This window comes from Magnolia sinica, chromosome 14 (assembly GCF_029962835.1).
Source record: "Magnolia sinica isolate HGM2019 chromosome 14, MsV1, whole genome shotgun sequence".
Taxonomy (NCBI): Eukaryota; Viridiplantae; Streptophyta; class Magnoliopsida; order Magnoliales; family Magnoliaceae; genus Magnolia; species Magnolia sinica.
The window spans coordinates 18,087,112-18,231,290 of NC_080586.1; the positions used below are offsets into that span (position 1 = coordinate 18,087,112).

The 144,179-nt window shown below is 39.4% G+C and overlaps 2 protein-coding genes and 1 long non-coding RNA gene across 6 annotated transcripts; 2 read left to right on the top strand and 1 right to left on the bottom strand.

The window, feature by feature from the left end:
- The first annotated feature begins 62,226 nt into the window (after positions 1-62,226).
- On the top strand, positions 62,227-104,340 carry LOC131225282 (uncharacterized). 4 transcript variants are annotated; one of them, XM_058220793.1, is made up of 9 exons: positions 62,238-62,414; positions 62,521-62,667; positions 90,813-90,925; positions 97,450-97,542; positions 98,205-98,307; positions 98,433-98,507; positions 99,143-99,238; positions 103,886-103,988; positions 104,114-104,340. In XM_058220793.1, exons 1-8 carry the CDS (start codon positions 62,331-62,333, stop codon positions 103,943-103,945), a joined length of 771 nt encoding a protein of 256 aa, XP_058076776.1. In that variant the 5' UTR covers positions 62,238-62,330; the 3' UTR covers positions 103,946-103,988; positions 104,114-104,340. The 4 variants fall into 4 exon arrangements, with proteins under 4 accessions (XP_058076778.1, XP_058076777.1, XP_058076776.1 ...); XM_058220794.1 differs by lacking the exon at positions 99,143-99,238 and having other exon boundaries at positions 62,236-62,414; XM_058220792.1 differs by having other exon boundaries at positions 62,239-62,414; positions 103,886-104,214.
- On the top strand, positions 81,176-90,712 carry LOC131225283 (uncharacterized). The gene is made up of 2 exons (XR_009161289.1): positions 81,176-84,151; positions 87,908-90,712. It is a non-coding gene; the product is annotated as an uncharacterized LOC131225283 (long non-coding RNA).
- Positions 104,341-118,168: 13,828 nt separating the features above from the next.
- Positions 118,169-119,799, bottom strand: LOC131225502 (heavy metal-associated isoprenylated plant protein 35-like). Its single transcript, XM_058221040.1, has 3 exons — positions 119,594-119,799; positions 119,436-119,511; positions 118,169-119,127 (listed from the first exon to the last, which is right to left on the bottom strand). The coding sequence occupies exons 1-3, from the start codon at positions 119,648-119,650 to the stop codon at positions 118,295-118,297; spliced, it is 966 nt and encodes a 321-aa protein (XP_058077023.1). The 5' UTR covers positions 119,651-119,799; the 3' UTR covers positions 118,169-118,294.
- Between the last annotated feature and the right edge of the window lie 24,380 nt (positions 119,800-144,179).

A 144,179-nucleotide genomic window follows, 5' to 3' on the forward strand; every position in this document is an offset into this window, starting at 1 on the left:
ATGGCTTATAAATCTCTTGGCAGATATTCTTCTATGGACAAAACATATGTTTGTTATATTTATTTACTATGATTGTCAAGCAGCTATTGGTTAAGAGTAAGATATACAATAGTAAAAGTAGACACATTAGACTCCGACATAGTATTTTAATACACATGTTGAATGATGAAGTCATAACTGTTGATTTCGTATGATCAGAAAAGAATATGACATATCATCTGACTAAAGGATTATCTTAAGGATTAATCATTGAAACATTTAAGGGAATGGGGTTAAGCCTAACAGAATGAGCTATTAGTGTCGACAACCCAACCTATACAAGTGGGTGCGATAGGATCAATGGGTAAACAACAAAACACCAAGAGACTAGGAAGCTAGAGCACTCATGAAAATTTAGGTAAAGGTGCATGGAAAAAAAACACCAATCCACAAAATCAACTGTAGCGAAAAAGTTGTGTAAGTGGCATGTATAGTCGTTTATACTTCAAGTATAAGGTTAAAGACTGATACTCACCTAATTCCTATGAACCTGTCAAGCTTACTCTAAATGTCGATTAAAGTTCAATAAACATTGACTCTATTATACAACTCTTTTATCTTAGATCGAAGTGTTTTGAATTTGATACATGTAGGGGACTAATGTATTTTAAAATGAATTTTTAAATTAAAAAAGTATTTCAAAATTCTCCATTGTTTCTTTGTTTTGAAAAAGTTTTTATATTTTAGTGTGGCTCTCTTGTCCCACATTGGAAATGACTAAAGAAAATATAATTTATTGTTGTTAAAAATAGATGTCTTAAATCTGTCTAGTTTGAGTTGCTCGACCAGTCGAGGGACTGGCTCGACTAGTCGAAGGTACCTTCAACTGGTCGAAGGACCCTTCGATTGGTTGAGCCTATCTCTCGACTGGTCGAGCATCCCGGAAATCCAAATATATTGTTGCTAAAAGGGTTCTAGGGTTATCAAAGAGTGTAGCAAGGGTGAGATTCGAGGTTGTTCGAATCGGGTAAGTCCTCTCTATTTGTAATTTATGCTTTCATAGTGGATTTGTCACTTTGTGCCGTGGTTTTTTCCCGAAAGGGTTTTCCAGGTTAAATCTTTGGGTTCTCTTGCGTTTGCTTGGTTCTCTTGGATTGCTACCCTAATTCCATATCTGTGTGATTCCACAGCACAAATCCCAACAAGTGGTATCAGAGCAATCGTTGGGGCACAGATCTGAATTTGATGGATAAGCAATAATGTAAGCACTAAGTATGACATTGAGAAGTACTCAGGGAAAAATAACTTTGAGTTATGGAAGATCAAGATGATCAGTTCCTTAATCAAGCAAGGTGAAGATAGTGTTCTTGAGGAGCAAAAGTCTACTATGACTAATGATGATTGGAATGCTCTTAATAAGAAAGCCTTATCCTCGATCTGTTTGTCTCATGGATGAGGTTCTCTACCATTTCATGAGGGAGAAAATTGTAGCTAAGTTGTGGGCGAAGTTAGAGGATGTCTATACGAAAAAATCCTCTAAAAATCGCTTACACTTGAAGCGTCAATGGTATAACTTTAAGATAGCAGAGGATGGAGATCTGGAGGCTCAGATCACCAACTTTAATAAATTGGTCTGCAAATTGCTGGATATGGAGGAAGTGATGAAAGATGAGGAGCAAGCATGTATGTTACCGAATTCTCTTCCAGCATTGTATGAGTCATTCAAGGACACAATGTGCACCATAAATAAAACCCTGAGTGTCAACACCGTTATCTTAGCCCTTCAAGAGAAGGCCATGAGAAAGCTTAACGGTGACATGGAGACATCTTCTGATGCACTGTTTACGAGGGACAAGAATTCTGAATAAGGTACAACATCTTTAAGTTCTAGATCCAAATCCAAGGGCAAGGGTAAAGGTAAGTTAAAGTGCTTGAACTGTGGGATAGAAGGACACATGAAGAATGATTGTGAAAATTCTAAATCGAAGAGAGAAAAATCTGAGGCTTCGTATAGGAAGGCCAACGCTGCCACGTCAGACTGATCGAGTGGATGTGATGGCGATGTCTTATTTGAGTCTATGATTAGACGACCATACGATGATCGTAGGGGCGAGTGAGGGGCATCCTTTCACATGACTCCTCATCAGAGTTGGTTCATCAGCTACAGGGAGTGAGATGGTGGACAGGTGCTTATGGGCAATAACATTACCTGTAATGTTGTGGCTGTTGGTACGGTACGCATCAAGATGTTTGATGGGACAAAGCATACCCTGACTGATGTGAAGCATGTTCCTGACATGAAGAAGAATCTGATTTCTCTTGGTGTACTTGAGGCAACGGGCTGCAAGTATACATGTATTGATGGTGCATGCTCCTAAAGTATCTAAGGGGGCACGGGTAGTCATGAAAGCGCAATGACTCGGTAATCTTTACAGGTTGATCATGAGCACTTCAAAAGGTGGAGCTACAGTGGCTATAGCAGATTCCACCTCTGCACATGTGTGGCATGCTGGGCATGGCCATATGAGCGGGCAGGGCATAAAGGCTGAGACGCGTGGACAGAGATACAGAGTAGGTGGAGCAGCCACCTGTGAGAAGAATCATATAGCATAATCGCAAGATATCGGCAAGGTACATGGACGACTCCAATATCGCATATACTCTCGTTACAAACGAGAGATATCTGTCTACTATTCAGGTGGCTCTTGGTGAGCCTGGTGCTGAGAAGTGAAAGGTGATTATGTGATGGACTCATTATACCAGATCATCTAATGGGAGCTGGTGGAGCTTCCAGTGAAGTGGAAAGTGTTGGATGCAGGTGAATATTCAAGGGGATACAGCATAGATACAAAGGGAGGTTAGTAGCGAAGGGTCATGCTCAGAGAGAAGGGATCAACTTCTTAGAGATATTCGCACCGACGGTATAGTATATGTCTATTAGATTTGTATTGGTGCTGGTTGCCAATATGATCTTAAGCTGGAAAAGATGGATATGGAGTTTAAACTTCTACAAGAAAAATTAGAAGAGCAAATCTACTTGAAGCAACCAGAGCAGTTCAAAGTTTAAAGGGGTTGAGAAAAAAAATTGCAGGAGTTCGTTGCACGACCTGTCGCCTAGGCAATGGTTTGATTCCTTCATAGTGAGGGAAGAATTATATGTTGATGACATGTAGATCATCAATCATGACTTATCTGAAATCAATATACTAAAGACTCGGTTAAGTGGAATATTCAGGATGAAGGATCGAGGGGCTGTAAAGAAGGTTCTCAGCAGTGATATTCATAGAGACTGGAAGAGGAGCAGATTTCAGTAATCACAGGTAGAATACCTTGAGTAGGTATGTGATAGACCAGGCAAAGCCGATGAACATTCCCTACGCAGCTCACTTCAAGTTTTCCTCAGGACATGTCTAAAAATAGATGAGGAAAAGTATAATATGTCTCATGAGCCTTATTCGAATGTGGTTGGTAGTTTAATGTATGTCATAGTCTGTACGAGACCAGATATTTCATAGGAAGTCGGTGTCATGAGCAGATACATGTCAAACCCCAGCAAGCAACATTGGGAAGCGGTGAAATGGCTACTTCGATACATTCGAGGTACGAAAGACTACGTCTTAAATTTTGAGAAGATAGGGACAAAATCGGTAAGGTATGTGGATTCCGATTATGCAGGTAGTGTAGATTCCAGAAAGCCTACTTTAGGATATTCATTTGTACTAACAGGTGGAGCAATTAGTTGGATGTCGAAGCTTCAGTCCGTGGTGGCTCTTTCCACGATCAAAGAAGAATATATGTGTAACATCCCGTATTTCTGGTATGCGGGTGTTACCACTTAAACCTACATCAATGAAATCTAGAAACAACTAACCAAATAACTTGAACTCAACATATGCAGGATGGGGCTCCCAGGCATCGTTAAAACCATCCATCAGAGGCCCTAAGAGCTGAGTTGTACCCTACCTTAGTCAGGAAGGTAACCTTGATTTAAAAATATTAAATTAGAGTAGTTTTTAAAGCAACTAATCTTGAAGAAACGAGACGACACTCTAGTAATCGACCTTCAAGGACTAGTGGGTAATTAACCAAGCATCCACTGCCTCTCAAATTTGTATTTAACCTTTAGAATCAAGTATCAAATCAATCCATCCATTGGATCGATTGTACTGGCCGTAAAAAGGGTCCGGAACGTGTGATACAACCCATGTCACGCCCCAAACTCAGAAACCAGGCTCACAAAATTCTCGATCGCCGAATCTGGCGCCGATAGCCTCTGTAGTACCCCATTCTCAGCTCCTGGCATCTATACACTAGGTTCCGATCTTAGGATCCTACAAAGAGGATTTCAAGCATGATTTTGATTCAGTATAAGCATAACCATAAGCATAACCCATGAACAATAACCACAAGAACACCATCACAAAATCCACTATGATAAAAAACTTTAATACAGTGCGTATGAAGGGAAATATAAGATAATGATAATAACAGAAACTCCAAAAGCTCGGCAGCACACTCCAACTGCGACGAGGCTACGGCTGCATCCTGGCATCACCTGCATGCATCAATCATGCATAAGCTTATAGAAATCTTAAAGGGTGGTGTAAGTGTGTGCGCAATATAAGCGTGCTCAGAATGCAAGGTCAAAGAAATGCGGAATCATGCTGATGAGTACATGAATATAATCAGCCGTACCCAGGCTATGCGGTGCAAGATATGAATGTTATCGGCCATGTCAAGACCATGTGATGCGAGATGCAGTTCAAGTATGCCAATCCTCATCATATATCAGTACAGTTCTCGTTCTGGATAATCACCGGGGTTTAATATACTCCAAATGGCACTGCCGCTCTCCTAGCCGCACAGTCCAAGTGAGCGTAAGAAACCTCACTATCCGCCTGGCCAATAGTTTGCCAATACCCATCCGGCACGTCGATAGCGAGCCCACTCATGAGCTAGTCAAACTCAGCCTAGTATTGCCCCCTACTCTCAGACGAGTAAGGCCACACGCCTTTCCAACCGACCACGACACAGTGGGAGATGTGGCCTCCTGGTATTCGGCCCTCGTACACTCATATATTGACTTGGTCTCGACGTTAGAGTTATCCTCTGGTACCATCGGGTTTAGGAATTTTCACCCAGGGACATGTATAATGCCCCGATGCTTAGTAATAATATTTTCGGTATCCAATCCTGCCATCCACGATGTGTCTGTGGAAGTCATAACCCTAATGTCGCTAGGGCATATAGTAATCATGTCATATAAATGTGAAGTGCATGAATCACACTACCAGTCATGCAAGAGTCTCGCGCACTCATGAAGGGCAACTCCGCCTATCAGGGAGCCCATAAACAATCTGCCCGAAGGCATATGCTATGACTAGTCACTCCTCATATCAAGCATACATATGATGCGTATAAGCATGAATCATGGATCTATACTAAACAAGTTCTGTAGTGTTGGGCTCTGTTCATAACGAAGATGGGCCTAGACGGCCTACACATTACAAGTATGTGCTTATCAATGGGCCTTAGGGAGAGTGACAATCGGACATTTAACCAACATCATCCATACAATGTGGACGTCAAACCATCATTGCTCCCAAGGCGTAACCCGCCATCGAGATTATCACATAAACCACGGTGGAAACACATTACAATGGGCCTTATGTAAATCCCATTGGGCCTCGACCCATGAGCTTCTAATACGTCAAATGAGCCTCATACCATGGGTCTCATATATATCAAAGTGGGCCTCAGTGGGCGGACCACAATTACATCAAGTTGGGCCTAATCATATGGGCCTTGCATACGTCACAATAGGCCTCATAACATGGGCCTCATATCTATTAAGGCGGCCTCAACAACGGACCTCATACAAATCAAGGTGGGCCTCAACAATGGACTATAAATATGGTAAGTGGGCCACACCACATGGAACACATGTATATCAAATGGGCCACACTTAAATAGAAGCGGTGATAAGGATTTCCACCATTAGAATTCCCAAGGGTTTAATGGTGGATGTTCAAACCCACTTCTTCCTAAAATGTGGCCCACCTGATCCTAGATCTGTCTTATTTTTAATTTCAAGCCATAAAATGAGCTTTCAAAATGGTTGGACGGCTTGGATGCAACATATGCATCATGGTGGGTCCGATAGGGATGGATAACATAGATAATACACATACTTCATGGTGGGGACCACACTGATGGAAGGTGTGGAGCACACACATCAGTGGATCTCGCATGGGGCCCACCATAATGTTTATTTTCCACCCAATCTTGTTGATAAGGTCACACATACCTGGGGCCCACCGTAATATTTAATTTCCACCCAACCTGTTGATAAGGTCACACTGACCGGTATGAAGGGGAAAAACAAATATCATTTTGATTCAAAACTTCTCTGACCCAAGAGGGTTTCAATGGCAGACGTTTAATCCTCACTGTTTCCAGCCGTGTGGGCCACTTGAGATCCACCTGCGGTTGATGTTTGGGGCGGCCCATAGTTAAAAGGGGGGCCCATCAATGGACGGTATCGATGTCCAAAACACATCGTAGTGGGGTCCACAGTTGGGCCGTGGGTCTCAGCCCACCAGCATCCACGCAGACGTTGCTACGTCTACTACTACCTCATTGTTATTTTTTTTTTATTTTTTAAAAATGTTTTCTTGGGGTTTCTCTTAGGTGGGGCCCACATCAACAAAATCCACCCCACCCATTGATTTTTACTGCTCAAGACGGACCTATCAAGCCCAATATTTGATGGGTTTTGGTGGACAGAAACATCAGGGGGGTATTTCAATGGTAACAGTACTATTCTTTATGTTATGGCCCGCCAGAAGGTTGGATTGGCATCATTTTTCAGCTTAACGCCTAAAATGGACAAGAGAATGGGATGGACGACATGGATTAGGCTCATACGTTAAGGTGGGGCCTGCATGAGCAGCCCACTCCCAAATGTTTTTTTTTGTATTAACTTTGGTTCACACCCATGTCAGTTCATGCACCCCATGTCAGTTCACACTTCACTTGAACCTACGTCCAGCATCCCTGGACGGTGGACAGTGGATACAATACAAGTATCATGGTGGGTCCCACAGGGACGTGGCCCACCATGCATGTATATATATATATATGTATATCTATATATATACATATAATATATTATATTATATATCATCTCACCTTAAATGGGGTGAGCCACACCGTTTGATGGATGGAGTAGATTTAACATGATTTGGTGAGGCCCACTTCATTTAAGGGGAAGGATAAAGAGAGAGAATGAGAAGATGACACGAGAAGGGGAGGGACCCTGTCACTATTGGGTCCTCCCAAATGCAATACAAATATCGAGTGGGTCCCACAACATGTGGGCCCAAAAAATAGAATTCAACGGTCAATCACGCACCTATTGGCCTCCTTCTTGCTCCCTTAGGCTTGTATACCTCTTGCTTTCAACTTTGATGGAGGTTGATAGAGTTTTGATGGTGAGGATGAGAGATGAGAGGGTAGGAAAAGTGGGCCACACTTGGCTTTGGGGAAGAGCTTGGACGTATGGAATTTTGGTTGCTTGGGATTGAGTTGTGAGAAATGAGAGAAAATGAGAAATGATGGATTAAAGGGATGGATAGAGTGGTGTTTGTAAGGACATGTATGGGTTGGGTTGAAATCTTGTAAAAGAAGGATGGGTAGGAGAGAGAGAGAGTTGACTTGTGAAAAGGGAGGGATGGGTGATATACTTGGGGTATGGCTTGTACTTGACATTGATTGATTGATTGATTGATGGGACATGTTGTAGAGATTCTCTCAAAATTCGCAACACGCGACATTTTTTCAAAATAAATGTGGGCCCACATCTCCTGGCCTGACTATCTGTTCGGTGCTCGAGTCACGGCGTTAGAACCGTGGCGACGGCGCGGTCGCTAATATACAAGTTTTGGTTCGAGCCGACTTCGGTATGTGGGACCTGGCTTAGGATCGCGAGCAAACGTCGGATACGGGTTGAGAGTTGCCGAAATTCGACCGGGAGGATCGCGGAAGCCTACGGAACAGTACAGACTATGATACGGGTCTTACAGCCACCTGGGCCTCAGTTCCGCCCCAAACAGGGTCGGGACCCTTAAGTGGGACTCCTGAGAGGAATGAACGGAGTGGATTTATCACAAACATGACACTGGACCCCACACGAGGTGCGAGTGCACCCCATGTACTTGTGCATGCTGTGCACTGGGCAAGCAAAGTCAGTTAAGCAAGCTTTGTCCGAGCCAAACCGCAAAAAGTGAATTTCCTCCTGCAAAATGCCGTTTGAAACTGACAGACTTTGGCTTCCAAAGTGGCCCACCTTGGCCACTATTTGAATGATCCAAGCCGCCCATTATACTCGTGGGGCCATCTGAACAAAACCCTATAAGGTTTTGGGCCCATGCATAGGAACAAGAAATCGGGGTCGGAACTGATCAAAGCTGTGTGAGTGGCCAAGATCACCTGATGGAGGGCCCACGTGTGCTCACACGAATGATCCAGGGTCTGTTTGGCCCAACAATCTCAACCGTCCACTCGCCCATGTGAGAGAACGTCCTCTCACTGCCAAAAATGGCTGGACAAAGGAAAAACAAAAAGGAGTCCTTCCTTTTTGGGAAGTGGATGCTGGCATGCTCCTGGCCGTCCCCTGGGCCACGTGGAGGGATCCTAGCCCTCCTTTTGAGGTGGTACGAGTTAATGGAGAGAAAATACTCCATCTCTTGAGAAAATGACAAAAATCAAAATATCTCATGAGATATTCTGAAACTCACGTTTGATGTCCAAAAAGTGGGCCCCACGCTGATTAAAGGCTCCATCTGGTCCGCTCAAATGGACCAGATCATGTCAAAGTATCTTGGGTAGTGATCTGCCATTAACGGCCAGGTCATCTTCCCCATTAACCCATCTGAGCAAGATCACGAGATGGGTCCCACCAGGGCTAAAAAGTCGCTTTCTTGGTGGCCCATCGCAGTGAGAATCCATCCTTAGGATCAAATGGACCCCATGTATAACCGATTTTCAAAGGTGAGCCTTACAAGTGCCATTTCTTTCCAACCCTTGGAACTCTCTCTCCCACGCCTATAAAAGGACATTGTTGCCATCGGGATTCGCACCAGAGAAAGAGAGAAAAGAAAAGAGGGAGAGAAAGGAAAGAGAGAGGGAGAAAGAGAGAAAGGAGTGAAAGAGAGAGTGTGAGTTTCGGCCGGGTGGACTTAGTGCGCACTACACTAACTCAGCCCACACAAAATCGGACCAAGTTGGGTTAATGTAGGCCTATAGCTCCACAGCCAGTGTGAGTGTGTGTGTTGCACCGCTCCAAACCGGACTCGACCAAGTTTAGGCCACGCTCGAATCGAGCCAGGTAACTCCTTCCCCTCCATCTTCTTAAAGCTTTCAATCTAAGCTGAAACCAAGCTCCATCAGGCCGTGTAAATGGACCGAAATCAGGCCAGAAATGTGGCAGAAAATGAGACTCTGTCTAGGCTCTGAAGTAAACTAAAAACAGCCTGTGAATGGGCTTTGATTTGGACTGGAATTAGGCCTTAAACAGGCCCTGATTCGGGTTGGAATACAGGCCTTGCATGGGCAATGAACTGGGTTAAAATTGAACCCAATTTTAGCCTCAAAGTTGGGCTTAAAGTTGGGTTGAAACCTAGCCTCAGCTAGGACGCAGATCGGTCCCAAACAGAAGCTCAATTAGACCTTCCTCCGGGTTGAAAATTGTACAGAGAGAGGGACCATCTTTGGGCTGACCATTGGCTGAGTTCCAGCCATCAAACTATTTTGGAATGTAGGCCGAAACCAGCCCACATTCTAGACTGAAATCCATCCAAAGGAAGGGCTGGAACTGATCCTCATGTTGGGCTTAGAGCACCTTTAAATGGGCCATGATTCTGGGCCAAGAAAATAGTTTTCAACTGCTACAGGTAGTAGGCCAAAACTAGCCCATATTTTGGGCTGAAACCGGTCCAGAGAAAGGGCCGGAATTGGCTTTTTAATGAGCTGTGAGGTGAGCTCAAGACGGATCTCAGGTGAGCCACAGAAACATGCTACATGATGGGCTGATATCGGCCCTGAATTTGGGCCGAAACCAGACCCAGAAATAGGCCAAGATCGGCCCAAATACATGCTAGGAAACTCAGTGGGCCGCACTATACACCACACATATTAGTGGGCCTCGCCAAGGGCAACCCAGTGGACCGCACCTTAGTCCAAAAATTTTGGTGGGCCACACCCTGTAATACAAGTGGGCCACACCCTGTAATACAGGTGGGCTGCACCCTGTAATATAGGTGGGCCGCACCACGTTAAATCACAGGTGGGTTGCACCCCATTAAGGCTGTGGGCCCTGTGCATTTTAGATAGGCCACACCACAAATGTGGGCCTCACCTTAAATCATGAAGGGCTTCACCTTGGATCCTTATGGCCGAAGCAGGCCTAGATTTGGGCCACAATCTGGGTCGCGATTAGATCACACAACTGGACCAGAAACGGCCTAGTCCAGTCCAGATTGTTGAGTTTACATTGGACCCAATAACTGGGCCGAAGCAGGCCCAGTTCGGCCCTTAGTAAAAAGTAATTTTGAGCCCCGATTTGGGCACTTGTTGGACATAAGTCTATTGGGCCCGGTCACCCTAGTGCAGGCTCAAATAGCCCTATTTATGGGACCCTTCAAACTCATGTAACTTCAATACATTAACCTTGGGAATATTTGGCTATAACCTTAAGAGGTCGTTTGCGAGATTTGGGCTACAAAGTGTGCACGGGGACATGAATCAAGAATGGTTAGACAACTCTTCAAGGTGATGATTTTCTTCCCCTTCGGCTTTCCATCCCTAAGCTAGGCTAAGGATAGCCTTTATGGTAACAATGAATGATAACCCAGAAATGGTAAATCATTCGATTAGTTACTTGGACTTATGCCTGATAAGTGGGTTGATGTTTTGATTAGTTCACTCAAATTCATGATTTATAATTTATTTGAATACTTGGATAGTCTAACTCAAGCCTTAGAATTGATTAAAATATTTGATTAGTTAACTTGTCACATGTCTTAGAAATGATTAAACTACTTGATTAGTTTACTTAGCAATTTGTAGTATGTTTGATTAACATACTTAATCGAATGTCCTAAAATTAATTGGAAACACTTGACTAGTTTAACTTAAAAGTATGCCTTGGATTTATTAAAATACTCGTTTAGTTTACTTGGGATACGTGCTTTAGAATTTGATAAATTATGAATATGTGACTCTTGAATTGTTTGTATACGTGAGCTTTACTTCGAATATCAAAGCATGCTTGAATCTCCATAAGATTGTATCGGTTGTAAGTCACACACTATTTGAAATCTCTCTATGGAAACTCCTATTTAAAGAGAGTTCATGCTTAGCATGTAACGGGACGGATTACGATGAGAATAGGCCCTCAGCATGGAGGTTATGATTAGTGGTAATTAATTAATGGAACTTACCATCTATGGAGTAATTCCACTTACCTGACTATGGAATGAACTTTGCAAACCTTTATTACTACCGCTGTTTACTCGTATTTGAATCATACATACTGTCTCATTTAGTCGCTGCATTAAATGATTTCAATACTTTATTCCTTGTCGGCATACGGTGGTAGTTCCCTTGTATTGAGAATTAATTGATCATGGGTTGATGGGTTCTACACACACCCTAAGGCGGTGGATTCATGGGTCGGGGATGGTGGTCATGGGACACTATGCCCGAGCCGTCGGCCTATGTGGTGACGAGCCTCCGTAGTGACCTTGAGTCTATTTAAATTGGCTTATTGTAACTGGACTAATAATGGTTTGGCTAATCATACATACATGGCACAAATCAGCGTTTATCGCTCATGTACGTGATGTACGATAGGCAGTCGTTATGTGGTACATGATGTATGCATATGATGTGCTTCGCTAACGGCCAACCTTTGCATGGGTGGCGAACCCAACTTCTGAACGGATGAGCATCCTCGGGTCGATGATACATTCACGCATCCATGCATATAATAAGACTGCATTTACTATGTTTTGGTTGCCTGGATGTTTTTATGCTACATCTTGTCTAGGGGCAGCGGTGTGTAATCTTGAGGAAAAATCACATTGAGCTGGCCACTTATTCATCAATGTTTAACTGTACAGAGGATACAAGGACAGAGATGGACGACTACATAACGAATCTCGAGATGGATACCGGCGTAGTGGAGGAAGAGCCATACGAGAACGAGTCGTACCAGAAAGTGGCTGCTTACTTTGGACTAAATCAGTAGACTAGTTGCTTATATTTATTTCAGTGCACTTTGGAACTTAAGTTTTTTTTTTTGTATATGGGTCCTAGCTAAGTGGCCCAGGATATTATTATCATTTGGGCTACATTTATACTATGCTTAGTTTCCGCTATTTACACTTGGATCTTTATTGATTATCATTAATATTCTGTTAACTCCTAGGTTTTTGGGATGCAAGTCATATACTTGGGTCCCGAAAACTGGGGCGTTACAATGTGACAGTGATGGAAGTGTTTAAGGAAGGTGTTTAGTTAAGAGGCATGATAAATCAGTTAGGACTTCAGCAGGAGGCCGTGCCAGTTAACTGTGATAGCGAGAGCACTATCAATTTGGGTAAAAAATTTGTTTATCACTCACGTACTAAACACATTGATGTACATCACCGCTTTATCTAACAGGTGCTTGAGGAAGAGGCGTAACATTGAAGAAGATTTACACCAGCGTGAATCTAACAGACATGCTCACTAAGGTTGTTCCTACAGAGAAGTTCAAATTTTGTGCAATTTCTCTGGGCTTGGCGATGGCGTAAAAGAAGGACAAGGTATGCACGAGAAGCGTTGATTGAAGCTATGATGCGATGCAGAGATAAGAGAAGAGTTCAAGTAACTACATGGTTGAAGATTGAAGACATGGTAGAGAATGTTGTTAAAAACAGATGTCTTAAATCTGTCTGGTCCGAGTTGCTTGACTAGTCGAGGGACTGGCTCGACTAGTCAAAGGTCCCTTCGACTAGTTGAAGCCCATTCGACTCGAAGTCCAGCAACAATGTAGTTGGATTTTCGGGACGCCTGACCAGTCAAGGGACAGGCTCGACCAGTCGAAGCCCTAGCTTGACTAGTCGAATGTTACGCAGATGGTGCGTGAATTCCACGCGGACTGCGTAAATTTGAGGCAGTTTTCGGGACTTTTCCAAAGTCAATGCGTAAGTAGAGTTTCCTAAACTATAAATAGGGGTCCCTAGGGCCATTCTAAAGTATGCTAAGGCTTTCTAAAGGGGTTTTGGGGGTTTCTAAAAGGGTTCTAGGGTTATCAAAGGGTGTGGCAAGGGTGAGATTCGAGGTTGTTTGAATCGAGTAAGTCCTGTCTTTGTAATTTATGCTTTCATAGTGGATTTCTATCGCTTTGTGCCGTGGTTTTTTCTCGAAAGGGTTTTCCACGTTAAATCTTTGTGTTCTCTTCTGTTTGCTTGGTGCTCTTGGATTGCTATCCTAGATCCATATCTGTGTGATTCCGCAGCACAAATCTCAACATTTATATATGAGATGGGGATTATATAATGCTTGAGCCACCAAGTAGTGGACACTTGGGTGGAACCATTTCTTTACAATGCGCGCATGCCGAGCTAAGCCGATCCATGACATGCCATCTCGGGTTGTGGACGTATGATATGTGACATGTGAATGCATGCCAGAGATGCGTCTATTTAGGTGGTCGCATCAATTAGGTTTAAGCTAAGTAATGAAATGATGCTTTAAGCACCTAATCATGGTCTACAAATAGAAAAACTCTATTCTGTTTTAAATCACTCAAAAATCAAGTTTTCTCTTTTCTTTTTTTTTTTTCTTTTTTTTTTTTGTCAAACTGTCTTTGGATTTTCTATAACTGAGTTTGTTGCCGAGTTAACTCACTTTAGTTCTAAGTTTTACATGCTAGTTCGAGCCCGTGTACAATGAGTGCACCGTTAAGACCGAATCATAGTAGTTGTACCCTGGAGGCCAATTGTCCAAAATTCCTATTGCAATTGGGATGCGGTTCAAGAATGACAGATTTGGTTTCAAGCCGAGTGACCCAGTCACGCCTCGACTCAAACAAATAAGTCACCTTTTCTTTTCTTTATTTTTTTATTTTATTTTCCATTCTTCAAATATTATTTATTATTTCCAGCACATATATTCCTACATATGTCAATGCTATAAATGACCCAAGTGGAAAAATGTTAGCATTTATGGGCCACACATGGCATATGGAGGTGGCCATTCTAAACGTCTCACGAGTACCATACTGACTTTCGTGTTAGAGTTATGTCTATCAACGAGCTGGGTTGGGGTAAATCGCAACCTAAATTTTGAACTGTTTTGGACCAGGCCATTGGGCAGCCTATTCAAAATTCTAATTTTGTAGACCCATGCCCGGCCTATTAACACCCTTGGTCAGAGCCGTGAAGGGCAATTGCTTTCTCTCTCGTTTAAGAGGCCGCGAGGTGACCACAGTGCAAAAGAGTGCGTGAGATTCGTCCACCGCCAATAAGAGCATATAAAGAGCCTTGGTGTCCTCTCTCCTCACCGAGTTCAAGATACGGAAATCTCTATCGTTCCGAGGATCAGAAGGATCAAAAGATCAGTGGTCATTATGCTCTCTGGCAACTATCTTCCACCGTCAATAATAGTGGAATCATGTATTATTTTTATCCTTTTCCTTTCATCCATAACTGATACGTAGAGATACTGGAAGAAACATGGTATACTTTAATTTGACCAGTTTCAATATCCCAGGCCTAAACCAATCTAAGACCAGTCCGTTGCCCAACTAGCATCTATTGAAGAGAAAGCTTTGCTAATTAAGCTCACATGAGCTGTATAAGGCAGCTCGTGTACAGACCGAGGTTGTGCCAGCATGGCACATTTGTAAGAACTCCGGTCTATTTATGGAAGGGCTATTATTACCTAGATGTCCTTCACAAGGATCATGTGAGTCACCTGATCAGGTAGGCTAAAGTACATGGAACAAATGAGGAAACTTGGCTGAAATTTTCTTTAATTCTTCTAACCAGTGTTGGGGGGACTAAGAAGCACACAGAGAGGACCTCATCTGTTGGGCACAATTGGATAAAGGATTTCGCTTTCTTATCAAATTTCTTCCATTCGTCATCTTCCATAGTTTCAGGTTATTTCTCAGGGACATCATGCAATCCTTGTTGAACCAATAGGCCAATCATCTTGGTTTTCCATAATTCAAAATTATTTTTTTCAAAGTACTTCTCAACATCAAACTTAGGATTGACATCCATTGATACTCACTTTCAAATTCAAGCATATATCCCAACGATTTCTCTGATACCACTTGTTGGGGGACCGTGGAAGCACACAGACAGGAATCAAGTGGAGTAATCCAATAACACCAGGCAAGCACAATGTAAACACTTTAAATTTAACGTGGCAAAATCCTTGCAAGAAAAAACCACGGAACAAAGTGACAGCAAACACTATGAAAATAAAAAATTAGAGATAAAGAGAATACCCGATTCGAACAAACCTATAATCTCCCTTACAAGCCATTGACACCCTAGGAGCGAATTAAAAAGCCTTAGATAACTCTTAATCCCAATTACACCCAAATATATAGCCTTTGGAAGAATCTTAATCGAATTTGGAAACAAATCACGCAAATTCACAAATCTGTGAAAATCTATATGAAACAATTCGATGACATCAAAGCCACTTCGATTACATCGAAATAATACCAAAATGTTCTAGCGACCCAACATGAAAATTGGATCTTCTCGATTGCATCGAACCATCTTCAATGGCATTGAACTTAATCTTCGATGTCATCAAACCCTAATGTCATCGAAAAAACACCCAATATGTCCAGCAACCAATTGAAGGAAATCCAGATAATCTCAATGGCATCGAGCCGACTTCGATGGCATTGAAGCCTGCTCGATAGCATCAAACTTGTCATCGACGGACTGTTGAATTACAGATTTAAGACATCTATCAACAACCAGCTCCAGCATCCTGGCCAACCTTCTGAGTTGCTTGGGTTTATTTTCAAGAGAGAACATCTACATGCATTTGATGGACCAGCTTTGATATTGCACATATTGTCTATGCTAGCACATTAGTAGCGCATACATGAACCTGTTGAAATCATCGCTGTAGATTCTAGGATTTGCACTAGCGTCAATCTAGAAATCAAATTGAATTAGAATGCATACCTTGATCAGCCATCATGCTGGCCGTATAGGGTCCATGTCGGTCTTCCACCTCCTCTACACCCATGGTTGCAGAGTCTCCACTAGGAAGAGAATCGTGTGTGAGAACGTTGTATTGAGTTGGAGGCCGAATGGTTGTTTGAAAGAGTCCACCCATTGCAGGACTTTTCCAATAGCCTATAACTCCTCAATCACTAGCCTCTCCAAACGTAACTCTATAAAGAGTTGTTTATTGTACTATACTGTCTAACACTATCAAGAGTTGTTTATTGTACTTCACTGTATACACCCAATAACAGTGTGGATCCTCTGCTGATGGTCATGTGAACGATCCAATCCAGTAATTGCGCATTGCCTGATGAAAATATGCCATGTGTGACCCCATAATTCCAACAGAACTACCTTGTACATGTGTATGGACTTGACAAAGTTCTTGAAGAGGTGTGCTACGGCACATGTGCCAACATGACAAGTATGCGTGAGATCTAGGCCATATAATCACAAGGGCCTTAAGTGTGATCATGCTCTCCTAAAATCCGGGCCATGTGCCACAAGATGCATTGGCTAGAATTCAGTCCAACTGCAGTCGAGATGCATATATAGTAGAGAACATATTTTTGGAAGCCTTTGTCCATGGACATCTGCAATATTACAACCTCTCAAACGGACACAGCACTGTTCAGCTTTTGTGGACAGCCCTGTCCTATGGACATGACTCTTGACAGTCGCGTCCCAAGCATGTGAAAACACTTATCGACATGGACATCCATGTCCTAACTAAGTGAAATCCATTCATCCAAACGGCCCCTAAAGGCAAGTTGTTTTTTTTTTAAGCTTGTTAGTACACACCCATGTCAGTACAAACACTCCATGTTAGCCACCCCCGCTAGGGATCGATACCAAGTCCTCGAAGTGTTGAAACGAGGTATCTCCACTAAGTCTGGGGCAAGTTTGGGAGCGACGAAAAAGCTTTTGAAAAGCCAAGAAAATGGAGAGTCTACATCAAAAGGCTTGATTTCATCCAAACATTTTTGCAATCAAGGTTGTGTTTGGTTGCACCAAATTTCATGAAAATTTGCACCAGATTAAATGAAATTAATCATGAAATATCATAATATTTAGTGCAACCAAACGCACCCAAAACAAAACTAGTGAATAATATCTATTAATATACACATGGAATCAAGATACTGTACTTCCTCCTGTTATAAAGGAAACAAGCATTTCTAACTATGTCAGCTGATACACATCGATTTCAGCCAATATATATGGCATATCAGTAGGTTAGTACACTGAATGTATCATAGTTCATGGACCACAAATAACACTTTTTGGCCAAATTTTTCAATAGATGGACCATGTGGCTGTTGGATGTCTCTAGCATGGACGGACCATGTGGCTGTTGGATGTCTCTAGCATGGACATTCGAGTCTTAGGTGTGACTCCAAGACCCCAAGAACATGACAGTTCTTATCGGATCTTCGCCGTTGGATTTTCTTCGACTGTTGGATTGCTTCACGTTCCGCGTGGTATTTTCCGATTGACCCACATTCCCTACGGACGAGATTGGCACAGTGGGACCCACATTTCCAGTGGATGAGATTGTGGTGGTGTGGTAAAACTTCATTAGTTTCTCTCCCATCGATCTCTTGGCCTCAAAGGCAAGGGAGCCTTCACTTGGAACATGCTGAGCTTCCATTGTTGGCTGTTTGGGAATGTCTGGGAAAAATGTGTTGTGATTCAAAGGGGTCTTGTGTGGGCATATTTATAGGAGAAGGTTGAGAAATGGGTCGGAGGGGGAGTGTATGCGGTCTGCTTATGTGGCGGGAGGTCACGTGACAGGTAAGGCCCCCATGTCCTCTGGAGATGGGTTAGACCCGTCACAGCGCTGTGGGTGCCATGTCTGCAGAAATAGCTGATGGAGTGGTCCATAATTCTAACTCATTTGCCTTTGAGCCTATTAAGGCTACTTTCACATGTAGGATTTTGTATACTACTTCGCTGGGACACGTCAAAATGTCGCGTTCGTGTGTAAGATCTGAGATGTTCAGCAAATTGCTCCCCTTGTACATGTACAATGGTCAGAAAATCAGGCTAATGTAATCATATGATGGGTTATGTGTTTGTTAGATGTAAACGGTTGATGAATTTTAATCAGACACGGCTTACTCAATAAACCTCAATGTCTTATTTTTTTTATAAAAGAAACAACTACATGATTAGATGCACTTGATGAATGGTCAGGATTTTCCAAAAATAATATACATTTGGATCGTAACTAGAGAATGATTGCCCTTGGCATATTTGGATTTGCCCATCCTTTGATAACTTATGTTCCCTATCTGTTTTATATTCGCTTGGCGAGCTGGACCTCACTTATCACTCATTTATGTATTAAAAAAAAAAGGAATAAAATCATTAAATACTTTATACTCAATTATCATCCACCATTGTTCTTAAAATATTCATTTTGTTAATATAATGTCAGGATCTGCATGCGAGCCTTAGCGGTAGTTTTTTTTTTCTTTCTTTTTAGGCTAAAGACTCCTATGTGGGTCCCATTGTGGATTGATCATATCTCTAAATCACACTCATCAAATTGTTTTTTGTTTCCTTTTTAGGCTAAAGAATCCTATTTGGGTCCCATTGTGGATTGATCATATCTCTAAATCACACTCATCAAGCAACCCTTATCTTTCAATTATTGATTATCAAAAGGATGATTAAAAGGAATGGTACAAATTAATTGGAAGGAAAAAATTAAATTAAATTAAATGGTTGATATTGTCTTAAAAGTTTTAAATATTTGGTTATCCACATTTGTATTAGCGATTTGGACAGTATGGATTTCTGTACAACTATGCCACATGTAATTGGTCCAAACATTTGGTGGGCCACACATGTACTTTGAAATTATAGCATTGGTCACTTTTTTCTTTTTTAAGCCATCCATTTCTTTCATTGACCAACTGATGAGTCGATTGCCCTTAAGCTTATGATCAACTGATGAGTCGATTCCTAGATGATACACATTATTTGACCAACCTGATTTTTTTTTTTTCACAGGATGATCTATATGGTGGGTCCCACATGAGAAATGGCTCGGATGTCCTATACACTCGTGTCCCCATGGAAAGCTATGTGTGGGGCCAATAGATGGATTGTTAGAAAGACGAGTAATTGCTTTTTTTTTTTTTTTTGAGGAGAAATGTCAAATGAAGATGGTCTTAAGAGCAAATGATAGATTAAAGTACTGGAATCTCTTATAGGAAGTATGATTCTGATATTGCAAGCAACTTGTTCCAAGGGGTCAAGAGTCCAGTGGGCCCTACCACAGATGGACCATACATCTCAAACGGGAGATCCTAGCGGTCCAATCTTTTTGGCCCTTTGGATGCAGATCTATTTACTGTATCTTTTCTCAATCGTCTAATATTTGTAGGACGTTGCTCCAAGCCTAGGACTGCCTAACATCGAAGATTTTAAGTTCATGGTCCATCCAAGTGGGTTCCACTAGATCAACACTAGGGATCAGTGTATGTGGGCCCCACCTTTTGTAGTGGCCGGAGGATGCATGCATATCCTAAGGCTGAGGATCAGATAACTCCTGTAGTTGAAAATGGACTTATCCGATTTTATCCCCATCAGTCGTGAATACCTGTGATGGATTTCCTTATCCCTACTTTTCTCGTGATGAAAGGCTGTCTTTTCTAACGCTTAAATGCTGCTTCTGGCCATGCCATCACGTGTGGCACACGTGGAGAGAGATTGATGACTTGTCCAAGCCGACTGGACGCACCATGAGTAGAGCTGTACACAAGTTGAGGTGACCTAAAGTTCGGTTTGGCTAGTTTACGACAACTTCGTGCCTTTAAGCTTAGTTTTGTCCAAATTATACGAGTTTGATCTTGGTTTGGTTTGATCCTAACTAATAACTGAGGCGAGTTGAGCTAAGCTGAACCAAATTTGAAAATGGTCTTTTTTTCATTTTTAATCAAGTCAAGTTAAGATGAACTATATATAATATGAACTTTTTTTTAATACAAAGATAACACTATAAAATAAAATTAAAACGATTAATACAAAAAATAATAACATTAAAAGATAACACCAAGTTTAATATCCTGTGGCAATAACAATGAACAAAAAGTTTTTTGACCCACCAACCAATTCAAATCCCGCTTTAGCATACTGAGTCGACTTTGTAGGCTCACTATCATATCTATGTATTATCCACATTGTCCATCCATTTCTACATATCATTTTAGGACATAATCGAAAATTGAATCATATCCAAAGCTCAAGTGGACCAAACCACATGAAACAATGTGTATTCATGTACATGTATTATGTATTATCCACGTCGTCATGTATATATATTATCCACGCCATCCATCCATTTTTATATATTATTTAAGTATACGATCCTAAAATTGAATTATACCCAAATCTCAAGTGAACCACACCACGATAAATAGTGTTCATATGATCTACGAGCCGAATCAAGCCAAATCAAATTGGGCTTAATCAAGACAAGCTTCGAGCTGAGTCAAGCATATTTGTTTTTCGAACGAGCTTGACTCTAAATCTTGGTTTGGTTTGAACGACTAGACTCAAGATCGAGTCGACCAAGTTGCAGGTCTTAAAACCGAGTGTAACTTAGGAGAGACTAGGGAACCAACAATATGGGTGAGACCCTAACTGTAGGAGCCCACATCGATGTATGCATTGTATATCCATGCCGTTCATATGTTTTTCTATGTTATTGTAGACGATGGTCCCAAAAAATGAAGCAGATACAAATTTGAGGTAGACCACAACACAAGAAGCAATAGTTAATGAGCATTGAAAACCTTCCGTGGGCCACAAAAGTTTTAGATCAAGCTGATATTCGTTGTTGTTTTTTTTTTTTTTTGTCCTTTCATCATTATCTGCATGACCTTGTCAATAGGTTAGATGGTCAATAAACATTATTACAGTGGATATTAGAAAGCTTGTGATGGTGAGAATTCAATGACCACTGTTTCCTGTGTTGTGGTCTACCTAAAACTTCTATCAACTTTATTTTTAGAACCATATCCTAAAATAATTGGAAAACAGATGGATTGTGTTGATATACAATGGATGCATTGAGGTGGACCCTATAGTTAGGGTCCCACACACATCGGGTCTCACCCAAGTTACGTCCTACCTACCGGGAGGATAATCCATCCAAACAGGGCTCTGTGGGGCCCACCGTGATGTAAGGGTTTTATCCAAGTTGTTCATCCCTTTTCTCAGATCATTTTACAGCATGATCTCAAAAATGAGGTAAGTCTACAGCTCAAGTGGACCACACCAAAGGAAGTAGCGGTGATAATGACACTCACCAGTTGAAACCTTTCTAGCGGTCACCGTGATGTTTTTTTACCATCCATCCTATTCATAAGGTCATTTAGACCGAGATGAAGTGAAAACACAAATATCAGATTGATCTGAGACTTCTGCAGCTCCTGAAAAGTTTTTAATGTAGGAGTTCAATCCCCACTTTGTGTTCCATTCAAGCCTTGGTTCTGCCTCATTTTTGGTTTCATATCCTAAAATGATCCATAAATATGGATGGACAGCGTGGATAAAACCCTTACATCGTAGTGGGCCCCACAGAACCCTTCTCAGAAGGATTATCTTCCGGCCGGGTAGAAAACACTCCGCTTCCACTATAAAGGGCAATTTTCTTTCCAATTTTTACCATACAAGTCAAATACACTATACTATTGCTTATATAGATTTTTTTTAAAAAATTACTCTTTTTAGTACTTTTTTAAAAATATTTACTTTTTTCCACCCACACACACCTCACATGGGCGCTTGAACCCATGAGTTCGAGTGTTGAAACTATTGTATTTGATGTCTTTAATCAAATTTTATGTTTCCTTTTCCATTTGAGATTCTTCCCAGTTTCTTTTTCCGTTTGGGATTCTTCCCAAGTCTATATATATGGGTGTAAACGGGATTAGAAAATATTCCTAGGGGTTTTCAAATTCGTCCAAGGGGCTCAAAGGGTGTAGCAAGGGTGAGATTTGAGGTTGTTCAAAGCGGTTAAGCTATTTCTCTTTGTAATTTTTGCTTTCGTAGTGTTCATCTGTCGCTTTATACCATAGTTTTTTTTCCCATAAGGGTTTTCCATGTTAAAATTATTGTGTTCTCTTCATGCTTGGTTTGTGCAATTGGATTACTCTCCTAGATTCATCTTTGTGTGCTTCCGCGGTCCCCCAACAAGTGGTATTAGAACTATCGTTGGGGTGCAGACTTGAATATAAAAGTGAGTATCAATGACTGTCAATCCTAAGTTTGATGTTGAGAAATACTTCATAAAAAATAATTTTGAATTATGAAAGGTCAAAATGATTAGCATGTTGATTCAGCATGGATTAGATTCCTCGGTCATGTGGTGGCGAGGGAGGGTGTCGCAGTAGACCCGCGAAGGTTGAGGCAGTGCGTCGGTGGGGCTAGCCCACGACTACGTCCGAGATCCGCAGTTTCCTTCATTTAGCGGGATACTATAGGCGTTTCACTGAGGGCTTCTCCCGTATTGCAGTCCTGTTGACCAGGTTAACTCGGAAGGGCGCAAACTTTGTTTGGACTGACACATGTGAGCGGGCATTCGTGGAGCTGAAGGACTGTCTGACGTCTGCTCCTGTCCTCACTCTTCCCTCTGGGAGTAATGGATTTGTTATATTTACCGATGCCTCATGTATTGGTTTGGGTGTTGTTTTGACGCAGCACGGGAGACCAGTGGCTTACATCAGCTTAAGGTCCATGAGCTGAACTAGCCCACGCATGATTTGGAGCTGGCTGCAGTCATCTTCGCACTGAAGGTGTGGAGACACTATCTTTATGGGGTCAGGTTCGAGTTCTTCTCCGACCACAAGAGCTTGAAGTTTCTATTCTCTCAGTCTGAGCTAAACATGAGACAGAGACGCTGGATGGAGCTTCTAAAGGACTATGATTTTGACCTCTAGTACCACCTAGGAAAGGTGAATGTGGTGGCGGATGCCCTCAGCCGTCAACCACGAGGCCTGGTGGCACATATGATGATTTAGGAGTGGAGGATGCTCGAGGATATAGCGGAGTATGACTTCGATTTTGGTTTGCAGTCTTCTATCGTTCAGCTATCGAGCCTGTCGATTCAACCCTTTCTTGTCGCAAAGGTGATCGAGGCTCAGCAGACAGATGAGTCGTTACAAGATTATCGAGCAGAGGCAGCATCTGAGAGTCAGACAGATTAGCAGATTGGTTATGATGGTGGACTTCGCTTCAGAGGCCGATTATGTGTTCCGAATATTCCTAAGTTGCACAGAGATTTTATGACCGAGGCACATCGATCGCGGTTTTCTATCCACCCCGGCTCGACGAAGATGTATTGTGATATGCGGATACAGTATTTTTGGGTGGGGATGAAGCGCCAAATCGCCAATTTTGTGGCCGAGTGTGACATGTGCCAGCGTGTCAAGGTCGATCATCAAAGACCCCCTGGTCTATTGCAGTCGTTAAGCATCCCGGTGTGGAAGTGGGAGCATATGTCGACAGATTTTTTCATGGGCTTGCCGAGGACTCAGTGCGGTCATGATGCCATCTAGGTTGTTGTTGATCGTTTGACGAAGTAAGCACATTTCCTTACGATTCGTGGGACTTGGCCATTGGGCCGGCTTGCGAGGTTATTCATCGAGGAGATTGTGAGACTGCATGGCATTCCAGTCTCGATCGTTTCTGACCGAGACCTGAGGTTCACGTCTCAGTTCTGGAGGAGCTTTCAGAGAACGATGGGCACTGATTTGTAACTCAGCATCGCGTATCACCCGCAGACTGATGACCAGACCGAGAGGGTCAACAAGATCCTTCAAAACATGCTTCGGGCCTGCGTGATTGACTTCCAGGGTAGCTGGCATGAGTATCTGCGAGTAGTTGAGTTCATGTACAACAACATCTATCAGGCGACCATTGGCATGGCTCCTTTTGAGGCATTATATGGCAGACCGTGCGGATCTCTGAAATGTTAGACCGAGGTCGGTGAGCGGCGTCTCCTAGGTCCCGAGCTTGTGCAACAGACGTCAGAGGCTATCAATATCATCAGGCAGAGGATGCACACAGCTCAGATCCGGCAGAAGAGTTTTGCTGATCGCCGGCGTCGTCCCTTGGAGTTTGATGTAGGGGACCACGTGTATCTCAAGGTCTCGCCCATGAAGGGCGTAGTTCGATTTGGAGCAAAGGGAAAGCTTGTCCCGAGATTCATAAGACCTTTTGAGATCATTGAGTGCATTAGCGCTGTGGCCTATCGGCTTGCCTTACCATCTCAGTTGTCTGACATCCACAACGTTTTTCATGTCTCTATGCTGAGGAAGTGTGGGTCAGACATAGTTCCTGTTATTGATTGGCAGCCGTTGGAGGTTCGTGAGGATGCTTCCTACATTAAGCAGCCAGTTCGTATCCTTGATCGGAAGGAGTAGGTCCTCCGGACCAAGGTCATTCCCTTAGTGAAGGTTCAGTGGGGTCACCATTCTGTTAATGAGGCGTCTTGGGAGCGCGAGGCCAAAATCCGAGAGCGCTATCCCCATCTCTTTGATGATTGATTGTGTATTGTATCCTATATGTTGTCTTTGATTTTATATGACAATGCCTTGCTTCCTCTTCTATTATGAGTTTTGTTTACTTGCAATGATTGTGTAAATTTTGAAGATGAAATTTTTTATTTGGAGGGAAGAGTTGTAAGACCTGTATTCTAGTCCGTACCGTTCCGTAGGCTTCCGCGGTCCCTCCGGTGCAATTCCGGCAATCCTCGACCCATATCCGACGTTTGAGCGCGATCCTAAACCGGGTCCCACATACCGAAGTCAGCTCGAACCGAAACTTATACCTTAGCAACCACGCTGTCGCCGCGACTCTCGCACCGATCCGATACTCAGGCTAGAAGTTGTAGGTCCACATTCAGTTCGAGAAATGCCGCATGTTGTAAATTTTGAAGGAATCTCTACAATGTGTCCCATCAATCAATCAATCACCCAAGTCAAGTACATACCATACCCTAAGTACATCAACCCATCCCTCCTTTTCCCTTAAGTCAACTCTCTCTCCCCTCACCATCCCTCTTTTACAATTTTTCAAACAAACCCATCCCTTTTTTACAAAAAAATCAAACTCACCCATACCTCTCATCCCCTTCCTTATATCATCCCATCCATATCATCCCATCACCCCTTTTTCTTTCTCATTTCTCAAATCTCTCAAGCATCTCACGTCCAACCTCTTTTCTCTCCCAAACAACAACAACAAGTGTGGCCCACTGTCCCCACCCTCTCATCTCTCATCCTCACCATCAAAATCCCATCAACCACCATCAAAAGAGAAGGCAAGGAGCTAAGGAGGCTAAGGGACCAAGGAGAAGGCCGATAGGTGGGTGATCTACCGTTGCTTTCGATTTTAAGGGCCCACTTGTTGTGGGACCCACTTAATGTATGCATTGTATTTGGGAGGGCCCAATAGTGGTGGGGTCCCTCCCCTTCACGTGTCATTCTCTCTCTCTCTCTCTCTCTCTCTCTCTCTCTCTCTCTCTCTCTTTCCCCTAGAATGATGTGGGCCCCACCGAATCGTGTTAAATCTACTCCATCCATCAAATGGTGTGGCCCACCACATTTCAGGTGAAATCCACCCTCCATTTTGGGATGGTGGGAAGTCCCATATGCTATATAATATATTATGTTTATTTTATATTAATATATATATAAACATATATACATGCATGGTGGGCCATGTACATGTGGGACCCACCATGGTGCATGTGTTGTATCAACGTTGTCCAGTGTCTAGGGACGCTGGACACGGCTTCACCATGAAGTGTGAATTGACGTGAGGGGTGGGTGGCTAACAGTGAAGTGTGGACTTTTCATACAAGCCCCACCTTGATGTATGAAGCAAATCCACGCCGTCTATTCCATTTCTCAGCCCATTTTAGGCGTTGATCCGAAAAATGAGGCCAATTTGAGTATCTAGTGGGCCTTAGCATGGAAAACAATGTTTTATACTGTTGAAATCGACTTTGATATTTCTATTCACCAAAAACCCATCGAATATTAGGCTTGATAGGTTTGTATAGAGCCATGGAGATCAATGGCTGGGTCGGATTCCCCTGATGTGGACCCCACATATGAAAATTCACAGAAAAACCATTTATATATATACATATATATATATATATGTTCATATATACAACAGCCTGCTGCCGCTGACACATCTTCATGACGTCCAGGGGACGTGACTTGGGAAGAAATGGGTAGGGATCACGGGTCCCAACCGTGGGTCCCACCATGTTGTGTGTTGAACATCAACACATGGCACTTGATGGGTCCCCTTTGAACATGGGGCGTCCCCAAAAATCACTCGTATACCACGCTCAGGTGGCCCACATCACAGGAAATAGTGGATTGAACATTTGTCATTGAAACCCTTCTGGGTGTCACAGAAGTTTTGGATTATTATGAAATTTGTTTTCCCACTTCATCTGGGTCCGTGTGACCTCGTCAACGGTTTGGATGGCATATAAACATTATGGTGGGCCCCACATGGGACCCACTGATGTATGCATTATACCCCCACACCGTCCTAAGGTGGGACGGCTGGTGTACCTCACTCCAGCTACTGGAGTAGCGTCACCAAGTTTTGTGCGTCTCACCGGTGACATCCACGCCATCCATGGGACCCACCATGATGCATGTATCGCATCCAAACCGTCCAACCATTTTGAAATAAAATTTTAAGGCTTGAGACAAAAATAAGACAGATTTATTTATCAAGTGGACCACACTGCACGGTGAGGACTGAACGGCTACCATTGACATCCTTTGGGACCTTATGATCAGATTGGATGGGAAATAAATGTTATGGTGGGCCTTGGAAATTTTAATAGTGGAAATCATTATCACCACTTATATTTGAGTGTGGCCCATTTATATACGTGTGGCCCGTGTGATGTGGCCCACTTGCCATATGAGGGTCCATTGTGATGTATTCAAGGCCCACTGGTGCGGCCCACTTGACGAATATAAGGTCCATGTGATTAGGCCCATCTTAATGTAGTTGTGGCCCATTTGTTGGGGCCCATCTTGATATATACGAGACTCATGTACATGAGGCCCATTTGATGTATTGGAGGCCCATGGGTCGAGGCCCAATGAGATGTATATGAGGCCCATTATAACGTGATTCCACTATAGTTTATGTGTTGACCTTTATAGCGGGTTATGCCTTTGGAGCAATGATGGTTTGACGTCCACATTGTAAGGATAATGTTGGTTAAATGTCCGCATTGTTACTCTCCCTAAAGCCCATTGATAGGCACATACTTGTAGTGTGTAGGCCGTCTAAGCCCATCTTCGTTCTAAACATACCCCATCACTATATAACATGTTTAGTATAGATCCATGATTCATGATCATACGCATCATATGTATGCCTGATATGAGGAGTGACTGATCATAGCATATGCCTATGGACGGATTGTTTATGGGCTCCCTAATAGGCAGGGTTGCCCTATATGAGCGCGCGGTACGCGCATTATTGTTGCATGTTTGGTAGGGTGATTCATGCACTTGCATCGTGTGATTGTGATTATTGTATGCCCTAGCGACATCAGGGCCACAGCCTCCATAGACACATCGTGGATGACCGGATTGGATATCGAAAATACTGTTTCTAACATCGGGACATCATAGATGTCCCTGGGTGAAAATTCCTAAACCCGATGGTACCAGAGGATGACTCCAATGTCGAGACCGAGCGGATACATGAGCGCACGAGGGCCATATACCAGTAGGCCGCATCTCCGACTGTGTCATGGTAGGTTGGAAAGGGGTGTGACCTTACCCACCTGAGTGAAGGGGCAATTTCTAGGTTGAGTTTGACCAGCTTGAGGAATAGGTCCGCTATCGACGAGCCGGGCCTGATATTGGTAGGCAGATAGTGAGATCTCTTCCACTCTCCCAGTTGTGCGTTTGAATAGGAGCAGCAAGCTGGCGTAGAGTGTACTAGACCCCGGTGATTATCCAGAATGAGAACTGTATTGATATGTGAATTTGGATGAGGATTGATATGCTTGAGTTGCATCTCGCATTGCATGGTCTTGATATGGCCGATAGCATTCATATCTTGCACCGCATAGCCCTGGTACGGCTGATTGCATTCATGTACTCATCAGCATGATTCTGCATTACTCTGACCTTGCATTTTGAGTACGCTTATACTGCGCACACACTTACACCCTCCTCTAAGTTTTCTATAAGCTTATACACGATTGATGCGTGCAGGTGAAGCTAGGACATAGCAGTAGCATAGTAGCAGCAGGAGCGTGCAGACGAGCTTTTGGAGTTTCCGTTATTTGCATTATCTTGTATTTCCCTTCAGATGCATTGTACTCAAAAGTTTTTTTATCATAGTGGATTTTGTAATGATGTTCTTGTAGTTATTGTTCGTGGGTTATGCTTTTGGTTATGCTCATTACGAATCAAATTGATATTAGAAATCCTCCTTGTAGGATCCCAGGATCGGAACCTGGTGTATGGGTGCCGGGAGCCGAGAATGGGGTGTTACGGAGGCTGTCACGCCGGATTCGGCGATCAGGAATTTTGTGAGCCTGGTTTCCGAGTTCGGGGCTTGACAAATGTCCCGGGGGAGAAAACTGCAACAAGTTTATGGGCGAAGTTAGATGACATTTATGCTAAGAAGTCCCTTGAAAATAGCCTACACTTAAAGTTACAGCTGTTCAACTTCAAGATGGCAGAGGGAGGAGATGTTGAAGCCCACATTAGCAATTTTAACAAGATGATCTGCAAATTGCTGGATGTGGAGGTAACGATCGATGAAGAAGATCAGGCATGTATCTTGTTCAATTCTCTCCCTGCTTCGTATGAGTCTTTTAAAGACACCTTGTGCACCGATAACACGACCCTTAGTGATGAAACCGTTATCTTAGCCCTCAAGGGAAAGACAATGAGAAAGAAGAATGGTAGCGTGGGTGCCTTTATCGATGCTTTGTTTACGAGAGGTAGAAATTCTGAGTGGGACATAGGATCCTTTAGGTCAAGATCCAAATCCAAGGGCAAGGGAAAGGAAAATTCAAAGTGCTAGAATTATGGGATGTCAGGGCACATGAAGAAGGATTGTATAAATCCTAAAACGAAGAAAGAGAATATAGAGTCTTCTTCCAGGGAGGCCAATACTGACGTGTTTGATGAAGAGACAAGCGGAGGTGATCATGATGTGTTATCAATGTCTATGATCGGACACTTATACGATGATTATAGAGATGTAGAGATGAGTGGATTCTTGACACATAAGCTTCATATCACATGACTCCTCATCAAAGTTGGTTCGCTAGCTACAAGGAGCCCGATGGTGGACAGGTATTTATGGGCAATGACAATGCTTGTAACGTTGTGGCTATTGGTACTATTCATCAAGATGTTTGATGGAATAGAACGTACCTTGACTGAGGTGAGGCACGTTCCTGACATGAAGAAGAATTTGATTTCTCTTGGTGCACTCGAAGCAATAGGGTGCAAGTTCACCAGTTTTAATGGGGTCCTTAAGGTTTCAAAAGGGGCGCTTGTAGTCATAAGAGCACAAAGGCATGGTAATCTTTACAGGCTGATCGGGAGCACTTCAACAGGTGGAGCTGCAGTGTCAGTAGCAGATTCAATGTCTGCACGTATGTGGCATGCACGTCTGGGCCACATGAGCGAGTGAGGTATGAAAATAGTTTCTGATCATTGTTTAATTCCTAGTTTAAAAAGTCTTAATTTAAATATATGCGAGCATTGTATATATGGTAAATAATCTAAGTTATCTTTATGGAAAACATATATGTAAATGTGTGATTGATTATATGCATTCTAATGTATGGAGGTCGTCGCCCGTGGTTTCCACTGGAGGGTCATCATGGTTTGCCACATTCATTCATAACTACTCCTGGAAAATTTGGATTTATTTCATGAAACATAAATCTGAGATTTTCACCAATTTCAAACAATGGAAGGCCATGATGGAAAAGCAGTTAGGGCAAAAGGTAAAGGTATTAAGGATAGATAATGATAGTGAGTTTACTTCAGGTGAATTTAATCAATTTTGTAAGGATGAAGAGATCATTAGGCACAATACAATGTGCCACACACCCGAACAAAACGGTGTGGTTGAGAGGATGAATCGGACTCTCTTGAAGAGAGTCCGATGCATGATTAGTAATATCGAGTTGGGCAAGGACCTATGGACTGAGGTCATTAACACGGCCTGATATTAGGTGAACCGGTCTCCTTTTATAGCTATTAAATGTAAAATTCTAGGAGAAGTATGGAGTGGCCGTAAAGTGAACTACTCAAATTTACATATTTTTTGTTGTGAAGCTTACTCTCATGTACCATCGGTTAAGAGAGATAAGTTAGACCATAGAGTCAAAAAATACATATTTGTCAACTATGGTGATGGTGTGAAGGGATGCAGGCCGTAAGACCGAGTCACACGGAAAATCGTTATTAATAAGGACGTCAAATTCGACGAAGGCTCTCTATTCTGAAAGAATGATCAAGAGGAGAAATAAGAAATAGAAAGGTTGGTCATGGACATTCAGATTAACACAAGTGATACTCAGGTTGAGACGAATGCGCAAACAGATGTATAAGAAGAGCTAGAGCAGCCACTTAGGAGAAATCTACAGTGAGATCGCAGGCTACTGGTAAGATACAGGGACGATTCTAATATCGCATATGCCCTCATTATAGATGAGGGGGACCCGTCTACTATTTAGGAGGCTCTTGATAAGCCTGGTGCAGAAAAGTGGAAGGCGACAATGGATGATTAGATGGACTCTTTGTACAAGAACAATACATGGAGCTAGTAGAGCTTCCAGTGGGCTGAAAACCGATCGCATGCAAGTGAATCTTTAAGAAGAAACATGATAGATACAAAGCAAGGTTGTTAGCAAAGGGTTGCGCTTAGAGAGAAGGCATTGAGTTCACAGAGATATTCGCTTCGGTCGTAAAACAAGTGTCTATTAGATTCATGTTGGCATTGGTTTCCCAATACGATCTCGAGCTGGAACAAATGAACGTGAAGACTGCATTCCTGTATAGGGAATTAGAAGAGAAGATTTACATGAAGCAACTAGAAGGCTACAAAGTTAAAGGGGTAGAGAACCTTATTTCCAAGTTAATAAGGTTGTTATATGGCCTGAAATAATCACCTCAACAATGGTATAAAAAATTTGACTCTTTCATGTTGAGTCAAAAATTTACTAGGAGTGAATACGATCATTGTGTCAATTACAAGATATTAAGTGATGGTAAGTTCATCATCCCGATATTGTATGTTGATGATATGTTAATTACCAATCATGACATGTCTGATATTGATGTACTGAAGACTCAGTTATCTAGGACATTCGAGATAAAAGATCTAGGGGCTGCAAAGAGGGTTCTCGGCGTAGATATTCACAGAGACATGAAAAGGAACAAGCTTTGGTTATCACAGGAAGAATACCTTGAGAAGGTGTTGATCAAGTATGGGATGAATAAGGCAAAGCCGGTGAGTGTTCTCCACGCGGCTCACTTCAAGCTTTCTTTAAAACAATATCTTAAATCAAATGAGGAAGAGCAGGATATATCTCGTGTGCCTTATTCGAATGTTATGAGTAGTTTAATGTATGTCATGGTCTGTACGAGACTAAATATTTCACAGGCACTTGGTGTTGTGAGCAGATACATATCAAACCCCGACAAGCGACATTGGGAAGCAGTGAAATGTTACTTCGATACATTCGAGGTACTAAGGACTACGTCTTAACTTTTGAAAAGATAGAGGCAAAGTTAGTAGGATATGTGGATTCAGACTAAACAAGCAATGTAGATTCTAAAAAGTCGACTTTAGGATACTCGTTTATGCTAGTAGGTGGAGCAGTCAATTGGATGTCGAAGCTTCAGTCTGTAATGGCCCTTTCCACAACAGAAGCAGAGTATATGGCAATGATAGAAGCGTTTAAGAAATGTGTTTGATTGAGAGGCATGATAAATCAATTGGGGCTTCAGCAGAAGGTCATGCAGGTTAATTGTGACAACAAGAGCACTATTAATTTGGCTAAAAATTTTATTTATCACTCTCATACTAAACACATTGATGTTTGTCACTACTTTATCCGACAGATGCTTGAAGAAGGAGGCATAACTTGGAGAAGATTCACACCAGCGTGAATCCGGCGGACATGCTCACCAAGGTGGTTCTTGTAAAGAAGTTCAAGTTCTATGCGACTTCTCTAGGCTTGGCGATGGCGTAAAAGGAAGACGAGGATTGCACGAGAAGCACTGATGGAGCTATGATGCAAGGTAGAGATAAGAGAAGAAGATAAGAAGCTACACGTTTGATGATTGAAGACATGGTGGAGATTGTTGTATTGAATGTCTTTAATCAAGTTTTATGTTTCCTTTTCTATTTAGGATTCTTCCTAGTTTCCTTTTTTCGTTTGGGATTCTTCCTAAGCCTATATATATATGGGTTTATACAGGATTAGGAAATATTCCTAAAGTTTTTTAAATTCATCCAATGGGCTCAAAGGGTGTAGCAAGGGTAAGATTCGAGGTTATTCGAATTAGGTAAGCTCTTTCCCTTTGCAATTTTTACTTTCATAGTGTTCATCTGTCGTTTTGTGCTGTGGTTTTTTTCCCGCAAGGGTTTTTCCACGTTAAAATTGTTGTATTCTTTTGGTGTTTGGTTTGTGCGATTGGATTACTCTCCTAGATTCATCTCTGTGTGCTTCCACGGTCCCCGATAGAAACTCAGTCGTCTGCTGACTAGGCCATGCATTGAGACCCATTTTACTCTTTTAGTAGAATTAGTCATGTGTTTGTCCAGTTACAATGAAATTGGTATTTCATGTTGGAAATCTCTAAAGTAATTTGTGCGTCTCCATGTGCACAAACAAAGTCCATCTTGATTGGGCCACGTCAGAAGTTATAAAAATCTCTTATAAACTGCCTATTACAAGAAACCCAAGCCTATACCATTGCACAAGGAAACTCTCTCCAAGATTTATCTTTCTAGGTTTTAGAAGCCCACGGGCAAGGACGCGGATTGCGTCCTACCCTTGGGCCCACTGTGATGTAAGTGTTTTATCCACGCCATTAATCATTTTTATCAGATAATTTTAAGGTGTGATCCTAGAAATGAAGCAGGTCCACAACTCCAATGAACCACAACAGAGGAGGCTACAATGATAATGACACCCACCATTGAAACATTTCTAAGGGCTACCCACCGTTGAAACATTTCTAAGGGCTACCGTGATGTTTTTTAACCATCCAACCTATTAATAAGGTCATTTAGACGTGGATGAAGTGGAAAAACAAATATCATCTTGATCTGAAACTTCTCCAGTTCCCGAGAAGTTTTTAATGGTGGACATTCAATCCCCACTTTGTGGTCCACTTAAGCCCGGTACCTGCCCCAGTTTTTGGCTAGTACCTTAAAATGATATGATAAAAGCGATGAACAGCATGGATAAAACACTTACATCACGGTGCAATCTGCGTTCCATAGGCAGATGGAGACTTGCCTTAGCACTTATGTCAACATGGTACATGCTAAATTAGAAAAAGAAAACACAATTCTAAGGGGTTTTTTTGGATGTGTGAAGCTATTGGAATAATGAGTTTCAAAGGAAGAGATTTTGAAGGGAGGAAAAACCTTTGCTTTTATGAAAGAACGTGCCTTCTCTATTTTAGTCCTTTTTTTTTAGTAATGAAACATGAGTTCTTGAGTAACAAGATCCATGAGGCATCCAAACACTTACAAAGGCACAACACATGGCTCTCACTGGACTTGAGTTATTAAGTCGAGATTTCCACACACCCATGTAATGTAATCTTACTTTCCAATGTAGGGGTGTAAATGAGTTAGAACGGAAGTGCCTGCTTAGGCGGTGTTGAGGTTAGTTCAACGTCAACTCGGAAAGTGAAACATAGGCTGTAGTCGACTAGCCCAAGTTTGAACCTAGTCCAAGCTAGCTCTCTCAACTACTTTTGTGTGTGGATGTAAGTTGTTCATTAGGTGTTCCCCACCATGGTGATAATGTGGTCCAAAAGACTATTGGAATATTTGGTTGAATTAAATAGACTATTAAAATCGAGAACAAAAAAAAAATTGAGAAAGAGGACTTATTGAATCGAGTCGAGGCGTGACGTGAGTCAAGAACTCATATAAGCGTATATTATAATAGAGAAGGATTTTCATATATTTGAAATGTGAATCGGAAGTCTTTACATAGACTCTGAAGTGGTGCATAAGCACCCCGCGCCTTGGCCCAGCCCAGCCCGTCGCGCACGCGGACTCGGCACGGCACGAATCGGCGTGCACGGGCGTGTGGTCAATGGCTCCCCCCCCCCCACAGGACCAAATTAACATGCCCCCTGAATGAGGCTCAAGCCCCAAGGCAAAAGGCCTATTTTATATATAAGATGTTTTCCTTTGTTAAATCCGATGTGGGACAAAACCCACAACTCAAAAGCACCAAAAATTTCAAATGTAGAGGAAAACCGAAAATTTGAAAATCAAATTTTTAATGTTTATTTTTGAAATAAAATACAACAAAGACATCATGATATGTGAAAGTATATAATACAAGCACTAACATATTACCAAAAAAAAGTCTTTGAAAACCCTAAATGGATTGCGTCATGGACTTTTGAACGTAGCTTGTGGCCTAATTAAAAAAATAAATTTGAATTTTAGGCTGACTCACCAAGTTATTTTTTTTAACAAATAGATGATTATAATAAAAGCCATTTATAGCTCCTTTGAGCATCCATTTGCTTCATGGGAGACCATGCCAAAGAGCAGAAAAACATTGATAAGCAAATAAAGTCCAACTCATATACTCACACTAGGATGGATAGCTAGCTTATATGTTTCAAAAATAAAAGAGAGAAATACTTTAGTGCTCTCAGAGTACTAAGTAATAGTGCATGCTCCCAGTTGCATTGGGAGAGTTACACAGTCCCATCAATTGATGTATAGCGACCATTAGATCCAACAAACATTTCATGGGCTATCATGCAAATATTACACTGACCTCTAATATCAACTATTAATATCATTTGTACTAAAATAGGTCTAACCAACAATTCCTTCCATCTATTTGTTAGTTCTCATCATGGACTACTTATGATTCTAAAGAATCACTTCTTTTAGGTAATTCTAACCATTTCATTCACGGGTTTGAAAAAGGAGGGCATAAAAATAATGCGGAGTTTGATGTGAATTTCATCACCAATAACTCTTATTTTCGTGTAGTAATCCTAAAAATATGTAATTTTTTTATGATATTTGTTTTTTAGAAGGCATTTTTTAAAGCATTTTTTTTTTATTTGGAGGCCAGCCTTTTGGACTGTCCAAGTTACCCCATGCAACTAAGAGTGCTTTGAGAGCATTAGTACATTTCTCATAATAAAATTCATGAGCCAATCTCATCCTTATCTCTCTCTCTTTATTGTTATTATTATTATTATTTTATTTTTTTTACAATTTAACCAGTGTATATTTGGTTGCTAAGTGTTTTTGTTTCCAAACCATCACTTTAATGTCTACATATTAGAGGGATGGAATTATTGAGACATAAACCATCCACGCTAGCCCTAAGTATGGGTAGCCCTTATTTGCACATCACACCACTAGGACTATCCCATGGAGAGAAGGCTGAATATTACGACTCCTTATCATTTCCCTTCTTTCATAAGAAATGGGTGTTGGGCGCTGAAGCATTACCCATATGTGAATCAAATAAGCACAGAGATAGAAAATTCGAGCATGCATGGATAACCCAACGATTTATGTGGAAAAACTCTTGTGGGAAAAAAAAACCACAACATAAAGCGAAAAGTAATATTTCACTATGAAAATAAAATTGCAAAAGATGGAGTTAACTTACATGCAAACCTTATAGTAGAAAACCATAGATCCCCTTTCTCCAAACTCTAACTCTTTAAAACAAGCTTTAAATATCATAATCTCGTATTATAGCCATTTATATAACCTGAATATAAAATTAGAAATAAAACTGTGCACTTACGCAGAAGTTGCCTAAACTGTCGATAGGACCTTCGATAGTATCGAGTGGCATCTAAAGCCTATCGATAGGATCGAGGCCCACCTTCGATAAGATCGAAGAATGCCTCAAAGTAGTCGAACAAATAATTGGAGAAAATCAAGAGTTTCTCAATAATATCGACTGGGCTATCGATCCTATTAAAAATCCTTTATTAACATCATATTGAAGGTACCTTATTTCAACAATCTCCACCGTGACTTTAATCTTCATGCTCCACTGCTTCAAATTGCTTCTTCCATCTCTAATCGTCTCTATCCTAGCTTCATCATTGCTTCTTGTGCACACTCCATCTTCATCAAACCTTTCCTAAGAATAAGTTGAGCAAAACCTGAACTTCTCTGTAGGAACCACCTTCGTAAGCATGTCAGTCGGATTCACGCTGGCGTGAATCTTTTCAAGACTAACACTACATTCTTGAAACACATGTCGGATAAAATGGTGATGAACATCAATATGTTTAGTACGGGAATGGTATACCGAGTTCTTTACCAAATTGATAGCACTTTCGCTGTCACAATACACAAATACTACTTCCTGCTAAAGTCCCAACTCAGTCAATCCGCTTCCAATTTTGAAGAGGCCGGATCCACTACAACAGAAAGTGGATTGGCTGGTGTACGTAGAGCTGGGCATCGGACCGAGTCGGATCGGATTGGGTCCAACTCGATTCAGTAGGAAATCTATGTGGGCTAACCTGAACTCAATCCGATCCGGGACATCTGACTCGAACCGATCTGATGCACGGTTGGCTTGACCTGAACCGAGTCTGACTCGGTCAGGGAAATCGAGTCAGATCGGGTTGGGTCTGTGGGTCAATTTTTTTTTCAAATGCTCTAAAATGATCATGAAAAATGGATAAATGGTATGAATATAATAAATACATCATTGTGGGGCCCATGTAATTTTGATCTCATTTGAGTCGTTCGTACAACTCGAACCTTGAGGCGCATCTTCGCTCGTCTTTGCACGGCACATATCTACACAGCTGTACGCTCTTATCATACAGAGTAAACTTAGTTGGGCCCACCGTGAATGTATGTGGTCTATCCACGCCATCCATCCATTTTTACACCTCATTTAAGGGGTTGGGCCCAAAATTGAATCATATAAAGGCTCAAGTGTATCATACCACGAGAAACAGTGGGAATAATGATTTCCACCGTTGAAACCCTGCTATGCCCCATAGTGATGTTTATTTGTCATCTAACCTGTTCATAAGATCATACCGACATGGATGAAGGGAAAATAAAAATATAAGCTTGATCCAAAACTTCTGTGGCCCCCAAGAATTTTTCAATGGTAGACTTTCAATTCACACTGTTTCCCACGGTGTGGTTCATTTGAGATTTGGATATGCTTCATTTTTGGGCTTAAGCCCTAAAATTATCTTATAAAATGGATGGAAGGAGTGGATAAAATATATAAATCAAGGTGGACCCCATAGAGTTTACTCAGTACGCTTAGCGTAGTGAGTTACTCAGTTTGCAATTCGCTTCCCACGAAATTGCATTGCGGGCTCTTATCCTACTGTGTAAACTCTGTTGGGCCCCACCGTGAATGCATGTGGTTTATCCACGCCGTCCATTCATTTTTCCAGATCATTTTAGTGGTTCAACACAAAATTGATGCATATCCAAAGCTCAAGTGGGCCATACGACGTGAAAAAGTATAAGTATTGATTTCCACCATTAAAAAATTTATAAGGCCCCAGTGATGTTTATTTGTCATCTAACCTGTTCATAAGATAAATATATGTGATAAATATTCATAAGAATCACTCTGGATCGGATCCATTCGGTTTGAATTTCGGTTCGGATCGGTCCGAATTGACCTCGATCCGAAAAACTATCAGATCTGAATGGCCTTACTCGATCTGCACCGATTCAGGCCATCAGTTCGGTTCGGATCAGGTCAGATCCACTGGATCGGGTCAGACATGCCTAGCTCTAGGTGTACGCTTACGCTCCTTGAGCTCCAATTGTACTATTGGTTCAAAGGAGATCAAAGTTACGTGGCCTCCAAAATGATGTATTTATTATATCCACACCCTTCGTCCATTTTTTAAGATCATTTTAGAGTATGAGACAAAAAAATGAATATACATCCATAGCTCAAATGGACCACACCACAAATAGCAGCGGGGAGAATGATTTTCACCATTACATAGGACCCACCATAACATTTATTTTCCATCCAATATGTTAATAAGGTCACAGAGACATGGATGAAGAGGAAAAACAAATATCATATTGATCCAAAACTTCTGTAACCCCAAAAGGGTTTCAATGGTAGACGTTTAATCCCCCACTGCTTTTATCAGTGTGGCCCACCTGATCTTTAGATATTTGTTATTTTTTGGCTAAAGCCTTACTAAGAGCTTGCCAAATGGATGGACTGCTTGGATATAACACATACCTCATGATGGGACCCATGGAACTTGCTGATGTCAATACACCACACCAGCTAGATAGTTGATGTGTGGTACACCAACCAATCCGCTTCCACTACAACAATGCGATGTTTGGGCCCTCATCTGTGTTCAATACATCTGATCCATCCCTCCGTATGTGCCGCTCAAGTTCTTCTTGGTGCCGAAAATCATGGCAATGCAAAACTCCGATGGTCCACTTCACTGCTAGCAGTTGGGATGGATATGCCTGCCATTAAAACAATCAGGATTGTGTATGGGACTGATCATGTTTTGTGTATTCCATCCAATCCATTCAGAAGATAAGCCCCACTACAGGAATGGAAACCTAAATAGTCAGATCATACCAAAACTCAGTGCGTTACACCATGTGATTTTATAGTTTTAGGCTTGATTTTACATGGTATGGCCCACCTGAGTTTGAGATCTGTTTAATTTTTGTGCACCAAGGAGAACACGAGGAGGTCTACAAGATGGATGGATTAGATGCCATGCACATATTACAGGGAGCTCAGCGCATTGCCTTGCAGAGGTGTACATGAGTCGAACTGAGTCGAGCTTGGCACAGCTTGACTCGACTCGTCCACTAGCTGACCCTAGCTCGAACTTAGCAGGGCTTGGTCCTTGAGCCTGACTGGCTAGCTTGACTCAATTCGGTCAGTGGCTCTGTAAGACCCAACCCAAGTTCTTGCATATGCATGTGTGTGTGAGTATGCATTTCATTTCTACTGGTCCTGCGATCCTACCGGTCAAATTTCGGTGACCTGCGACCCTCGGATTGTATTTGTGGTCATCCTTGAGTCCGGTCATGTAGACCCGACTCGATCGACCCGAGACCTATTCCATCTTGTTCGCATCGTCGTTGTGGTTCCAACGGCGTATCTTGGGCGTCCATCCGACTTATAGATCAAAAGTTATGAATATTACGTAGTATGACCCTTAATCATGTGACCCACTTTTGTACAATGCATGTGGACCACCTCCATGGCACAAGTCCCCAAACACACTACACACACACCACACAAATTCTATGAAAACACCGCCCACCTCAACAAACACTACCCAAGCCTAGCCTAAAGCCTAAGCATTGTAATCTCCTCCCTTAGGTAATGATGACTTCTCTTACAAAACAATGATGATACCTCTCTCTCTCTCTCTCTCTCTCTCTCTCTCTCTATTGTCTCCCTCCCTCTCATTTCCCTCCATTGCTAGCAACACCCCAGTCCAATGTCTCCTTCTCCCTCTTTTCTCCAGCCCCCTAATCCCCAACTTACTACCAATCCCACCATCAAAAGTAGATCTCCACCACTAAAACCTTTTCTTAGGCTCAAGAACTTCATGGTGTAGAAGTTTGGAGGCTTGCTTTGCATGTGGGTGAATATAATTTCTGATTTCCTTCATGACCTTTAATCTTCTCTTTTCTTCATATATGGATCATATGGGACCCACCAATCCACGGTGAGGATTCCAATTGACCCCATGGATGTGGCCCTTTGGTCCATCCTACATGCATATCATGATACATGATGGGGCCATTCTCCATGGATCGCATCATGATGTATTGTATTATCTACTTCATTTTAAGTTCATTTAGACCCTAGAAGTCTTGTTGGGATGGCATCCCAACCATCCATTTTAGTTATGGATCATGCATGTATTGGTTTATTGTTGCATGTTTAATCAACATAGTTGTATGGATGAGATTGATTCTTGGGAGGGCCCATGAGTGGCGGGGCCCTACCCCATGGCTAGATTGCCTTTTTCTTCTTCTCTTTTCTCTGATGTGTGGATGATGATGTGTGTGTGGCCCACTTAGTGGGCCTGGGATGTCCCAAAAAAATTCAGCAAGGGTGGGACGCCCCTACCACCTTATTCCATGGTTTTTGGACACCCTAAATTAATGCAAGCAAATGTCTTGACCTTAGTTCATGATCTGGACATATGTGGGGGCCACTAAGGAAGGCCACACACCCTTTTAATTGCTGAGATTATTGAGATATAGGCTAATATGTCCAGCCATGTATTGCTGTCCAAAAATCTGGACTGTTGCATGGACTGTCTTGGCCAATGTTTGGCATGAATTTTGGATCATGATTTTCACTAGTTTCTTTATAATTGTGGGGTGTAATATAAAGGTGTGGACCCCACCTTGAGATGTGATGGGTCACACCTCAGATGGCCCATGAAATGGTACCCAAAAAGGGAGGTCCATAGGGGTGGGCGGTCCACCTTGTTGGACCGTCCAACCCATATGTATGGAGGGAAAATGTAAATTTTTAACATGATTTTCTGAGGGATGGACCACTCTTGTGGACCCCACCTTGCTGTATTTTATGGAAAAAATACTAAACATCCATTTTCCCCCTCCTAGATGAAGTTTGGGCCCACCTTATTGGATAAACATTGCACGGACAGTAACATTTCATCATAGACAGATTATAATTTCAAATTTAATTAAAATACTTTTGAATATTCAAAAATCATGAAAATTTACAGAGAAGTGGCCCACCCATGGTAGGACCCACCTACCAATTTTTGGGGCCAACGGACCCCTGTGCACACCGTGACAAGGGCTGGACCGAACCACCAGACTAGGACGTCCAGGTCAAACAGATTTTCTGGACAGTCTGTTTTCTTTAAATTAATTAAAATACTTTTAATCATCCAAATTTTCAGGGCCATCGGGCCCTTGTACCGACCGTGGTGTGGCCTGGAGTGGCCCACCATGCTGGGACGCCCAGGCTGGGGCGTCCAGCCTTGGCTGGCCGTCCAGGCCACCTTGATGAGTTTTGTTGTCCCACCTTCCATCTAATCTTAATCCATGTGGGACATAGCCACCTCCCTCTTTAGTTTCCATTTTTGGAGTCCATTTAGGTGAGTTTTGGGCTAATTACCCAGGCCCATAAGGCTGCCCATCATGGGACGCCCAGCCCATTGGGTTGCTGCTGAACGTCCAGTCCAACAGCATGGCCCATCAGATTCATGTGTTTAATCTATTCCCTTCATCTTGTGGACCCCCTTGTGACATGTATAGGTCACCAAGAACTAAAATAAATATATAAATTAATTAATTTTTGAATTTCCAGCAAGCCAGATTGTGGGTGGGCTGGAATTTCAGTAATAGGCCCATGGTTGCTGCCCATAAATGAATGTTTTGGGGCAGCATGGTCCACAAAATTTGGGGACATTATTACACATATCTTGACCCATTTTAATTAGATTTTTTGGGCTTAATTAGTGCATATTTAAGGCTCATTCCAATTAGGTTTTTATTGGACTAGTCTTCTTAGTTATTTGTTGAGTTTTCCTAGGCCCATTGTCTTGAAACGTTTTTATAGGGCCATTGGACCCATAGGGCCCATATTATCATGCCATTGTGATGGGTTTTATGGGCCAAATACTTAAGTAGTTGGGCCCTTGCCCATTAAAATAAACCCATACTTGGGCCGAGATATGAGGCCCAACTTACTTGTTTTAAATATAAGGATCACTCATATGTTGGAATGATAGGCTGCCCATTAGGCCCATCACAATGAGTGGACTCATGATCTTTATGGTTAGGCCCAAACCTTGCTTGAGGGTCCACCATGTTGCCTATGTATTGGGCTTGGTATTTTGCCCACTAGGCCATGGATTGCTTGGGCCTTGGACTTTACTTTATATGTGTAGCGGGCTACCTTTTGGGACCCAGTTGAGGTTGGATGTCCTCCTTGGTAGCCCTAAGATAGGCCCATAGGGTCCTCATAGGTGGTTAAAGGCTCACCTTGGACCTTGTTAGGACCGTTTCTTCCTTGAGGCTTTATGACTCTCTTAGCTTGTGGGTCATCCCAAAGTATTGGGCCTCCACTAGAGGACTTAACTTCTCCTTAGAGTACCTGTCTATGTATATAAATCTTTTCCCTCCTTAGGAAGGAGGAATATACTCTAAAAGTAGTGCTCTTACATCATTGTGACCCATATGCATCATCTGTGTGAATTGATTGCATTGTGTGGTGGTCATAGAGGGATAGAGTTTCTCCCCTTGTGCACATTGAGTGCCTGAAGCTAGTGCATGATCTATGTATGTGACTCATGCATTGGCATCGTATTTCATGATGATACCACCCTTGCTTCATCAGGGCCTTGCCTCCACAGGGATATTCATAGATGGCTGTATGTGTGGACACCGAAATTGTTATTTGAATACACGGGGTGCATAGGATGTGCATGGGTGAAATTCTTAAAACTTCTATGATACCAAGGATCTGCCCCAATGCCGTGACCGAGTGAAAACTACGAGGGCACGAGGGCCTTATACTATTAGGCCGCGACTCCCACTGTCGTGTAGTCGGTTGGGTAGGGGTGTGGCCTTCTCGCCTGGTGTAAGAAGGCATTGATAGGCTGAGTCTGACCAGCTCGTAAGGGTGTGGCCTTACCCACCTGCCGTCAAGCCTTGTTGGTGATTGGTTGTCCACAGGCAGGTAGTGATGTCTCTTAGGCTCGTTTGACTGTGCAGGTCTGTAGAGCGGCAGTCATCCAGCAATGTAATGGACCCCGATGATTTTCTTATGATTGGAAATGTACTTGATATGTGGATTGGATATGAGCACTGGCATCACTCCACATTGCATTCGCATTGGCTACTTAAGCCCCTTTATGCATCACCTTGGTATGACGCCCAGTACTCAATATTGCATTGTATTCATGTTAAGCCTTGGTAAGGCTAGTGATATTATCATTGATCATGTTTCCCTTCCTGTACCTCCTATTATTCTTCTGCGCATTATTGTCACACACTTTCACCACCCTCTAAGCTTTTATAAGCTTATGCACGATTGATGCGTGTAGGAGATCCTAGGCAGGCGTCATAGCAGCAGAGCTTGGATTAGAGTGAGCTTGAGGAGCCCGGTGTTGCAAACTTTTCTTTCCTTCTTCTATTATCTTATGTATGTCCTTTTGGACCTTATGAAAGCTTATAAAAGTTCAAAATCATAGTAGATTTTGTGATGTATGCCTTTGTTATTCTCAGATATACTTGCTGTGATCTTGGATATGCTTGTATTGGAAATGGTTATATTATTATGGAAATCCTCTTTGTAGGATCCCAGGATCGGAACCTGCCTCAGGAGCCGAGAATAGGGTACTACAGAGGCTGTTGCGGCCAGAACCAGCTATCAAGTTTCTTGTGAGTCCGGTTACAGAGTCTGGGGCATGACAAGCTTGGGCCAGTTTGAGCCAAGATCGAGCCTGTGCAGAATTTTCACAAACACATGGAATGCACTTTCAATTTTTTACTGTATGTAAAACAACAACAGCTGTTTACAGGTATTTTACAAACACCTTGTAGGCAACATTAAAATCAAGAAAAAATGGTATTTGTTTCACATACATACCTTCCTTGCCACCACCTGACACTTCATTGTGTCATTTCATCAAACACTTGGTGAGCAACATTAATATTAAAGTAACTGAGTCATCGAACTAGTTCGATACGAGTTCAATAAGTTGGGGTTCGATCCGAGTTGAGTTGAGCTCGGGCAAGCTCGAACTCGGTTCAAAATTTTTTTTGAGTTCAAAAAATCAATTTGAATTAGCTATAACTCAGTTTCAGAGTCAAATCGAGCTTTTTTTAGTCGAGTCGGGCAAGCTAACAGAGCTAACTTGGTTCGGGATGGGCCAAGTCAGGCCAAATCAGAGCTTTGAATAGGCCCGACCTGGACATATTAGAATCTGTGTCAAAGCAACCTCAGGCCCAGCCCGTTGACAACACTAAGGAAAACAGATCTCTACCTTCAGGAAAATCACACTCATGTGGTCAACCGTGCCAATGAAGAACAAGTGTGATTGATTAGATCTTTACATAAAGTGGGCTACGCTTTTTAGATCTTCTGCCGTACAAATCAAGCCATTTCACATCAAGCCAACTCCAGTATTCAAAACGAATGGGCGGCTAGAAAAAGCTCACTTCATACTTTGTTCGCTAGGCCCTAAGGGCCTGTTTGGGAGAGTGGATTCGGAACCCCAAGGATTAGAAAGCCCCTGGATTTGCAATACTCCCGGTGTGTTTGGCACCCTGTAGTGCGAATCAACTCTAATCCAAAAGTACCTATCCATGGTATATTTACTGGGGTTTGAATTTAATTACTAAATCAACTTTAATATCTCTAATTAGTGAGATATATAATTTTTGACATAATGGTTGTGATAAGCCTACTGAAATATATGCTTTGCCCAAAAATGATGAAATTCCATGTCTTGGATGGGCCACAAGCACAAGATCATGTCTGAGTGACTAACCAATGATTTTTAATCGTTGATTTACATGGACAATGTTTGGATGGTGCTGATCATCATTAGTGGGTCATGTGCCCAATAGAATGATAGTGTATAGTGACACACATGTTACACCTGCAACTATTGAAATGATTTTAGGTGTAATCTAAGCTCTCACTTTGGATTATAAACCCCCTCAAAGAGGAGATTTAAAACCCACTGTTACTTTGTGTTGCCAAACAATCAAGGGATTTGAAACCCCCTTAAATCCCCTCCAATCCCATCTAATCCATAGTGTCAAACGACCCCTAATTGACCGCCCAAATAACTTGATTTTTAAGACGAGATCGAAGTGTCTTTTTATTTTTCAATTTATATGATAAATAAGGTTAAATAGATAATTATTATTTACTCTATATTTACCTTCTTCAGCCACCTCTTGATGTTGACTTGATGTCGACGAAGTAAAGGAGGCTTTTAATTTCTACTAAAACTTGTAGGGTTCATTGATATGCATGTGTTTCTCCCGTTTCTCCTATTACATTATCTTAAAAGAAGTATATCCGAAGCTCAAGTAGAACACGACATAGAAAATACGGGAATTGAGCTTTTATTGTTCATTTCTTCTTTATGGCCACAGAAATTTTAGACCAAGCTGATATTTGTGTTTTCCCTTTATCATTATGAACAAGTTAGATGATAGGCACACATCCTATGGCCACTAAGGTTCATTTTAACTTTCAACGGAAAGTTAGTGTTTAAATGCCTCTTTAAGTTCTTGAGGTATGATACACTCGAGTCTTGTAAGTGCCTCATATTTTGGAGCATACCCGAAAATGAGCATGTTCAAAAGATGAATGGCTGAATCAAATACATATACATGCTTGTTTGTTTTTCAAAATTCACTGTAAATAAATTGTAAATGAATATTTATTACTTTTTAAAGCTGTTTTGGAAAAGAAGAATTTTTAACGTAATTTGGCCTCCAAACCCGCAGGCCAAAGGCATTGTTATCCCAGGGAAATTATGGTGGTAGCATTTGTGGGGCTATCATTATGCGTGTGTTTGATCCACTCCTTCATATGTTTTACGTATTTATTTTAGGGCATGAACCAAAAATAGAGGTAGATACAAGGCTAGCGTGGACCACATCACAGGTAATATAAGGAATTTAACACCTACCATTTAAAGTTAAAACAAGCAGACCCACGAGAATGAGTACCTGCTATCTAACCTGTTCATGATATCACACCGACATGGATGGAAGAAAAGCACAAAAATAAACTTGATCCAAAACTTCTGTAGCCTCAAAAAAGAAATAACTGGTAAGTATTTATTTCCCCTTATTTTATGTGCTTTAGTCCATATAAGTTGTTGATCTACCTCATTTTTTAGATCATGCGCTAAAATTAGAGGAAAAAACAAATGGATACAAGATAAGCACATACATGATAAGTGAGCCCGGCAGGTTTTAGCGGAAAAAAATCAACTTTTTTCAAATGCACGTGAACATCACGTCAATGTCAAAGGCAGCTTCCCAGCCTAAATATAAGGGTAAATATTTACCACTTTACACTTCATTTGTAGTTAATTTGATGGAAGGTATATATCTCGCACACTGTTCTACACTTTTACGTGTTCCTGCGTGTGGATTATGAGGCTCCACATGCGTGTGAAACAAGCAGGCCTTCAAAAGATTTCCGCTGTTCTTTTTTTACCACAGCATTGAAAGAAAAAGTGTAGAGCTCCCGGTTGCACGATGACGTATGGATAATCCAATCGATTGATCCAGACTGTCCATTATGTTCAAAATGCATTTTAGTTACAAAGTCACAAAAATTAAACTGATCAGATGATTCTATCCACTCAAAAGCTAGCTTGATTCTATCCAACCGTCCTGATGCAACTGGGAGCACTACAACTTACAGTGCATGACAGATCACTGGATCACTTCTCTGCGAGAATAAAATGAGAATTTTGCGACTGTACGACCCATTTATGGCCCATTTACGAGACCAAGTCCACCTTATTTTACCTTGCAAAAATAAGCCCCAGCTGTACGGATGGTTGCCAAAGGTCGAAAACTGATTAGAAGACGAGCGCTGACGCTCCTCGAACTCCGGGTTATACGAACGGTTCAAAAGAGATCAACGTTACATGGGCCCCACAGTTATGTATTTATTATATCCACAACGTTCATCCATATTTCGAGATCATTTCGGAGCATTATCCAAACAAAAAAAAATCATATCCAAAGAGCAACTGGACCACACCAAGAAGAGCAGCAGAAAATTGATTTTCACCGTTGAAACTTTTGTAGGGCCCACCATAGCATTTATTTTCCATCCAATCTATTCATAAGGTCACAAAGGCCTGGATGAAGAGGAAAAACAAATTTCGTAATGATCCAAAACTTCTGGGATCCCTAAAAGGGTTTCAATGGTAGACGTTCAATCTTCCACTGCCTTTTACAGTGTGGTCCACTTGATAGCTAAATCTGTCTTATTTTTCTTCCCAAGCGTTAGTACGAGTTCGCCAAATAGATGGACGGTTTGGATATAACACATACCTCATAAAAGGACCCACAAAGGCGGTGGGGTTTACAACAGGGGAAAAAAAAAAAAAAGAGCTGGAATCTATGGCTACGGATTATAACCGTAGGCATAACTGTAGCCCATGTTTTGTCAATATGTCCTTTGCTATGCACCAAAGGCCTTTTGATATATACTTCGATATATCGAATGTCTTTCGATTAATCGAAAAAGGTCCAAAACTCTCCAGCAACTTTGCATAAAAAATCCTGCAATTTTCGAATAATCGAAGTGTATTCGACAGGTATCGAAGATATAACTACGGATTATAGTCGTAGCCATAATTGCAGTCCAATTTTTTTTATTTTTTTTATTTTTTTTTACATGGAGAACTTTATTCTACCTACAATTTTCTCTAGTACATATTTATATAAATATGTATATATAAGCATATAAAAGAAAATTTCTCTCTTTTTTTCATTTCTTTTTTTATTCATTTAATAAGAATATCTTCTAAACCAAAATTAGTTACTTGATGTACCCTATATGATTTTGGGAGGAGAAGCTACTTTAACCAACTAACGTAGTTATTTTCTAAGATTCCATCAGGTCGATGGTCGAAAATCCATTTCATTCACTTTGCGGTCAATTTCAATCAGTTCGTGGTCAATTTCATTCATATCATTTACTTCACGGTCATTTTCGTGCATTTTACAGTCAATTCGCTTCACTTCATGGTCATTTCCATGCATATCACGGTCATTCCCACCTATTCCGTGTTGATTCACGGTCATTTCGGCGCATTTCACGGTCATGCCCCTTCACTTCACGGTCATTTCCGCGCATTTCACGGTCCAATCGCCTCACTTCACGGTCATTTCCATGCATATCACGGTCATTTCGACGCATTTCACGGTCATGCCCCTTCACTTCACGGTCATTTCCGCGCATTTCGCAGATTGGACCGTGAAATGCACGGAAATGACCGTGAAGTGAAAGGGCATGACCTTGAAATGCGTCGAAATGACCGTGAATCAACACGGAATAGGCGGGAATGACTGTGATTTTCATGCATATTATGGTCATTCCCACCTATTCCGTGTTGATTTACGGTCATTTCGACGCATTTCACGGTCATGCCCCTTCACTTCACGGTCATTTCCGCGCATTTCACGGTCCAATTGCTACACTTCACCGTAAAATGCGTCGAAATGATCGTGAATCAACACGGAATTTGCGGGAATGACCGTGAAATGCATGGAAATGACCGTGAAGTGAAGCAAATTGACCGTAAAGTGAAGGGGCATGACCGTGAAATGCGTCGAAATGACCGTGAATCAACACGAAATAGGCGAGAATGACCGTGATATGCATATAACGGTCATTCCTGTATATTCCGTGTTAATTCACGGTCATTTTGGCGCATTTCGCGGTCCAATCGCTTCACTTTACGGTCATTTCCATGCATATCACGGTCATTCCCGCATATTCCGTATTGATTCACGGTCCTTTCGGCGCATTTCACGGTCATGCCCCTTCACTTCACGGTCATTTCCGCGCATTTCACGGTCATTTCCATGCATATCACAGTCATTCCTGCATATTCCGTGTTGATTCACGGTCATTTCGGCCAAAAAGTGGAATTGTGTCTGCCTAGTGGTTTCACTCTAATTTCGGCACCACCTAAGATGGTTTGTCAATGAATATGGGAATGAATTTTCTCTGAACCAATTTTATAATCTTTATTTGTAATTCATTTATGTAGCGATCTATAATTTTCACTATGCTCTTGAACTTTAGATGGCAATTCCATCGGTTCTTTCTGCAAATGTCTCGTCTACGATGATCCCGACTCCTGGTCCAGTTATAGACATTTTTACTACAACTAGAATCTCATTGACTGGGGAAGAGTTTCAAGTGGAGGAGGTGGGCCACCATTCGCTGATCGAGAAGCTCGATTTAAATGAAGAAGGGGGAGGAGATGGTGATGAAATCGAGGGTGTGTTGTTGTATGGGTCAATTGAGAATGACTATCTATCATCATCTGGTAAAAAATCTCTATTGATCGAAGTGCTCGAAGAAGGATATAATAATGGACTAGAGGATGTGATATTGCATCGGTCAATAGAGAAATCATCAGGTGAAGAATTTGAAGTGGAGTTGGACCACCATCCACCGATCAAAAGGATTAATCTGCATGAACAAGGGGTAGGAGATGATGACAAACGCGAAGATATGTCATTTGATGAGTCAATAGAGAGAGGGCCAGTTTCATCATTTGGTGGAGGATCTGAAGTGAAGGAGGTGGGCCACTACTTAAAATTGAGAATATCTATTTGCATGAAGGGGGAGAAGGAGATGGTAGTGATTTAGAGAGTATGTTATTCCATGGGTCGATAGAGAACGAACCGTTATCATCATCTCGAAAGGTATTTGAGGAGGAGGGAAGCCACCATCCACCAATCAAGGGTCTTGATTTACATGAAGGGGCAGAAGGAAATGGTAATGCACTGGAGGGTATGTTACTTCATAGATTCATAGATAAAGGGCCACCATCATCTTTTGGTGAAGGATTCCAAGTGACGGAGGTTCCCTACCATCTGCCTAGCAAGGAGCCCGGTTTACATACAGATGGGGGTGCAGGAGATGTCAATGGGCGAGAGAGTGCATCATTCAATACATCAAATGGGAAAGGATCCCAACCGTTGCCTAGTTCAGGAAGTGAAGTTGACAAGGTGGGCTATCATTAATAGATTGAAGAACTTGGGTCGCATTTGGCAACCACAAACAGTGTGGTAGCACAGCCAAGGAAATGTTCCCAATCTAGCCAACAAAGGCATTGGATGACAGGAGGTAGTCGATCACGGACAATTTCGATTTCTTTCAAGTGTGGGAAGGTTAGACACTCGAAGTGCACGGAATCGTCGAAATTGACCGTGAAATGCATGAAATTGTCCGTGAAGTGGAGGGAATTGATGGTGAAATGCATGGAAATGTCCGTGAAGTGAAAGGAATTGACCGTGAAATGCATGGAATTGTCCGTGAAGTGGAGGGAATTGATGGTGAAATGCATGGAATTGTCCGTGAAGGGCCCACCATAACATTTATTTTCCATCTAATCTATTCACAAGGTCACAAAAACCTGGATGAAGAGGAAAAACAAATTTTATGATAATCCCAAACTTCTATGACCCCTAAAAGGGTTTCAATGGTAGACGTTCAATCCTCCACAGCCTTTTACAGTGTGGTCCACTTGATAGCTAATTAAAGCGATCATGAATTGAAGCGAATTGACTGTGAAATGTATGGAAATGACCGGGAAGTGAAGGGAATTGACCGTGAAATGCCTCGAAATGACCATGAATCAACACGGAATAATTTGGGATGACCGTGAAATGCATGTAAATGATCATGAATTGCAGCGAACTGACCATGAATTGCATGCAAATGACCGGGAAGTGAAGGCAATTGACCGTGAAATGCCTCGAAATGACTGTGAATCAACACGGAATAGTTTGGGATGACCGTGAAATGCATGGAAATGATCATGAATTGAAGCGAACTGACCGTGAAATGCATGCAAATGACTGGGAAGTGAAGGCAATTGACCATGAAATGCCTCGAAATGACCGTGAATCAACACGGAATAGTTTGAGATGACTGTGAAATGCATTGAAATGATCATGAATTGCAGCGAACTGACCGTGAAATGCATGCAAATGACTGAAAAGTGAAGGCAATTGATCGTGAAATGCCTCGAAATAACCGTGAATAAACGCAGAATAGTGTCGGATGACCATGAAATGCATGGAAATGATCATGAATTGCAGTGAATTGACCGTGAAATGTATGCAAATGACCGTGAAGTGAAGGCAATTGACCGTGAAATGCCTCGAAATGACCGTGAATCAACACGAAATAGTTTGGAATGACCGTGAAATGCATGGAAATTGTAACGACCTTGGAATTTTTGTGCTAATCTTTCCTTAAGTAGTTGTTTTTGGGGTAATTAGCACTTTACTCGATTGCTTGTGAAATTTGCATCAATCACTTTAAATTGTATCTGCATGGCTCTAAGCGTGTAGATTAGTGAGCGCTATGTTACTCTGAAATCTGGGATCCATCGCTAAATCCAGTTGTTCTGGAGAATTTTTGGAAGATCTGGATTGAACCTGGACCGCGCGTCAAAAGTCCGATAGCGATGATCTTAGGCTGTTGCGGTCACCGAGTTGGGCTTGACTATCATCTCGAAAATCAAGTCCATGTGATGTTCTGGGTCGATTTGCTTGTGTTCGGAGTGAAGAGTGTGAGAACGGTTGGAATTTAATAAGCTTTTTATGAAATCTGAGTCATGTCGCTTGCGCGACGATTTTAAGCTATCTGACCGTTGGATTCTGACCCAATTTCACCCTCTGATCAGGATGGTTGGCCCAGGCATATCCTAGTGCTTGTGGATCTGATCGAGATTCCGTGACCGTTGAATTGAGTGTGGTCCGTCACGGCTGATCTGAAGAGCCGGTCGGTACGAAAACTCAGCCTGACCTAGATCCATGGTCAGTGAGCTTAAGTCCGACCTTTCGTGGTTATAGGCCCACCAGAAGTGCTTCGTTGAATCGAGAAAGGCTTACTTTGGTTATAACCTAAGTATACCTTGTCCCTAGGGTTATTTTCATCAAGAATAGGCCTATTTATAGTCCTTAAACCCTAGTCCTCTTTTCCATACGATTTTCTCTAACCCTAGCTTGGAAAGAGAGTGGAAAAGAGAGAGAAAGTGAGAGAGATAAGTTGGTGAATCATCTTGGATTCCTCTTTGTTCTTCTTTATCTTTGAACCTTCACTTTGAATCGTTCTTCTGCGGTTCTGAGTTCTTTTGGGGTAAGTTAACCTAACCCTAACCTATGTTAGAGTTTAGATTAGACTTGGTGTTGTTGTATCTCATTTCCATCTTTGTTCTAGGGTATTCTAACGCCGTTGACGAAGACAACTCGTCTAAATCAGTTCGGTGGTTCTTTCTTCGCTTAAGGTGCGGACTCTAAGTGTATAGGTTATGGTTTTCAAGGCTTTCAACACCAGTTAGTGATTTATTCTTGTTATGGATGAGATTTCACATGTCAAATGTTATGTTTACATTGCTTTCCTGATATGCATGTGCTATGGCGAAATTTGTGTATTCTATGTGTATTTATAAAGTACCGTATACGTATAAAATATGCACTTGTGTTTGTCATGATTATTTGTCATGTATGTATGCTAGATGCATGTATGACAACTCCTTAGTAAAAGGAATTGCCTAAGTGCATGTATTTCAACATACGTCATGTATGTTGTTCCATGTATTCTAAATGTTTGTAGAAATGCATGAATGATCTAAGTGTAACTGATTACACTAATTGTGGGCGTTGAGAAGTGATTCTCAATACTCCTATTGATGCGCATGATTTCCTTTATGCAGTTACATTCCAAGTTATTTAAATTCAAGCATTATCTATGCTCTCATTTATGTTAAGTTGATATTCTTCAAGTGCTGGTGTACCATCATTTGAGTTGTTGTTCCATTACTGTCTTACGTTCCATATGAATATCTGTAGTAGTGTAAAGTGTTTGGGACTATGCCTTAGTCCAGGAAATCGGTAGTTGACCCTGTATGCGTGGTTGAGATTGCTTTCGCCACATAGGACGTATTAGACGAACCCGAGCCGTATTAGAGTTGTCGGCAGTGGTTTGGCCACGCGGAGTGTTTGCGCACTCTATGTCGCTCAACTCAACGTGCGCTCGTGCTAGTCGAGTTCGTCAAATAACCCGATTGTCCGATGTATATTAACCATGTATGGACGCTACTGCTTGAATCTAAGATACCGAACTTACCAGTGACATCCTATTAACTATGGTACTTGATCCGCTAAGACTCATGAGCCGGACATGGTGGTATGGGACACCGTGGTCGAGCTGTCGGCCTACGCTGGGGTGACGAGCCTCCCCGTAGTGACCAGTGAGCAACTAAACTCGTGAGCCGATTATGGTGGTATGGGACACTATATTCGTGCTGTCGGCCTACATTGATTGGTGACGAGCCCTTTGTAGTGACCTCGAGTATACTTGGATACCGCAAGGAGGTGATGAGCCGATCTGTGGTAGTAAAGGCATAAAAGGCGTGCATTAATTGGTGACGAGCCCTTTGTTACGACCTCAAATATATGATCGTATGAGATGTCTAGGATTGACGACCCTAGTATGGATCACAGTTTGGATGGTGATATGAGGAATGTATCTTAGCTTCCCAATCCTGTTGTGTGAAACGGACTAATAACAACTTGGTAATCATATCCATGCACTGCATTTGCATGTGCTTTGTAGATGTGGCGCACTTTGAGGCGATGTCATGCGTAACGTAAGATGAAGACGCTGAGGGTGTACGCGTAAGGGCACGCATCATACCGCATTCATACTTGCATTAACAAGAGTACTTAGGATTTATTTAATTGTCCTGCTTTATCATTACTGTTTGATTGAACTGATAACATGTTAACCAGTGCCTTATTGTTCCACTGAGTTGATCACTCACTCCCACGTTCCTGGGGCAGTGTTAAACACCCACCAGACTCTGTCTTAGGGCCTGATGTTGCAGATGTGGATGCGACGTCTGAGGCAGAGCGGGAGCTGGATGACGACGAGGCTGCCTTCTCCTATATGCAGTTTTCAGACGGGTTCTAGCGAGCCTCGGTCTATTTTAAATAAAGTCGGGATTATTTTGGGAACTGAAATGATGTAATGGATACTTATAATTTTGTTACCAAACACTTTCATACGATCTGGCTTGTATATGTAATTCAGGGATTTACACTTGTACACATATTTTGCTATAAGTCTTCCGCTTGCTTTATTCACTTATCCCTGAATCATATTTGTGTTTCGGCTTAATCTATTCCATGTTTTATGCACTAATACAGTTAACATACATTCATCAATAAATATGTTGCATAAGTGATGTTTTGGAACTCGGGAGCTGAGTTATGCTCGACCCCCGAATTTCAGGGTGTTACAGAAATGATCATGAATTGAAGCGAATTGACCTTGAAATGCATGCGAATGACCGAAAAGTGAAGGAAATTGACCGTGAAATGCCTCGAAATGACCGTGAATCAACACGAAATAGTTTGGGATGACCATGAAATGCATGGGAATGATCATGAATTGAAGTGAATTGACTGTGAAATGGAATGGAGGCGCTAACTTTTAAATACACGCATAAATTCGATATATCGAATGCTAATCGATATATCTACAAAGAATTTCAACTGTCGGGCAAAGGGTTTATGGCTTTTCAAATATTTTTCATTCGAGACTACTTCGATATATATCGACAAGATACTCGCTATATCGAATATTAATCGATAAACTCAAAAATTCATTTTAAATGAGCATTCATCTCTGGAGAGTTTTTGATGTTCTTCGATATATCTAAGTTTAGTCGATATATCGTTACTTTGATATATCGACATATTGTCGATATGATCGATAAATCCTGTTAAAAAAGCATTTTGTCTTTGGAAATTTGCTGACCATTTTCGATATATCGAACTCTATTCGATATATCGTGTCTTAGATGTATTGAACTGTAGTCGATATTCTCGATAATTCCTATAAAAAAGCATTTTGTCTCTGGATATTTTCTGTCCATTTTCGATAAATCAAAATATAGTCGATATATCGACATGTGACTTAATACGATATCATCGACTAGAATTCGATGTAATCGACAACTTAAGCCACTTGTAATCGATTAGATTTCGATAATATCAGATCGTACTTATGTTTTTTCTTAAAATTCATTGGATTCTATTTTTATAATCGAGTGTCTTTCAATGGATTTCGAAATTTCTTCCTTCGATATATCGAAACAATCTCGATATAATCGAAAAATTGTTTTAAAACATCATTTCGTCTCTGGACAGTTTTAGACTGTTTTCGATATATCGAATTGCATCAACTGTCGATATATCGTGTACAGTTCGATATATCGAAGGTAATTTTTACTTCTTTTCTAAAGTTTTTTTTTGTTTGTTTTTCTTTTTTAGGTTAGCTTGTTAGTACACACCCATGTCGGTACACACTCCATGTTAGCCAAGTTGTGTTCATAGTGTGCTTATTCTAGTCTCTTAAGTTGCAATTGCATTCAGTGCTTTTGAGTTGTGGCACTTCCTCATTATGAATATGCTTGCTAGGAAACTGTAATTCATGATAATTTCCATGCATTTCACAGTCATCCGAAACTATTCCGTGTTGATTCACTATCATTTCGAGGCATTTCACGGTCAATTCCCTTCCCTTCACAGTCATTTGCATGCATTTCACGGTCAATTCGCTTCAATTCATGATCATTTCCATGCATTTCACGGTCATCTCAAACTATTCTGTGTTAATTCACGGTCATTTCGAGGCATTTCACGGTCAATTGCCTTCACTTCACGGTCATTTGCATGCATTTCACGGTCAGTTCGCTGCAATTCATGATCATTTCCATGCATTTCACGGTCATCCGAAACTATTCCGTGTTGATTCACGGTCATTTCGAGGCATTTCACGGTCAATTGCCTTCACTTCACGGTCATTTGCATGCATTTCACGGTCAGTTCGCTGCAATTCATGATCATTTCCATGCATTTCACGGTCATCCGAAACTATTCCGTGTTGATTCACGGTCATTTCGAGGCATTTCACGGTCAATTGCCTTCACTTCACGGTCATTTGCATGCATTTCACGGTCAGTTCGCTGCAATTCATGATCATTTCCATGCATTTCACGGTCATCCCAAACTATTTCATGTTGATTCACGGTCATTTCGAGGCATTTCACGGTCAATTGCCTTCACTTCATGGTCATTTGCATGCATTTCACGGTCGATTAAGCGATTCATGATCATTTCCATGCATTTCACGGTCATCCCAAACTATTCCGTGTTGATTCACGGTCATTTTGAGGCATTTCACGGTCAATTCCCTTCATTTCACGGTCATTTGCATGCATTTCACGGTCAGTTCGCTGCAATTCATGATCATTTCCATGCATTTAATGGTCATCCGGAACTATTCCGTGTTGATTCACGGTCATTTCGAGGCATTTCACAGTCAATTGCCTTCACTTCACAGTCATTTACATGCATTTCACGGTCAGTTCGCTGTAATTCATGATCATTTCCATGCATTTCACGGTCATCCCAAACTATTCCGTGTTGATTGACGGTCATTTCGAGGCATTTCACGGTCAATTCCCTTCATTTCACGGTCATTTGCATGCATTTCACGGTCAGTTCGCTGCAATTCATGATCATTTCCATGCATTTCACGGTCATCCCAAACTATTCCGTGTTGATTCACGGTCATTTCGAGGCATTTCATGGTCAATTCCCTTCACTTCATGGTCATTTGCATGCATTTCACGGTCAGTTCGCTTCAATTCATGATCATTTCCATGCATTTCACGGTCATCCCAAACTATTCCGTGTTCATTCACGGTCATTTCGAGGCATTTGACGGTCAATTGCCTTCACTTCACGGTCATTTGCATGCAATTCATGATCATTTCCATGCATTTCACAGTCATCTGAAACTATTCTGTGTTGATTCACGGTCATTTCGAGGCATTTCACGGTCAATTCCCTTCACTTCATGGTCATTTGCATGCATTTCACGGTCAGTTCGCTGCAATTCATGATCATTTCCATACATTTCACGGTCATCCCAAACTATTCCGTGTTGATTCACGGTCATTTCGAGGCATTTGACGGTCAATTGCCTTCACTTCACGGTCATTTGCATGCATTTCACGGTCAGTTCGCTGCAATTCATGATCATTTCCATGCATTTCACGGTCATCCCAAACTATTCCGTGTTGATTCACGGTCATTTCGAGGCATTTGACGGTCAATTGCCTTCACCTCACGGTCATTTGCATGCATTTCATGGTCAGTTCGCTGCAATTCATGATCATTTCCATGCATTTCACGGTCATCTGAAACTATTCCGTGTTGATTCACGGTCATTTTGAGGCATTTCACGGTCAATTACCTTTACTTCCCAATCATTTGTATGCATTTTACGGTCATCCCAAACTATTCCATGTTGAATGAGGCAGCAAAAGTAAATGAATCTCTATGATGAGACAAGTATAACTGAAAATAGTGCAATATGAGAGATTCAAATCTGTGAAAGATTATTTCTGAATTCGGTACAACTTGATATTCACGTGGCCATGGTTCAGAAATTTGTAAACTAATTGCCTTTTTTCACAGTCTGTAAGTTGTGCATGCACGTTGCAAGAGGCTGCATAGTTTGAACGGAAGAGTTCAAAAACTAATCCCATCACTTTCCAAACAATCATGAAACAAGGTAATAGAGGAAAATAAACCAATTTACTTAATCCAGAGAGAAATAAAGCTGCAGTGAACACACAAAATGGTAGGGGTCTAATAACAAGCATTTGTTGTCAATTGTGCTAGATTAAAAGAGGAGGAAATAAAATGGTGGCTAGTATTCCCAGACAATTTAGCATAAAGATGGTGATTGTAACACAAAGTTCTTCCATGGAATAGCCATGTAAAGATGCTCTTAAATTCTATTTCCTCTCTGGTTGTTGATGGTGAAAGAATTTCTGATAAGGATAGTATTTACAATTCTATTTTTAATTTTTATTCTAATTTACTGTCGTCGAGAAATATTTTTCATCCCTACATTGATGGTTTGGCCTTTAATTGTTTCTCTTAAGAAGATTTGGCTTTTTTGGAGAAGCCTTTCCATCTTGACGAGATAAAATTTGCAGTTTGGCATTTGGGTATAGATAAGGTTCCTGGTCCTAATGGCTAATGGCTTTCCCCTAGCATTATACTAGTCTTTTTGGGACTTGGTAAAGATAGATCTTGTGAGTTTTATGGTTAACTTCTTTGAGGCTAATTGTTTGTCCTCTAAAATGGGAAGTACCTTCTTAGCCCTTATTCCTAAGTTGGAAGGTGCTGTCATTATCGGCCAATCAACCTTAAGATCATCTCTCCCTTTCAAAGTGAGGAAACTTAATTCTTGGTGTGTTGTGTTTCAAATCTAGCCTACATATTACAACCTCGGGGTGGTCTATTATGAGATGCTGCAATATGATTTGGCTCTTAGCTGCTATGAGAAAGCTGCAATACAAAGGCCTATGTATGTCGAAGCATATTGCAACATGGGTATTATATATAAAGACTGTGGGGACTTGGAATCAGCTATTGCTTGCTACGAGAGGTAGTCCACTCCATATTTGTTCTCATATTTGTATTCATAAACAGTGCATGACTCTTGATGCATTTTGATTGATATTTATCTTTAGTGATGGATGTTCTGTTGTGTTAGGTGTTTGACAGTGTCTCTAAATTTTGAGATTGCCAAGAATAACATAGCAATAGCCTTGACAGACTTAAAAACAAAGGTGGGTTTTATTACAAGGTCCTACTTAGTAAGTTACTTGAATATCTCCGTATAACAAGCTATTTAAGCCTAGATGTCGAGAACGGAATATCTCCATATAGCAAGTTACTGGAGACCGTGAAGTGAAGAGATTGGATTGCGAAATGATCGTGAATCAACACAGAAGTGAAGGGGCATGACCGTGAAATGCGCCGAAATGACTGTGAATCAACACGGAATAGGCGGGAATGACCGTGATATGCATGGAAATGACTGTGAAGTGAGGCGATTGTACCGCGAAATGCATAGAAATGACCGTGAAGTGGAGAGAATTGACCGTGAAATGCATGGAAATGACCGTGAATCAAAATGGAATCGCTGGGATTGACCGTGAAATGCATAGAATTGATCGCGAAGTAAATGAAATGAATGAAATTGACCACGAACTGATTGAAATTGACCGCGAAGTGAATGAAATGGATTTTCGACCATAGATCTGATGGAATCTTGAAAAATAACCAGGTTGGTTGGCTAAAGTAGCTTCTCCTACCCCAAAATCATATAGGGTACGTCAATTAACTAATTTTGGTTTAGGAGATATTCTTGTTAAATGAATAAAGAAATAAATAAAAAAAAGAGAATTTTTTTTTTATATGCTTATATATACATATTTATATAAATATGTATTAGAGAAAATTGAAGGTAAAATAAATTTATCCATGTAAAAAATAAAAATAAAAAAATAAATTTTTTTTTTCATAAACTATACAAACTATAGTTATGGCTAAGGTTATAATCCGTAGCTATTGGTTATATCACCTTCGATACATATCGAATACTCTTCGATATGTATCGAAAATTGCAGGATTTTTGAGGCAAACTCGCTGGACAATTTTGGACCTTTTTCGATTAATCGAAAGACCTTCGATACATATCGAAAGACATATCGAAAGACCTTCGATACATATACAAGGACATATTGAAACGGCAAGGGCTATAGCTATGGCTACGGTTATAATCCGTAGCTATAGAAAACACCGTAGCTATAAGTTCCTTTCCTATTTATTTATTATTATTTTATTTTTTACCGTTGTAATCCCCATCGCTTTTTGTGGGTCCTATTATGAGGTATGTGTTATATCCAAACCGCCCATATATTCAACGAACTCGTATTAAGGCTTGAGACGAAAAATAAGACAGATCTAGCTACCAAGTGGACCACATTGTAAAAGGCTGTGGAGGATTGAACGTCTACCATTGAAACCCTTTTAGGGGTCACAGAAGTTTTGGATTATTATGAAATTTGTTTTTCCTCTTCATCCAGGTCTTTGTGACCTTATGAATAGATTGGATGGAAAATAAATGTTACGGTGGGCCTTACAAAATTTTTAACGGTGAAAATCAGTTTTCCCGTTGCTCTTTGTGGTGTATCCAGTTGATCTTTGGATATGATTTTTTTTTTGATAATGCTCCCAAATGATCTCGAAATATGGATGAACGTTGTGGATATAATAAATACGTATCTGTGGGGCCCATGTAACTTTGATATCTTTTGAACCGTTCGTACAACTCGGAGTTCGAGGAGTGTCAGCGCTCGTCTTCGAGCACCACTGATCGGCTTGAAGGAAAAAGCAGGGGCATTTTCGACCTTTGGCAAGCCATCCGTACAGCTGGGGCTTATTTTTGCGAAGTAAAAAATGGTGGGCTTGGTGTCGTAAATGGGCCATAAATGGGTCGTACAGTCGCAAATTTCTCGAATAAAATCGGACGCGGATTACGTGCTGAGAGCAGATTGCACGTGCGCCGGCCACGGAGAAATACCTGTGCCTGGGGATATGTTGGGCCACAGAGATATCTCTGACAAATCCACTCCGTCCATCTGTTTTTAAAGGCCACAATAGGATAGAAATATAAAAATCAGGCATATCCAAAGCTCATGTCGGCCATACTACGTGAAACCTTCGGGATTGAACGTCTGGAAGTGACAGAAGTTTTGTATCAGGATGATATTTGTTTTTACTGTTTATCTGAGTGGTGATAACCATATGAACGGTTTGGATGGCATATAAACATCATCACAAGCTCCAGGAAGGTTTCAACGGTGGACGTTTCCTTTCCTACTGTTTCATTTTAGGTGGCCCACTTGAGTATTGGATCTAACTGATTTTCAAGAAAAATTATATCGTGGTCTTTTGAAACGGATGAGCAGAGTGGATTCTTTAAGGACATATCTTTGGGTCCCTCACAGCCCTGGCACATGCAATCCACTCCCGTGGGTATTAACCCTGTGACCTATCTAAAGATGGATGGTCCTATCAGGGTCCACGTGGGGCTCGATGTGATGTATATGCTTTTTCCATGCCGTCCAGGTCAAAATCAGAAGGCCCATATCACATGGGCTTCGCTAAGGACTTGTTTGACCACCAACTGCATTAGGTGAGACTAAGGTAAAAGTAATTGTAAAAAAATCAATAAAAGCATGTATAAGGTATTGTTCTTGGATTAAGTTTATTCTATATTCTCTAATATCACGTTTGAAATGTATGCAATTAAAAATAAATTTTAGAATTTTTTTTCAAATTACACTTGGATAAAGGTAAAATTCATCATTGATGATGAAATTCTCGTACGGTCCAGTACAAGGCTTATTTTTTAAAGCTTATAAAATTAATTTTAATCCTATCTCACACTCCTCCTTAATATGTCATTTCTAATGTAGAGGTGAGATTAGCAATGCAATCTTATTTAATACAATTTAATACCATCGGCCAAACAGGCTCAAAGAAAGCAGCAGGGATTGAAATCCCACCATTGAAAACTTTTTAAAGCCTACAGAAGTTTTGAGATGATATTTATATTTTACCTATATACAGGTCAACGTCTTATCAAGAGGTTGGATGGGAAATAAACATCGGTGGATGGGCAATAAACATCACGGTCAGCTCTGGGAAGTTTTCAACGTTGAGACTTCAATTCCCACTGCTTCCTGCAGTGTGGTCCACTTGAGCATTTTATCTACCTAATTTTTAGGATTATTTTATAAAATAATATTTCAAAATATATGGACGGCGTGGATGAAAAATATACATCACAGTGGGCCCCACAGAGCCCTGACAAGACCGTCCGTCTCTATCTAGGTACTGTTGGGGGTAGTACCCAATCCGCGTCCAATAAAATCAGGGTCATTTTCGTAATTCGTCCCCGCCCATTTCAAATTCGTCTGCCGATCTTACTGCTTCCAACATCACGGGATTGTGAATTTCTAGTTCGTCATGGATTTAAGGCCGACGAAGCTCGCGTACTTTGATGACATGCAAAAGCTCCAATCAACGGCTACGATCCTCTCATACTTCCAGGTCAGCTCAAACCCCACTTCAAATCCTAATTCCATTTTCATCCCTCTGCAAACTCTTTAATTCCTACCTTCGCCATTTCTATAACCTAAAAATTTTCAATCCGAAGGCGGAGGACGGTCGACACGCTCTGCTCTTGGATTCCACGATCTTCCACCCTCAAGGGGGCGGACAGCCGTCGGATACTGGCTTTGTCTCGAATCCCGATGCGGATTTCAAGTTTGTCGTCCAAGACGTTAGATTGAAAGACGGAGTTGTAAGAATCGTTTCTGTACTTTTTTTTTTTTTTTATCACACACGTTCGTTTCCTCTACAGTAGTCTGACGGAGTATGATGGATTGTACTCACGCGCATGCATACTATGTGCACGTGCACGCATTTACTTCTATCTAGACGGTCCAAACAGTGTACTCTGTGACGGTGAGACATAGACAAAGATCACAGAGTAGGCTGATCCTGACAGTCAGATTGGCGGCAATCTCAGAGATGGTTGAAAGTAAAAAGGGTCAACTGGCTAAAATCAGTTGGAAAAATCGGGTCCTATCAATGGTGGGTCCTCTGGATTTGGATGGTCCTGGCTGATGCAAATGTATTCTGCGTATGTATGAATTCGATACTTGCGCAATTATGATCCACCATACGCCGAGCTCCACCAGAGCATTATACAGTTCATGAATAATCTGTTATTTATTAACTTTATTGATTGGATTTATGGTCCTTTTTTAACTATCTGATTTCACTCAATTTCGATTTTTGCCCAATTTTTTGGTAGCAGGGTTTGGTTTTGATCATTGGAATCCACGTTTTGAAATTGGAAAATAGGAAATTAGCAAATTTGGTGGGATTTTTTCTTCCCTGGCTCGACCGGTCGAGGGTGAGGCTCGACCAGTCGAGACCTGGCTTGACTCGAACTCCAGCGACTTTGGGTTTAAGTTTCTCCGCACTACTCGATCAGTCGAGGGGTCTGCTCGACCGGTCGAGGGTCCGCTCGACCAGTCGAGGACCCTGCTCGACCAGTCGAGGTTACGCAGATTCACTTCCGCGATTTTATGCGGATTGTGGAATTTTGAGGCGGTTTTCGCACCCATGCGATAGGGAGTTTCCTAAACTATAAATAGGAGGTACCTAGGGCTTTTTAGGTGATGCAAGAGGGTTTCCTAAAGCTTTACAAGGGTTTGTTAAAGGGTTTAGGGCTATCAAAGGTAAGAGAGAGAGAGAAAGAGAGAGAGGAAGCTTGTGAAAGGGAGGTTATGCTCATATAGGTGATCTATTGTGCACTCGATATCTCAGCGCTTCTAAGTCCTCGTAATCGGTGAGATCTCTTCGTTTTTCTTTATTCTCTTATTGTTTTTCCACTTCTGCGTGAGTGAAGAAAGTTCGAGCCAAGTGGTGTGTGCTTGTGATCGGTTGTAACGTTTTACTTCATAGTGAATTGTTGATCTGGACGAGGTCCCGTGGTTTTTACCTCTTTGAGGGTTTTCCACGTAAAAATCTCGTGTCGTGTGGTTTGTGCTTTAATTTATTTCATTGCTTTATCATCCCATAATCCTGGCATTTTTGGGAGGCTAGATCCTAAGGTTTTGTGCAAGGCTCCCAATAAAGTGGTATCAAAGCGTTCAGGTTGGTTGAACGGGGTGGGATCAGTTCTGAATTATGGTAGATGGCTTATCAAGGATGATTAATTTCAATAGTTCTAATTAGACCATATGGAAGGCTAAGATGGAGGACTTGCTTTATTACAAGGACTTGTATTCTCCAATTTAAGGCATATCAGCAAAGTCAAAGGATATATCAGCAAAGTCAAAGGATATGTCAGATAATGATTGGAAGAAATTGGACCAGAAGGCGGTGGGGTTTATTAGACAATGGTTAGACGATTCCGTATTCCACCATGTGTCTACGGAAATCTCAGCCGCTAGCCTATGGCTGAAATTGCAAGGGTTGTATGAGAGGAAGACAGCTGGCAATAAGATTTTTTTGATAAGGCGACTTGTGAATCTCAAGTTCAAAGATGGTGGTTCTGTGGCTGGGCACATGAATGAAGTCAGCAATATATTAAACCAGCTTTCCGCCATGAAGATGGTCCTAGACGATGAATTACAGGCTTTGCTATTGCTTAGCTCATTTCCTAATAGTTGGGAGACATTGGTGGTGTCTTTAAGCAACTCTGCGCCAAACGGAAATGTGTCCATGGAACAAGTAACTAGTTGTCTCTTCAATGAGGAGACAAGGAGGAAGTATCAGGGGTCCATTCAGCAAGAGGCCCTTGTGACACAAGAACGGGAGAGAGGAAAGAATAGGAAAGGCGGGAAGGCCCGAGATAAATCAAGAGGCAAGTCGAGTACCATAAAGGATGTTGAATGCTGGAATTGTGGCAAGAAGGGCCACTACAAGCATGAATGTAGTAATAAGAAGAACGACAAGAAAGGAAAAGGAAAGGAAAATGAAGATGAATCAGACTCCACTGCAGTCGCTTCTGATGGTGACGTTGTAGTTATTCTTTCAGCAGATCATAATGTTTATCTCACGGCTACGAGTCAGGACACCGACTAGGTGATAGACTCGGGAGCCTCGTTTTATGCGACTCCACGTAGGGACTTCTTCACAAGCTACTAGTCAGGTGATTTTGGGACCGTGAAGATGAGAAATTTTGACGTATCGAATATTGTAGGGGTCGGTGATATTTATGTGAAGACCGATGTGGGCTGCACATTGGTTCTCAGGGATGTGAGGCATATCCTAGACTTTCGCCTCAACTTGATGTCGACGGGAAGGTTGGATGATGATGACTATGAAAGCCGATTTGTTGGTGGGCGCTGGAAGCTCATCAAGGGTTCATTGATCGCGACCAGAGGAAAGAAGTGTTGCACCCTTTACAAGGCTAGCGTCAGTATGTGCAAGGGTGGGTTGAACGCAGTGGAAGATTCAACAATTGACATGTAGCACAGGCGTCTAGGCCAGATGAGTGAAAAATGGCTTCAGGTACTAGCAAGGAAGCAGCTCCTTCCAGATGTGATAGGTATACCTTTCAAAACCTGTATTGATTGTTTATCAGGGAAACAACATAAAGTTTCATTTGTTAAATCTGCTTCTCATGTTAATAAAGTGCATGCATTAGATTTGGTTTATTCTGATGTTTGTGGTCCTATGAGGACAAGAACCTTGGGTGGGGCATTGTAGAGATCTATATGCACCAATCAAAGAGGATAGAAGTTAAGGGCAAAGAGCATATGGTGTGTAGGCTGAGGAAGAGCTTGTATGGGCTGAAACAAGCTCCACAACAATGGTACAAGAAGTTCGACTCATTCATGTTAAAGCATGGGTATGACAGAACGGAGTTGGACCACTGCGTGTTCACGCGCTAGATCTCAAATGGTGATTTCTTAGTTCTGCTATTATACGTTGATGACATGCTCATCATGGGAAAAGACATCAAGAAGATTGACAGGCTGAAACAGGAGTTGGCAAGTCATTCGCGATGAAAGACTTGGGCCCAGCTAAGCAGATCCTAGGAATGGAGATAACCTGTGACAGAAGTAGCAGGAAGCTTTGGCTGTCACAAGAGCGGTATATTGAGAAGGTCTTAGAGCGGTTCAATATGAATGCAGTGAAGCCGGTCAGTACTCCGCTAGATGGTCACTTCAGATTGAGCGACAGACAGTGTCCCAAGATGAAGGCAGAGGTGGATGAGATGCAGAAGATACCCTATGCGTCAGCAGTAGGAAGTTTGATGTATGCTATGGTGTGTACATGCTCAGACATAGCATATGCGGTTGGTGTTGTCAGCCGGTATCTTGCCAATCCTGGCAAAGAGCATTGGGCATCTGTAAAGTGGATACTGTGGTATCTAAGAGGCTTATCCAGGTTGAGTCTATGTTATGGTGACGAAAAACCTGTGTTAAAGGGCTACATAGATGCAGATATGGTAGGTGACATAGACTCTAGTAAGTCTACATCGGGGTTCATGTTCACGTTTGTAGGGGGAGCGGTCTCTTGACAGAGCAAGCTACAGAAGGTCATAGCATTGTTGACGACAGAGGCCGAGTACATTGCAGTCATAGCTTGAGAAGGTCCACATGGACGATAATGGGTCAGATATGATGACCAAGGCATTACTCAAGGGCAAGTTTGAGGTTTGTAGAAATCTGGCTGGCTTGAAGAAGGCAGATCTCCTGAGTCAGAAAGGGGGAGATTTGATGGGATTTTTTCCTCCCAGGCTCGACCAGTCGAGGCCTGACTCGACTCAAACTCTAGCGACTTCGGGTTTAATTTTCTCCGCGTTGCTTGGCTAGTCGAGGGGTCCGCTCGACCGGTCGAGGCTCCGCTCGACCGATCGAGGCTCCGCTCAACCAGTCGAGGACCCTGCTCGACCAGTCAAGGTTACGCAGATTTGCTTCTGCGATTTTGTGCGGATTGCGGAATTTTGAAGCGGTTTTCACACCCATGTGAAAGGGAGTTTTCTAAACTATAAATAGGAGGTACCTAGGGCTTTCTAGGTAATGCAAGAGGGTTTCCTAAAGCTTTACAAGGGTTTGCTAAAGGGTTTAGGGCTATCAAATGTGAGAGAGAGAGAGAGAGAGGAGAAGCTTGTGGAAGGGAGGTTATACTCATATAGGTGATCTATTGTGCACTCGATATCTCAGCGCTTCTGCGTCCTCGTAATCGGTGAGATCTCTCCGTTTTTCTTTATTCCCTTATTGTTTATCCACTCTTGCATGAGTGAAAAAGGTTTAATCCAAGTGGTGTGTGCTTGTGATCGGTTGTAACGTTCTACTTCATAGTGAATTGTTGATCTGGACGAGGTCCCGTGGTTTTTACCTCTTTGAGGGTTTTCCACGTAAAAATCTCTTGTGTTGTGTAGTTTGTGCTTTGATTTATTTCATTGCTTTATTATCCCATAATTCTGGTGTTTTTGGGAGGCTAGATCCTAAGGTTTTGTGCAAGGGCCCCCAACAAAATTAAGGTTAAAAAGAATGAGAAATGACATCCATCTAGTCTTGTTGAATATGAAAAACAAAATAGCAATGATTTGCAGACTTCCGCGTGCTAGACTATATTCTGTACCATGAATAAGGTGGATTTTTAGGCTATTTGATTACAAGGAATCCATGTTGTGGAAATAGATGGATGTAATTATTATTTAACCATTATTTTCATTGGTTCTATTTTAAAATAGATTATACGTTTAGAGGCATTTTTTAAAGTTTTTAGGGGCATGTTTGTTTCACAGCAAAAACTCAAATTCATGAGACAATGGTCAATTCATATCTTGCACCATAGAAATTATGAATAATCCTAATGATTACTTTGTTGAATTCATGGTTTTCTTTACAAATCAAATAACATAAAATGTCAAATCAAAGACAAATGTTTTTCTTTTCTCATAGATTCCATGTATTCAAACAGGTTTGATAGGAAGTTCCTCAATTGGATGGCTAGGATGATATGATTGGAACTGTTTGTTGGGTATTTTGCAAAATTAAAATATCTTTGGGGGTTATGCAATGTGAGGGTTTACCTTTCATACGTGTTTGTAAACTACATCGTTTTTCAAAAGATTTCCATTTGGCAAAATTCCCTCTCTAAAAGTTACCAAAATGGAAATAAAACTTTAATCATCCATATAATGGTTTCCATTTCCATATAGCTGGGCTTTAGAATGCCCAAGAGAGATACTTACACAAGGGGTTCCATGCACTTTGGTCCCCACATGTCACGCCCCAAACTCGGAAACCGGGCTTACAAAATTCCCGATCACCGAATCCGGCGTCGACAGCCTCCGTAGTACCCTATTCTCGGCTCCCAAAACCCATATACCAGGTTCCGATCCTGGGATCCTACAAGGAGGATTTTGAACATGTATTTGGTTCGTAATAAGCATAACTATATGCATAACCCATGAACAATAACATGAGACATCGTAATACCTACAGCCAAGTTTGCGTTTAATAGTTCTATCGATAGGTCTATAGGTCTCAGTCCTTATGAAGTCGTTACTGGTTATAAACCTGAGAAACCTATTGATATCATCCCTATGTCTCTGTCCCACAGGCCGTCAGAGCCTGCAGAGTCTTTTGCGCATCACATTCATCCATAGCATCAAGAAATCAGGCAGAAGATCATTACTAGTAATGAATATTACAAATTTTCTGCAGGCCAGCATGAACGTTTCAAAGAATTCAATATTGGGGACTGTGATGGTCCGCATCAAGCCCAAGCGGTATCCTCCGGAGATCGTTCATAAGTTACATGCACGTAGCGCTGGACCCTTCAAAATTATAAAACGAAACGGTTTCAATGCATATGAGGTAGATATTCCACCTACCATGGGAATTAGTTCCGCATTCAATGTGGAAGATCTAATTACTTTTCAGGGGACCACTGATACTCTGTCCGGCCCTTCGCCCACTCATCTTGATTCCTCAGATTTATTCCTTAATCCATGACCCCCTCCCGACCCATCTTCCTAACCTCTGCCTCCCATACCTACCCTTCTTGACCCATTTTCTCAGCCTTTACATCCCATACCTACCCGTCCCGACCCATTTTCCCAGTCTCTACGTCCCATACCTACCCATCCCGACCCATTTTCCCAGCCTCTATCTCTCATACCTACTCTTCCTGATCTTTCTTTCTAGTCTTTACCTCCCATACCTAACCTTCACACACCCAGAGAGGAAATAGAGGATATCCTAGACTATCAGATAGTTTCAACGTCGGACGGCGGGTTTCAGAAGTACCTGATTATATGGAAGTCACGCCCAGCTTCATACAGCTCGTGGTTCATTGAGGAGGAGCTACAGAGACTTATTCTTGACATCCTGGAGCGCTTCAGGAATTTTATTTCGCCAGTGGCTAAATCTTCGCAGACGAGGAGAATTGATGAGGACATCGCGCGCACACGCGCCGCCCCCTATGCACGTACGCAAGGAAAAGGAGGGCTTCGCCGTCGATCTGGCTCGATGACAACGTCCAGGGAGGGTCTTCTAGTTAGAAAACGAAGTTTTGATTCAAAAGAATGGGCCCGATAGTCAAGAAAAGCCCATCATAGGATTTCATGATCGTAACCTACTAGTCAGATTAAGTTCATACTTTAGGTTTTGCTTATTTATATTATTCAGAACATCATGAACGCTTTAGATTTCTTTGATTGATTTTTATTTTAGTTTACTTCATTGCCAAGTAATAGGTTGCGCACATGGCGTGAGTTTTGGGGTATAGGGTTTTCCCTATAAATAGGCACCCTTGTAGTTCTTTTAATTCATTGAAGTTTAATAAAAATCCTTGCTTTATTTTTCCGCTCTTTTAGTGAGTTGTGGAAGAATTCAAAAGTGGATGCAAAGCCCTCCCTTTTCGAAGGGCTAACTACGTGGTGTGAAGCCACATCTATCCCCATCCGTCCCTACCCTCTCCCATCTATATATCTTATCTTCTATCATCATTATTGCTTTGAATTTCCCAGCTTTTGCAGCTATTCATCCATATACAGCCAGTTTCCAGAATATGGACCTATAGGAGGGCTGAAACTTCGGCGGTTCACTACGCCTCGACCTTATATCGGATCGTTGTCAAACTTGGAGGGATTAGAGGTCTCCCTTGTCCGACCAAGGCCTAGGTGTCACTTTGGGGAGACGGGCTTCCATCACACGTGCGGCCAGCCCACCCGCGCACGTGCATCAGCCCCGGGTCACCATTTGTACGCAGGAGCTTTCCTCGGGTCAGGTTTTCCTCTTTTCATTCCTATTTCCTAAACCCTAGCCTTAGTTTGCATTAGCCTTAATTTATTTGTCCCTTTTTTCACCCTAGGGTTCCTTGAATTGAGATTGAGGAATCCCTTGGATTAGGGACTGTTTGCTATGCATGTGTGGTTGATTTCTATTTCCCTTTGAGCATCGTTTGGTTTATAATTTTTTGGTTCAATCTTAACCTGTGTAGGCCTGGACCCGCATAGATTCCCCTTTACTTGAATATTTGGACTTTTTTTGTGAGATATGGAATTTGTGTAATTGTTTCTGAACTAAGGTGATTTTAAGCTTGAAATCTCATACATCATGTTTAATTTCATGTCCTGCATCAGATTGTCAACAAAGATCCGGGCTTCCTTATTTCCTGGAGGCTGATCGTTGATAACTTGGGTTGTAGATTTTGATTCTGTGGTGTTACACATTGTATACATATATTAGTCTTTGGATTGAGTTGTCATGTCTTTGTACTTAAGGGCATATATGTCTTTTTGTATGCATCCTTTCCTTTTGTTGTACATAGCTCATCTTTTCTGAGTTTCATATCTTTTGAGTAAAAAGGCGTTCTCCAAAAAGTTCTAGTGCGTGTAAAAATGGTGTCATAGCTTTCTACTATGGGGGTTACTTGTGCAATGGATTTCCGGCAAGATGTGGAGACTTGATTTGTTGTAAATCTAATGTTGTAAGCAAGATCTGGAGTTTCTCCATATTTGGCCCTGTAGATTTGTAAATTATAAGTAGAAGAAAGAAGAAGAAATAAGAGGAGAAAAGAGAAAGTTGTGAAAAGAAAGTAAAAGATGATTATAAGGTTGCACATCCCTTCTATTTATATTAATAATAAGCAAGTGAAGAAGATAGAAACACCCTTAAGTAACAAAAGAAAAAATTGCCCTTAAGTCCTAACTAAGAGTCCTAATCCAATTTAACTAAAAATTAGGCAAGAGAAGGTGCTAGGTGGTACAACCTATATCCATTAGGTGGTACGGCCCATATTTCTTATGCATTAACACTCCCTCTCAAGGTGGAGCATAGATGTTGTTGATGCCAAGCTTGGAGTGAATGCGTGTAGATTGATTGTGAGTTAGTGCCTTGGTGAATACATTAGCAAGTTGATCCTAAGACCGGACATATGGAATAAAGATTTCACCACTGGAGATGTTTTCGTGTATAAAGTGACAGTCCACTCTAATATGTTTGGTTCTTTCATGATAGACTGGATTATTTTCAATGTGGGATGCCGCCTGATTATCTCAATACAATTGCATGGATAGACTCACCACAAACCCCATTTCTTGTAATAGTTTCTTGATCTATATTAGCTCATAGGTAGTGTGAGCCATTGCTTTATATTCTACTTCGACACTTGATCGGGCCACAACGACCTGCATCTTACTCTTTTAGGTGACTAAATTCTCCCCCCCTCGCCTATCTGTCAAAGAACATCCCCAGTCCTCATTAGAATACTTGATGACCTGAAGATGATTGTTTGGTCTGTATATAATTTCCTGATTGTGTGCTCCTTCAATATACCACAAAATTTGAAAGACCGCATCCATGTGAGGTACTTTCGGACAGCTCATAAATGAGCTCATCACACTCACAACATAAGATATGTCTAGGAGAGTAATAGTTAAATAGACGAGTTAGGAGACGAGTTTTCTAACCAATCTTTTATACCTCCTAGGGTTTTTAAATATATCTCCTTGATTGCCAATAAGTTTGTAATTTGGATCCATTGGTGTGTCAACTGGCTTGGTACTAAGAAGACCTGCTTCTACGAGTAAATATAAAATGTATTTTCGTTGGGACAAATTAATTCTTTCCTTTGATTTGGTAATTTCTATACCTATAAAGTATCGAAGATAACCCAGATCTTTTGTGAGAAAATGTCTCTAAAGATACTTCTTCAGTTCCTCCTATCGTCACTTCCCGTAATAACAATGTCATCAACATATACTACGAACACAATAAGACCTGAGGTGCCTTTCCGTATAAAGTCGGAATGATCTGCATGACTTCAATCAAAGCCATAGTTCATCACAACTTTATTGAATTTGTCAAACCATACACGTGGATGCTTTAACCCATACATCACCTTTTCCAATTACACACCTTGTTTGTCTCCCCATGAAAAACGAATCCAGGTGGTTGCTCCATATAGACATCTTTTATAAGATCATCATGAAGAAATGCATTTTTAATGTCCAGTTGGAAGAGGGGTCAGGCATGATTTACAACCACGGAAAGGATAACACGAATAGAGTTCAACTTGACAACTGGATATAGTGTTTTAATACAATTAACACCAAGGGTATATCCCTTGGCAACCAAGTGAGCTTTCAAATTTTTGGTGGTACCATCATGATAAAACTTAATGTTACATCCACTCATAACCAACAACACATTTACCCGCAACTTGTAGGTAGATTGGTGAGCTCTCAGTGTTACTTTGATAAAGAGTAGTCATTTTCTCTTCCATTACTTGCTTCCGCTCCTTACGTAAGTGCTTTTCGATATGACTTAGGAATAGAATAAGAGGACAATGATAGTGCAAATTTACGAAAAGTGGGAGACAAGCATTGAAAAGAGACATATTTGGAGATAGGATGATCGGTACATGCATACTTACCTTTTCTCAATATATATATATATATATATATATATATATATATATATATATATATATATATATATATATATATTGAAATGATAAGAAATAATATTATTAAAAGGCCGAAGGCCAACAAAAACAAAACAGAAAAATACAAAACTGTACACCACTTTACAAGGCTTAACTTTTCTCCAAGTAATAGGAACATTAAAATTACCTAGAGAAGCTGCTGGATCACTAGACTTTGAAGAAGATACGGCTGATGGCACATCATGATTGGTCGCATTATTTGTTCATTTTCATCGTGGGTAGACTTTTACTTGAGGAGCAAGAAGAATGAGGGAGTCAGTAGAGGGAAGAGATTTTATTATGTCTTCTTTAACCACAACATGTATAGGCAGAGATTTATTGTCTTGTGAGAAAAAAATGAGTGGATTAAAAAAATGTAACATCTATATGCATATTGTCTACGAAGTGAATGGCTTTAATAATGATAACCTCTCTATGTCTGTGAGTAACCAAGAAAAATAATTTAATGGCTCAAAATCGAATTTATCGTGGCCTGACTCAAATTGGTGAACAAAACATACACATAAAAAAAACTTTGGGAGGTAAATAAAATAGTGGAGTATCTGGAAGTAAAACTTCATGGTGTGATTTACCCATTAAAATAGTTGAAGGCATTCGATTTTTAAAAAATCATGTCATGAGTACCGCATCATTCTAATAACTTTTGGAAACATTCACGTGAATTAATAAAGCACGATCTTAAGTATGTGACAATTTTTTCATTTTACAACACCATATTGTTGTGAGGTGTGGGCACACAACATTGGGTGCAATATACTTGTTTAATATAGATTAAAGGATAGAGCCATATTCCTTGGCATTATCTAAACAAAACACAAACACTTTTGAGTTAAATTGATTTTGTACTTTTATTTGAAAAGTTCTAAAAATAGAGAATAATTCAGATCCATCTTTCATTAAGTAAATCCAAGTTGCTCGCGAAAAATCATCAACAAATGTAATAAAATACTTTGTACCCTAACTTATTGAAAATTTTGACCGGTTCCTAAACATCTAAATGGATTAAAGAAAAGGGAATTAAACTATGCTTTTTCCATTCATTGTGAAAAAATAACACAATGATGTTTATTCAATTCATACACTTCGTTCTCTAGAACTGAGACAAATGACAAGAAAATGTTAACGCCTTTGAGAGTATTTAAAGATGGATGGCTGAAATGACAATTCCATTGATGAGGAGAGTTGTTCTTCTACACCAACAACTTCATGGTCAATATAGTATAATCCATCATGTTCATGCTCTTTACAATATTCTTCTTCGTCTTTAGATCCTAGAAAACGCAATGTGAAGGGTACAAAGTCATAGAACAGTTTATAGATTTGGTGAGTTTGCTAACGGACAAAAGACATTAAAGAGAATTTAGGAACACAAAGAATATAAGACAATAAAAGGGAAGAACATAGATGGGCAATACCCATACCACATACTTTGGGCTAGGTACTATTTGCCAAGGTGACAGATGATCCTTTAATATTGTAATAATAGAGGAAAATGCAATAGACTCACCTGTCATATGGTCAAATGCTCTAGAGTCAATGACTCATGGAGCATGGAACTTGGATCCCAAACAAGTTATACCTGAGGACACTAATTTAGCTGCAAGAGTGGAATGAGAATTAGAAGTAGCACGAATATGTTGATTCTACAAAATTTTCAGCAACTTGGAATACTTTTGTTGAGTAAAAGTATCCATCTCTCCAAGGGCATGTAACTATTGCGTTGTAAAAGTGGAACTAGTCGGATGAGACACACTACTCTCTCCATTGTGAGATGCCTAATTAGTTCATGCTAACTTTCCATGAAAATTCCAATAATTTTCAACTGAATGACTCATAAGCCCATAATGGGTGAACTTCTTAGGTCCATAACCTCCAACATGACTTCCTCCCACTTCACCACAACTGCGTGGATTACCTCTGCCGCCAAGACCACCGCCTTTACCTTGTCCCATGGTGTGCCGTAAAGGCCGTTACGGGGCTGTAAAGGCCGTTACGTAAAGATAACGGTGGCAACCGTTAAACGTTTCAGGGTCGTAACGGCCGAAACAAACGTTATAGAAAAAAATGACTTGTAATTGCCGTTAACAACACATTACATCCCCTATAAAGGCCATAACAGCCCCGTAATGGTCTATTACGGGACATACATGTTATCATACTTTTTAATCAACATTACAGGGCTGATATAGGTTTTTCGGGGGTTTTTTCAATAAATAAAAAAATGAAAAAGAGAGACTGTAACGGCCGTTATGGGGCCGTAATAGTCGTCCTGCCCCGTATCGTAAAGGTAACAGTGGTGGCCGTTACGGCCACCGTTACCATTACGGAACACCCAGTGACGTAAGAGCAAAGTTATCATTGACTTCACCTGTAAGCCATTGGGATACACGTTGGAGGCATGCATATACCTCATTTAGAGATGGCACGTCCTTAACACCCAAAATCTATGCACGAGCCAACTCGTACTCGGGCTTTAAACTAGACAAACAAAATCCTATTTCTCACCCCTCTCTCATACCCTCTTTCATTCAAGTGAAGATCCAAAATTTGTTGGAAAAAAATGTTAGATTGGAAGAGCAATACAACTTATGATGTTGTGGTTACTCAATTCAATTGAGTTGAAAATTTCTTACAATGTTTTGTTCTGATCTACTACCAAAGAAATATGGGACCATTTGGCAAAACTTTACTCGAGGGGAAAAATTACCAAGATTTTTCAATTGGAGTTCTAAAGTAAGGAATATGGAGCAAGGTGATCTCTCTGTTTTGGAATACTATAATAAACTAAAGTTTGTTCGGGAGGAGATCAATCAGTATACTCCATCACTATGTAGTGTGTCCATCTGTCTGTGGACAACCGCAAAAGAATTAGTGTCGCAGGGACATGTAGTGACCTAATACTAGACTTATGTATAATCAGGTTAAAGAATGTTCAAATAAATACATGAATCAACTAACCGTTTCCAATTAAAGGGATTAAGTAAATCTCAACACAAAGATGAGGTCATTCCCTCAGGATCATGCCCCTTAGTATAAATCACATAAACAACAAAAAGGGAGGACCTAAAGATATGAGGATATTCCAAATCTAGCATAAGTCAGTCCATGGTCAAGTTTGGATCTGATTCTACTGACTAACCATTCCTCTTTTTCGTTTAAACTAGAAGGGGGATGTCCAGAGAGGAATGAAAAGGGTGAAGAATGAAGGGTTTGAGATGAAGAAAGTACATGTCCTTTGTCGTCGAAAGAAAAGAAAGAGGATGATTCTTAAATTTTTCCTGCACCTCGAAGATCTAGAAAGAAGGAAACCTGAAATCAGGGTGGAATCCTCAACACCCAAGGGCCAATCCTAAAACCCTAATCTCTTGATAAAAGAGGAAGATAAGATACAAATTTTTATTCATTCAATAATGATGAAAATAGGATTTTTCACAATGTATATATAAGCTATGGAAAAAGTAAAATTGCACTAAAGCCCCTAAAAACAAGAAAAATAACAAAAAGACGAAAAAAATAAAGAAAGTGCAATAAAGCCCCTAAAACAAGAAAAAAGAACAAAAAATGTTTAAAACTAAAACACCCGTATGGTAGGGTGTGAAATCCTACCCATGGATCTATGGTTAGGGTGTCATCATGCCGATCTTGCACTCGTAGCGCGTCAGAAAGTGGGTCCAATGGACCCAGCGTCCATCCACATTAACTCCTCCGCTCCGGTACTCTGTCGGCGACGCCTCCTCCTCTGGTATACTCTAAAGGGTGCACCACTATGTCCGTATCAATTAGAGAGGCAACATCTCTTCCAATTATTGTTCGGATTGAGACCTGAATTTGACGTCATTAAAGTTCAGATTCTTGGAAATGATAATATTAATACGATTGCATTGGCAATGCCGCACTTATCAACACTTATAAAAAAAATTCGATGCTTATTAAATGAAGAGGATTGACTGAAAGTATGCTAGCTTGACCTTAAGATCATTCTGCTTTTATTTCTAAGAGTAATATTAGAACAAATATTAGTCGAGGGCATTTCACTGGATGTAGAAAATATTCTCATTGTGATCAAAAGGGATTCACTAAGGAAATATGTTGGGATCTTCATGGTAGATCAAATAACAGATTGAAAGGTAGAGGTCATGGTGAAGGGAAGAGATGAAAAAAGTGCTCATGCTGTGATGAGCTCTGGAGATCAGAGCTTTGTTTTGTTATTATTAAGGATTAGAATGGAATTCAAACATTTGCTCCCATTGATCAAATCACTGTGCTTTCGAAATAGCTAGAGGCTTTGGGAATGGCTTATAAGGCTTCATACTCTGGTGGTACAAGTCTTCATAAGGGTGCCTTCCATGCTATCTCATCATGCCGGCCTCCACCTTCTACATGGGTTATTGATACAGGTGTTACTGATCATATGAATGGTAAACTGTGATCTTTTGTCTTCCTTCGTTCAGTCTGCATGTATCAAAGAAGTCAAACTTGCTAATGGATCCTCTACTCAAATCTTTGAGCCAAAGTCACTTCTTCAATAACTTTTATCTTCTGTTTTGCGTTTCCCCACCTTTCCATCCAATCTTCTTTTTGTTTGTATTCTAAACAAAGATCTGAATTGTAGCATAAGTCTCTTTCCCTTGTCATGTATTGTTTAGGACTTGAAGGCCAGTAAGATTCTTGGTGGGGGTCATGAGGGGCATGGGCTATACCTTTTTGGATTGAGTAAATCTTCAAAACATGCTCTCTAGCCATCTCATTCCCAAGAAGATGTTACTTTGTGGTGCTCAAGACTTGGTCATGCCCCATTATCTGTCATTTGTCAATTTCTTACCTCTCACTTACAGTCTTTTAAGTGTCCTCATCTTTTGTGTGAAACTTGTCAATTAGCAAAGCATACTCGTATTGTTTTCCCTTTATCCATATTAGATGTTCTATTCCTTTTCAGCTAGTGCATACTGATGTTTAGGGACTTGCTACTATTATTTCAATAAATGGCTATGAATATTCTCTCATTCATTGATGATTATTCAAAATTTACATGGGTTTATCTTTTAAAATGTAGAAGTGAAGTGCCATAAGTTTTTAAAGTCTTCCATTAAATGGTGTTGACTCAGTTTGAAAGTGCTTGTGCTCTAACAATGCTAAGGAGTTTTTGTCTCGAGATTATATCTTACTTGTAGAAACATGGCTTTTATGTACAATACTCTTGTCATTACACTCCTCGATAGAATGAAGTTGATGAGTGCAAATGGGCAATAGACATTTTCTTGAGGTCACTCGAGCTCTTCTCATTGGTATGGAAGTTCGTAAAGTTTTTGGGTTAGATGTTATTCTCATTGCATGCTAGTCGATAAATAGGTTGCCTTCACGTGTTCTGTCTAGTTTGTCTCCATTTTCTCCTAGAGCTCCTGTTTTTTCCTTGCCGCTTCATGTATTTGGTTGTGTTGCCTTTTTCCATAACGTTTTCTTTTCTTTGGAAGGAGCAATTTAGATGACAAAGCCATTATATGTATCTTTCTTGGGAATGCTGTAGGTAAAAAGGGGTACAAGTGTTATTATCTTGCTAATGGTGGAAAGGTACTCATCTCAAAAGACGTCACCTTTTATGAAGCAATTCCCTACTTTTCTCCTTAGGGGGGAGCGACTATTTGAGCCTCATTCACCTCAAGGGGAGAGGGTTCATGTAGATGAGATAGCCTCGAATCTTCCTCTTCTGTCTGTGATAAATGATCTTCCCACCATATATGGTGCATTAAAAAATAGTGAGCATGTTGAGCGTGTTGTCTCTGGAGACGAGGAATGATGTGAGCATGTTGCTTTGGTAAATATGGAGGAATAATGGAACACATTCCTCGATATTATAAAATGTTTATACTCAGAAAAACAAAAGGATAAACCGGTGTTTCTCCCACAACACGTGTTGTTCCTTCTCCTATCTAATACACTAACATCCCTATTGCTCTTAGGAAAGGAAAAAAGACTTCTGTGATTCCCGCAAGATTTGATAACCATTCCATAAATTACCCAATCAATTTGTGTCATATCATTCTTTGTCCACATCATATAAAGCATTTGTCTTTATTGTTGCATCTGTGGACGGTGAAGAAGCCTGTCACCTTATTTGAAGCTCTTTTCGATCCAAAGTGGAGACACGCCATTGAAGAAGAAGTTGAAGCTCTTCAAAAAAATTGAGCATGGGAATTGGTTGAACTTCCCAAGGGAAAGTGAGTTGTGGGATGCAAGTGGATCTGATGGATCCATCAAGAGATATAAGGCCAGGCTTCTAGCACAAGTATTCGCTCAAATGTATGGCTTGATTATGTTGATACCTTTGCCCCTGTTGCAAAGATGAACTTAGTCACGGTAATGCTTTCAGTCATTGCTAATAAGAATTGGCCCATTCACCAATAGGATGTTAAGAATGAATTTTAAATGGTGATCTACAAGAAGAAGTTTACATGAGTCCTTTAGGATTTATTTGCAGAGCAGAAGAGGGAAAGGTGTGCAAACTTAAGAAGGCAATTTATGGATTGAAGCAGTCTCTAAGTGCTTGGTTTGAGAGGTTCAATGGGGTGATAATGAAAATGGGTTTTTAGAGATGGATAACAAACTACTCGGTCTATGTTAAAAGAGGAGAAAAGGGTACAATTATTCTACTTGTATATGTTGATGATATCATCCCCACAGGAGATGATGATGAAATAATTTAGGGCCTTAAATTCTATTTAAGAACATAATTAGAAATCAAGGACCTAGGTTCCTTAACCTATTTCCTTGGGGTTGAAGTTGCTAATTCAAGGTGAGGTATATTTATATCCCAAAATATGTGTTGGATCTCTTGAAAGATGCATAACAAGCTACTCAGTCTTTGTTAAAAGAGGAGAAAAGGGTACAACTATTCTACTTGTATATGTTGACGATATCATCCTCATGGGAGATGATGAAGAAATAATTTAGGGCCTTAAATTCTATTTGAGAACACAATTAGAAATCAAGTGTAACAGCCCATGCCTACACTGCATGATATTGTCCTCTCTGCCGAAGCTCACGGTTTTGTTCTCAGGGTCGTCCCCAAAAGGCCTCATACCAATTAAGGTACAATATTGTCTGCTTTGGGTCCCAACCCATTGGTAGCTCGCCTATGCCCTCAGGCCCCGCCCACATAAGCCCTGATGTACCCTCACGGATTTGTTCCTGCTCAGCGGAAGCTTAGGGCCAATCACCCACAGGAGGCCTTACTGTATAGGGTGGCAACTCTACATATAACCATCACAACTTCCAACAATTCTTCCGATATGGGGCAAGGTTCCACCTCTCACTGGGTACACAGTAGCCTGCTAGCCATTGGTAGCTCGCCCAGACCCTCAGGTCCCCCCCACATCAGCGCCCACCCATATGTGACCACAGTGACGGGGTGTCACAATATCCCCCATCGAGGGTAGAGCCGTCCTCGGCTCTGATACCATTTGTAATAGCCCATGCCCACACTATGATATTGTTTGCTCTGCTGAAGCTCACGGTTTTGTTCTCGGGGTCGCCCCTAAAAGACCTCATACAATATAAGGTGGCAACTCTACATATAACCATCACAACTTCCGACAACTCTTCCGATGTGGGACAAGGTTCCACCTCTCACTGGGTACACAGTAGCCTGCCAGCCACTGGTAGCTCACCCAGACCCTCAGGTCCCACCCACATCAGCGCCCGCCCACATGTGACCATAGTGATGGGGCGTCACAATATCCCCCACTGAGGGCATAGCTATCCTCGGCTCTGATACCATTTGTAACAGCCCATGCCCACACTGTATGATATTGTCCGCTCTGCCGAAGCTCACGGTTTTGTTCTCGGGGTTGCCCCTAAAAGGCCTCATACCAATTAAGGTAAAGTATTGTCCGCTTTGGGTCCCAACCCACTGGTAGCTCGCCCAGGCCCTCAGGCCCCGCCCACATTTGCCCGGATGTACCCTCACTAATTTGTTCCTGCTCAACGGAAGCTCAGGGCTAATCACCCACAAGTGGCCTCATACAGTATAGGGTGGCAACTCCACATATAACCATCACAACTTTCGACAACTCTTCCGATGTGGGACAAGGTTCCACCTCTCACTGGGTACACAGTAGCCTGCCAGCCACTAGTAGCTCGCCCAGACCCTCAAGTCCCGCCCACATCAGCGCCCGCCCACATGTGACCTCAGTGACGGGGCGTCACAATATGTGGAGTTGCCACCCTATATTGTATGAGGCCTTTTGGGGGCGACCTCGAGAACAAAACCGTGAGCTTCGGTAGAGCGGACAATATCATACAGTGTGGGCGTGGGCTGTTACATCAGCGCCCGCCCACATGTGACCACAGTGACGGGGCGTCACATCAAGGACCTAGGTCCCTTAACCTATTTCCTTGGGATTGAAGTTGCTCATTCAAGGCGAGGTATATTTATATCCCAAAGTATGTGTTGGATCTCTTGAAAGATGCATAAAAAACTACTCAGTCTATGTTAAAAGAGGAGAAAAGGGTACAACTATTCTGCTTGTATATGTTGATGATATCATCCTCATGGGATATGATGAAGAAATAATTCAGGGCCTTAAATTCTATTTGAGAACACAATTAGAAATCAATGACCTAGGTCCCTTAACCTATTTCCTTGGGATTGAAGTTGCTCATTCAAGGCGAGTTATATTTATATCCCAAAGTATGTGTTGGATCTCTTGAAAGATAAACTAGAGAGTATGCCAACTGAGTCCCAAGTGGAAGTCAACCATCAACTGATTGTAGATGGGGGCAATCTCCTAGTCCCAAGTAATCCTAGTCTCTATCAAAGGCTTGTGGGGAAGCTAATATACTTGAGAATCACGAGACCTAAAATCCCATATGCTGTAGGGGTCGCTAATCAATTCATGCATTCTCTTGGAGAACGTCATATGGAGGTGGTTACTAAGATTCTTTGATATTGTTAATGCATGAGGATGGAGGCTGTACAGTTGTACGGCCCACTTAATGGATGTGGATGTGGGCCATCCTACTGTATGCTAGTATTTATATTGTGGATTGGGAGTTGTTCGGAATATGAAATTATTAGTGAGGATTTGTACTTTTTAGTTTTTATTATTAATATAAAGGGGAAGAGTGGGGACCTGCAACCCTAAATCATTTTCCTCTTTTCTCCCAACTTTCTTTTATCTCTCTTTTCTTCTCTCTTTAATCTATGATTCTACATGGCATCAAAGCATCCTTGTTGCTGATCTAATTTGTCATTCTCTCTTTTGTCCTATGATTCGTTTTTCTTCTTTTGTTCTTTAGTCTTTCTCACCCCTCTTGTGCTATTTTTTTAAAGAAACCTAGGGTTTATTTTCATTTTGTTGTGCTAGCCTTTGTAATGGTCCATGCATGAGAAGGGGATGAAGTGTTCATGATCATCACCTCTCGTGTGTGGGATGTATAGATGTGTTGGTTGATTTCCATTGTCTAATGCCGTGTTCGTGATCATTGACTCTCATGATTGGTTGGAACTTGTGGACGAGTGGGCTGGTTATTCTCTTCAAGTGTGGCGTGTATACTGTGTGAAGCGTACAAATTGGGTGTTCGTTGGTCATGAAAGGTAAGCCTGTGTTCATATAAGCTTGTGGTATATATTCTAGTTCCTTGTCTTGGATGGAAGGGAAAAGTAATTCGAGAATTGGATTCATAAATCCATATGATTTTTTAGGGGTCTAAATAACATCTATTAAATTAAATGGAACAAACTATCTCCACTAATGGAACCTTCGATTAGTGAGAATATAATGTATTTGGATATTGCAAAAGAAGTGTGGGATGCATTACAAGAGATGTGCTCATCCGACAAAAATATCTCTTGGACATGTCATTTATTTGAGGAAATGTTTGAGCTTCAACAAAGAGAAATCACTAGGTGAATATTAATCAAAACTTAGAGGAATGTGGGACGAGTTAAATGTGTATCAATATTTTACTACTGGTTTGGAGAAGCAACATCAAGAAAGAGAGGAGTTTTGTTTGCGTAAGATTTTATCCAGCTTAAAACACAAGTATGAAACAGTTAGTGTACAAATTTTGGGTGGCAAGGTTCCATCTTTGAATGGATGACGTGTATCTCTTGGCTCCACAAGTGGAGCCAATGACAATTCTACTTTATCACCATTTATTGGTCAAGGCTGAAGTGGCAGTCAGAGTAGCAGAGGCAATCAAGGTGGTCATGGTGAAGCAAGGGAATGTCATGGACCTAGGAAGTGCATTCATTGTGGGCATATGAATCATTTTGTTGAAAAATGTTGGAATTTTCATGGAAAGCCAACATGGGCTAATCAGGTATCTCACATTGGATAGAATAGTGGGTTTTATCTGGCTGGTTCTATGTCTAAAATCAACAGCCACGTATGTCTGGAGAGACGGTTATGCTTATGCAAGAAAAGTATTCTAATTTGCTGAAAAATCTATTCCCACTGTACCACAATTGAAAGTTTACTCATGACGAAAACGGGAAGATATTGCGGCCAATCGTGATGTACCATCAACCATATCTTCTTCTAAGCCTAATGATCCAGTGAGTTCTCTAGATAAGTTTGATGTTCCTTTTGCCTTGAGAAAAGGTAATTGTGCATGTATTAGTCATCCTATTTCTAAACATGTCTCTTTTCAATGCTTATCCCACTTTCATAGTGCCCTATCCTTGCCCTCTTACTCTATTCCCAAGTTATATTAGGAAGTACTTTTCTATGAGGAGTGGAAGTAAGCAAAGGAAGAGGAAATGGCTGCACTTTATCATAATAACACTTGGGACCTAACCAATCTACCTACTGGTAAATGTGATGTTGGTTTTAGATGGGTGTACACTGTTAAGTTTCATCTTGATAGTACAGTTGAATGTTTAAAGGCTCTCTTGATTTGTTAAGTAATATACTCAAACCCTTGTATTGATTATACCGATACCTTCTCTCATGTTGCTAAGTTGAACTCCATTTTTGTTTATCCTCTGTGGCTGTTAATCGTGGCTGACCTCTTCCAACTTTATGTCAAAAATGTGTTTATTCATGGTGATCTCATTGAGGAGGTCCATATGGAGCAACCACTTGAATTTGTTGTAGAAGGGGAGTCAAACAAAGTTTGTAAACTGTGCAATGCGATTTATGGGTTGAAGTAGTAATCACGTGCATGGTTTGATGTAAAGTTATGTTAAAATATGACTTTGTTTGATGTCAAATTGATCATTATGTCTTTGTATGGGAGGGTACCTCTGGTCTTATTGTGTTAGTGGTATATGTTGATGATATTGTTGTTATCAAGGTGTCCCGTATTGGTATCGGTTGGTGTCACGGTGCCCTTCGAAACCGATACGGATACGGGGGCGTAACGGCGATACGGGGGCGTAACGGCACAAATTTTTTTTTTCCAAAAAAATATGAAAAAATATGGATTAAATCTAGAATATTCTAAGCATTCCAAATATGCATTCATTTATAAATTGGAACATGTTTATGGTGGTGTAACGGTCCACTCTTTGGTCAGAAGTTTGTTGGACTATCTGATGAATTTATGAACCAAATAACCTAAATTTGACTACAAAATTCATATATTTAATTTTCTATCTACTATCAATGATAAATATATTAGAATGAATGTAATATGAAAATATCTTACATTTAGGTGTTTGCAATTATTTTTGAGGGCCAAAATTCATGCGTAAATAGAAAAAAAATATAAAAAAAATATAAAATGGCACCCCAAATATGTAAATGCACATTAACATGTTTTACTATGATTAACACATCATATGGCATCATAAAAACAACAAAAAAATCATTAAAAAATGATTTTTCGAATTTTCAAAAAAAGGGCCGAAATAAATGCGTAAATAGAAAAAAATATCAAATGGCACCCCAAATATGTAAAATGCACATTAACATGTTCTACTATGATTAACACATCATATGGCATCATTAAAATAGCAAAAGAATCATTAAAAAATGATTTTTCGAATTTTCAAAAAAAGGGCCGAAATAAATGCGTAAATAGAAAAAAATATAAAAAAAATATAAAATGGCACCCCAAATCTGTAAAATGCACATTAACATGTTCTACTATGATTAAAACATCATATGGCATCATTAAAACAACAAAAGAATAATTAAAAAATGATTTTTTGAATTTTCAAAAAAAGGGCCAAAATAAATGCGTAAATAGAAAAAACTATAAAAAAATATAAAATGGCACCCCAAATCTGTAAAATGCACATTAACATGTTCTACTATGATTAACACATCAAATGGCATGATTAAAACAGCAAAACAACCATTAAAAATTGATTTTTCGAATTTTAAAAAAAGGGGCTAAAATTCATGCGTAAATAGAAAAAAATATAAAAAAATTATTAAATGGCACCCTAAATCTGTAAAATGCACATTAACATGTTCTACTATGATTAACACATCATATGGCATGATTAAAATAGCAAAACATATTAAAAAAAAGTATAAATACCTATTTTTGACGAATTTTTGAAAAAGGCCCACCGATCTTTGATTGAAGAAAATCCGTAATATAATGTGTTTTTATCTCAAATACCTAGCCAAGGTTGGTCGAAATTAGTAGTAGAAGGAGTGAGAAACAGTTTGGAAGCAAGATGTTTCAAAAAAATAGCAAAAACAGAACTTAAAATGAAACAAAAAAAGTTACTTATCTACTGGTGTAAGCAGTGTTCGAAATATCGATACTGTCGGCCGATATATCGGCTGATATTATCGTTATCACACCACCACGAGACGATACACTCGCGATAACCTCCGGAAGATACTAAAAAATCTAAAATCCAGATATCGGCTGATATATCGTCGATATCGCACCAAAAAACCCAAATATCGGCTGATATATCGTCGATATCACACCAAAAAACCTAAAAATTTGAATTAGAAAAAAAAAAGGAAATCGGAGAGTACCTGGCTGTAGCGGCGATCGGAGGTGGGCCATTCGACAGGTAAGTACGATTTTCTTGCCATTTTCTTCTCTTTCTCGGAGATTCCAGCGAAGAATCAGGCCGAATCGATGAACCGTTCCTTCCGGAAAGAGATTTGAGGGGTTGCGTGCGTGAAAGATGGATCGGACTGCGTGGATGGGGGTAAAAATGGAGAGGGAAAGTGAAAGAAGGGCGCAGATGGGGAAATCACAGAAACAATTAGAGGAACGGACGAGTCCATCGCATTAGGGTTCGGAAAGTAAAAGAGGGAGAGTGAAAGAGGGAAAGCGAAAGAAGGATATATCGTTTGTATCGCGCCGTCCATCGTTTGTATCGCGACATCTTATTAGGGTCTCAGTAAACTCACTCGGGCCCACCTTTAATGTATGTGGTCCATCCACGCCATCCATCGGCTTTTCCATCTTATTTTAACTGTTGAACCCAAAATTTAATCATACCCAAAGATCAATTGGACCATACCATAGGAAATAGTTGGAATAATGATTTACACCATTGAAACCTTTTTTGGGCCCACAGTGATGTTTATTTCTCATCAAACCTGTTCATACGATCACACAGACATGGATGAAAGGAAAACACAAATATCAGCTTAGTCAAACTCATGCAGCCTCTGGAAGTTTTGAACTTAGGTGTTCAATCCCCACTATTTCCTTTGGTTTGGTCCAGTTGAGCTTCGGATCTGCTTTGTTTTGGGCTAAAGCCCTAAAATTATTTGGTAAAATGGATGGATGGAGTGGATAAAATACATAAATCACGGTGGACCCCATAAAATTTATACAGTAAGCGTGGGGTACTGAGTGAGCCGCGCGCACAGAGGAAACAGATTGGCTACTCCCACGGGCAGCAGCCAATGGCTGGTGGTTGGTGCGCTGTGGGCCCCCACCATGATGTATGTGTTTCATCCGTTTTGTCCACCTATTTTTATAGATCATTTTATGTTATGAGAGAAAAATGAGGTATATCGAAATATAAAGTGGACCACATTACAGAAACAATGTTGAATGAACGTTGACCATTAAAAATGTTTTGGGAGCCATAAAAGTTTTGGATCAAGCTGATAATTATTTGGTCCTTTCATCTGGGTCTTTATGATCCAATCAACAAATTGGATGTCAAATAAACAGTGCAGTGGGACTTTGGAGGATTTTAAATGGTGGATATCCAATCATTATTGTTTTCCTGTGGTGTGGTGCACCTTAGAATTATATCCCTATAATTATTTTTATTAAATCCTAAAATGATCCGTAAAAATGGATGAACGGAATGGATGAAACGAATACATTATGTTGGGGCCCACATAGCACCGACCGTGCATGGCTGGTGTGAGGGAGTTCACCCGCGTAGGACACGGATTAGATACTAACATTTGCACAGACTGGCTACTGAATTGACGTCACCAAGTTCTGTGGGGCCCACCATGATGTATGTGTTTTATCTACACCGTCCTTCCATTTGGCTAGATAATTTTAAGGCATGAGACAAATAATGAGTCAGATCCATATATGGAGTGGACCCCACCATAGAAAACAGTGGGGAGAGGGACGCCCACCGTCCATCTATTTCTCAAATTTTACTTCTTCAGCTCTTCTTTTGCTTTTCAATAAATTGGTTGTGTTTTCATACATGACTATGATATATTTATAAATATCATGCATCCAATTTAAATATAGTTGCATTAGTTCAGTTAAACATCGCATAGTTTAGGACCCTACACAAAGGAAACTTATTATGTGCATATTTTTTTTTGAGATGTTATGATTTAAAAGTGTGTATTAAGGGCTTTTTTAACAATCCCCAAAGTTTCATTAAAAAATTCAACCATTTTCTCAATGTTTCCCCATGTTTCCCAAAAAGTGCGATAAACTATGCGATACAAACGATATATCCCATGCGATAACCGATACATATCTGTATCCCAAGGGTGCGATACATAGTGCAATACCGATATTTCAAACACTGGCTGTATGGATGTGAAAAGAGGGAAACTCGAAACGCGTACCGGTTCCCACCGTTACTGTTACGTAACGGCCGATACGTAACCGCTTTGGCACACCATGGTTGTTATAGGAAGTGTCAATAGGGGGATTGGGGATCTTAAGAAGTATCTACAAATGCATTTTCTTACAAAATATTTTAGTCATTTTCGAACCTTTCTTGGTATAGAAGTTGCCAAATCCTAGGAAGGAGTTAATGTCTCAATGAAAATATGTTTTGGATTTGCTCATGGAAACGAGTCTTCTTGGTACCAAGCTAGTTAATTGTTTGAATCACAAATTGGTGATCAAGGAGATATAGTTGAAGAACTAGGGGGGTTTAGAAGATTGGTTGGGAGACTTATCTAATTTTCACTTGGCCATACATATTTTATGCTGCGAGTGTGGTGAGCCAATTTATGAGCTTTATGAGGGTACCTCACATGAATGCATTTGTTTGGATTCTTTGGTATCTTAAAGGATCATTAGGACATGGAATTCTCTGCCGACGAAATAGTATCTTCAAATCATAAGGTTCTCTGATGTAGACTGAGCATGTTCTTGACAGATAGGTAGTCTACTACTAGGTACTGCACATTTATGGGAGGAAATGTGGTTATGCAGAAGAGTAAGAGGCAGAGTTTTGTGGCTTTATCAAGCATTGAAGCAGGATATAGAGTAGTGGCTCAAACTACCTTTGAGTTAATTTGAATCAAGAGATTATTGCAGAAAATGAAGTTTGCGGTGAATCTACCAATGTAGTTGTTTTGTGATAACCAGGCAACATCCCCAATTGTAAATAATCCAACCTATCTAAGAACCAAACATATTGAAGTCGATTATCGCTTTATATGTGAGGTCTCCAGTGATGAAATCTCTACACCATATGTCCGGTCTCAGGTTCAACTTATTGATATGTTCACTAAGGCCCTTCCTCACAGTCAGTCTTATACTTATATACTCTAAGCTTGGCACTGGCAACATCTATGCTCCATCTTGTGGGGGTGCTAAGCATGAAGATGTGGGTTGTACTACCTGCGACCTGCCTAATGGATGTGGATGTGGACTGTCCCATTTTACGGCCCACCTAGCTTTTTTCTCTTCTATATTTAGTATTTATATTGGATTAAGACTTGTTTGGAATATGGACATTATTAGTGAGGGTATTTTTGTATTTCTTGGTTTTTATTGTTAATAAAAATGGGAAGAGTGGGGACGTGTAGCCCTAATTCTTTTTCCTTTCTTCTCCCACCCTTCTCTTCTCTCTCTTTTCCTCTCCTCTTCTTATCTCTTAATCTATGATTCTACAAATATCTTTAGGCTTCTTGGAAAAGGCAGGTGTAAAAGAATTGGTAAAAATAAGTTATTAACTACCTGTTACTAGAACACTCTTATGAACAGTATCATAACTTACGTGATAGATAAACTGATAACGATCAAAAAATTGACCCATGCATTTGGGACCATTGTTTCAAGTGGAATAAAAAAGAACAATGTAATGGAAATACATCTTGATATGCAAATGTCAAGGCCCATAATCCCCATGTGGTCATTCGTGTCCTCCTTGATGTAGATTCACAACGAACAAGACATTTGCATCAGAAAAGAAATTTGAAATCTGTCCTATGCTTATACAATCTTATAAAAACTTGCAAACTTGAGCATATGCGCACTTGCACCAAGCCATCCATATAGAGAGATTTTTTCTTCATCGATGTGGAACCACAATGGAAAAATTGAAAAACAAATGACAAATTAAATATATGGAGTTTTCTTTATCCTTCGGTTTAGGGTTTATTTTAGAAGAAAACCAATAAATAGATCTTCAGACCATGGTTTTGAATCTGTCATGATATGGTTGTATTGGCTTTTTGGTTACTGCATGGGCTGACCCTGTTACGCACAATGGGGTTGGGGTTAACTGGTCCAATTATTTAAAAAAATCTCTTGTATCAGCCTAGGCTGATACGACCATAAAGCTGGATTTTCTTTTTTTTGGAAAAAAATCTCAAAATTTGTTGGTAAATTTCTAAAAAAAAAAAAAAAGAGAGAGAAAGAAGTGGGGATCCAAAATATGTATTTCTTTTTTGTTTTGGACATGTATTTGATGGTGTAATGGGACATTCTTTCATAAGAATGTTGTTTGTTGGGCAGTGCCGGCTTGAATTGCTGAAAGTCGACCAAATAGGCCCTAATCAAACCCAAACTAAGCATGATTTGGTAGATTTGGCCTGTTACATATAAATAAAATTTAAAAAAAGAGGGAAAAATGAAACAAGCGATGGTCTGCCCATTCTTTTGATATTTCCGAAAATGGTCCACTCTGCTTTGGTTCATCGAATGCCAATCAGGTTTTGTGTTTTGATCCTCAAAATAGGCCAGTATCTCATTTGGAATTAATTTCTATGCTTCATTCATGGTCAAAATGAATAAACAAGTGAAAAACGAGTGACAGTTTGAAAATAAAACCTTTCATAATGCGTCCTTTATGGTTGTATCAGTGCCGTAACGGTGCCGATATGGGGCGTATCGACCCGCATTGGCTGATATGGATCAATATGGCCCTTTTTCATAACAGACTGATTCACCACCGTATCACTTAGTGGGCTGATTGTTTCCTTTACGTAACAGCCTTAATGTAATTGTTATTATTATTATTATTATTATTTTTTTGTTTTCTTAAAATACCATGGGTCTGACACACCATTGAATACATGTTAAAGAAGGATCATCCCTCAGTTGTTAACTTTGCAACCTGATTAGCATAACACCCAGAACCTGTTAAAATGGTTGTTAGGGCCAAACCAGGTCATTAAACCTTCTATTTCTGGTTCAACTAAACCCAAGTAAGTCGAACTGGTCTAGCACTTAAAACAGTTGTCAAAATTCTTTACCTCCATTTTTTTTTAAAATAAAAAAAATTATTTCTGCATTTTTTTTTGTGTTTTTATGTTCTACTACATGGATTTCTTTTGTTTGTGATTGCATTGTGTCCTTCGACAGGTGTTCCATTATGGACTTTTTGATTATTCTCAAGAGGTATGCACTTCGAAAATTGAGAACGAGCAAGAAATTTGTTTGTTTGTTGACGGGCAAAGACGCAATCTCAATTCTAGGTATAGAGTCTACTAACCTCTCAAAAAATAGAAATCTTTAGAAATAGTTTTTTTTTTTTTCAACTTGTATCCAAGTTCTATAGACACTTGTGGGTTTCAAAGGCTACATGTTTATTATAGTAAATGGAGTTATCTTTTTTACATATTGATATTTTGAGACCTATTATCCCTGAAAGTAGCATCCCTGCTTCCTAGTGTCAATCCTAACACATGCATTCCAAGTCGCATCAGAGGGCACCCTATTGGAATGCCAATGCTGACATTCTTTTCTTTAGTGCACCACCTACAATCCAAGTTCCACTAGAGGGCACCCTCTAAATATCAAATCACGACATTCTCCTTCAGGGAGTGTAGCCGGAGTTCACTTTCTTGGCAATGCATCATCATCTGCATCATCACACATAGTGGAGCTCTATAATAAAAAGTATCATTAGATGCTTTTTTCTGACCCAATGTTTTATTAAATATAGGGCACTAAAGTATCATCAGACTCTTACTGGTCCTATGGTTCCTGCAAACATGATAATATTTTCACATTCAGCCACACCAAAATAGAGTCCTTATACAATTCATATACTGAACCCTGCAGATAACCCACCCTTGGATCACTAGATCATCTTCATAGATGATCGCTAATGTGTACTTGTACACTACTTGTGGGTATTGACGTCAATTTCCCTTTTAATCAAGTGTATTCTTTTGAGATGTAATTGTAGTTTCGTAGATTAAATAGTAAAAGAAGAAGAGAAGAGAGAAAAGAGAGAACAAAGTTGGGAGAAGAAAGAAAGAGAGTTAGAGTTGGACGTCCACACTGTTTTACACTGTTTTCTATTATATTCATTAATAAAAAGTAAAAATGACAAAACTGCCTTTAATAACAAAAGCAAATATTCCCAACATGTCCCAAACTCTCTTAAACAACTAATAACTTAAGAGAATGACTAAAAAAAAAGCCTACCTCCACAAATATTAACACTCCCTCAAGTTGGAGCATAGATTTTGATGATGCCAAGCTTGGAGTATTTGTTTGTAAATTTACTGTGACTAAGGGCCTTGGTTAACAAAACAACAAGTTGATCTTGAGATCAGATATATGGTGTAGAGATTTCACCACTGGAGACCTTCTTACACATGAAGTGACAATCGACTTCAATATGTTTAGTTCTCTCATAATAGACTAGGTTGTTTGCAATGTGGGATGCTGGCTGATTATCTCAAAACAAATGCATAGGTAGATTTACTACAAATCCTATTTCTTGTAACAGTTTCTTGATCCACATTAACTAACAAGTGGCATGTGCCATGGCTCTATATTCTGTTTCATCGCTTGATCGGATCACAACACTCTGCTTCTTACTCTTCCACATGATTAGATTTCTTTCCACAAACATGCAGTACCCAGTAGTAGACCACCTATCTCCTAAATAACTTGCCCATTCTGTGTCAGAGTACCCATGATATGAAGATAATTGTTCCGTTTGTACAAAATGCCTTGAATTGTCTCTCTTTTAAGATAGCACAAAATCCATACTACTGCATCCATATGAGTTACCCATAGAGAACTCATAAGGTGACTCACCAGACTCGTAACATAAAATGCCTAGTAGAGCGATCGTTAAATAAATGATTTTCCAACCAATCTTTTATACAACATCCCTTTGATCACTAACAAATTTGTGATTCAAAACCACTGGTGTATCAACTGACCTAGTACCATGAAGGCCTATCATCGTGAGCAAATCCAAAATGTATTCCATTAAGACAGATTCCTTCCTTGGATCTAACAACTTATATACCAAGAAAGTATCGAAGATGACCTAGTTCTTTTTTTTTTTGGGTGAGGAAATGCCGCTAAAGATACTTCTTAAGCTCTTCAATCCCTCTCTTATTATTTTCTGTATTCGCAATATCATCAACATATACTGCCAACACAATGAAATAAGGTGCCTCTCTGTATAAAGATAGAATAATTAACATTGCTTCAAATAAAATCATAGTTTAGTGCAACTTAAATGAAATTGTTAGACCATGCACGTGGTGACTGCTTCAGCCCATAAATTTCCTTAATTTACACACCTTAACTCCTCCTAAGCAACAAATCTAGGTGGTATCATTATGAAGAAAGGCATTTTTTGAGATCTAGTTGGAAGATGGGTTAGCCATGATTAACAACCGCAAAAGGATAACACGAATGGAATTTAACTGGCAAAGGGTCCAAAGTATTACTGACACCAAGGGTTGAAGTATATCCCTTAGCAACCAAACGTGCGTTCAAATGTTCAATTGTACAATTAGGGTGAAACTTAATGATGTACATCCACCTATAACCAACATTGCATTTGTCGACAAGTAGACTAAGTCAACTTCCAATTGTTATTCTGATAAAGAGCAGTCATTTTCTCTTCCATTGCTTGCTTCCATCTGTTATGTAACAATGCTTCTTGGTATGACTTGGAAATATAATGAGAGGATAAGGACATGACAAATCTATGAAAAGTAGGAGATGACAATTGAAAGGAATGGGGAAACTCTACGAAAAGTAGGAGACAAGCATTGAAATGGGGAATATTTGGAGATAGGCTGATCGGTACATGCAGGCTTACCTTTCTTAAAGGTAATAGGAATATCAAACCAATCTGGAGAAGTCACTGAATCACTATGCTTGGAAGAAGATAGGATGGATGTCACATCATGATTCATCACACTATCTATACACTTTCGTTGTGAGTGCACTTTTAGTTGAGGCATGGTGGGAATGGAGCAGTCAACAGAGGTAGGAGATCAAATCATGTCTTCTTGAACCACAACAAGTATAGACATAACTTCCACATAAAAAGATTTATTGTCTTTTGATTAGAATAGAGTAGACTTGAAAAATGTAACATTTGCACACATTGTTTTTGAAGTGAAGGACTGTAATAATGATAACTTCTTTGTATCCGGGAGTACCCAAGGAACAAAATAACATCCAAAAACTTTGGGAGGTAAAGAAAATAATGGAGTATCTGGGAGCAAAACTTTATGAGGTGATTTACTTATTAGAATAGTTGAGGTATTTGATTAAAAAAAAAAAATTAAAAAAAAAAAAAAAAAACACGTTGTGGGTATTGCATCACTTCAAAAACTTTAGGAACATTCATTTGAATTAATAAAGCAAAAGTCACCTCAAGTAATAAAGCAAGAGTCACCTCAAGCAAGTGATGATTTTTCATTCTGCAAAATGTTTTGTTATAGGGTGTGGGCACACGATATTTAATGCAATATACTTGTTTTTTTAAAAAAAAAAAATATAGACAAAAGGATTGGGACATATTCCTTGGCATTGTTTGAACAAAAATACAAACACTTCTGAATGAAATTAATTTTGTACTTACATTACATATTAAAAGTCTTAAAAATGGAAAATAATTCATATATATGTTTCATTAAATAAATCGAAGTCATTCGTAAAAAATTATCAATAAATGTAACAAAAATACTTGTACCCCAACCTATTGGATTTTTAGCCAATCCCTAAAAATCTGAGTGAAATAAAGAAATAGTAATTGAACACACTTCTCCACACGTGGTGGAAAAGTAACATGATGATGTTTACGCAACCTGCACACTTCACACTTTAGAATTGACATTGATGACAATCGAAGGAATACTGCCTTTGAGAATCTTCAAGGATGGATGACCAAGACGACAATGCCATTGATAAGGAGACATGTTCTTCCGTGCTACTGTGCCAACAACTTCAAGGTCAAGGTAGTGCAACCCATCATGTTCATGTTCATGTCATCTGTCCTCCAATCTTTTTCTTCGTCTTTAGATCCTAGAAAAACAAAATATGAAGGATAGAAAGTCACAGAGCGGTTAAGAGATTTGGGGAACTTGTTGAAAGGCAAAAGACTTGAAGGAAATTTAGGGATATAAAGGATAGAAGACAATGAAAGGGAAGAACTTGGATAAACAATACCCATTCCACATACTATGGACGGGGTATCATCTGCCAAGGTAACAAATGAACCCCTTTAACATTGTATTAATGGAGAAAAATGCATTAAACTCATCTATCATATGGTTAGATGCTCCAGAGTTTATGACCCATGGAGAAGGAAATTTGGGTCCTAAATAGGCCACAGCTGAGGCCATGAATATAGTTGTAATAGCGGGAGTAGAAGGAACAAGTTGATTCTATATATATAAAAAATTCAGTAACTTGAAATACTCTTCTTGAGTAAGTGTAACCGTTTCTCTAGACTTAAATGGTTGTTGAGTTGTAAAAGTAGAACTAGCCAGATGAGACCCACTACTCTCTCTAGTGTGGGATGTTTGATCGAACCCATATTGGTTTTCCATGAAAATTCCAACTTTTTTCAATAGAATGATTCGGAAACCCATAATGGGTGCAATTCTTAGGTCCATGCCTCTTGCTTCATCACAACCACCTTGATCACTTCTACCACCACGACCACCACCTCGACCTCCACCAGTAACAGATGATAAAGTGGAGTTGTCACTGGCATCACTTGTAGAGTCAAGAGATACACATTGGAGGCAAGCTTACACCTGTTTAGACGTGGCACATCAATTCCACCCGAAATTTGTGCACAAACTGACTCATACTCGGGTTTTAAACCGGATAAAAACTTATCCACCCGAAACTCCTCACGTTGTTGTTGCTTTTCAAAATCAATAATGAGAAGTTTCTTCCACATTCCTTTAAGTTTTGAATAATATTCATCTAGGGATTTATCTCCTTGTTGAAATCTAAATCTATTCAAATAGATGGTATGTACAAGAGATGTTTTTATCAAATGAATACATCTCCTATAATGTATCCTACACTTCTTTTGCAGTATCCAACAACATTACATTCGCACTGATGGGTGGTTCTATACTATTCTACAACCATGTCATAATTTGAGCATCCTCTTGGATTCATAAATCAAATGTACTAGCACTCTTATCAAGTTTATTGTGGTTAAATATTTTAAATTACCCTTGGTAGTTATAAACACTTGAATGGATTTGGACCACTGGAGATAGTTTATTCCATTTAATTTAATAAAGGTTATTTGGAACCCTAAAAAATCAGATGGATTTATGTATCTAGTTTTCGTATCACTCTTGTCTCCATTAGAACAAGGGAAAAGAGGAATGCCACATGACTTCCACAAATATGGACTGACCTATCACAATCTGTGAAACACTCCACTTGCACACCTCATGGAATGTGCACACCATGCTTGGAGAGAGCAACCAGTCAATATGCCCATAATTTCCAACCGATCACAAGGGATGATGATCACAAACACGACATTTGACAAGAGAAACCAGCCCACATGCTTCAAATTACTACACAAGAGGTGATGATCACACAAACGTCATTCACCTTCTCATGCATAGGCCATTACGATGGCCTGGCAAATTTAAAAAGATAATGATGTAATCCTAGGTTTTTTATTTATTTTATTTATTTTTATTTTTTAAAAATCAGATAGAAGAGCGGAAGATGGATTAAATCAAGAGCAAATTCGCTCTGATACCATGCTGTTTTCTAGATTAAAGAGTTAAAGAAGAAGAGAAGAAAGAGAAGAACATTGAGAGAAGAAAGAAAGAGAGTTAAGAGTTGAATGTCCACACCCTCTCCCCTTATATTCATTAATAAAAGGTAAAAATGAGAAAACTGCCCTTAATAACAAAAGAAAATATACCCAACATATTCCAAACCCTCTTAAACAGCTAATAACTTAAGAGAGTGACTAAAAACAAAGGTGGCCCACCTCCGCATCCATTAACAATAATTAACTGCTTGTGGTATGTAACGACTGGAATTTAAGCCCCCCACATCAGTATAACCCCACATCAATGGTGGAATGTAGGTAGAATTACTTATAAATTGGGAGAATTTGTAATATTTCTTTCACTGTGGGAGGGAAAGCCGGCTTTTATTTCTACTTCTTTGTTTTTGCTTCCTCCATCCTTTAGGTTGGTCCATCTTTGACGAAGGGTCATTTTCATCTGCTTTTTGATGGGCCTAAGTCCATGTATTTTCTCCTTTGTAATTATCAATAAAAATCGTCATTTTTCAAAAAGTAAAAAATAAAGAAAATCAAACTATTCGCAAGGGGGGATGTTGGCCTTTACAGTGTTTCTCTCCTCCCTAAGTAAATCAACACAACAAAAGGAATTGGTTATTAACCTGTACCAATTTTAATCTGGACTGACCTCGACCACTTTTGTGGGGTTTCAACCACCAGGTGTCTTAAAATGGATTAAACCTATAAATAAAGGTTTGACAGATTGACCCGGATGGTTGGACCCATCGAATTGCCTAACCCAGATGGTTGGACTGGAGACCTGGACAGTTTGAATAGCTTCCTTCCCATAACTGGATAGTGACCCTACCTGTTTTGGTGGGTGAGTCCATTCCAATCTGTTCCATTTTCATGGGTTTTAAAACAGTGCCTGTATCTTGGTAGTTTTCTTTCTTTTTTGAGCTTATTGGCTTGAACTTGCATTGTTTTTTCTTCCAGGTTGCATACAGCGGGGCACTTGTTGGATATCTGCTTGCGCAATGTAGGTTTGGCTTACCTGGAGCCAGGAAAAGGATACCATTTTCCTGATGGGTATGATCTTATAGTATTTACAGATTCTTAGTGAAGTATATTGCATTCTTTTCTTTTCAAACCATATTATTCTCACTGCATAATTCAACCCAACTACTCAAGCTCTTGCAGCATTTACGCTTTCATTCACTACGCACGAAGAAAATGCATTTTTGGTGGATTGAGATGGGCCAGATAATCCTGAGCTGCTTCTCTGTGTATCCTTAATATATATATATATATATATATAACAGACAGAGCAAGGACACTCTTGTTGCTTCAAATGCTGAAAGTTATTATCTTCTTGTTTCGTCAAGTCAGAATCTCTGATGTTGGGACTACACATAAAATAGAGGTGCCAAAATTACATTATTTAAAAGAAAAGAAAAAACAAACACCAGTAAACTCAAAGAATGTTGAACAAAATCCACAAAGACAAAAAGCTGTACTTTGCATCTGCATTAGGTAGTTTGGTACCTTCAACAAGGTGAAATTTCTCATAGAACAATCAATTCTTAGCCATTCATTGTTAGATTTCTTGTTTTTTTTTTCGTAATTAGTGGAAGTTTCCCCATTTGTTCCTGTGAAATTTTTATACTTTGGAATGATCTAGATATAAAGTTATCTTTTGCAGTGCTGATCTGCCTGCTTGGATATGGCATTTAACATTCTCCATTATGCAGGCCATTTGTTGAGTATAAAGGCACAATCCCACCAAATGAATTGCAAAATAAACAAAAGGAGCTGGAAATTGCAGCGAATGAATTAATTTCTAATGGAGGGAAAGTATGTATCAAATCATGTGGTAGATCTGCGATTTTATCTGATGTCGTCGTGGGCTTTGCATGTTCTCTTCATTTTTTAGTTAGGACAAAAGTAAGAACCTCTGATTATTCTCAACCAATTTTCAGGTGTCAGCTGCTGTTTTACCATATGAAGAAGCTTATGAAATGTGTGGAGGATCCCTTCCTACTTACATATCCAAGGTCAGAATTGAGGAACCTGCTTCAAGACTTAATTTTCAGTTTTTAAGGATTAAAAAAATAAATTAATGAACCCTGCTAAGGGACTGTCTGAGTTCTTGAGGGCTGTGATTTAAGTCCACCTAAGCAGTGGGCTCACTTGTGCCATGTTTTAGCCAGTTCAGTTGGTCATAAAACATTTTGAACCAAATATTGTAACTTCTTGAATTGGCTGCAACATTGCACGTGATGGGTCCACAACTTAAGGTGGGCCAACATGGGATGATTCCCTTTTGCAAGGAGACTCATTTTCGAAGAACAAGTTGCCTCCTTGGTGTGATATGTTCATATTGTAATACTTTATTAGGGAATGAGATGGATTATTTGCTTCAGTGCTTCATTTGCTTCAACCTACTTTCAATTCAATTTCCTATATTAGTAGTTATTTGCTTAATTTGCTTCGACCTATTTACAATTCAATTACCTAGATTACCCACCTTTACTGCAAATGTATTAGGATTTCACCTCTGTTTGTTCACAATTCATGTGTAACCTTTTCTTTTTCATTTATTACTGTTTTGTTGCTTCAAATTTTAATTGTTGGAACCTTTTTCCTGTGGAAAAACCACGAAATCTTACCTGTATGGGAAATCATGCAGGATAGTACTCCACGGATTGTGAAGTTTGGGAACCATCCCGGTTGCCCTTGTGGTGGGACCCATGTTGCTGATTTTGCGGAGATTGGGAGTATGAAGGTCCTAATAACTCGATTTATCTTATTGACCTGAACTTTCTCCATGACACTGATGAATGCCATTATAATGGGATATACTGTATTCTCTATTTCCATGTTGTCTAGAGATTTGCTTGAATTCATCCCGAAGTATTACAATACTCATCTCAGGACTTCAGCCTTCGATTCTGGGACACCTTCCACTGATCCAAACCTTTTATATGATGATTCTCACTTTGTATGGTGGAAAGGCAACAAATAAAGCCCTCAATTGCATTATTTTAACCCTTTGATGATTTGGCTATTTTGCTTTCTACATGAATTGTCACCGTAACCTTTGTATGATCAATGGGTTGAAATATTGAATCCAAGAGTTTTTACAGGCATCCCCCATCCAAGGGAAGCCCTATCACACAAATAGTTTGGGTCATTTAAGAAAACCCAAATCCTCCGGCTATAGCACTGATGGACCTTGTTGTAATATGTGGGGATGTATTCGTGCAAACTTTTGTTGCCTACTGTAAAGGGCAGAGTATTTGCATGTTATAAGAGGATCCAGAACTATTAATATTATCTAGGTTATCAAGCATTCAATATCCATAACTGCGCTAAACGTATACGAGATTATTCAAAAAATCTCTGTTTGGGTGATTCTGGCTGACTCCTCAGGATCACAAATTGGTGGCCTCGATAAGTCTGGTTGACTGTCGATGTTTAATGGGCAAAATCTGCCCAATGGATGTTAATCATCTGATGGGCTTGATTTTTGGTGCATGGCCTATCCTCAGCAGGATCAGGGTATCCCAAATCGGTTACGTATCGGCCGTAACGGCCGATACGTAACGGTAACGGTGGGACCCGTTACGCGATACGGGGTCGAAACGGCCGTTACGGATTTCTGTGACCGTTACAGACCCGTAACGGCCGTTACGGGCCCTGAAAAAAAAAAAAAAAAACAAAAAAACAAAAAAAAAAACCTTACCTTTTTTTGCTTTCTTCTCTTCTTCTTCTTCTTCTTCTTCTTCTCGAGCAGTTGCGGCTGCGGCTTCTCGCGGCTCCTTTCTGTTCTTCTTCTTCTTCCTCTCTCTCTCTCACTCTCTCTCCTTCCTGTTCTTCTTCTTCTTCCTCTCTCTCTCAATTTCTTCTTTCCCCCTTTCCCTCTTTTTTTCTTTTCTTTCTTTCCCTCTGTTTTTTCTTTTCGTTTCCCTCTCTCTCTCTTTTTTTTTTTTTTTTTTATTTCCAGCAGCGGTAGGTACGTGGCACGCAAAGACGACGCTGACACTCCTCGAGCTCCGAGTTGTACGAACGGTTCAAAGGAGATCAAAGTTATATTGGCTCCACGGTGATGTATTTATCACATCTACACCGTTCATCTATTTTCAGAGATAATTTGAGAGCACCAGCCAAAAAATAAATTATATCCAGAGATCATGTGGACCACGCCAAAAATAGCAGCAGAGATAATGATTTTCACAATTAATTCATAGGGCGCGCGGTAATGTTTATTGGGCCCCCGTAATGTATATATTTTACCCATATCGTCCATCCATTTTGCCACGTCATTTTAAGTTAGGATTCAAAAAATTAATAATATCCAAATCTCAGGTGGACCACACCATAGAAAATAATGGTTATAGAATGCTCACCATTAAAAATTACTTAAAGTCCACTGTAATGTTTATTTTCAATCTAACCTGTTAATTGGGTCACATTGACGTGGATGAAGGGAAAACACACATGTCAACTTGATCTAAAACTTTTCTAGCCCCCAATAAATTTTTAACGGTGAACGTTTAATTATTGTTGTTTCTTATGGTGCAATCTACCTGAGCTTTGGATGTGCCTCATTTTTGGGCTCATGCCCTAAAATTATTTGGCAAAATAGATGGATGGTGTAGATATAACACATTCATCACGGGTTAGGCCCAAAAAACTTTGACACGTGTGCTGCACTTTACATCCGAGTCCCTCATAATTCAAGCTTTAAAAAATTGTACACGAGACATATATTAACTTGAAATTTGACAATTAAATTATGGACTGCAATTGCTAACTCACAATGCCAAAATCAAATTATTTGAATAGTTTTAATTATTAATTTGTGAACTTTTATTTTTTAAAATAGGGTCTTTTGATTTTTTATTTTTTTTTATGATTCACTATCCAATAAATGTCCACCAATTTATAAGTGGGATAATCACAATAAATGGCATGAATTTGAGACTGATTTGGAGAATAGATTGGTCCTCCAAGTCAGTCCCAAATTGGCAACGCCATCTACCTAAATTTAATTTCATTTTTTTAAAGAACTATTGGGAGAAATGATATCAAGTTGTTAAGTATATAAATTACATATTTAAAAAATTAAATATATGAATTTTGTAGTCAAATTCAAATTACCTGGTTAAAAAATTAATCAGACAGTCCGATACAACTTCTTACCAAATAGTGGACCGTTACACCACTATAAACATATTCCAATTTATAAATGAATGCATATTTGGAATGCTTAGAATATTTCGGATTTAATCCATATTTTTTCATATTTTTTTGGCAAAAAAAAAAAAATTGCACCGTTACGGTCCGTTACACCCACGTATCACCGTTACACCCCCGTATCCGTATCGGTTTCGGAGGGCACCGTTACGCCAACCGATACCGATACGGGACACCTTGAGCAGGATACAATAGATGAACAGCCCGGATCTTAGACTGTATGCCTTGTGTATGCAGATTGAGTGCTTGATAATGAACAAAGTTAGCATTTAGCATTGCATACTTTATCCTTCTTGTTTCTAGGTATCCTATCCAATCTATTTTTGAACAAAAAATATCAATAGGTCATGTAAATCTCAAGGTGTTTAATCACATAAGGTTTCATAATGGAATATTGTACATCAAGGTTAGTTATTTTTTTATCCAAGTAAGGTGTTTCATCTCTCTCTCTCTCTCTCTCTCTCTCTCTCTATCAGATGCAGGACATGGAAAATTAAATATGATATGCAAGATTGCAGGCTTAGATCACACCAATTCAGAAACAATCACACAAATTCCACATCCCACATGAAAATCCAAACATTCAATTAAAGGGGAATCTATGCGGGTCCAAGCCGACACAGGCTAGGACTGGACCAATAAAATTATAAACCAAACAATGTCAAAGGGAAATAAAATCAACTACTCATGCATAAAAATCAGTCCCTAATCCAAGGGATTTCCTAATTTCAATTCAAGGAACCCTAAGGTGATAAAAATGGGCAAATCAATTAGGGATCATGTAATATAGGGTTAGGATTCATGAAAAAATGGCTATGAGAGGATAAAAGAGGATAAAAACCTGAGCCAAAAGATGATCCCGCGTGTGGACAGCAACAATGGCCCAGACGGACGTGCGTGTGATCCCGGCCGCACGTGTGGGGCCCACTATTCAGAAAAAGGCCACCTTGGCCCTGGTCGGCCAGGGATGGACTCCAAAACCTCCAAATTTCAGCTCGATCCGATGTACGGTTTGTGCGTGGTACTCCGCCGAAGTTTCAGCTCGCCTGCGGGCCGAAATCTAGAAACCTGCTTCAATGAAGAAATCTGATGCAACAAAAGGACAAATTCGAAGTACGGATGGTGGGGGAAGATGGAAAAAAAGATGATGGAAGATGGGGGTGAATTGGGATCGATGTGGCTTCGCACCACGGTAGTTAGCCCTTCGAAAAGGGAGGGCTTCGCACCCACTTTTGAATTCTTCCACAACTCACGAAGAGAGCAGAAAAATAAAGCATGAATTTTTTATTAACTTCAATGAATGAAAAGAACTACAAAGGGTGCCTATTTATAGGGAGAACCCTATACCCAAAAACTCGCACCATGTGCGACACCTATTACTTGGCGATGAAGTAAACTAAAATAAAAACCAAACAAGGAAATCTAAAGTGTTCACAATGTTCTAAATAATAACAATAAGCAAAACCTAAAATATAAAACCAATCCGACGAGTGGGCCACGATCATGAGATCCCATGGTGGGCTTTTCTTGACTATCGGGCCACTTTTCTAAACCAAAACTTGTCTTCTAACTAGGAGGCCCTCCCTGGACGTCGTCATCGAGCCAGATCGATGGTGGGGTCCTCCTTCTGCGTACGTACGTGCGTAGGGGTGGTGGTGTGCGGGCGTGCGTGTGCACGATGTCCTCATCACTCTCTCCTCTCTCTCCCTCTCTTGTTTTTTTTTTTTTTTTTGTTTTTTGCTTCTTTTTTTTTTTTTTTCTCTTTTCTTCTCTTAGTCTCAGTTCTCTGCGGGGGGAGAACATCCCATTCAGTCTGAATTGCTACCTTCTTGTATGGATGTTTGTTCCATGTTTTTTCATGTTCATTATTGTTATTATTATTATTATTTCTGTTTGGTTGACAAACAGTACTCCGAGTGATTCAAGGAACAGATTCTTCATATCTTCAAAAAAGAAAAAGAAAAAGAGAGAACGAGCCTTGCACATTTTTACCAATATCAATGCACACCTCATTTATGCTCCAACATCTAAAAACACCACGCTTATGATGTGTCATTATTTTCCTAATTCTAATTTGAATTGCAAGGAATTCTTTACTTGATTTCATTCTAGCTTTTCCTCTATACAAGCTATTGATTTTTTATTATTATTTTTTAATTTTCTTTTTGTTCAGGTTTCTCAGATACGAGTGAAGAAAGGTCTCACGAAAGTGTTTTATAGCATTGAACCATGACCTTTCGCATGCTTCTTCAGCTTAAAAAATCTCATAATATATAAATGTGTATGGTATGGTGTCTGACCTTTCATTTTCTTCAGCACTTCAGCTGGAGGCCTCCTCCCTTACTGGGAAGGAGTATATTATAAATGAAAGTCTCTTGCCCAGAACCAAATTGCCGAATTCAATGGGCAGTCAATTGAGATGGGATTTTGCATAGTGAAAGTAATATATCTTTTTCTTAGTTATTCACTTTATTGTGAAAGATGATAAGAGGTCTTGACTCATGACATGCTGTTGGGTAGCACCCATGTTGTTGCTGTTTAGCTGCTTATGGTTCTTTGGATGAGGATGTTAGAATGTGAATAAGATCTTGACCCACTACTCTATAGTGATTGAGACCGTTGATGTGATGGGTTCTATCATGGATGGACTCCCCAAAATTCTCTCAAGTTAGAGGTTCATAATGCTTCATTCAATGGCGTAGGAATGGATGAAGAGAAAAATACAACAGCACTCCAGATAAAAGGCCAAAGTTTGGATGTCTGGGATCTTCTAACCTGGAAGAGTTTTGGGACTTCTCACATTTGTGGTGCATTGCATGATATGGAAGGTTCTGTGGACCCCACTTAAATGGTCCCGCTGCATCAGGATGCTATTCACTTTGTGATGCATTTGAACTGTAATTCCTCTCGAATCTACATATGCTTTCCTCATGATTCCATATTGTTCCTGTATTATTTTGAAGATTTTAACTTTAATACCCTGGCAGAGTGATGTTTGATATTTAGGCACCCGGAAATTGCAAACTTGACATGAAATTAACTGAAAATATAACCGTCAAAATTGTGGACCCCAGTTTAGATAGGTCATAAATAAAAAATTACATCAATTTATTACCTAACTAGCTAATTGGTTGACATTTAATGTACGGTTGAAGCAATGTTAGCCATTGGTCTGAAATCAAGAAGAAAATTCCCAGGATCAGAAGCCAAGGAATCTGATTTTGGGAAGATGGTCTATCTACCCAAATTTGGCCTGTTCAATTCGAGTTGGTGAATGCCATATGTACAATTTCAGAGTGCCTGCACATCAACCATCATGCTGTCCAATTATCAAATAACTCCCCTGTTGGTAACCAAGTCTAAAATAAAGGAGTGCTTGTGTGGAATTGCATGCTCTTATCTTTGTACACCCTATCACTGCAAACCATTCCTGAAATGATTGCCTGATTGTGGGGTCCATCACTTGCTAGAGAAGGGGTCACCCAGATGATGGCGACCTGTATGTAAAATGATAAATTGCTAATGGTTCCATTTGCTATATGACAAGTGGTTAGTTACATTCTCTGAATAAACGAAAGGCGATCTTTCAAAGATTGAATGATGGCATCACTGTTTCCAGTTTATTATTATTACTATTATTATCAATTTATTGGACTCTCATGCATGTTGGTGAATTTCCAGGTTACAACAGTAATATCCCTCATGACATATACTTAGGAATCTGCCACCCATTTGATGCATTTGCATGTGAAATTTCTTCACTGACTTGAGTTGATCCTTCCTTGAATGACTAGAAGAGTAAACATGGACTGAAATTAGTACCTCAAACCATGTTTCTGGTGAAAACATTTTTGAGGCCAACTGTCACTTAAAACACATCTTGTTTTGGAAAGGGCATGTCTTCATGGTGAAATAACTATCATGTGGGTGCTGAAACATGTGGGGTATCAGTTCCACAGTTTTCGGAGGATGTCGATGCCCCCAACCATTATTTCACAATGCCAAAATGCAGCCTAATCCATTTTGCAGGTATTCAAGTTCTGTGGAGTGTCTTTCATGGCATTTATCTCAAATGAGCTCACACAATGGTGGTTTCTACGATGGGTTTGCCATGTCCAGCTCACAGGTTCGGTTCTAACACAATTCCACCATGAGAATAGGACTCTTGACCTCAACAACCGTATCACACCACTCTTTTGCAATTTACGATAAATGCATTAGTGGGATATGACTTTTAGGTGGAGTCCTTCCAAGAAAAAAATTAGGTAGATGGTCGGCCAATGAAAATGATTTTTAACCTCTTCAAGCAATGTTAGCCTGCCAACAAGTAAAAATATTTAGTACCTATGGCCAACGTCTTTGTCATCATTATCGTCGCATTAGAACCTCAAAACCCTAAATGCAGTTTATAGCTGAAACCATCATTGTCGCGACTGCCATTGTCGCAATCATCATTACAGTTGAGCAAAAGACCCTGCTCATGGAATGATGGTTACCTACTTTTTGTTTATTAAATTAAAGCTCTCATCTTTTGTGAGTGTCATTTGTGATCATTTAATTTCTAGGCTTGGATTGGACCCATGACCTTAATATTGCAATCATTACATCCCAATCGCTGAGGGTGCGGGGCCCACCGCATGGCTTGGGCGTCGTCAGGAAATATGTAAGGCTTCCCAATGAAGATGGATTTATTGGGAGGAATCTGGTTCAAAGCAATGGGCAGAGTGAATGGAGATAATATCTTCATTTGAGAAAATATCAAATGCCAATGCAGTTCCTTTCCAATAAGGATTCTATCGTTCCTATTTTACCTCCTTAAGAGTCCAATGGTCCTATAGCAAATCATCTGTTCTTTTGATTGATTGAGATGGTCCCCCACTCATGGCCCAACCTCTCATTTTAGCTTTTAGGTCTTTCCAATCTCTCTCTCTCTCTCTCTCTCTCTCTCTCCTTGTTCTTTTGGAACAGATTTGGTGATAGTTCACCACCATTTTCAAACAAATGTGTAGCAGAGTCTGAACTGTCGATACCATGGTACTGCTGTGGATGGAACATATCCCAAAGATCATATTGATTGGACGACCTTAACATTCTATTTGTACATTCACCAATTTGATGGCTTTGATTGTTTTATCTTTTTCTTTTCTTTATACTGATCGATGTTGGGTTCGCAATTTGGACGGTCCGGATTGAACGGACAGCATGTGCAGCAAATGAGTCACTACCAGCTAGAAAATGTTGGAACTATCACCATAATCTACCCCTCTTTTTATTATTGTAATTGAGTGGTGATTTTATTAGTTTCTTCACTGAAAGTGTCGTGTTGTTTGTGGCTGAGTTTAAAGGCATAAATTTCGAGGCAGGAATCTTCCCAATTAATCAAATTCTAATAGATTTCCAGTCCCAATGCTGTTAAAAGGTGTTTGGCCAGTACAATACCACAGTCTACAGAGCTCCTTTGGAATCTTGAGTTATGATGATGGGGCCATTGGCAATGGCCCACTAAACAGAAGGATGAGAGGCAAACGATCTACTACGCCCAAGAAAGTGGGTCTTTTTATGCATTGTTAAAGAAAAGAGGAAAGGGAGAAAAAACAAAAGTGAAAAAAAAAAAAAAATGTGACCCAGAAGGCTACTCCAAATTGTGATCCTCACGAACATCCGCACTCCATTGTGCCACCCCACAGTGATCTAAACCGTTCATCAGGTGGGTTCATCACTAATGGGTGACGACCCAAAAATCCTGCTGACCCATCTAATCTGACGGTTAAAACAAAGAAAGGCCAACAGTTCATGTAATGATCCCTTTATCAGACACTGAATCGTTTGATCAGATCAAACAATGTAGATGGGCCCATTCGTTGTGGATCACTACTTGGGGTGCCATTGTGGTCTACCTAAAATAATGGAGGGGTCCTCTATTAAATTCTTTCATGATGCCCACCACAAAGATGGCATGAAAAGTCATTCCAAGATCCTAATTCCAACACGAGTTTGTGTCATTTGGTAGGGGCGCACCTCTTTTATCAAATTCCCAAAGTTGGGTCCATAAATCAAATGAGGTTCCTTTGACCTTAAGCTAAAAATGTCAAACAGGACTACGCACTTACATAACTATTCCCTTTTCTATTCTATTTCAAGGTAGGGCTTGAGTCCAATGTCAGTTCTGCACCAATTAAAAACTGGCATTGGTTCGTCAACGGTGCATATTTCATAGCAGGAGGATGATCCAGACCATCAAAATTACACAATCACAGTGGATTGTTTCAACGAGAAGATAATGTTAACCTTCTGATTTTCCCCTTTGAATTTAGACCACTCACTATTTTACTTTTTAGCTGTTGATTGGATGGTTAGAATTGCTTGATAAATCCATGCCATCCACAATGGGACTCGTAGATTGGATGGTCTGGATAGTTGTACATCAGTGCAACATGTGAGAAGGTCAAGTCACCACCATTTTCTAAACGGTGCTAGACTAACAGAAGAGTCTATGGAATAAAAAGATTAAGAACATTCTAGAATGCAAATAGTGGAATTTGTGTTTTTTTAATAGAGATTTGGAGAAGGGAATATGGTTTTGGGTATATGGATTTATTCAGTCAAAATTCTGATAGATATGATATCTGTTCTTATTCTTTTCAAGATTTACAAGGAATCGTTTCTACATACAATAGTTGCACACCAATTTTGATGTATAAAGTATAAGTTATCCATTAACTAGTTGATGAATCGTGACCGTCCAATGTGTAGGCAATATCTTGGATGGGCCGTAGCCTAGAAATGGCACTAACAAGTATTCCTAACCGTTAGATTGGGTGATTCTTTCTTTTGGCGGCCAGGAAAACATTTGGATGTGAGTCTGTTGGAAAAGTCCATTGATCAAATGGGGTTGAGCCATTTGGTCCAAATTGCTTGGAATATGCACCAATCAGGTGAGATGGTTTATATTGGGATATTTGGTGAATGCACTGTCGAGATTGGGTCTCTATACCAATTGGGTGGTGGAGACGGCTTTGATCCCTTATAATCAAGGGAGTAAGAGGAGAAAATTCAAAAAAAGTTGATGGATCGAGTACTGTTTGGTGCCATTGAATGTGATATCGAACAATCTGCCAATAACACCGAAAAGCTTTGCATCTAACTAGATTTAAAATATCAAATACAATAGGATTCACATATACATGGATTTCAAAATTCATAGAAAAATATATAGAGACTGAACGGTATGATACCTGGATTAATCTAATCCTTGGCATGATAAGGGATGAAATTTTCTAAAGGCCCTTGGATTTTATAATAGTTTTGATTGGCATCCCACCCATTCCAAAGTATAAGCTGCCAAACGAGCCAGCCTTTAAAGTCACTGATTGCTTCTAACATCTACCCTTTCTCCCTCTGGTGCAAAATGTTGTAAACACAAAAGTAGAGAAGGGATTGTACTCAGGCCTCAGGACCACAGATGGTCCCTTATCATTACCACCGTTCATTCTCTACTGTCCCCCAAAAAAGTCCCAAACGTGTAAACTACATTTCAAGTGCTTGGAACAGCTGATCGGGACCGTCTAATTTCAATCTGACGGTAGGGATGCTGCGTACACTAAATGTTGCATTAATAAACTGGACGTGATCTCTTAACATAACCAAACTAACTTATCTAAGCTTTTAAAATGAAGTGGGATGTCTAGTAGAACTCCACGCTCAAAAAGCAAGAACTCTAAAAAGACGGTACACAAAAGAGAGACTCAAACCCTAGTGTTTGTCCTTTAAAAGCAAGAACCCTAAAGTCATATCACACATGACCAATGCTATCTTTGCAGCTAGACGCTGAGTTGGTATCTGGGTCCTACAAAAAGGGGTGGTGTACCACGCACCACCGACCTAGTTGGTGTTTTGACGTCACCAAGTTACGTGGTCCCATCATGAGGGATGTATTATATCCTAACCGTCCATTCATATGGCGGGCTCTCAGTAAGGCTTGAGCTAAAAATAAGACAGATCCAAAGATCAACTGGACGACACTCAAAAAAAAAAAAAGTAGTGGCAATTGAACGTCTACCATTAAAACCCTTTTGGGGCAATATGTTATTTACGTACATTAAGATTATGTTTGTTTTTCCTCTTTACCCGGTCTCTTTGGAAGCGGATTGGCTGGTGTACCACACACCAGATATATATAGGTGGTGTAGATACGTGTCCTGCGAAAACGAGCGCCGATGCTCCTTGAGCTCGCTCTGAGTTATACGAACAGTTTTAAGGAGATCAAAGTTACATGGCCCCATAATGATGTATTTATTATATTTACCCTGATCATCCATTTTTTCAGATCATTTTAGAGTATAAGATAAAAAAAAACAAATGAATCGTATCCAAAGCTTAAATGGACTGCACCAAAAATAGCTAGGATAATTATTTTCACCTTTAAAAAATTTATAGAGTCCACCATAATGATTTATTTTCCATTCAATCTATTAATAAAGTTACAAATACATGAATGAAGAGGAAAAACAAATTTCATATTGATCTGAAACTTATGTGACCCCCAAAAGGGTTTAAATGGTAGAAACTTATGTGACCCCCAAAAGGGTTTAAATGGTAGACTTTCAATCGCCCACTGCTTTTGGTAGTGTGGTCCAATTGATCTTTAGATTTATCTTATTTTTTGGCTCGAGTCTTAATACAAGCTCGTCAAATGGATGGACAACTTGGATATAATACATACCTCATGATGTGACCTACAAAACTTGATGACGTGAATACACCGCTATATTGGGGAAACGGATTGGCTACTCCCCCTGCCACCGGCCCCGTGGCTGATGGTCGGTGCTCTGTGGGCCCCACTATGATGTATATGTTTCATCCATTCCATACATCCATTTTTAAAGATCATTTTAGTGCTTGATACCAAAAATTAGAGAGATATAAATCTCAGGTGGACCACACCACATGAGAAAATAGTTATTGGATATCCACCATTAAAATGCTCCTAAGGCCTAATGTACTGTTTATTTGACATCTAATCTGTTGATTAGGTCATACAGGCCCAGATGAATGGAAAAAACAAAAATCAGCTTGATCCAAAACTTTTATGGCTCCCAAAATGTTTTTAATGGTCGATGCTCATTCAACACTGTTTCCAATAATGTGGTCAAATTGAGATTGAGATATAACTCATTTTTGGTCTCATTCCTTAAAATGATATTTAAAAATATATGGACGGCATGGATGAAACAAATACATCATGACGGGGCCACGGAGCACGGACCTCCCGCCATTGGGTGGGGTCGGGGGAGTAGCCAATCCGTTTCCTTATATTGCTGGTGCGTGGTACACCAGCCGCTTCCGGTCTTTTTAGCCTCAGGTTGGAAAATAAGCGTTATGGTGGGCGTATGAATGTTTTAACAGTGAAAATTATTTTTCCACTCTATTTTTGGCGTGGTCTACTTAAGCTTTGGATATTACTCATTTTTTTGGCTGATGATATAAAATGATCTCGAAATATGAATGAACGGTGATACATCACTGTGGGACTAATATAACTTTGATCGCCTTTTAACCGTTCGTACAACTCCAAGCTCGAGGAGCGTCAGCGATTGTCTTCTCACGACACGTATCCACATCAGCCAGGTCGGTGGTTAGTTGTACACCAGCATAACGAGGACAGTAGCTTTCACACCTTCCAATCAAATTGAAAAAGAGTCGTACCGTATTGTATATCCGACGTGGAAATGGATTGGGGAACGGATTGGCTACTCCCCCTGACACCAGTCCCGTGGCTGATGGTCGGTGCTCAGTGGGCCCACCATGATTTATGTGTTTCATCCCTTACGTTTATCCATTTTTACTGGTCATTTTAGGGCTTGATACAAAAAATGATAGGGATATAAATCTTAAATGGGCCACACCACTGGACAAAAATAATGAATAGATATTTACAATTAAAATCCTCCTAAGGTCCACTGTATTGTTTATTTGACATTCAATCTGTTAATTTAGTCATAAGGACCCAAGCAAAGGGAAAAAATAAATATCAGCTTGATCCAAAACTCTTATGCGCCCAAAACGTTTTTAATGGTCAAAATTCATTCAACACTGTTTCGTATAATGTGGTCCACTTGAGATTATGATATAACTAATTTTTTTTATCATATGATAAAATGATATATAAAAATTGATGGACAGCATGGATGATACACATACATCATGGTCGGCTCACAGAGCATTGACCACCAGCCAATGGCTGGTGTCGGGGGGAGTAGTGGATTGGCTACTCCCCTGCCACTAGTAATTGGACGGTGGTCGGTGCTCTGTGGACCCAAAATGATGTATGTATCTCATCATCGTGGTCCATCCATTTTTAGTAATCATTTTATGACATGAACCCAAAATTAAGTTAGATCAAAATCTCAAGTGGGTTACACAGTGTTGATTGAACTGTCATAATTAAAAACTTCTTGAGGCTACAAAAATTTTGCATCAAGCTGGTATTGGTTTTTTGCCTTCATCGAGTTCTGCATGAACTAATCTACAGGTTGGATGTCAAATAAACATTACAGTGGGCCTTGGAGGCTTTTAATGGTAGACTTTCAATCACTACTATTTTCCCATAATGTGGTCCACCTTAGATTTTTATCTTCCTCATCTTTTTTAGTTAAATTATTAAAATGATGTGTAAATATAGATGGATGGTGCGGATAAAACACATAGATCATGGTGGGGCCCACTGAGCGTCACTAACCAAACCGCGCCTGATGCATGTATTTTATCCACCCCGTTCATCTATTTTTTCCGCTCATTCCATCGTCACCGACTGCCTCTGCCTCGGGCATTGAAGTATTCATGTATTCCCTACCATGGTAAGTTGTGTGGCGCTACAGAGATGGCGGGTGACAAATCGACTCTGTCCATCAGTTTTGCAGGACTATATTCAGACAGGAATATAAAAATCAGGCATATCCAATACTGAGGTGGGCCACACCAAACGAGACAGCCAGAACAAAATGTCTACCGTTGAAACATTCCGGGAGCTGACTATAATGTTTATATATATATATATATATATATATATATATATATATATATATATATATATATATATGCCTTTTAGACCGTTCATGGAGTTATTATCACGCAAAAAAAAAAAAAAAAAAAGCGGTAGGCACAAATATCATCCTAAGTAGGGCTGTTACCGGGCCGGGCTGGGTTCATCTCGGCCCGTTTTGACCTGTTATGGAAAGGGTCTTTTGGCTGGGGCTTTTCAAAATTATGATTTTGACAGGCCGAGCCCAACCCATTGACACCCTAATTCAGACAAAACTTCTGCGGCCCTCACAAAGTTTTCAACGGTGGCATTCAATCCCCACAGTTTCTTGTGGTGTGGGTCACAGGAGCAATGGATTCGTCTGATTTTTAGACTTTCTCGTTCTTGTCTTGAAAAAATGATGGACGGAGCGGATTTGTCATTTGTCACTGGCATTTCTATGCCCAACACAACTTATCAGAATAAGGGCAAAGGAATACCTGTGCGGGGGCAGAGCAATTCGCTTCCTCATGCCCAGAAAAGAGGGAAACGGATTGGATACTCCCCTGACACCAGCCAATGGCTGATGGTCGGTACTCTGTGGGGCTCACCATGATGTATGTGTTTCATCCATGCCGTCCATCTATTTTTACGGATCAATTTACAGTATGAGACCAAAAATGAGATAAATCCCAATCTCAATTGGACCACGTTACAGGAAACAGTGTTGAATGAGCCTCGACCATTAAAAATATTTTGGGGGCCATAAAAGCTTTAGATCAAGCTAATTTTTATTTTTTTTTCCCCTCAGCTGGGCCTGTATGACCTAATCAACAGATTGGATGTCAAATAAACGGTACAGTTGGCCTTAAGAGGATTTTAATGGTGGATATCCGATCACTATTGTTTTCATGTGGTGTGATACACCTAAGATTTATATACCTCTCATTTTTAGGATCAAGCCTTAAAACTGATATTTAAAAAAAGAATGAACGAAATGGATGAAACACATACATCATGGTGGGGCTCATAGAGCACCGACTACCAGCCACGGGGCGGGTGTGAGCAGCCAATCCTTTTCCAAAAACAGAGGGACGCGGTTTGGCTCCTGATCCTGACGTGGCTACTGGTCAGTGCTATGTAAGTCCCACCGTGTTTCATCGAGCTGTCCATCTATTCTTTTAGATCATTTTACTGCGTGAACTTAAAAATAAAGTATATCCAAATCTCAAGTGGATTACATCATAGGAAACAATGTGGATTAAATGCCCACTCTTAAAAACTTTCTGTGAGCCAAAAAAGTTTTAGATCAAGTTGTTATTTGCTTTTTCCCTTTATCCGTGTTTGTATCAACAGGTTGGATGTTAAAGGAACATTATAGTAGACCCCAGTAGGTTTTAATGGTGGACATTTAATGACTAATGTTTTCCCCTATGTGGTCCATGTGCCTTATGTTTTGAACCAAGCCTTAACGTGATATGAAAATTGGATGTATAGAAGAGTGGATAAAGCACATACATTATGGTGGGGTCCATAGAGCATGGACCAGCAGCTACCTAGTTACTGAAGCAACGACCAACCAGGTACAAAACTGAGGTAGACCCAAATCTCAGATGGACCACGTAAAAACAATGGTGTTTGAGCTTCACTTTTAAAAACTTTCTGGGGCCTATTATAATGTTTATTTACCATCTAAGCGTGTTGATTAGGTCACAAAGACCCGGTCAAAGGGATAACATAAGATTCATCTTGATTCAAAACTTTTGTGGCCCACACAAAGTTTTTAATGATGGGTGTGTTGAATCACTATTTTATTTAGTCCTGTGCTGTGTTCCACCTTGAGATTTTGATGTGCCTCATTTTTTAAGATTCAGGTGTTAAAATGAGGTAGTAAAATGGATGAATAGTGTGGATAAAACACATACATCACTTTATAATAGCAGTCTCGGTATGCAATACACGTTCATGAGAGGATAGCAGATTAGTTGTTACTAGAGGTGCACACAAGTCGAATTGGGTCAAGCTTGACGCAACTTAACTCGGCTCAGCTCAGCCACCAGCTAACCTTAGCTCAAACTCGGCTCGAATCAGTCCTCAAGCCTGACTGGCTAGCTTAGCTCGGTTCAATTAGCAGCTCAGGCCAGTTCAAGCCAAAATGGAGCCTATACGGCATTTTCACAAACACATATAGTGCACTTCGAATTTCTTATTGCATGTAAAACAAGAGCAGCTATTTATAGGTATTTCATGAAACACCTTGTAGGCAACATCAAAATAAAGAAAAAATAGTATTTGTTTTATACACATACCTTTCTTGCCACCAACTGACACTTCTTTAAGTTATTTCATCAAACACTTGGTGAGCAAAATTGATATTGAAGTAACCGAGTCACCAAATTAGTTCGATTCGAGTTGGGTTTGATCCAAGTTGAGTTGAGGTCGGGAAAGCTTGAACTCGGTTCAAAATCTTTTTGAGCTAAAAAAAATCAGCTCCACCTTGCTTGAACTCAATTTCGAACCAAGTCGAATCGGGCTTTTTCGAGTCAAGCAAGCTAACTGAGCTATCTCGGTTCGTGCACAGGCCTAGTTGTTAATGGGGTTACAGCTCAGCAGGTGTTTCCCTAACCGTGTGGGGTCCACCTTGATGCATTTTTAGTGTATCTATATTGTTCTTCCGTTTTTCCATCTTATTTTATTTTAAGATACAATCCTAAATCTTACCAATAAAAATAGTGATGAATAATTGTTAAAAACTTTTTATTGGCCATTATCAACAGTGTAGATTGCAAATAAACATTGCAGAAACCTTATGATGGGCCTTTGGATTTTTTTAATGATGAGGCATTCAAGTATTTCTTGTGGTGTGGTTCACCTGAAATTTGGATCTTCATAATTTTTCGTACCCCATCCTAAAATGGGCTGGAAAAATAGATGGACGGCTTTGATATACAACATATCTTCTAGGTGGGCCCTACGGTATAGGTAACACCTAACCCGGGTAACACCTAATTCTTGCCCTCATTGGAGGGAGGTTTTCAATTCTGGACGGTGGAGGCTATGGTTTTGTGATCCAGACCATCGGTCCGTTCTGTTCCACTATGGATTGATTAGGCCATAGAAATTCCCTTGATAGGACAATCTTAGCCATTCTGCTTTGGGCACATAGATAGACGGCCTAGGAGACGAATGCAACAACCGTCCAGATTCAATTTTTTTTTTAAAGGCCCCAAAATGATCACTGGATCCTGGGGATGGCCCATCTACACTATAATGCAACAGAAAAATGGTTATGATTATGTATGAATGTGCCTCACTTGTTGGAATGGAAAAACCAATTGCAAACCATTCACGTATGGAAGTTGCACCATACGTGATCCAAGCCATCCCTTAGGTGGGTTCCACCATGCAGACGCCCTTGACCAAAATGGGGGCTGTCCACTGATAAAAATGGATGGACAAGAAAGCTCAACCATTTTCTACTTATCAATCCTTTCTTTCTGAGTGGATTGACCTTATTTTTTGGTAGAGGCATCTACACATTGGCCTCAACCTGATGGATGGCCTGGATCTCAGACACATCCGCCCTATGGCTCGTTGTGTTTGGATGTGCTCTCTTTTACACGCATCTAAGCATAACAAATCCCCACCGTACAATAATGATCTTCTAGACCTAGGGAAATAAAAAAGCCTGCATTGGAACGTACGGTTGATATGTGGTACATTTGCACTGATACCGGTTGGCCACGGTTGTAAAGGGCTTTTTGATTTTTTAATACAATTTATTCTTTTTCGCATTTTAATATATAAAGAAAGCTTAAAGTGTCCTTTTAAGCAAAAGATTTGACTGGAATTAACCATTATGAAAAATAAATAAATAAATAAAGCTAATTATCTCAATTATTTCCTACTTCTGTGATTTTTTCTAACTGTATTTCTATATATAGAAGCTCATTCATAAGATTATGCTTGATTTCTGTTCCATTAATACCTACGTATTTGACTTTCAATAGGTCAGCTGACAGAGAATATTATTTCACTTTATATAATAAATGTACAAGATATAATTTTTGTTAAATATTTTAAAATTTTATTTTCAAATAATTATGAGATTTTTATGGGAAAATTCTTAAAGAGTTTATATTTAATGAAATAATGCCTATGAGATTACCAACAACGTAGAGGTAATTTTTGAGATGAAAATACAAAAATGCATGCATTTAACTTTTTTTTTCTTTTAAATACATGATAACTTTTTTTTTTTCTTCCTTTTAAATGCATGAAACTCAAGGCCTACTGGGCTCACATGATATGTGTATAACAACCAACTCATTAAGCCTATCCACCACACCCTTGTAATAGCACAACCAAAACATCAAGTCAATCATATCATCAAATGAGCTACATTTGAATTCATGATTTGGAATTATTTTAAAAGGTGTACAATATCTCTTATGGACTGGTCACCTTATAATTGGACGTACAATATTTTTGGTTCAACTAATAATAATGTTGGTGTAGATCTATTAGACAGGTTGAATGTGAAAAATACATATGTGGGCTCTTCAATTAATAATAATGTTGGTGTGAATCTATTGGACGGGTTGAATGTGAAAAATACACATGGGCGGCACAACTTTCTAAAATCCATTTATTTGAGGAATTTTATAAAAATATGGACCGATGTAAAATAATACCAACCCTTAGTATTGAAAGAAGGTTATTTTCACTCACTCGACCACTTAGCTGCGGATTTTTGTGAGGTTATTTTCGCTCGGTCTATCACTTGAGCTATATATCTGCGTACGTGTACAATTTCCTGGCATGTGTCTAGCTAAAAACAGGAGGGAGCTTTGAGTGGCCACCGTGATGTCTAGGTCTTATCCACCCCGTGCATCCATTTTTTTGGTATCATTTTAAGGCATGGGACAAAAAAAATGAGAGAACTACACAATGGGGATTAAACTCTTACACTTGAAAACTTGGGCCAGAAGTTTTGGATGGAGCTGATATTTGTATTTTCTCTTGATCCAGTTTACCTAACTCTATGAATAGGTTGGATGGAAAAGAAACGTAGAAAAGTTTAACCGTGCTGTGGTGTGGTCCACTTGAGCCCTGGATCTTGGTCCTATACCCTAAATGATATGAAAAAAAAAAAACACGGATGTAATGTGGTATAAGACCCATACATCACGGTGGCCAATCAAAGCTCCTGCCCGTTCCCCACCCAATACAGGCAGGGCAGCGTCCTGATATCAGATGAGTTGGACCTTTAATACCGATATTCCGAACCATGATTCACAATATTCAATTTACTCTAATATACCAAAATGAAATGCCTAACTTGCTCGCTCAGACCAGATAAACCATTTGGGCCAATGCCATCCTGGTCGGATTTAGATTTAAAACCTTGGGTTAAATATCAATTACACGAAACAATTACACCACAAAACACCCAAAAAGCATTTTATTTCATTTCCTCGGAGCTCTTTCTATAATACATAATTACAAAAATAACTGCACATACACCAAAACACGCTGTATGCACTTCCGACTCACACCACCTCACATGACTGAGCACCCATTCGGGTTTTCGTCGCTGAACATGTCGTAAGATCCCGACGGAGCCGGCGGGTAAGATTCCGAAATGTCCGGTTGGTGCGCATAATAAGGGGGTGGCGCAGCGTAGTAAGAGACTCCATGGCTCATGCTAGGATGCGCTGTGTTGTAACTGACCACGTACATGGGTTGAGGAGCGAACGGTGGCGGGTACGGGTATGGAGGCTGATTTGTTGGGTTGAAAGTGAAGGAAGCCGCTCTGTTGGCCGCATCTCCGGTCGGTTCGCCGGAATTCCCGTTGCCGGCGGTGGGGTGTTCATCGCTGCTGTTGTTGCTGTTGGCGTTTTGCCCTTTCTTTTTCTTCTTTTTACCACCGCTGCCACCGCCGGCTTTCTCGCTGCTCTCGCCGGTGTTAGTTTGAGGCGGTGAGTGGGTCAGATTTTCGGTGGGGGTGTCTTCCGTCTTTTTCGAGTCCTTGCTTTGGGAGCCGTTGGTTTTTTCAGTGACGGCCGACTCTTCGTCGACGGCCGACCCTTCGTCGTCGGTTTTTGCAGCGGATTTTGTGTCGGTGGTTTCTGTTGCTGCGAGTTTCTTGTCTTTCTCGCCATTTTTGCTTATTGCAGCTGCTGAGGATTTCTTCTCGCCATCACCATTTTCGCTTATCTTTACTTCTTTATCCTTTTTGCCCTCGGATTTTGAGGGCTTTTTATCTTTCTTCTCAGGCCAGAGCTCGGCATGCTTGCCCGTTTTCAAAAGCTTCTTGATTAGAGTCTCGGAGTCCACGTTGCCCGTGACTGTAACCTTATTCTGCACGGAATCGATCGACGTTGCATAGACCCCTGAATAAGAAAAGAACAGAAACAACAAGGAGATCAAAAGGAGAGATTGAAAAAGACAAACATAGAAGAAAACCCAGAAAATTCAAAAAATAAAACTAGGAGAAACCCACATAGGAAGTGAGTGGAAACTGCTGGAAATCAATACAAAAAGAAAACCCATGAACAAAAACCATAGAAAATGCGAAAAAAAAGAAGGAGAAAAGATTCAAGAAGAAAACCATGAAAATTGCAAGAAGATCGATGAAGGTAAAAAACCCAAAACAGAGAACCGTACAAATGGGGAAATGAAATCGAATGGAATGACATACCCTCGATGTCCTTTAAAACTTTCCTTACTTTCTTCTTGCAACCTTCGCAGTGGATTGACACCTTCAATACCCACGTCTGCAAAAACAAGATAAAATTCCATCAGAATCCATATGAAAGTAGAGAGAAGAAGAAACAGAGCAAAATTCCTTTAGAAAACCTGATATTTTAGAGTCTCGGAAGCTTCTTCTTTAGAAGGTGCGGATGGTGTTGCCATGGGAGATTTGAAGGGATGAAAGGGGAACAAATGGAGAGGTAGAATGGGAAGAAATGGAGGGATGGTAGTATAAAGAGTAGAGAAAGGGAAAGGAAGGGAAGGAAGGTGGTGAGCTGCTGCGGCTATGTATAGATGGCGGCAACTGGCAGCTACTTTTGGGTACTTATATATATTCAGAAAGCTTGCCATGCACAGCAGCGCAGGTGTCACTTTATTGGGTGTTGTACTCATGCATTCAAAATTATCACTTGTGCGAAAGATAAGTCCACTAATAAGTGGGCCACACTGAAATTGAAGGGTAGATCAGCCATGTTATCAAGTGGGACTCACGTGTGCATGAGGACAGAAACCAAAAGACGAATTCGAATTGATTTTAGTGTAGTGTATGCTGCTGTAATAGCTCTGTGGGCCACCATGATATTGTTACTCACGCATTCTGTCCATTTTTTTCATTTGGTTTACAGCATGAGCAAAAAAAAAAAAAAAAGTAGATCAAATCTCAGGCGGACCACATTAAGGAATTAGCTGGTGATTAAATGCCTGTCATTAAAAATTTATTGGGTCATAAAAGTTCTGGATCAAGCGTTTTTTTTTTTTTTTCCTTTTGGTGTGTCTTTCCTACAAAATTTGGATTAAGATGATATTTATGTTTTCTCTTAGCAGGTATGGCCTGATGATCAGGTTATATAGAAAGTTAACATTCTAGTAGTCCTTAGAAAGATTTTGAATAAAAAATTAATATTTTAGTGGGCCCTCTAAAGATTTTACCAGTGGTTCTCCGTCATATTGTTTCATAAGGTGTAGCCCACCTAAGATTCAAATCTACCTTATTTCTTGGCACGTGATTTAAAATGAGCTGAAAATTTTAAATGGAGTACAAGAAGAAATACATACATACATCATAGTAGGCTTATAGGGCTTTTCCAGCAGCACATAGTACCCGCATTGGTGCTGTGTGCGACACTGCCATCCGAGTTCCAGCTGCGCCGGAAACGGATTGGCTACTCCCCCTGACACCAGCCCCGGAGCTAGTGGTCGGTGCTCTGTGGGCCCCACCATGATGTATGGGTTTCATCCATTCCGTCCATCTATTTTTATAGATCAATTTATGGTAATACACAAAAAATAAGATATATCCCAGTCTCAAGTGGACCACATTACAGGAAACAGTGTTGAATGAACTTCGACCATTAAAAACTTTTTCGGGGGCCATAAAAGTATTGGATCAAATTGATCTTTGTTTTTTCCCTTCATCTGGGTCTTTATGACCTAATCAACAGATTGGATGTCAAATAAACAGTACAGTGGACCTTAGGAGGATTTAAATGATGGATATCCAATCACTATCGTTTTCCTGTGGTGTGGTCCACATGAGATTTATATCCCTCTCATTTTTGGGATAAGAAGCTAAAATGACATTAAAAAATGGATGAACGGAATGGATGAAACACATACATCATGGTTGGGCCCACAGAGCACCGACCACTAGCTCCGGGGCTGGTGTCAGGGGGAGTAGCCAATCCGTTTCCAGCTGCGCCCTAGTCCGGAGTTATCCAGGTTGGGTGTGGGAAAAGCACCCGACATGATTTATGCGCTGATGCAGGTATCGAATTTTGTCAGCTCATTTTAGAACACGATCCCAAAAATGACATGATCCAAATCTTAAGTAGACTAAACAATGAAGATTGAACATCCACTGTTAAAAACTTCTTAAAAATATCAGATGGACCACACCCTAGAAACAGTGGTGATTGAATGCCACTATTAAAAACTTCTTAAGCCAAATGTAATGTTTATCTGCATTCTAAAATGTTAGTTATGCTTACATGGACTTGCACGAAGGGAAAACAAAAACATCAGCTTAATTTAAAACTTTGGGTCTGCTTTATTTTCAGCTCGTACTCAACCTTTTTGGAAAGTAACATGACGGTGTGGTAAAAGGAAACGGATTGGCTACTCCCCCTGACACCAGCCCCCGTGGCTGGTGGTCGGTGCTCTGTGGGCCTCACCATGATGTATATGTTTCATCCATTTGTCCATCCATTTTTAAAGATCATTTTAATGCTCTAATCTAAAAATAAGGGGGATATAATTCTTAGGTACACCACACCACAGGAAAACAATAGTGATTGGATATCCATCATTTAAATCCTCCTAAGGCCCAGTGTACTGTTTATCTGAAATCCAATCCGTTGATTAGGTCATAAAAACCCATATGAAGGGAAAAACAAAGATCAGCTTGATCCAATACTTTTACGGCCCCCATAAAGTCTTTAATGGTTGACGTTCATTCAACACTGTTTCCTGTAATGTGGTTCACTTGAGATTGGGATATATCTCGTTTTTTGTGTAATATCATAAAATGATCTATAAAAATAGATGGACGGCATGGATGAAACACATACATCATGGTGAGGTCCACAGAGAACCGAACACCAGCCATTGGCTGGTGACATGGGGAGTAGCCAATCCATTTCCAAACACATACATCGTGGTGGAGCCCGCAGACCTTTTCCAAGCAGCGTATAGTACCTGCCGCTGGTGCTGCGCTACACCAGGCAATATGTCCTGTTGTTATCTGGTAACGAGTGGCTTAGATCTTGCACATGTACGTGTGTGAGGGTTGGGCATTGGAATGGTGCCTTTGCGCTCCAGCAAAGGTTGCTTTCTTCGGTCGCAACTGCTGCAGACGTGACTAACAGAATTGAATTCAACCCTTTTTAATCACTTGTCTGTTTTTGTTTTTATTTTTATTTTTATTTATTAATGGTTTGTTTTAAATACATGGCATCGATGAGATATGTCGGTATTTTAGTTGGATCATTATTCAATCATATAAATTATTCATATGATTCACATCTTAGATGTAGGATACACAAAAGAAATAAGATCTCTCTTACATGAGAACATTGTAAGTCTTAAACCAACCAGCTCCTTGAACTTTTAATAATTACAAGAGTGAAGTATTTCAATATGAGATTTTTTATTTTTTAATATTTGTTTGTCGCTCCTGAGGCTTGCTACCAGTGTTATAAGCAGTTTGGATAATTGGAAAGGACTTTGATCTAGTGGTTAATTCTCAATGAGTCATATTGCAATGTGCTAACATATTTTGTATCAAAATATGAGAGAACCGTATCAATGGTGGAGAATAAGTCATGTGGCATACACGATATGTTTATGGGCATACGTTGGAGATATAAGAGATTGGTTGTCTTTCAAGAGCCCTAGTGTTTACATAATCTTTGAATGAGTATGAGAAATCATTAAGGCCAAATCAATGCGGAAGGACTTTCTGAGCATTCGGCGAAAGTAAAAACATGATTGAGAAAAGGTAATTGCTCTTTCCTCATTGGTTATATGCGAAGGTACCATGTGAATAAGCGGTTATCAATGCGCTTCATCAAGGAAGGTTGTAAATAGCGAAGGCATATTTGAAGAAAATGATCCAAAGCACAATCAAACCCAAAAATCTAATCAATTATATATCAATCAATGCAATGCTTCTTATCTTAGCTTAATTTAGCTTATCATCCCCATCGTTCTTCAGCCATGGGATATTTTGTTTCTATTAGTCCAGTCCATCCCTACGCATATGTTGGATCGACTTTAGTTGTAGACAATAGTTGTAATTCGATTCCATCTACGCCTGGTGTGCCAAATCTGAAGGAAGACTTTAGTGTTAGGATTCGTCCATCTATGCTCATATGCCGGGTCGACCATAGTTGTAATTTTTGGCATTAGTTGTACCTCGCTCATTAGCACACTGCTCCACGAAGCACTCTGCTGCTCTCTGTCAAGTTAGTGATCTCGTTGTTGTAGTGGTAAGTTTTACTAATTTTCGCAAATCCATCTTTCATTTTATCTTTGTTCGATCATATAATTGTTACACTTTCAAAAGTCCTCGATTTTTAAGGAAAAAAAGAACTCATTGGAGGAAGAGCCACAACCTTCGCAAGTCGCCTGATAGAGCATTTGATAGTTGGCTAAATAGATGATCGGTCAAGGAACGACGAACACCACTTTATCTCGACGCCAGGGGTCGATGGTTATAGTTTGAAGCAAACCTAATTGTCTCTGGCACATTTGCAAACCTTACACGTGTTCCGCGTGGCTGAATTTGAGACCAATACCATTGTGCACACCCGGTGGGACAAGTGTGCAATTTTTTTATTATTGAATTTTACAACAATATGAGTAGGCAATTTACTTGAAACAATGGTAATATCGATGAACAATAACTTAATCAAGCCCTTGAAGCATTCCAAATGTAGGCTGATTTAGAAGTTCTGAATCCTTCCCTCCCGTTCATTCCGGAGGTAAGATCATCATCACAAAACAACTCCATAGAGCAATTTAATGGAGTTTTAGGCAACGTTAATGTCAACCTACATCAATTGACAGAACAAGGGAGGGTGTAGGTCTAGCAAGTAAGAGCTCAGGTTGAAGCTTTCAATAGGCTTTTGACATTTTAATGACAGGTTCCATAATGACCTTCATTATAACATGGAGACACCCAAGTTCAGCAATGTTCCTCTAGAACTGTCAAAATTTCATCCACATAATGTTTGACCAAACCCACATCTGATGGGCTAGAATATGTCACACCCCGAAAATCGGCACCCAATTATAAAGACTCCAGTTCTGAGTTCCCGGGTGTAAATCAAATAGAAATGCACGCTTGTCCCAATTCATATTCATTTTCATTCTATACACAAATAATCAGAGTAACGCATTTTAACTTAGTGGATTCCAAGCGAGGTAGAAATAACAAAAATCAAGAAATATAGGGTTAATACCCAAAAGATATAGTTCTAAAAGTGGCGGTCCTCTCAAATGGGAATTATACAAGTCACAATATACATACAAAAAATTATTAAAGTGTAAAGTTTTCAGTTTTGGCCTAATCCTCCAAAACATAACGATGGTGGTATAAGCTGATCTAATTTTACCTGTCTGAAATCTCGATAGTACTTGCATCGATAATATATCTTGGTTGGTGTTTTAATATACCATCTCAGGTGGGAGTGAGTAGCTAACTCAGTGGTTTCATTAGTTCTAAGTTACACATGTTATCGACTCAATCAGCGCAGATAATGATAAACAAGAAATCAAACATTTTCTAAATACTCTTGTTAAATGCACGAATAAAATTATGAAATGATCTATGCGCCTCACAATCTAACACTCCCTCACAAGTGACTTCAACGCCTATTTCACAAATGTCAACACTCACTCTTCAAGCCACTCCAATGCCAAATCGCAATATCCTATTCTAGCGCAATGCGATTTAATGAATATGATTAGTTGACAGTAGATTGGCGAAGTTAGCATACTGTCATTATATCACTGAGTCTCTACCCATATCACAAGGCTCGATGCGCCTGTAGTGGCTCTTCACCTGTGTCCCTCAATCCATTTTAGGATTCATCACCTAAGTGATGCAAGGATGAATGTGATGAGGTTGATCACTGTCTTCCTCAAGGATAAATACTTTGAATCCACCGATCTTCTTTGGACTCCTCACAGAGACTTCTTGAATCTACAAGGAAAGAAAGCAAGAAAACAGAAATAAATTTTAATAAATTTAAATTTTATTTAATGAATGAAATAAATGAGTTCCTAACCCTTTAAATAGGGATACCAAGCAATGGGAGAGAAATCAGAAGCAAACTATAACTAAAACTCCCTAAAATTCATAACTTACTATAAATAATAAATTTACTTTTATGCTAAGTGTCCTATGTGGCTTAACCATGTTATTCTTTTAATTATTCTAAGCATTTTTCATGTTGTACACAACTCCTAAAGCCTAATGGATGAAGAGTTATAATCAAACTAAAACTTACAATTTATAGTAAAAACGGAACTAAACATGGAATTCAGCGGTCGATATGATGGAATCTCGCAAATTCGGTGTGGGTAACCCAGAAAAGCCAGGTTGGTTGGCTAAAGTAGCTCACCTTACCCCAAAATCATATATGGTACGTTGAGTAACTCATTCCGGTTTACGAGATATGCTTGTTTTAAGGTTCTGACGGTCTTGATAGCTTCTATCTCTGATCGGGCCTTCTTTGGTCCATCTTGGACATGAAAGTGTCCACGACCCACTCTACATCACTAAGAATGACCACAAAAACTGTAAAGGTCGTCACCCAAACACAAATGTGGTGAAATCACGATATCAATTGTATTTATAATAAAGTAGGATCATAGCCTTAACAAGTGTTCAATAGTCACTACGGGGAGGTTCGTTAACTAATTTTGTACCAATATGATGGGCTTGTTTACCCATTGTTTACTAATATGGTAGGCACGTCACTGTATCATAGGTAACAACTCAGACACGGTATCCCATACCACCATGCCCGAGTCATGAATCTTTATTGAATCTATAACTAACGGTTATAAGAAGACTCATTCAATGGGAACGAGGGTATCCAAAATTCAATTAGTTATTATCATACATGGTGAACATATATGGTCAGTCGGCTGTTAGACAAATTTGATTGACCTGAGAGAACCCCGGTGCAGCTGGCATTGGGTGAAGCATCTCTCGTAGTCTAGCTATTGTCGGTCGTTCGTGTTCGACCTAGGTCAATCGAACAAGCCTAGGGTGACCGACTTAACTCGGGCCACCCCTTAGTTCACCAATTTTTCAATTAGCGCAATATCTTAAGTAGTTTTAAATATCAATTGAAAACTAACTATCTACCAGATAATCGCAATGAAATTTAGCGTGAACTTTAAATCTAGAAAATTATTCATTTAGGCATTTCATTAAACATGTAAGCATCGATAAACAAGTAATAGTACGATTTATAATTATAATCAAAGTGTAGATATGTTATCATGCATTAAACCTTTCACAATCAAGAATCATTAACCGAGACCCCTCAAGAGTCGATAAATGGCAACCTAGGAATAATGCTCCGCACCTTACAAGGTTTCATGCGACCTATCGCACTTAGGGTTAGATTTTGTGGAAGAAAATCACCAATTCCTAATGTAAAGTAAGGAAATGATGTTAATAATAAGTAAACTAGGTATATGTTACAAAATCAAAGGGTTGAATGTAAGTCTTACCTCTGGTCGCAAGTGGAGGTGGATTCAACAGATGATTTTGTAAGTCCAAGGGTTTGATCGATGAGATACTAACCCCCAAGCTCCAAGATCTTTTCCACTCTCTCACACTCACTCTCTTCCTCTTCTCTCTTCTTTTCTCTTGTTAGGGAAATTCATATGGAGCAAAGAGGCTATCCAAAGTTGGGTTTTTTATAGTACCAAAAGTTGTGCAATTGGCCTTAAAGGCTAAGGTTTTGGTGTATTGAACCTATGGGAGGGTGTTTTGAACTATTGGTGTCCACTAGAGGGTATATGGGTCGATATACGCCATGAGATAGATGGCCCTAGTGATGATCTATGTATGTATATGATCGGCCCATCATTTGGATGCGCTAATCGACGAGTATGATTGGAAGTCAATTTGACGATCACCGATCATCGATCGTGGCCGTGACTGTAGGGATATGTGCAAGGTATTATTTTATATTGGTGCTCTAAATTTGGTCATGATCTAACGGTTCAAAATTCACAACTTTGGCAAAAATCGCATATATATATATAAATAACTTAAGTTCTTGATTAATTTTAAAAATATTCACACATCTCATGCACTAACCTTATGCGTCTATAAGTTGAGCGATTCGACACGCGATGCTGGCTTGATGTCTCGCGATGGATATCAATCCTACTAAGTTGAATGTCTTTCTATAGTCTTAGGTTTAGTGACCTATTAACGAACGATGTATATCTTGTTCGGATAATCAGCGCATTTCTGGAATGAATTGGGTAGGAGATTTCTTGTGCGTGATAATTAGGGTTTGGATTAGTTAAGTTTATAGTGTGGCCTATTCGCAATTACTAAAAATGGTGATCTGATTCTAATCACCTTAAATTGTTGGTTCTTAGGATAAATGAATAATTGAGTCAGTTTGGTTTGTTAATTAAGATCTGAACACTAGTTGTGTCGGCTTTATATAGTTCTTTATTTTATTATGGTTGTCTTGATTAATCAATTATAGGATGACTAGATTTGAGCCTTTAGATGAATAAATCACGAGGCTAGACTTAATGTTTAAGTGATCAGGTGAATTCATTAGCTTCCTATGGTTAATCAATCAGATTTATGCGATACATTATTGGTACCACCTGTGTATAGGCGTACCTTGAGCGTTATGGGTCAGTAAGTGATGATATAAGCTAATTACAATGAAAAAATTTCAATGATTTTTGAAATCCAAAATGGTGAAAATCTGGGACATTACAGAATATGACACCTTAGGTAGGCATTAAAAGAAATTGACGAAATGACTGACCAAACTGTGAGAACAAAAATGATAAAAATTAGAGCATAACCTTGGGGGCACAATTCATGCGGAACAATGAAACACTTGGGGGCAAGTTCCAGTAGTACAACATGCCCAAGGTATACCTCCTCCTCATATGGTTAACTTATGTCCTCAAGACCCAAGGGTAGTAGCTTTGCCCCTATAAATAGGTCAGTTTGAGTTGGTTAACTTGGTAAATGAAGTGACTGACCAATATCATAGTCGACATACTAATCAACCATGTTTACCATAAGTTGTACCCTGATTGGGTTGATTGTCTTGTTGAAGTTCCAAGAGGATGTAAAATACCGAAGTTAAAGCTATTTTTTATATATACGGGCCAATCTACTATTGCGCACATTGGCTGGTTTACCGTGCAATACAGTGGGTTCTTGATCAATGAATATGTGAAGCTTAAATAGTTCGCAAATTCATTGATCGATATGACATTTTCATGGTATATTAATTTGTTGCCGAATTCAATTTAAAGCTGGTAAGATATAGAGAAAATGTTTTATGTACAATTCTTTTGAACTGAATCTGAGGTTTTTTAGCTGATTTATCGTGTATGAGACAATTGCCTAGCGAATCGGCAGACCGATACATAACCTGATTAAAGAAAGCAAAGAACAAATATTGGGCATTCCTCTCAGAAGCACAATTTGCTAAACTAGTTATGAAAGGTTTAAACATCAAACTTCAAAAAAAATTCATGGGAATGGACTTCAAGGATCTAGTAGACTTATTTCATAAAGCAACAAGATATGAATGACTTTTGCGTGAAGAAAACCAATGGAAGAATTCATCAATTGGAATATTTTACCGCAACTAAAATTAAGAATTGACATTGGTCGAAATAGCTTTCAATAAACCTTTCGTTTGTATGACCTTAATAAAGATCAATGACGACCCTCTTCTCAAGGTACTACGGGAATTGAATTGAAGAATAGAGCAAGGAATTTTCTTTGGACATTACAAAGGCTAATGAGGTTTTCAACCTTTTATTAGCCATGAAATTCATTAAGTTGTCGCTAAAGTGAAGGATTCCGTTGGCAGAAGAATTGAAAAAAATGGAATATTGTAAATGGCATGGATCATGGTCTCACTTCACTAGAAACTATTATTTTCAGGAACGTGATTGAAGATAGCATAGATTTTGGGATGCTCAAATTTTCTAAAAAAGAGAATGGAGCTATGCTGGTGGATACAGATCTGTTTCCTCTAATGATGGGAATCAACATTGTTATCACAAATTTAAGAAATATAAATGCCCCGAAGAAGAAAATTGACCTTACAACAATGGTGAAATTGTGACATGGTCATTGACTAACCCACGCCAATGATAAGACAAAGCTTAATAGAGATGTAAGGGGGCAATTGTATCTCAACAATTATTTAGCTATTGCCAATAGCCGAATATGGGAGAGATGTCATAAAGACGTTTAACATTAGCATTCAATGAAGGTATATTATGTGTTGTGGAAACAAGTGAACGTACATGGCAACGATACTATTCAAAACTATTAAGCCGACCATCTGAGGAGGAATCTATCAGGCTTAAAGTTAAAAGGTACCTCCAAAAGTTATGTTAGAAAATGATCGAAAATGGTAAAACCTATCAAGACCTTAGTTAACTGATGGGTTAGAGTCGTTCATCTAAAATTTTCACAATATCCGTCGAAGATGACAATAACTCATAAGCATTTTTGGCAACGATAGAGAGCAATGAAGAATATGATGGATATGCAAAACTAGAAGTCTGGTGGCTCAGTGCGCCCAACCATTGGAGGCCGACCTCGACCTAATAAAAATTGGACTTGGGTGAAAGTAACGAACCCTAATCAAAAGAAAAGCATTAATACAAGCGTTTCATCTCAAAATTCGATACAAACAGACTAAAAAGATTCTAAGTCGATCGGCAAAATGAAGAAAGTCAACATCTCAGAGGAAGCTTTAAGTGATTCAGATTTTGTCGAAGAAAGTTTGTTAATCGAAGAAATATTGGCAAATGCAAAATTTTTAAATGAAGATTTGGATTTTGAATAGGCAACGAATTCGAACAATACATAAACCATTGAAAGATAAAGGGATGACCATGATCACTTTCGGAACGTTGTCACCCTTATGAGTGGACAGTAATATGGTATTCACACTAACATTAAATTTCTTGGCTAAGTCGGATTAGCCAAGAAATATCGAAGGAGACATTGAAGCGACATGAGCAATCGTGATCACAGAGGATGCAGCAACCCCAAAACTTGTAAATGGCAAAGATATAACTGCTATTACTATTAAACCGGGGTAACATGCAGAAAATGTAGTATTCAACCATCCATCCCATGCGATGTCTCATCCTAAACCATTATTCATATCAATACACATGTACATATGTCACATTCCCCGTATTTTGGTCGATAATGGAGTGAAAATTAATATTTTACTGAGAATGATGTTGAAACCTTCTTGCAGTTGATGGTGATGTTTAGATGCCATCACCAGTTCATAAGTGATGTTTACTAGGATGAATAAAAAACAAGAGTATCAGGCTTATTCAAAACTTGTGTGGGCTCAACTAAGGTTTAAATGGCGGGCATTTGATGCTCACAATTTCTTGTGGTATGGCTTTCTTGGGTCTTCGACCTACCTCATTTTTGTGTGAGCCTAATGTGATTTAGTGAAATCGATGAGGGAGTAGATTTTGCATGAATATAGTGGTGAGTCGCATATGAAAACTTTGATAAATGGGTAAAGAGTAATGGATGATACACGTGCATTTTAAAATTATATGAAAATTTCATAACATATAAATAATTTAAATTACATCTTTTAATGTATGATTTAGAGTTTACCCACAATAAACATTTAAAACGCTTAGATTTTTTAGGAAAAATTAATTGTTTTTGTCATGCAAGTAGCTTACTCTCCCCTTCCTTGCATGCAACCTGCTCTTTGATACTATTAACAAGTTGTGCAACAAAAGCAGTATTTGCTAATTGTGATAATTATATATAATCAATTCTATACATTTATTATATTGCCTCATGCTAGACAATGAACTCGAAAATAAAATAGATCTAAAATGTATATTATGATCAAAGTAGAGATGGATAACCAACCATTGAAAATATTCTTCTTTCTATTGTAACATGTTGTAAGTCTTCTCTCTCTCTCTCTCTCTCTTGTTGAGGATAAAAATCTAAGAAAGGGAGAGTATTTATTACTTTTATTACCAAGATAAGAGTAGTGAAAGCTATTCTAATTTTTTGTGTATTATTGCTAAAATTTCTTATTCTAACTCTAGGCACCCCATTTTCAAGTGTTAAACGCAAATGCTCTGTATGTACCAAATATAAAAACATGTGTCATGATGTTCATGAGGTGGTCCCCATGATGCGTCTATCTTATCCTAAAAATATGGCCAGCATGTGCACATTGAGTGTAGGTAAACCTATTATAATTGTTCATTCCTCTATAAATGTGTGGCCCACCTACTGGACGGAATGAAGAAGGCTTTAAAAAACATACCTTGGGGAGCACCTCATGAGTATCATGGTGTTTACATTCAACCTATCACACTTAGAACTAACAAGCACAATATTGCCATGTGTCGATATACTTGTATCAAGGAATAAAAAAGTACTCATGAAGTATGAAATGGATCAAATGCCTCTCTTGAAGATGCATATCGCGTATGGAAAGCTGAGATACTCAGATATGTACGCACGATCAAAACTCCAGAAGCAGTCATTCTCTCGGTGCCACATGGCAAGCAAGCATAGGATGTGCATAAGTAAAATATTTTAGGAAACGTATTTCACGGTAAAAGGCTAAAGATGGTAATATATAATGGCATATGGTCGGATTTATTTGGCCATGCACACCCAAATATCACAAAGTGGTATGCTTAGTGAAGAAAATCGCTTAGAAATAGAAAATTAATTTGTATATGAAAGTATATTTTCTATATGGCGTAGAAAAGAAATATATCAAACCAATAGCCTTATACCCTTTGGGTAATTCAGTCAATTCCTAACCCTTATTTTTATGAAAAGCTTCTATCTCATCCTCCACAGACACTCTCCATTGACTAGTATTCACAAATTCACATGCTTCTTGGTATGAACAAGACTCACTTTTTTGTCATGCAAGCGTAGGCCGTAACATAATTCAGTCAATTTCTAACTTTTTTATGCAAAGCTTCTATCTCATCCTCCACAGACACTTTCCATTGACTAGCATTCACAAATTCACATGCTTCTTGGTATGAACAAGACTCTCACTTTTTTGTCATGCAAGCGTAGGCCGTAACATAATTCTTGAACCAAATAAAGGGTTTTGTAGCTCTCTTTGGTTGACCTTGGTCATTTTGAGTTTTCGCATCCGGTATCTCATCTACATGCTCTTCATCATCTTCATCTTTAATGATATCACTAACTTGCTGATCATCTGAATCAACAGGCTAATTTTGAATATCATTTAAAGATTTCAATTCAATTATCTCTCGTGACTTTAAGCTCAGAAATTTTATATATTTATATAATGAACGTTTATTAAAGGCCTCATCTCGATTAATCACTAACTTGTGGACAATAAGTCCCATAATCTGTACCACTTTGTTTCATCTGCATAGCCAAGAAAAATATGCATTCGAGATCTCACATCCAACTTAGTCTTGTTCTCTTTAGGAATTCATAAATAAGTTTCATAATTAAAACTATGAATGAACAAATAATTAATAGATTTTTCATACCATATATATTTAGAGATATTGTAATTAAGTGCAATCGTAGGAGAATGATTTATCAAGTAACAAACCGTATTAACAGCTTCCGCCCAAAAATACTATTCGAGCCTAGCGGAACTCAGTATGCTCCTATCACAATCCATATGTGTACATTTCATATATTTTGCAACACCATTCTACTGTGGAGTACCAGGGATCATGTAGTACCTCTCAATGTCATGCTCATTATAAAAATCTTTAAATTATTTGAAAGTGTATTCTCTTTCATTATCAGTTCTTAGACACTTAATTTTTGTTCCTTTTTTATTTTCAACCAATACTTTAAACTTGATAAAATAAGTAAAATCATCACTTTTCTTTTTCAACATGTAAATCCATACCTTTTTGGAGAAATTATTAATAAAGGAAACAAAGTACTTCGAACATCTCAAGGATTCGACTGGAGCTTCCCAAGTATGAGAATTAATTAGATTTATAACATCCTTACTTTTGGTAGTGGATGAAGGAAAATGAGCTTTATGGAGCTTTTCAAACAGATAATTTTCACAAAGATCTAACTTAACATACTTTAAACTAGAAAGTAAATTTTGATCAAGAAGTACATTTACTCCTTGCTTGCTTATGTGGCCCAACCGCTTATGCTAGATTGTAATAGAGTCTGTCAGGCATTATCAACAATAGCATCGCCAACCACAATATATTTAATCAAACAATATAAACTGCACATTAACTCTCTTTTCGTCACTAGCAACGCCCCTTTAACAATCTTCAATCAGCTTTTTTCACTAGAAAAATTTATAACCATCTTCATCAAACTTTCTCAATGATAGAAGACTCTTCTAGCAAGTTCGTTACATGTTGCACACTAGAAACTGTACGTGCGATACCATTAAATATTGTAATTCTGATATCTTTAATCTCCATAATTTTACACATGCATCATCGTGCATGTAAATTGTGTCATAATCACATGATTGATATGTGTAGAAACAATCTCTATGTGGTGTCATATGAAACGAAGTGCTTGAATTTGAGATCCATTGATGGCTCAGATTCTCATATGGAATTACTGTAGACAATGGTTCCCTGTCCTTGGATGAATTGTCTTTCTCTACTAGATTTCCTTGGAAACCCATTAAATCTAATGTTTGATCATACGAATTAGGTTTATAATTTTTCTAACTTATTTTTTTAAGTCTACATTTTTTGTGCAAATAGTCATTCTTTCCACAATTCCAACATTTACCTGTTTGTGCCCTTTCGACTTGGGTCTCATTTGATCTCTTTCACTGGTATCATTCTCAATAGATCTTCTTTTAACCATTATAACATCACTAGCAGATTCTCCATGTATTTTTCTACGAGATTCTTTTAGTAAGACATGTGGACATGATTAACTCAATAGTGAGATCCGGAACATTACCGAGATTCATAATCAAACCATCCTACGAATATGACATCGAAGAGAATAGAAATGTGACATTTTCTTCATCATCAATCTTCACATCAACTGCTACTAATCTACTAATCGGGGTGTTAAACCTATTAACATGTTCTTGTAAAGAGGACCCTTCTTTCATTTTTAAGTTGTATGGTTATCGTCGATGAAATATTTTGTTCAACATCGATTTCCCTTTATATGAGTTTTGCAATTTATCCCACAAATCTTTTATAGTGGTTTGATTGGATACATTGAATAAAGCTGAATCATGTAAAGCAAGAAGAAGACTTGTTATGAATAATTAATTTTTTTGCTTGAATACCTCGTCTTTCATCTTTATAAGCTTCTTTTCTTTTCCTTAAATTGTAATTGCTTACTCTTCCTTCACCTATACCGTGTTCATCTTCATTTTCTATAATGTATAATTGAATTCTTCAAACTTCGGCACATCGAATTTGGTAGATCTCGATGCAATCATCTAAAGTAGAATTGTAAAATAAATGCCAATATCGATATTGTCCTTAAAGGTTTCTCAACCTTTAGGTTTGATATCAATTGTTACAGAAAAATGCTCGTACCCCCCCCCCCTCCGAAAAAAAAAAGTTAAATAAAAGTCGAAAGGGCCAAACCAAAATAAGAGATAAGAGACACAATGATTTACGTAATTCTGCAATATACCTACTCCAAGAAGTAGCAAAACAGAGCTTGCTTCTTCATTAGAAGCAAGAGAAATAGAAATACAAGGCTTACATCTCTCTTACCCATATAAAGATTATTTCAAAAGATGAACTATGTTAGAATAAAACTCTCTATAAAGTGCTCTTCATATATAGACCACACCATGTGAGAGAGCACGTCACAAGGCCTAGAGTAACTGGGCTTCACCGTACATGAGGAGGTGGAGTGAGGGAAGGAGACAGAGAGAATTCATCTCACACTAATAGACATTCTCCACTGCCACAATAGGAAGATCGTCCAGTCCACAACAGTCTCATGATATGTTCAAACTATCGTCGATACATTTTTCTACTTTATTTATTTTTATATGCCGATTCTTCTACAACATAAAATCAACACTTAGCCTTTAAATTCATGAATTATTTTTTTTATGTTATTTTTGTGGATAAATGTGATCAAACTATCACCATTATGATAAAAGTCATTGTCTTTTAAAAAAAATCATCTGAAAGACTAACCCTCTCCTTCATTAATTGCTTGATCTTCTTGTTAAATCGGTGACTGAGTATTCAGGCAAATCTTCACAAGTCTGATTTTAATCTGACTATTTTAGTGCTTGAGGTCACAAAGCATTTGGTTCGATTCGAGTTGAATGCAACTTTAGTATGCTTGGCATATACTTACTCGCGTACATGTATGAACAAAATTAATTAGGCCATTTATTACAACTGTGATGCATTTATATTTGGCATGCCAAGATGGGATGTGGAATAACATTAACATTCTTCCACTACAATTGACAATTTTTATTAATAATTAAAGATTAAAAAGGGAACTGAAGCTAATTAGCTCCTCTGGTTAGATAAGATCCTCCTCTATTAATTGTCATATTCATTTTATAAAGTGTGAAAAATATCTCAAATATTTTGAAAATCTCAAGGTAATATTACAATAAATATATTTTTTGTACTTTTACAAGATTTTAAAATATCTCATTTGTATTGCAATATTAACTAGAAAAACAGTAAAACCATTACAAAATGAAATTAATTATATAAATGTATATCTAAAATTTAAATTTATTTAATAATTTTTAAATTTATTTTTATTTCCAACAAGATTTCAGCTAATATCCCAAGAAAAATATCATAATATGAAAATGTCTCCAGAAATTGCTGAAAATGAGATTTATTGCCATGGTTCTTTGAAGAGTCAACTCAGTTAACTTGCTCGACTTGACTCGAAAAAACTTGACTCGACTTAGCTCGAAATTGGGTTCGGGCTGAGTTGAGCTGATTTTTGGGAGCTCGAAAAAATTCGAGCTAAGTCCAAGCTAAACGAAGCTCGACTCGACTTGACTCAATCCTTGACTTGAACCTAACTTAGTTCAACTCGGATCGACTGAATGCCTAAATATAAATACCCTCAGTCAGAGCGCCCGAGCCCTACTATCTTAATTTGATTTTAAAATATTTTAAACTCCCCTTTCTCCTCTCCATCCAAACACCCTCCCATCCAGCCCGACTGACCTTAACCCTAAGTCCCTCTCTTTGTGCGAACGCACGCTACCACCCAAACTCACTCACTCAGCACTTCCTTCCCTCCGAGTCGGCAAGCACTAAGCTTGAGCCCTCCATTAGAGTGAACCGTGTCTGTACTTGATTTCCCTTCATCCGTCCGAGCGGTACAGTGGTACTCTGTGTGTGTGTGTGTGTGTGTGTATTAGGTTGCCCGACTGACCACTATCCATGAAAGTTTGGCCAGCCACTTTCCATGGTAGCCTGATTGGTTTTAATTAACATTAATAAGTTTATATATATATATATATATTATAAATATTATATATATAATATATATAATATATATACATATATATATATTATATTGTATATCCCTAAACCCTTAAATAAATTTAAAGTATATTATATATTAATATTATATATAATATAGCCCTAACACCTAAAATTCTAATATCGTAAAACTCTAACACTTAAAACCCAAAATCTTAAACCCTAAAATGGTAAAACTTTAAAACCCTAAACCTTAAACCCTTAATGTTAAAATTAAATTATTTATATTATTATTATCATTTTTCATTATTAATGGTAGATTGCTATTGATAGTCATATGATTCTTAATGTTGTGATTATTATTGTTATTATTAGTTATGTTACTTTTATGGGATTTGTTAGTTATGCTATTGTTATTGTTAGTTAATGTGGTGATTGTTATTGTTATTGTTCAATTATTGTTATTATTAGTTAATGTTGTTGTCATTATGCTATTGTTGTGATTGTTGTTTTGTTTATTTTATTGTTACAATATATGATAATTAGTTGCTTGTTTGAGAAGGTATATGTTGTCAAGCATAAATACAATGTATTTTTGGAGGAATAAAAATTCTCAAATTATCCCATTTTTAGACAGTTTAAGGGTGGATAGATTGTAATGTCTTTATTTATTTCAATTTAAATGCACATATTTGTTCTGGTTCGTCTCCCATTTTCTCTCTATATATATTTCTTGCATTTATTTTTTTCATCAAATGTCCACACTTTGTATATATACTTGACGTGGGAATCAAATATAGGATTAATATATTTGGAGAAATAATGAAAGATGCTTCCGAAATTTCAACATGATATTTAAATCGAAAAATGAAGGCATTACAATCTATTTAACCTTAAAAGGGTGACTGCTTTAAACAGTCAGGAAAGTCTATCCATTTAGGTAAGTATTATAATTTACAATATATATAGTGGTGCGATGAAAATTATAATCTGTCAACACTTTTTTCTTATAGATGACTAGTGAGAAAGACTTAACTACCTTCGGTGTCAGTGTGTCAGTCATATTTCCTTTTATCTTCAACTGCAATCAAAGAAAAGAAAAGATCAACAATGTAGGATGACTTTGAAGAAGTCATGGTTAATGGTATGGTGAAAATCAAATGTATTCATTGCAAGTCATTATACAGTAAGAATCCTATGAGGTCAACTACACATTTAATCAGACATAATTAAAATTATTCAAAGAGACTAAGAATCCCACTTTTAGGACAACAATTATTGTCATTTATTAAGTTTAAAAGGTACTCATAAGGAAAAGTTTTCACTCATAAGTTTACGAAGGAGAAACTAAAAGAGTGGTATACGAGATTGATTATTGTTAAAGAAAAATCTTTTAGAATGATAAATAGAAAAGTTTTTATATTTTTCTATAAATTCTTTAACACTCAAGCTGAGAAGATGTCCCACATAATTGTGAAGAGAGAGTGCATAAAGATGTATGTAAATGAGAAGATAAAACTGAAAGAAAATTTCACATCGTCTCTAAAAGTATGACGCTAGTTTGTGGATATTGTTAAATATAAAAAAAAAATAGATACATTTCATTAACCACACACTGTAAATGAAAATTGAAAACTCTACAAGAAAATTTTAAACTTTTACTATCTTACTCTTCATAATGGTTTGATTATTTCAGATTGTATCTACAGTTGTTTATGAGACTGGGGTATTGAAAAGAAAATTTACACAATAAATTTACATAATGCTTTAAAAAATGACAGTATAATTTTATGTTTATGTAATCAATTCAAGGCAACCAAAATTTTTTTGATGAAAAAATATTATAGGTTAAGTATTGTGCCCACATACTAAACTTGATTATACAAGAAGGGCTGAAAACAATTCATAACTCTATTGAGAACATAAGAGAGGGTGTGAAATATATAAGGGCGCTTTTGAGATTGAGTATATGAAGTAATATCATCCAATGTTTGAATGTGACATATCAGAAAACATTGAAGTTAGATGTATGTACACATTAAAACTTAACTTATGAAATGTTAAATATAACCATGGAATTGGAGCTTGCATTTTCTAAATATGCAGCATTTGACAGAACGTGTTCTTGATTGTTGAGTGAAGATGATTGGAACATGACAAAAGAAGTTTACAAGTTTCTCAAAATATTTTATGACTACATTAAGATTTTTCCAGAAAATAAATATCCAACCGCAAATCTTTTTTTTTTCCATCTCTTTGGAAGATTAATGATACCATTTAAACAAATTCCTGTGAGGGTCCAAATTTTCTACGACAGATGGCAATTGGTATGCATACGAAGTTTGATAAGTACTGGGATGAATGCTATTTGTTGATGACTTGTAGTAGTTGTTCTTGATCCTCGTTGAAATATGGGCTTGGTTAGGTTCATTTTTATGAAGATTTATTCTATTGAGAGAGCAATAACAGAAACCTTCAAGGTTCGTGACACAATCGAAGAATTGTACAATTCCTATGTTTATACTTTACTCACAACAAGTGCTAAAAAAGTTATATCTTCAATTTTTTCTACAAGCGATGAGAATGTGCTCAACGAATATATGTCTTTCTTAGTACAAGAAAAAAAAAAAAAAGATCAAACAACTAAGCTAGAACTAGCCTTATATCAGAAAGAGTCAATTTTATAATGCTTGGACCTATACTTTGATGTTTTGAGATGGTGGAAGATAAAAGTCAGTTAATCAAAATACCTTATACTATCAATGATAGCACGGGACATATTGTCAATACAAATTTCAACAGTGGCATTGGAATCCACTTTTAGCACGGGGAGTAGAGTTGCAAGCAAGTATCGAAGCTCACTTTCACTTAAAAAAAAACAGTCGAAGCAGATCCTTAACTAATTCTTGGATCAAAGGAAACCTCAAGAGGGCCCGGTTCTAAAACACATTTAAGACCAAGAGCTACTCAATCAGAATAACGCAGAAGCATTCCAGGATATCAGATCAGCATTGGGAACGCTTACGTCATTTATTTAAAGGATAGAGTCACACTTAATAGTTGGGGAGAGAGGGGTGCTTTCAGTCCAACCTCTCCCAAATCTTAAACCGCAATACAGAATTAGTGAACCAAGCTCTTCAAATCCAATGGAGCAAGCTAAGTCTAAATCACTCTTAGGAGTGGGAAGATAATTGATAAATTTATTCTGGTAAGGGTTGAGAAGCCTAAAGACCCGGATGTAGATGAGACTGATAGACCTAGTAATGCTCCACATGAGGTAGAACCAGAACTTTAAAATAAGCCGATTGGCCCATTTCCCCAATGGTTGATTGCACCAAAACTTCTTTCCAGCTCTAAGGACATTCTAGAGGTACTGAAACAAGTGAAAGTCAATATTCTTTTATTGGATGCCGTTAAAAAAATACCCTCATATGCTAAATTTCTGAAAGACTTATGTACGACCAAAAGACGGTAAAATATTCAAAAGAAAATCTTTCTGATAGAAAAAGTGAGTGCCATGCTAAAGTAGGATATGCCATAAAAATACAAAGATCCCAGTAGCTCGACCATCGCTTGTATAATTGGGAATTACCGGATTGAGCACGCACTTCTTGACTTAAGAGAAATCTGATCCCATACCCGGTCTACGAAATTGGGTCTAGGTGAATTAAAACCTACTCGGATCACATTACAACTTACCGATCGCTTAGTTCATGTACTGAGAGGGATAATTGAGAAATTCTACTATCCAGTAGATTTTATCATCCTAGATACTCAACCCATCGTAAGTACTCAAATTTCTGTCATTCTTAATTGCCCATTCCTTGCCACATCAAATGCAATCATCAATTGTAGGAATGAAGTCATGAATTTGTCTTTTGGGAATATGACATTGGAGCTTAATATCTTTTTCAATATGAGCAAACAGGTAGAGGATGATGATGATGCCCACGACGTTAACTTGATTAATTCTTTCGTGGAAGATAGAACACTTCTGACCTTATCCCTCCACCCTCTAGAGACGTGCTTGACACACTCCCATGATTTGGATGATAATACAATTAGGGAGACGAGTTCCATGCTTGATATAATGTTGGTACTTGAAGTTAACTTGTGGAAGCCACGATTTGAAGAATTACCCCAAATTGATGTAGTGCCTCTACCGTCTAACCTCAAGGTGCTGAAGCTTGACCTAAAACCTTTACCCTCTGATTTGAAATTTGTTTATTTAGGTCAAGATGAGACCTATCCGGTGGTGATCTCTTCCTACCTTGTGCAAGAATAGGAGAGTATGCTTATCTCTATTCTCATTCAGCACAAAGGAGCTCTTGGATGGTCGATTGCAGACCTCAAGGGAATTGATCCTTTGATTTGTACTCACCGCATTCATCTTGAGGGTAATGCAAAGACCTCCCAGCAATCACAACGTAAAGTAAATCCAAACATGAAGGAAGTGGTTCAGGCCAAGGTCCTTAAGCTATTGGATGTGGGTATCATATACCCAATATCCGATAGCCAATGGGTGAGTCGAACTCAGGTGGTTCCCAAGAAGTCTGGAATTACCATTGTAGCCAATGCTGATAATGAACTCGTGCCAACTAGGATCACTACTAGTTGGAGAATGTGCATTGACTATAAGAAGTTGAATATCGTCACGAAGAAAGGCTACTTTCCTTTGCCCTTCATCGATCAAATTTTGGAAAGTCTAGTCGGTCAATCTTATTACTGTTTCCTTGATGGATATTCAAGCTACAATCAGATTGAGATAGCCCTTGAAGATCAGGAAAATACAACATTCACATGTCCTTACAACACTTCTGCTTATCGAAGGATGCCATTCGGACTGTGTAATGTCCCCGCCACTTTTCAACAATGTATGTTGAGTATTTTTTCTAATATGGTAGGGCAATACTTAAAGCTCTTCATGGACAACTTCTCAGTCTTTGGTCCATCCTTCAGTGAGTGTTTGAAAATTTTAAAAAATGTGCTGAAGCGATATGAGGAAAAGAACTTGGAACTGAATTAGGAGAAGTGTCACTTCATGGTTTGTAAGGAAATTATCCTTAGACATATCATCTCATCCAAAGGAATTGAGGTAGATAAGGCTAATATTGATCTTATCTTTAACTTACCTCCACTTAAGAATATACGTGGCGTGCGATTCTTCTTAAGACACGCCAGATTTTACAGAAGATTCATAAAGGACTTTAGTCACTTCTCTCATTCTTAATGTAATCTACTTCAAAAGGATGTACCATATGAGTGGATTGGACAATGTCAGGAAGATTTTTCTAAGCTCAAGGGCATGTTAACCACTACACCTATCTTGCAGCTACCCGAATGGAGCATTCCTTTTGAACTTATGTGCGATGCATCGGATTACGCTATTGGGGCGGTGTTAAGTCAAAGAAAAGATAAGAAGCCCTACGTTATAATTATGCAAGTAGAACCTTAAACTCTTCCCAAATGAATTACTCTACTACGGAGAAGGAACTCTTAGTCGTACTATTCGCTTTAGACAAATTTAAGTCATACTTGATCGAATTTAAGATCATCATCTACACTGATTACGTAGCACTCAAGTATCTTTTTTCTAAGAATGATGCTAAGCCCCGCTTGATAAGATGAATTCTCTTACTCCATAAATTTGATTTGGAAATAAAAGATAAAAAGGGAGTAGAGAACGTAGTGGTTGACTATCTTTCCCGCCTTGATCTCTCTGATTCCCATGAGACGACACATATAAATGACATGTTCCCTTACAAACAATTGTTCAAAGTCTCTCATTCATCTTGGTTTGCTGATATTGCTAATTATCTTGCTATAGGTTTCACGTCGATACATTGGATAGCGCAAGATAAGAAAAAATTCTTCGCTGAGGTTCATAAGTTCTTCTAAGATGATCAGTACCCATTTAAATATTATCCAGACTAAATCTTAAGGAGATGTGTGCCAGATAATGAACACCAAAGTATCATCTCTTTTTTTTCACTCTTAGGCTTGTGGTGGTCACTTTTTATGAAAAGTCTTGCCACTTAACTGTGGAGTTGGAACATAGGGCCTACTGGGCGATTAAAAATCTAAACTTTAATTTAGACAACACTGGCTCGTTGTGCAGTCTCTAGTTGAATGAACTCGAAGAAATCCATAATGATGCATACGAAAAGTCAAGAATTTATAAGGACAAAATGAAGGTGTTTCATGACCAACATATTTTCAGAAAATCATTCACACTAGGTCAGAAGGTCCTTTTGTACAATTCTTAGTTACATCTCTTTCAGGAAAAACTCCAATCCGTTGGACCGACCATTTCACTGTTACTAATGTTTATCCTTATAGGGCTGTCGAGATTCAGAATCCAAACAATGACAATGATTTCAAAGTGAATGGACATCGTTTAAAGCCATTTGTTGAAAAATTTGATTAAGAGGATATGTCCATACTTCTAAATGATCCTGTTTACTGGGATTGACCTCTTAGTCTGACAGAGGTTTAGTTAGGTTTACTGCTTTTCGCTATTTAGGATAGTTTGCTTTTCACCGTTTTAGGATAGTTTGCTTTATGCCGTTTTAGGATAGTTTTCTTATCGTCTGTTTGAATCTTTTGTGCTAACCCATCTTCACACTGAGATTATTAGAAAAGCTTCAAAATTTCTTTTTCAGGTATTATCTTTCCATCATTTCTCTTTTTATTTTTCATTGCCTCTTTTGTATTATATGCTTATTTGTTTTACATATAGGACAATGTAGATTTTAGGTTGGGGATGGGGGATTAGATAAACTAATCAGTTGTTTTCTTAGTCATTGAGCAAAAATTGCAGAAAAGTGTAAAATTTTTAAAAATTAGAATTATAAGATGCTTAATGTGGATGATTTATCTCTTGGATTCAGTTACTTGGAGATTTCAAAGTTAAGTTAGAATTATTAATCCATGAGTAGAACTTTTAAACATTGATCGAGTCATGATTTCACATGTTACATCTAACCGTCACATTAAAGCTTTAGTTAACATTGAATTGTTAACTTGGTGATTATTAAGCATGGAAGAAACCAACCTGGCGAATTTGTCCATCATGTTTGATCAGAAGAGTTAAAAAGAAAAAATATATATAATGCCCAACTAAAAAAACAGTTGTTATTGAAAAATGTCACTTATTAAAGATATTTAAAAAGATTGAACATAGCGTAAAAGCCATTAATGGAAAATTTAAAAGCTATAAGATAAGTTTTGTTTTAAGTTTTGGTTGTCCTGAATGCTCTTTTGATTATTAATGTTATTATGAAAATGAAGAATTGAACATTTGATTGTGATAAGTCTAGACTTCATTATGCACCCATGGAACTCAATATTTAGAATGGTTCTAATTGGAGGATTAAAGCTTTGAACTTAATTATGAAGTTTACTGAATGCTGGAGTTTAGGAGAAAATAATGCTCAACATTGGTGTATTTTGAAATTCTATTATCTGGATTGTTTTTGAAACCTCT

Bases quoted from the DNA above. Each gene is read 5' to 3' on its own strand.
- LOC131225282 (XM_058220793.1), top strand. From the start codon at position 62,331: ATGGATTTAAGGCCGACGAAGCTCGCGTACTTTGATGACATGCAAAAG. The intron at 62,415-62,520 runs GTCAGCTCAAAC...TTCAATCCGAAG, and splicing joins CGATCCTCTCATACTTCCAG to GCGGAGGACGGTCGACACGC. The intron at 98,508-99,142 runs GTCAGAATTGAG...GAAATCATGCAG, and splicing joins TTCCTACTTACATATCCAAG to GATAGTACTCCACGGATTGT.
- LOC131225502 (XM_058221040.1), bottom strand. From the start codon at position 119,650: ATGGCAACACCATCCGCACCTTCTAAAGAAGAAGCTTCCGAGACTCTA. The intron at 119,512-119,593 runs GTTTTCTAAAGG...TTGTTTTTGCAG, and splicing joins CCGAGACTCTAAAATATCAG to ACGTGGGTATTGAAGGTGTC. The intron at 119,128-119,435 runs GTATGTCATTCC...TTTCTTATTCAG, and splicing joins AGTTTTAAAGGACATCGAGG to GGGTCTATGCAACGTCGATC.